Genomic DNA, 114,164 nt, shown 5'->3' with positions numbered 1-114,164 from the left:
AGGTCTGTATAGTCAAGACTATGATGTTTCCAGTGGTCATGTACAGTTGTGAAAGTTGGACCTTAAAGAAGGCAGAATGCTAAAGAATTGATGCCTTCATACTGTGCTGCTGGAGAAGACTCCTAAAAGTCCCCTGAACTGCAAGGAGATCAAATCAGTCAATCTTAAGGGAGATCAACCCTGAATATTCACTGATGCTGAAGCTCCAGTATGTTGGTCATCTGATAATAACACATGACTCATAGGCTAAAGTCCCTGATGTTGGGAAAGATTGAGGGCAGAAGAAGAAGAGGACATCAGAGGATGAGATGGCTGTATGGAATCACTGATGCAATGAACATGAACTTGGGCAAACTCCAGAAGATAATGAAGAACAGAGAGGCCTGGCATGCTGCAGTCCATGGGGTTGCCAACTGTCAGACGCTACTGGGCGACTGAACAACAACAACAACAACAAATATTACCTTGTATATATGTGCAACATATTCTTTATTCAGTCATCTATTGATGAAGTTTTAGGTTGCTCCCAAGTCCTGTCTTTCATAAATAGTGCTGCAGTGAACATTGGGGTTGATGTGTCTTTTTGAATGATAATTTTCTCAGAGTATACACACAGTAGTAGGATCACTATGTCATAGTTTTAACTTTAGTTTTTTTCAAAAACCTCCATTAAGTTCTCCATAATGTCTGTATCAATGTACATTCCCAGCAACAGTGTCAGAGGGTTCCTTTTTTTCTCTACATCCTCTCCAGCATTTATTGTTTGCAAATTTTTTTGGTGATGGCCGTTCTGACTGGCTTGAGGTGATACCTCACTGTAGTTTTGATTTGCATTTTTCTAACAGTTAATGATGCTCAGCATATTTCCATGTGATTCTTGGCCTTCTGAGTGTCTTCTTTGGGGAATACCCATTTTTTTATCGGGTTGTTTGTTTTTCTGATATTACACTGATTAAGCTATTTCTATACTTTAGAGATTAATCCCATGTCAGCTGCTTCATTTGCAAAGGTTTTCCCTAATATTGATGGTTGTCTCTTTTCTCTCCTTATGGTTCCCTTGTCTGTGCAAAAACTTTTAAGTTTAATTAGGTCCTATTTGTTTATTTTTATTTTCTTTATTTTAAGAGATGGGTCAAAAAAAAATCCTGCAGCAATTTATGTTGAAGAATGTTCTTCCTATATTCTCTTATTGAGTTTTATAGGGTCCAGTATTTAATCCATTTTGAGTTTATTTTTGTGTTTGGTGTTAGAGCATGTTCTAATTCATTTGTTTACATAGAGCCTTCCAGTTTTTTCAGCACCACTTATTGAAGTATCTGTCTTTTCTCCATTGTATATTCTTGCCTCCTTAGTCATAGATTAGGTGACCATAGGTGTCTAGGTTTATCTCTGAGCTTTCTATACTGTTTCAGTGATCTGTATTTCTGTTTAATATATTTTAAATTAAATAAAATTCTATTAAGTCAGGTTCATCTATTTAGGTTAATGCCTGTGACCAGTCAATAGTTTTTTTTTTTCCTCCCAATGGATAAATGTTTCACTATTACTGTTTCTCTAATTTAAGCATTTCTCTCAGATACAGGAAAGTTTATATATTTTAAATTTATAGGCCAATGTCCTGAAAATGTTTCAAAATTGTGTTATTTTTAATGACATATAGATTTATTAGCTATCAATGTGCACAAAACTATAATGGACTTTAATATTATCACATACCCAACTTAAAATGAGGTTAATATTGTTGAAGCTGTATACTATCATATGTTATCTAGATTTCCAGATATACTAAGGAAGTTTTCACGTGATTAAAAAAAAAAGCCAGTTCATTTTGGGTCATATGACTCACTTAGTATTTCATGATGGCCCAGAACATTAAGAGAATATTCTTCAATATCAATTTGATTCTTTGTTCTTCTTGGAATGTTAGCAAATTCATAACTTTATTCATGGCATCTAAAGCAACTTCCTCTGTGGTCTGAAACATGATGCAAATAGTCATGAAAGAGACTTTGAAAGTGATTTCAAAAGGTGATAGAAAGTAGTTTTCAAAAGCCTTTAAAATTGTTTAGAATACTGTTACCAAACCAGGGTCCTACTTCTTGTTTCTTTAAAGGCAATACTCCAGAGACAAGTGTAGGGCAGAAAATGTTGCTTTAGTCTGGAGGCCAGCAACAGGGGGAGAAGGTGGACCTCTGTCTGAGAATCAACTCCTGGTTGCTACTCAGGGGGCAGGAGGTTTTAAAGGGGAGTTTAAATGGCAACCCATTCCAGTGTACTCTTGCCTGGAAAATCCTATGGACAGAGGAGCCTGGTAGGCTACAGTCCATGGGGTCACAAAGAGTCAGACACAACTGAGCGACTTCACTTCAGGTTTGTACAGGTGGAGGAGGGAACAGAACAACACAGTCAGCTTTTACAGTCATCTTGATAATTAATGTAGCAGTCTGATCAGCTTCATCTTGGTTATTTTAAGTATAGTTAACCTTTAGTTTCAGAGTTTGTTCCCATTTCTATGAAGCAAGTTCTCAGAATTATGTTAAGTGGATCAGCTTATGTCATGGTTTCAGTTTGGTCATTATATAATCATCTTCCTCCATGTGATGGGGGCTTCTGTGTCTGCAAAACAGCTTACAGGATATGGTTCAGAATATTATCTATAGTTATTGAGGAGTAATTAAAAGTTCTTGGCTATGCTTAATGTCTAAACTATTATTATTTAGTCTGATTGGATTATTTTCCTCAGTTTCTACATTTAATGTAGTTTCTACATTTTCTCACTTCTCTGATTAAACTTGTTCTTTGGCTAAAGTCTTCCACAGACAAAAGGCAGATAGAGGACGTGGAAGAACAAGGACCATAGGGTCCTGCTCTGTTTCAATACTCTCATGGACCCATAGCCAGGCAACGAAGGACTGGTAGCCAGGAAGAATCTAAAAATGTTACAATCTAAGATACTTAAGTGAGTTACAACAGGTAGTCATCAACTTCTTTGAAGAATTTAAGGACTTCTTTATTAAGTTTTATAGAGTACATATCTCATCTCAATTCATGTAATATCACTACATCCTGAGAGATTTTAGAGAGGAAAAAGATAACATTAATCTTTCTGAGAGAAGAGAAACTTATTCTTTGGGAAAGGTTTGGCAATGAGTGACCTGCCATTGCCCAGCTAAATTTTCTCTGGGTCTCATTCAGCCAAACTTGGATCACTTTGGCCTTGAAAATGCGGGATATTGTCTATTTCTCAATTCCCTATTTAAAACTTCAGGTAAAATCACACAGCATGAGGGTGAAAGGAAAACCAAGTCATTAAAGAACAAAATAAAGCTTTAAAAAAAAACACACATATACAAATGCACCTATATGCAGTTATATTTTTAGTGAAAGTTCATGCTTGTTATCTTATTTCTAATATATATTTTGTTTAGGCTGGCCAGCAAGACCTTATAATGTGGAGTTGTTTATGCTTTCAAGAGCTGAGATGATGAACTCATTAATTCCTTCATTGCTATGGCACTGGAAAGCTGTTTCCTGGATTTTATTAGGCCCCAGGGATCCCAGATGAAGAGTATTGTTAACTCTTTACCATAAAATTCTTATGTTAAAAGTCCCTGAAAATAAAAAAGTGGCTAATGGCAAATGGCACTTCCTGACTATATACAGTTAATTACTGTATATATAAAAGAAGATATAAAAAAGATATAAAATATAACATATTATTTAACTTTAGAACATCTGTATAAGATGAAGTTAAATTATCTCCAGTCAAAAGCTAAAGTTGCCAAGCACTTATAGGGTTAATAACTTGTTCAAGACTGACTATGAAGCAGAGGTCAAATGTAAAACTTAGATCTACTATCTCTTTTTGTGTGGAACTAATAGCAGCGTGAATTGTTCTTTAGGGTAAGGAGTATGTATTTTTCTGCTGATTTGAGGCAGTGTTGATGTTAATAAAGAGCATGAACTTTGAGATTATGATGGTGTGAGTGGCAGCAATATGATAATAATCCTGGTAATAGTTAACTATTTTGAGTAATTTTTATGTGCCAGACAGCATGCTTCATCTTTATACATGTTAAATTATTTCATTTATGACATTATGACAATGAAAATGACACAATGACAATGGTTTTATGAATTGGATACTATCTATTAAAACGAAGACTTTTTATGCTCAAAAAAATAAAAACAAATTTACTTTCCCAAAGCTACATAGGTGGTAAATTAAAAAATTTTTATAACAGTGGCCTTTCCAGTACAAAGGTAAATGCTTCCATCAATAGTGTGTTATTTCCCAACATTTGAAACTTGATTTCAACATTTAAAATTTTGTGTAGTTGGGCAAGCTGCATAAACTCTAGAAATTTGTTATGATTATATGAATTTCAAAGCTATTATTATCAAGTTCAAGTGCAAATGTATGTTACAGAAATTACAATGCCTGTAAATGTTCAATAAATATTAATCTTATTCATAGCCATGCTGTGATGTTGTTCCATGTTGTTTTAGCTAATTAAATTCAATACTTGTAGTATAAGTGAGTGAAAGACGCTCAGTCATGTCTGACGCTTTGCAACCCCATGGACTGTAGCCCTCCAGGCTCCTCTGTCCATGGAATTCTCCAGGCAAGAATACTGAAGTGGGTAGCCATTCCCTTCTCCAGATAATCTTCTTGATCCAGAATGTGTGGGCAGATTCTTTACCATCTGAGCCACCAAGGAAACCCATTTGTAATATAAGCCCAATTGTAATATAGACTAAGGTTATTTATAAGACAGAGTGTGGGAAAGGAACACAGCCTCATTTCTAGGTATACAGCAAACAAAGAGCAAAAAACAGTGGGAAGTCATATAATGGAATTATTTATTGCAGAGATAAGCTACCAATGATCATATGAAAACTAAATATGAGGTAAGCAGCTCAGGGTCATACAGCTGGTTCATGGAAGAAGTGTGCTAAATGCCTTTCTTCAGCTTCCCAAGGCTGTGCTTTGAAGAGCCCCACAAATAGTTTTCCTAACATTAAAGTATTTTAGCTTTCATCTATTTATAAAAGAGCTAATAAAATGTGTCATTTTAAGGTCAAGTTCAGCTAAATATCAAAGTATCACTTTTAAAAGAACAATGTATTCATTTATCATGTTTAATATTCATTTTTCTATGATTAAGGCATATCCTTAATATCTTTTGGTACATCATATCCTTTGGTACAATATTTCATTATTTTAATTCTGTAATGGGCTTGGGAGTGAATTGTTTTGTTCAGGTTAATGTGGTCTAACATTGGCTTTTATCAATGCGAAGGATACTATATTATTTCTAGGTCATATAATTAACCTCCAGAGATAGTTACATTTCAAGGGACATTTTTCAAAGAAGTAAACAAAAGATGTCTAGGGAAAACAGCCATTTTTTTTTCAACATTTTGTGAGCTTTCACCAACTCAATTTCTTTTAAACAGAGTAAATTATACACCACTCAAAAGTATCATTCTTTTAATGATTTTGTGGCTCTGACTTGTAACTTCAGGATACTCATTTACAGCTTTCAGGAGTTTAAAGGTAAGTTAAATTTGATTACCTTTCTTCGATGAATACTTTCAGTATTTTTAGGAGTCATAATGCTACTTTAGAACATTGAACACATGCAAAATTTCAATTCAATTCAGGAAATATTAAAAGACACTGATATTATTAGTTTACCTTCTATGTATGATCCGTAATAACCAGATATTGGCAAAAACACAAATATTCCAAAAGTTACCAAAACTTGTGTATAAATTAAATTAAAACATTTCATTGTACAATTCTCATACATGAAACAAGGTGAAAAATGCATAATATCTCCCTTAAGAAATGGTTCCAAATGAAATTTTACATAAGCAGTTAAATATATATGAATATTGAATGAAAACAAACATTATTAAAAGAAATCATTAGTGTAATTCAGTTGTTCTAAAAGTCATTCCCTATGTTCTTTAGTAATCTTTTCCATGTGTTTATGAAGCACTTTATTGTGTGTGATATTGAACAAAAAATAATGCTGATTTTCTATTTTTTCTACTTTAAATATTTCTTGTATCTCTAATTAGCTAAGCCTCATGGTCAAAATCTACAACTTGTAGTATAGGTCTACCAACCACCTTACCGCAATTTCGCACTTCTCTTATGTCACTGTATTAACATTTATTTCTTCAGTGTTTATATTTAAAAGGTAGTATAGAATAGTAATTAAGTTTGCTGGCTCTGTCATCAGACTATGTGGGTTCAAACCCAGTCCTGCCACATACTGTGATGTTACTTGGACAAGTTACTGAAGCTTTCTCTATGTGGATTTTCCCCTGGGTAAAATAGGGGTAATAGAACTTAAATTAGAAGATTTAAAAAAATGATTAAATAACATCATACATGCACTGAAAGCAGAGTTGTGTGTTTATATGCATATGTGTATGAATGTGCATGTATTTTGAAAAATTAATTAGAATGCAAACTCCTTGTTGATTGGGTCTATGACCTACTGCCACTTCCCAGTATATCCCAAAGTACTAACTTGATGATCAAAATTATAGCTGTAAGATAAAATAATTAAATTCTTGATTATTACACCTAGAATATTGGAGTAGTTTCATTTCATTTCAGAATACATTTATTAGGACTTCCCAGATGTCTCAAGTAGATATCTCAAGTAGTAGAGAATCCCCCTGCCAATGCAAGAGGTACAGGAGAAGATCCCTGGATCAAGCAGATGCCCTGGAGTGGGAAATGGCAACTTGCTCCAGTATTCTTGCTTGGAAAACTCCATGGACAAGGAGCCTGGGGGCTACAGAGCCTGGTGGGCTACAGTCCATGGTATCACAAAGAGTCAGGCTCGAATGAGTGATAGAGCACAATCACGACAAATGCAATTACATTTATTCATCTCATTACAGCAAAGGCCTTGGAATTACAAAGTCAAATATATATTCCAATCTAGGGACAAGAACCTAAGTTCTGATTAGGGAAGTGAAAGTGAAAGTGAAGTCACTCAGTTGTGTCTGACTCTTTGTGACCCCATGGACTGTAGCCCACTAGGCTTCTCCATCCATGGGATTCTCTGGGCAAGGATACTGGAGTGGGTTGCCATTTCCTTCTCCAGATTAGGGAAGTAGACCCTGTAAACAGACAATAACAAATTTTAAAATATATAAAATAATATCAGTATATTCAATATATGGAAATGGAGAAGAAAAAGTGACTAATTTTGTCTTTAGGTCACCAAGAGAGCTTTTCAGAGGATGTGAAACTTGTACAAGTATTTAAGAAAAAAATAAGAGTTGTTGGGATCAGTTTAGTTCAGTCACTCAGTCCTGTCCAACTCTGCAGCCCCATGAACTATAGCACGCCAGGCCTCCCTGTCCATCACCAACTCCCAGAGTTCACCCAAATTCATGTCCATTGAGTAGGTGATGCCATCCAACCATCTTATCCTCTGTTGTCCCCTTCTCCTCCTGCCCTCAATCTTTCCCAGCATCAGGGTCTATTCCAATGAGTCAGCTCTTGGCATCAGGTGGCCAAAGTATTGGAGTTTCAGCTTCAACATCAGTCCTTCCAATGAACACCCAGGACTAATCTTCTTTAGGATGGACTGGTTGGATCTCCTTTCAGTCCAAGGGACTATCGAGAGTTTTCTCCAACACCACAGTTCCAAAGCATCAATTTTTCTGTGCTCAGCTTTCTTTATAGTCCAACTCTCATATCCATACACGACTACTGGAAAAACCATAGCCTTGATGAGATGGACCTTTGTTGGCAAAGCAATGTCTCTGCTTTTGAATATGCTATCTAGGTTGGTCATAACTTTCCTTCCAAGGAATAATCTTCTTTTAATTTAATGGCTGCAATCACCGTCTGCAGTGATTTTAAGAGAAGAGTATCAGCTCAAAGACAGAATCATACAAATGCAGCAGCTAGATAGAAGGATATGGATCTTTTTTTTTTTTTAATAGGGAGGGTCAGAGAAGTTAAGTGTAAAAACCATTGCCAAATTCTCTAAACTTTCTCCTTTCAACATGGGGTTTTGATTAGGTGTTACAGAGATCATGATGGTTAGCAGGTGAAAGGGAGGAACTGAATTTAGAGATAAGGAGACTAATTCTAAGACTATTGCCTTAGTACATTATGGATGATGATAAGGGCCAAAAAGTAAGACTCAGGAGAAGGGAGATAATAATAATGACAGTATTAACAATGGCTGTGCTGTGTTCAGTCTTTGTCCAACTCTTTGCAACCCCCATGGACTGCACCCCACTAGGCTACACTATCCAAGAATTCTTCAGGCAAGAATACTGAAGTAGGTTGCCATGCCTTCCTCCACGAGATCTTCCCAACCCAGGGATCGAACTCAGGTCTCCTGCCCAAGAATACTGGAGTGGGTAGCCTATTCTTCCTGACCCAGGAATTGAACTGGGTATCCTGCCTTGCAGCAGATTGTTCACCACTCAAGCTACCAAGGAAGCCCTAACAATGGCTACCATTTATCAAATATATACCATGTTTTATGAGCATTCATGTTATATCTGTCATCTTATTTTTCCATCACAATAGCTTTATAAAGTAAATAAGTTACCACTGCTGTTTTAAATTGATGAATTGAACTTAAATTTGTGATTTGTCCAGAGTCCTCCTGATAATAAACAACAGACCTGGCATATAAATTTGAATTAGAGACTTTACAGTCTTAACAGCTGAGTTAGTTCATGAAGAGAAGGTGCTTTTCTCAGGGATTTGTTGTTGTTTAGTTGCTCAGTTATTCCAACTCTTTTGCAAGCCCGTTGACTCAGTAACACATCAGGCTCCTCTGTTCATGGAATTTTCCAGGCAAAAATACTGTCATGGGTTGCCATTTACTTTTCCGGGGAATCTTCCCCAGCCAGGGATCAAACTCATGTCTCCTGCATTGGCAGGCAGACTTTTTACCAGTGAGCCACGGGGGAAGCCCCTTTACTGGGGATATTTGAAAGATCATGTTGATGTATGGCAAAACCAATACAATACTGTAAAGTAAAATAAAATAAAATAAAAAGAAAGATAAAAAGATCTGTGAGCCAAATGGTTTTGGAAGAGTCTGCTGCTGCTGCTACGTCGCTTCAGTCGTGTCCGACTCTGTGCAACCCCATGGATTGCAGCCCACCAGGCTCCTCTGTCCCCGGGATTCTCCAGGCAAGAACACTGGAGTGGGTTGCCATTTCCTTCTCCAATGCATGAAAGTGGAAAGTGAAAGTGAAGTCGCTCAATCGTGTCTGACTCTTAGTGACCCCATGGACTGCAGCCTACCAGGCTCCTCTATACGTGGGATTTTCTGGGCAGCAGTACTGGAGTGGGGTGCCATTGCTTTCTCCTTTGGAAGAGTCAAGGAGAAGGTCAAATCTAACATGGCACCCAGATTTCAGATTTAGGTGGTGAGGTGAACATGGTGTTATCAAAATATGAGGTATATAGGGATTCTAGGATAAGAACTCAGAGAAGGCAATGGCACCTTAGTAGCGACTTAGCAGCAGCAGCAGCAGCAGGATAAGAACTGGTTTGCTGGAGAGTGAGGTTATTGAGTTTAATTTGCTGTTATTGAATTTAGACTTGGCTGAGAAATGCTGGGGGAAGACAGGTGGTAGCAGTTGGATGCCTAGGCCAGGAGCTCAGAACAGAAACCTAAAAAAATAATGGTAAATATTATCTTCTAGAGGCATCGGTTTACAGGTGGTTGTTAAAACCATAGAAAAAATGTGCAAAATAACATAAGGGAGCCAACCATGGGATTTCAAAGAAAAACAATACCTCTGTTCTAAATAGGTAGAAATATTTTGGGTATTTTTGAAAACAGAATAAACAGAGATGAGAAATTATTCTATACTATCCGTGGTATGCTTGGCTATACTGCAGCAAAAAAAAAAAAAAAAAAAATCAAATACCAAACTATCTATGGTTTAACACAATAAATACTTATTTTTCACTGTCACTGTCTGAGGAAGATATCTCAATCTTGTACCTGAGTGTTTGAACACGTATGCTCCCAGGGCTCCAAGGCAGTAGAACAGAAGACTGGAGGGTAGAGGCATGGTTTTACATCACCCACAGCCCATCAACTAGAACTCAGGTCCATGCTCTCTATCTAACTGGCTAGAGAGACTGAAAGATAGTCTTGATGCTCAGAAAGAGCTAAAGGTGTTGTGAATGCACTGCACCTCCCTGGCTAGCCCTTCCTCTATCACCAGTGCCCGGAAATAGTATTTGATGTTCAGTGTGTGTATATGTGCTCAATCATGTCTGACTCTTTGTGACCCCATGGACTGTAGGCTACCAGGCTCCTCTGTCAATGGGATTATCAGGCAAGAATATTGGAGTGAATTGCCATTTCCTCCCTCAGGGTATCTTCTTGATACAGAAATTAACACGTCTCCTGTGTCTCCTGCATTGGCAGGCAGATTGTTTACCACTGAGTCACCTGAGAAGCCCTTGATATTCAGTAATGTCAGAAATATTACTGAAATATTACTGAAATAATTACTGAAATATAAATTCAGTAATATTCAGAAAATGCTACTAGGTAACTATATCAAAATGTGTTATTTTGGAAGGAAGGGAGAGAAACAACCTCTAACTGTGCACATTTTAAACTTTACATTTCTTATGCTTTTTTTTTTTCACAGTTAGGAATTCATGAAACTTAGCCAAGGCCAACAGGAAATACTGCAGTACTATGGGGCTTCCCTGGTGGCTCAGAGGTTAAAGCGTCTGCCTCCAATGTGGGAGACCTGGGTTCCATCCCTGGGTTCGATCCTTGGGTCGGGAAGATCTCCTGGAGAAGAAAATGGCAACCCACTCCACTGTTCTTGCTTGGAGAATCCCATGGACAGAGGAGCTTGGTAGGCTATCGTCCACGGGGTCGCAAACAGTTGGACTCGACTGAGTGACTTCACTTTCACAGTACAATTATATCATAGGCCAACACAGTCATAAATTTGCTTTTGAGATATGCCAAACACAAAAATTAACTTATCATTATCTACTGGTATTGCAACTTTGTGGTCTTTATAAATCCTCAAATTCTTGGTTAAAAAAAGATAACTAATATCTATTGCAATTGTATAATCCTTTTTCAATAATGTTCAGAAACATTGCAGAATCAGTTTTATCACCAAGCTCTTACATGAGGACAAAACTGCTTTTAAAACTAGGCACTGTGGCAGGTTAGTGGACATACCTATTCTGGTAAATTCTAACCAGAAACCTGGTATATCCTGGACACATTAATCACCCAGAAATGACCTGAAATTTCTAGCTTCTGCTTCAGCAATACATGAACCGTGAACTTCCATATGTTCAAGCTGGTTTTAGAAAAGGCAGAGGAACCAGAGATCAAATTGCCAACATCTGATGGATCATCAAAAAAGCAAGAGAGTTCCAGAAAAACATCTACCTCTGCTTTATTGACTATGCCAAAACCTTTGACTGTGTGGATCACAATAAACTGTGGAAAATTCTGAAAGAAAGGGGAATACCAGACCACCTGACCTGCCTCTTGAGAAACCTATATGCAGGTCTGGAAGCAACAGTTAGAACTGGACATGGAACAACAGACTGATTCCAAATAGGAAAAGGAGAACATCAAGGCTATATATGTCACCCTGTTTATTTAATTTATATGCAGAGTACATCATGAGAAATGCTGGGCTGGAAGAAGCACAAGCTGGAATCAAGATTGCCAGGAGAAAGATCAATAACCTCAGATATGCAGATGACACCACCCTTATGGCAGAAAGTGAAGAGGAACTAAAAAGCCTCTTGATGAAGGTTAAAGAGGAGAGTGAAAAAGTTGGCTTAAAGCTAGACATTCAGAAAGCTAAGATCATGGCATCCGGTCCCATCACTTCAGGGCAAATAGATGGGGAAACAGTGGAAACAGTGTCAGACTTTATATTTGGGGGCTCCAAAATCACTGCAGATGGTGATTTCAGCCATGAAATTAAAAGACGCTTACTCCTTGGAAGGAAAGTTATGACCAACCTAGATAGCATATTAAAAAACAGAAATATTACTTTGCCAACAAAGGTCCGTCTAGTCAAGGCTATGGTTTTTTTCAGTGGTCATGTATGGATGTGAGAATTGGACTGTGAAGAAGGCTGAGCACCAAAGAACTGATGCTTTTGAACTGTGGTATTGGAGAAGACTCTTGAGAGTCCCTTGGACTGCCAGGAGATCCAACCAGTCCATTCTAAAGGAGACCAGTCCTGGGTGTTCATTGGAAGGACTGATGCTGAGGCTGAAACTCCAATACTTTGGCCACCTCATGCAAAGAGTTGACTCATTGGAAAGGACCCTGATGCTGGGAGGGATTGGGGGCAGGAGGCGAAAGGAACGACAGAGGATGAGATGGCTGGATGGCATCACCGACTTGATGCACATGAGTTTGAGTGAACTCTGGGAGTTGATGATGGACAGGGAGGCCTGGTGTGCTGCAATTCATGGGGTCGCAGAGTCGGACATGACTTAGTGACTGAACTGAACTCACCCTAATTTGGGGAAGTATTCATACACTCCTCACTTTCTACATTCCAGGCATACAGACATTACTGAAACAGAGCAGGACCCCATGATCCTTGCCCCCACACCATGTCCTCTTCCTGCCTTTTGTCTATGGAAAAATTTCGTCAAAAAGAAAGTTTGATAAGAAAAATGAGAAATGTGGGGAAAAAAAGAAAAACAGTCAAAGGAGACTAAATAATAATAGTGTAGCCATTAAACACTTTCAAGGTAATTCAGTGCTAAAGAACCCACCTGCTAATGCAGAAGACATGGGAAAGGTATGTTCTATTCCTGGGTCAGAAAGATCCCCTGGAAGAGGACATGGCAACTCTCTCCAGTGTTCTTGCCCGGGAAACCCCATGGACAGAAGAGGCTAGAGGGCTATAGTCCATAGTGTTGCACAGAGTTGGAGACAACTGAAGCAACTTAGCACAGTATTAAACATAGTCAAGGACTGTTAGTTCTTTCTTAAGAGATATAGACAATATTTTGGGCCATATCCTGTGAGCTGTCTTATAGATACTAAAGCAACAGGTGGAGAACTACATGATGACCAGACTGTACCCAGGACATAAGCTGCCCCAGTGCTGAGAATTGGCCCTCAGATAAATGGGAGCAAAAGGACCTTTGAACTGAAGATCAACTGTACCTAAAATAATCATGATGACGCTGGGCAGATCACCAATGATCAATTTAAAAATGACCATCAGAGTTGACTGTATTTCTACATGTAGCCTCCCCACTTCTGTCTAGAAAAGCTCTCACCCTCTGCTTGCTGGGGAGAGTTGGAATTCTGATAGATGTCCACCACCTCCCTCGCACTTACCAGCACCTGAAATAAAGTAAACTGCTTTCATCAACCCGGCCTGTTTATTGACTTTACAGCAGTAAGCAACTGGAACACACCCCACACCGTTTTTGGTAACAGATTTTGGTGCCCAATGAGGGGCTGTCTCCTGTGCTTTCCTGGCACCTGGCTGTCTTGTGGTTTTCAAGGGGGAGCTGTGGTTGTGACAGTGTATTAACCTGCTGCTCGTGGCTAGCTAGCCCTAAGTAGGGGATTTGGGAGATGTTCCTGCTGCTAAGGCACTTCAGTCGTGTCCGACTTTGTGCGACCCCATAGACGGCAGCCCACCAGGCTCCCCTGTCCCTGGGATTCTCCAGGCAAGAACACTGGAGTGGGTTGTCATTTCCTTCTTCAGTGCATGGAAGTGAAAAGTGAAAGTGAAGTCGCTCAGTCATGTCTGACTCTTAGTGACCCCATGGACTGCAGCCTACCAGGCTCCTCCATCCATAGGATTTTCCAGGCAAGAGTACTGGAGTGGGGTGCCACTACCTTGTCCAGGTAGATGTTCCTAGCAGCTGCCAAAACCATTTGTTTTGAGGGTCTTCCCTATTTCTCCCCTGCTTGGCACTTGCTGACAACTTACGCTTTTTCTGGGTGTAGTGGAAACATATTTGCAACAAGCTGATGAACTCCAATACTGGATAAGTCCACCAATGTGCACATCGGCGACCTTCCTATTTGTGAGTGCCAGTGGGCATTCTTGCTAATTGGTTCTGATGTCTCTCTGCCACTGAGGACCATTTGTTAATGATATTTGGGCATTCTTGCTAGTTAATTCTGATGTGTATCTGATGTTGAGAGCTGTTTGGGGCATGAGGTGTAATTTGGGCATTTTTGCCAATTGGTTCTGATGTGCGTCTGATATTGAGGACCATTTATGAGCACTGATTGCTATTTGGGCATTCTTGCCAGTGCCAGTTTGCAGTTGACAGTGTCTGCTGGATATTAAATATTAATATTCAATAAGAATTTTAAAATTTATTTTACTTTCACAACATTGTCCTTTATGTCAGTATGTATGAGCTTGGTGACAAAAAAAGTAACAATAATAACAATATATGGTTCTAGACAATATAAAATAAAAATCCTGGTAGCTAGTCAAGGACTTGCTGTGCATTTTTTTGGTTTTTCTCTGATATGTTTTGACACAGTGGATAATATGGCTGGGAAGGCTCTTACTATTTCATCTGCTGAAAAGACTGACCTTTGCGAAAGCTGCGTGGTTGAGAATAAATCTTTTTATATTAAGTGACTCACAGATAGTAAGAATCTGGTAAACATTAATGGACTGAATACAAATTGATGGCATTTCCAGAAACTTCCCCAGGAAGATCATATTATCTCCTCTAGAAATCCTCTACTAGCATAGATATATTTCATATGTGATTATATTACAGAGCACAAAGAGCCTGAAACTCATAGGATGAATTGCAAAACAAGACAATTTAATGGGGCAGGTGGAGGATTGAAAAGCAAGTCAATGTCTCGCTCAGCCTTTACATATTGATTTAAAAAGTGTTAATTACATATTTCATAGCAATACCCTGAAACATTTCTCATTTTGATAGTTTTTAATACATAAGAGAAAAACAAAAAATAATTTTGAAACTTGGAGTAAAGAGCCTGCATTTTAGTACCAGCCTATAAACTATTTCTTGTGGAAGGGAAGCTGTGGGTAACTGGGAAGAAACAAATTAGGGCAACTGGAAACCTGAGGCACAGTATAATAGAAATGTGAAAATAGAGGCTATAAGGTATGAGAAATATTAGGTAGTGGAGCAAACATTAGCTATTTTGAGAAGTTAGTATATAGGAAAAGGAATCAGATCATGAATTTAATTTATTACATATTAAAAAAATATTTTTTCTATCTGACTATTCCTCCCATCCCAAGATCTTATTTTGAGCAGGAGGAAAGGATGAGGGATTTGGGGAAAATAAAAGTGTCTGAGCACTGCCACACAAATGTGTCAGTTTCCTGTGTGTTCTGAGGCTAAGTTACTTAAGATAAAATGGCATCTCTTTATGAAATTCTTGTGCTGTAAAATAAATTGAATTTTAACTAGAAAATATTTGTTAAATAGTTTGAACCACAATCTTTCACAAATCAAAGTAAATTTGTTTAATTTGAGGAATTAGATGATACTGTTTTCTTTTTTATTGAGATATAATTGACATATAACATTATAGTAGTTTCAGGTATGCATGCATGCCTGCTAAGTTGCTTCAAGAGTGTCTAACTCTTTGCAACCTTGTGGATTGTATCCCACTGGATTCCTCTCCTGTGGATTGTATCCCACTGGGTTCCTCTGTCCATGGGATTCTCCAGGCAAGAATACTAGAGTTGGTTGCCATGACCTCCTCTAGGGGATCTTTCCGACCCAGGGATCGAACCTGCATCTCTTATGTCTCCTGCATTGGCAAGTGGATTCTTTACCACTAGTGCCACCTGGGAGGCCCCAGTTTCAGGTATACAACATAATGATTCAATATTTGCATGTATTGCAAAATAATCTACACAATAAATCCAGTTAACATTCATCACCATGTATAGTTACCAAATATTTTTTCTTGTGATGAGAACTTTTAGGATTTACTCTCTTAACAACTTTCAAGTATGCAATGTAGTATTATTAACTATAGTTTGTGCATGTGTGCTCAGGCATGTCCAACTCTTTGTGATCCCCATGGACCGTAGCCCAACAGGATCTTCTGTCCATGGGATTTCCAGGCAAGAATACTCGGGTGGGTTGCCATTTCCTCCTCCAGGGGATCTTCCAGATCCAGGGATTGAACCAGTGTCTCCTGCATTTCCTTGTACTGGCAGGCAGATTCTTTACCACTGAGCCACATGGCAAGCCCCTTCAACTATAGTTTCTAGGTTGTAAATTATATCTCCCTCACTTATTCATGTTACAACTGGAAATCTGTACCATTTGACCCTCACTCACTCGTTTTGTTTTCAGAGGGACAGTAGTCTTGAAGCAGGATCTTATTTCCCTGTCCAGGGATTGAATCTAGCTGGCAGCCCACCAGGAGTTAGAGGCTAGAGGCAAAGTTCCCTGATACTTACCCCATTTGAAAGCAAAAAACGTTTCAAGGAGGCAAAAACTGCAAAACAGGTACAAAGTTTACTATTAGAGACACAGTATAATGTATGGAAGAGCACACAGAGAAAGTTTATTTCTGTCAGAAGCAGGATACACACCCCCTAGAGGAGTGCAGGCATCCTGAATGAGGAGCACAGTAAAAATGGTGATTTAAATTGTTGATATAGGACAGAACTTCTAGTCTTTGTTTTCATTTGGCCAATAGTTTTGTTACTTTTTTCACACCTGACTGGTCCTTAGACCCTCCCAAAGATGTGTGTGCCTTTTTGCTAAGATGGATCCCACCACAGAGGCCGATGGGTGCATGTCCACACTTATTATGGGATGGAATCTCCTCCCTTTTTGATGTCCAAGAAGCCTTCCTTACTATGCATGTGCAGACAGGGAAGTCTTCCTTGACCTCAGGAATGGACACCTTGTCCCTTAGTGTCTGGGTGAAAACAAAGCTTCAATTTTACTTCACTTGATAAACACCAGCTGTCCAGCCCAGGGGCCCATCTATCTCTTAACTCAATTTTGCCCAATCCCTTCCACCTTTGACAATGACCAATCTGTTCTATCTATGAGCTCATTAAAAAAAAAATACTATCATTTTTGGATTACACATGTAAGATCATATGTCTGACTTTGTCTGACTTGTTTCACTTAGCATAATGCCCTCAAGGTCCATTCATGTTATTGCTGAAGAAAAGATTTCAACCTTTTTAATAGTTAAATAATATTCCATTAGATAAATAGATATACATACAAATATCATGGTTTTTTTTTTTCGTTTATCCCTTGATGGACACTTAGGTTATTTCCATGTCTTGGCTGTTGTAAATAATTCTGCAGTGAACATGGGGCTGTATATATCTTTTTAAATTACTGTTTTCATTTTCTTTGATTAGAATACTCAGAATTGGAGTCATATGGTAGTTCAATTTTTTTTTTTTGATGACTCTCCATACTGCTTGCCATATTATTGCACCAATTTACATTTCCACTAAGGTGTGCAAGTGTTGCTTTTTCTCCGCATTTTCCCCAACACTCTGTTGTTTCTTTGATCACAATCATCCTGACAAGTATGAGGTTATATCTCATTGTGGTTTTGATTTGCATTTCCTTGAGAGTGATTTTGAGCATCTTTTCATGTAACTGTTGGTATGTATGTAATATCTTTAGAAAAATATTTCTTTAGATACCCTGCTCACTTTTAAATCATATTGTCTTTTTTTGCTATTGAGTTGTATGAGTTCTATGTATTTTGGATATTAGCCACTTATTAGATAAATAATTTGAAATTATTTGCCAGGTTGCATATTAATTTTGTTACTGGCTTCCTTTGCTGTGCAGAAGCTTTTCAGTTTCAGATGGAGTCCCACTTTTTTTTTTCTTTTTCTTCTTCTGTTACCTTTATTTCTAGTTTCAAATCCAGAAAATCATTTCAAGAGCTTCCAGTCTATGTTTTCTTCTATGAGGTTTATGGTTTTAGGTCTTACATTCGAATCTTCAATCCATCTTGAGTTAAGTTTTGTGTATGGTGTAAGATAATGGTACCATTTCATTCTTTTGCCTGTAGTTGTTCAGTTTTCCCAACATTATTTCATAAAAAGATTCTCCTTTCCCTACTGTATATTCTTGGCTCTTCCATTGTAAATTACTTGACCATGCAATGCATTGGTGAAGCACTGTGGTTAAGACACGTTCTCCTGACTTTAAAGTTCAGTAGCTTTATTATAATGGCACCCCACTCCAGCACTCTTGCCTGGAAAATCCCATGGATGGAGGAGCCTGGTAGGCTGCAGTCCATGGGGTCGCTAAGAGTCAGACACGACTGAGCAATTTCACTTTCACTTTTTCACTTTCATGCATTGGAGAAGGAAATGGCAACCCACTCCAGTGTTCTTGCCTGGAAAATCCCAGGGACAGGGGAGCCTGATGGGCTGCTGTCTATGGGGTCGCACAGAGTCGGACACGACTGAAGCGACTTAGCAGCAGTAGCAGCAGCTTTATTATTTAACATAAACATGTAAATGAATTGTGTGATACCTCTTCAGTTTTTATAATACCTTCTTATGCCACTGATTCATAATGCAGAGTCTTGTGACTAGGCTGCTTGATCTAGAGTACTGAAATATCACTTTATTTAATACAATATTAACTTGTTTCTTAATTTGATTGATGTGGTTAAAACAAAGACCTGCTCCTCTTTGCTTAAAATCTAGTCTTTCAAAAATGGACAGCAAGCTGGATATATTCAGGAGGGAGTTGGTGGATGTTCAGGGCATCCCTCTTTTTTGGAGCATTGTTGAGGAGTGGTCCCAGGTGGAGTCATTTGAAAATCGACCAGATGACCTTCTGATCGCCACCTATCCCAAATCTGGTAAGATCTTTTCATTTATTTGTACTAGCTGATTGGTTATTGATTCACCTGTGTAAGCCCAATGATCGACAGATCACTTGACAAGGGGATATCTGGAGCAGCTGTGGGACAGTTTTAAGTTATACAAAGTCACTTCTTATTTTGAAAGGTCTGCAACTGAGTGGAGGCTATATCCGAGTGGAAATTAATGCTTTTGGAATTTCTTTTTAAAGTCAAGCAAAAACAAACTACATAGATAAAGAATTTAAGAACATTAGAATACATATGCACACATAAACTTTCTATACAAGTTAATGTTTAAATATTTTGCTTATTTTAATATTCAAACATATTTTGTAAAACAGTGTTTTGCTATTTCAAACGTATTTATTTTGTGAATATGTTTAGAAGTATTTTGACCTGAGACCAAACTAGGGTGGAGGTAAAGAAGATAATGGCAACCTCCTACAAAAGGTCCCTTGCACGCACTGATGCACTTAGTGCCCCTGACCTTGCAGCAGTCCAATAAGAACTGGACATGGAACAATAGACTCGTTTCAAATCGGGAAAGGAGTACACCAAGGCTGTATATTGTCACCCTGCTTATTTAATTATATACAGAATACCTCATGAGAAACGCCGGGCTGAATGAAGCACAAGCTGGAATCAAGATTGCCGGGAGAAATATCAATAACCTCAGATACACAGATAACACCACCTTTAAGGCAGATAGTGAAGGAGAACTAAAGAACCTCTTGATGAAAGTGAAAGAGGAGAGCGAAAAAGTTGGCTTAAAGCTCAACATTCAGAAAACTAAGATCATGGCATCTGGTCCCATCACTTCATAGCAAATAGATGGGGAAATAATGGAAACAGTGACTTTACTCTTTTGGGCTCCAAAATCATTACAGATGGTGACTGCAGCCATGAAACTAAAAGACACTTGCTCCTTGGAAGAAATGCTATGACCAAACTAGCCAGCATATTAAAAAGCAGAGACATAACTTTGCCAACATAGGTCCATCTAGTCACAGCTATGGTTTTTCCAGTAGTCATGTATGGATGTGAGAGTTGGACTGTGAAGAAAGCTGGGCACCAAAGAATTGATGCTTTTGAACTGTGGTGTTGGAGAAGACTCCTGAGAGTCCCTTGGACTGCAAGGAGATCCAACCAGTCCATCCTAAAGGGGATCAGTCCTGAATATTCATTGGAAGGACTGATCCTGTAGCTGAAACTCCAATACTTTGGCCACCTGATGCAAAGATCTAACTCATTGGAAAGGACCCTGATGATGGGAAAGATTGAAGATGAGAGGAGAAGGTGATGACAAAGGATGAGATGGTTGGATGGCATCACTGCCCTGATGGCCATGAGTTTGAGCAAACTCTGGGAGAAAGTGAAGGACAGGGAAGCCTGGCATGCTGCAGTCCATGAAGTCACAAAGAGTCGGACATGGCTGAGAGACTGAACTGAATTTAGAAGTATTTTGCTCTAAGCAAAATACCTTCTCACTTTAGTACACAATTCCAGAAAGAAGAGTTTAATATAACAATAAAAATCGATAATTTTTTAACTTCCCTAGTGGTTCAGTGGTGAAGAATCTCCCTGCCAGTGCAGGGGACATGAGTTGCATCCCTGGTTCTGAAAGATTACATGTGTAATGGGGCCACTAAGCTCATTATCCACAATTACTGAGCCTGCACTCTAGAGCCTGCTGCAACTCCTGAGCCTGCATTCTGCAACTGCTGAAGCCCACACACCCAGGGCCTGTGCTCTGCAACAAGAGAAGCCACTGTGGTGAGAAGCCCATGCACCACAACAAAGAGTGGCCCCAACAAAGACCCAAGATGGCTAAAAATAATGTAAGCAAATAACTTTTTTAAAAGAATCAATATCTTGTATTTCTCAAAAACATATATGATTGAATCACTTTGTTGTACACATGAAACTAACACAATATTTTAAATCAACCATACTTCAATTAAAAAATGTGTATTCCTGCAGATCTTTTTATGATAGCTTTCCACTTTACCCAGTGTTAGATATATAGAAAGGTATCAGAGAGATGAGGCTCTCTCTAGCCTTTTATCCAGTTAATTTACTTGCACTCATAATCAACCAACTGTCCTGACTACAGAACTCTCTAAAGTCAATTTTCCTTTATATTCCTGCTTCATTTCTTAAAAGAATTGAGGAAAATAAAATTTTAATAAGTATACTGACTACCGATCTTTTTTTTTAGATTATAAATATTAAAACTACCTCAAAGCTATATGTTACAGGTCCTAGGAGGAAAGCCCTGCAAAGCTTGGGGGATTCTAATGTGCCAAAATTACAAACATTGCATGAGAATATAGAGTTCCTACTAGGAAGTAAACAAATGTATTATGCAGACCTTCATAGACATGAAAAATATGTTTCTTTTAGCAAAAGCTTGCTTTTCCTTTCTCTTGTCACTATTATAGAAAAGAGCTGTACACCAAGCTCAAATTGTTTAGGACCAAATCTACTTTACATTTCTTTGTTGAAGTATAAGCTTAGGAAAGGAAATATAGTCGCTGATAACATATGTGTTCTTTTGTTTCTGCTTTTTTTGATATATTCACAAGCAGCAATACATTAAGTCAACCTTTGTTTTGTTTTATTTTTAATTTTTATTGGAGTGCAGTTGATTTACAATGTTGTGTTAGTTTTGGATATATAGCACAGTGAATCAATTATACATATATTCACTCTTTTTTTTAGATTCTTCTTCCCTATAGATCATTACAGAGTATTGAGTTGAGTTCCCTGTGCTATATGGTAGATCTTTATTAGGTATCACTCTTCTATATAATATATATTTATATATATAAATATATAATACTGTGCATATATCAATCCCAATAACTCAATTTATCCCTCGCTCCCCCTTTTCCCCCTAGTAACCATAAGTTTGCTTTCTACATCTGTGATCCTGTTTCTGTTTTGTAAATAAGCTCATTTTTACTGTTTTTGTTGTTGTTGTTTAGATTCCATATATAAGTGATAACATATGGTATCTGTCTTTGTCTGACTTACTTAACTCAGTATGTCAATCTCTAGGTCTATCCATGTTGCTGTAAATTGAATTATTTCATTGTTTTTAATGGTTAGCCCATAGTCCATTGTGTATATGTACTGCACCTTCTTTATCCATTTCTCAGTTGATGGACATGTAGGTTGTTGTATATATGTACTACAGTAGGAATAGTCCATTGTATTAGACCACTAGTCCTCCCCAGGTGGTGCTAGTGGTAAAGAACCTGCCTGCCAATGCAGGAGACATAAAAGCTGTGGGTTTGATCCCTGGTCAGGAAGATCCCCTGGAGGAGGGCATGGCAATCCATTCCATTATTCTTGCCTGGAGAATCCCATGGACAGAAGAGCCTGGCAGGCTACACACAGTAGAATCGCAGAGTTGGACACGACTAAAGCAACTTAGCACGCACACACATATGTGCTACATAGCTCAGTGGAATAGTAGTCCATTGTATATATGTGTTATATCTTCTTTATCCATTCTTCTGTTGATGGACATGTAGGTTGCTTTTATGTCCTGGCTATTGTAAACATAGTGCTGCAATGAACATTAGCTGCATGTATCTGTTCAGATTATAATTTTCTCTGGATATATTGGACAAATGTATATACTGCAGAAATATAAATCAATGGAATAGGATAGAAAGCCCAGAGACACATCAACACACCTATGGTCACCTAATCTATGACAAAGGAAGCAAGAGTATACAATGGAGAAAAGATAGTCTTTTCAATAAATGGTTCTGGGAAAACTGAAAAACTACATGTAAACAAAGAAATTAGAATACTTCTTAACACCACACAAAAACATAAACTCAAAATGGATCAAAGATCTAAAGGTGAGGCTGGATACTATAAAACTCTTTAAGGTAAATAGGCAGAATACTCTCAGACATAAATTTTAGCAGGATCTTTTCTGAGTCATCTCCTAGGATAATGAAAATAAAAACAAAAATAAACAAATGGAACCTAATTAAACTGAAAAGCATTTGCACAGCAAAGGAAAATATAAACAGAATGAAAAGATAGCCTTCACAGTGAGAGAAAAAACAGTATTTACAAAAGAAACAACCAACAAGGGATTAATCTCCAAAATATGCAAAAAACTCATGCAGCTCAGAAAAAAAAAAAAAAAACAAAAACAATAACCTAACCATTTGTTAATTTTTGTTTTTATTTCCACTACTCAAGGAGGTGTTTCAAAAATGATCTTGCTGCAATTTATGTCTGCTGCTGCTAAGTCGCTTCAGTCGTGACTCTGTGCAACCCCATAGACGGCAGCCCACTAGGTTCCTCTGTCCCTGGGATTCTCCAGGCAAGAATACTGGAGTGGGTTGCCATTTCCTTCGAGAATGCCTGAAAGTGGAAAGTGAAAGTGAAGTCACTCAGTTGTGCCTGACTCTTAGTGACCCCATGGACTGGATCCCACCAGGCTCCTCCATCCATGGGATTTTCCAGGCAAGAGTACTGGAGTGGGGTGCCATTGCCTTCTCCGATTTACGTCTGAGAGTGTTTTAATTATGTTTTCCTTTAAGAGTTTTAAAGTATCCAGCCTTACATTTAGGTCTTCAATCCATTTTTAATTTATTTTTGTATATGGTGTTAAGGGGGCTTCCCTGGTGGCTCAGTGATTAAAAAAAAAATCCACCTGTCAATGAAGGAGATGCAGATTCAATCCCTGGGTCTGGAAGATCTCCTGGAGAAGGAAATGGCAACCCACTCCAATATTCTTGCCTGGGAAATCCCACGGAGAGAGGAACCTGGCAGGCTACAGTCCATGGAGCCTGGTGGGCTACAGTCCCTCACAAAGAGTTGGGCATGACTTAGCAACAAACAACAATAACAAATGATATTTGGGAGCATTCTAAAGACAATTTTTGGAAGCTACCATTATTCAAACAGTTCATCTATGAAAGGAATCCTTGAAGGTGAACTTTTTCTGGCATAGTAAGAGCTAAATGGCTTCATATAAATTAATCCTACACTCTTTATTCCTGTTATTTTCTTTTTAGTTCATTTCCTTTACAATCTATTGAGATTACATCTTAAAATTACTAATATTTGGTGTCTTGTTGATTTTTTTATAAAAAGTTTCAAGTTAATGAACTCATTAATGAGCTAAACCATATGCTATTTTTTTCAAATATTGTGGAAAGTAAACATTTACAGTTCAAACCATAAGTTGGCATCTTTTTCAATCAGATTTCATTGGCCACCATTTGAACCACCCACTAATAGGAAATAAAATGTGCTATATTGTACTTTGGCATTTAGGTCTCTTTTTCTCCCCCTCATGAATCATCACTTAAGCCAAAACCATTTGCTATCATTTAGTCACTAAGTTGTGTCTGAATCTTTGCGACCCCGTGGAGCGTAGGCATCTCTGTCCATGGGATTTCCCAGGAAAGAATACTGCAGTGAGTTGCCACTTCCTTCTCCAGGGGATCTTCCTGATAGAAGGATCAAATCTGCATTTCCTGAAATGTCAGGCAGATTCTTTACCACATGAGGGAAGCCCAAGCCGAAATCAGACCAAGCAACAAAATGTTCAAGGGTGATAATGATTTGACTCATCTTTTTCTTAGTACTATAATTGTCTATGTAGAAGGATAGAGGAGAGAGACTCATGCTCATGATGTAGGGACAAGGAAGAGGAAGAGTTGTCCACAAGAAAGGACTGAATAGTAAGGAAGTCTAAAGTACTCAAAATTGCATCTACAGACAGATCATTCTTCAGAAATGCTGTGTGCACAGATCAGTTATTTAATTTGTATATTTAGTTTTGATCTACGATTATGCAATTTAGAGACTATCATTACACACTGGGTAAAGAGGAAGAGGATAGAAACAATTAATAAAGTATTTTTCTCCGAGGTACTACGATGTTTGTTTTGTTTGTTTGTTTAGCAGTGCCTCAACACCCTGATCATTGAGTGCCGTAGACAATTGGGTAGACTATATTCTCGTACACTTAGGTCCATTTCTCAAAAGACCAGTGAGGCACAATCTCAGAAGATCAGAGTGACTTGGTCTGCCCTGCTCATTCAGAATCCATTGTCTTTTGTTGATGAATGACACGTGAGTCTCTATGGATGCATTTACAATGTCTTGTTTCCCTTGTTCACCGTTCCACCAAATGTTGAACATTTTTACCTGAAGTGCTCTTTTGTCCCCCAAACTAATAATCTTTTTAGTTAAATAAGAAATATACAAGTTTCTGGTCAGATTCACTAAATGTGACTAATTCCCTCATCCATTTCACCCAGGAGGGTATGCTATTGCTATTTAAATTCTGTCTCCTTAAAAAGTCATGCTTACGTCCTTTGCCTGCCTTACTCTTATGGTTATTTTAATCAGATTTTAGACATATAGATACACATACATACATATGTACACGATACATATGTATATGTTCAAGATAGATACTGATATCTCCTAAGAAAAGAGATACTGATATTTCCTATCTCCTAGGAAAACAGAACGCAAATGAAGAACACTTTTTTTTTTTTAATATATTACAGTGCTTCTCTACCTCTATTAACCCTCTCATATACATTTTAACACAGAAGTTTTGAGTTTCTTTGATTCTTTTTTCCTCAGGAACAACCTGGATTAGTGAAATATTGGATTTGATCTATAACCATGGGGATGTGGAGAAATGTAAAAGAGATGCAATATACAAACGAGTGCCATTCATGGAATTAATAATTCCAAGACTTACAAATGGTAATATCTCTTAATGTTCCTTTTCTGTATAGGATTAAATCCCTATTTTTGTGGTGTTTGAAAGTGTTGTGATGGAAAATGATACAAATAGAGCTTGCGCAGTTGAATCATAAGTGTCTACAATAAAAGAGTAAGAATTTGGCTATGCCAATACCCTTATTATAGTCAACTTCCACCCAAAGATAATATCTACATATGAGGACATTTTAATGGGTATATTAAAGCTTTCAACATTTAAATAATGTGTGATCATTATATGTAGAAAATTCAGTGTTTGATTCATTATAGAATCATGTCTACTATTATGTAGCTGATGTTCACAGACTCAAATAAAATGATGATGGGAATATGTGGTTTTGTATTATTAAAATATTTAAAATTAGTCATGGATCTCATGGCTTAATTTGATTTTAAGATTTGAATATAAAAAAGCTGGAAAGAGATTTTGAAGTCCTGTAGTTAAATTTTCCCATACTGTAAATAAGTAAAAGAGGAAGATAAATGAAGGAAAAACTTGGACAACTAGCACTTGACTTACTGCCTCAGCAAGCCTTTTATCTGAGGATTTATAGACACTTATAAAGATAATAAGCCCCATTATTTACAAATAAAAAATCCTAGCTCACCAGAATTTATCTGTTTTTACTTTATTGTGGATCTCAGAAGTATATGAGGATATGCAGTCATATATCCATTTCAAGTCACATAGTGGAATTAATGTTTACAAAGTCTTAGGTTATATTTTAATTAACCTTATGATTCCATATTTAAAATGTAGTTTAACTTTTATGCTTGCAGGTGTTGAGGACTTGAATGACATGTAGTCTCCTAGATTAGTGAAAAAACACCTACCTGTCCAACTTCTCCCTTCTTCATTTTGGAAAAATAACTGTAAGGTAGCAAATTTTTAAACAGCAAACTTTATGTTGTGATTACTTTGACTAATTATGCAGAAATTAAGATGGGAAATTGCAATCCCTGGATAAATCATTGAAAAAATAATAATTTTGTCCATATATCCCAAGGATCAAAATAATACCACTGGACACAAGTGCTATAGATAAAGGATTATTCTCAGTGCCCAAACACTGAGAATCACTCAGGCTTTCTTGTTTCTAAAATGCCTTCTTGTCTAAATCCCTTCACTCATTGCTTTTAAACAATGGATATTTAAATAATCCAGAACTCCTTCATTAACTCAGTATAATTTTAATTTACCAATATGAACTTATATATAATTTATAACATACAGCATATTATAATTTATAACATTTCCCTGATGGCTCAGTGGTAAAGAATCCACCTGCCAAGTAGAAAAGGGAGGTTGGATCCCTGGGTTGAGAAAATTCCCTTGAGAAGGAAATGGCAACCCACTCCAGTATTTTGGCAGGGGAAATCCCATGGACAGAGGAGCCTAGTGGGCTGCAATCCATAGGGGTGGCAAAAGAACTGGACATAACTTAGTGACTAAACAACAGCAAAATATTATGTTGCAGGTTTAGCTAACTACTATATTATGGATTTCACTGGTTGCTCAATGGTAAAGAATCTGCCTGCCAGTATGAGACACTGGTTCAATCCCTGGGTCAGGAAGATCCCCTGGTGAAGGAAATGGCAACTCACTCCAGTATTCTTGCCTGGGAAATCCAGTGGACAAAAGAGCCTAGGGGGCTACAGTCTATGGGGTTGGACATGACTTACAACAATGGACTTGTTGTAACAATAACAATGGATTTGTTTCAAGCTACCTTTTCAATAAGTATTTTAATTCATGTAATGTTTATAGTGGAAAGTACATAAATGCTAAGGATATGGATTGACGAGTTTCATAAAGTGAGCATACCCATAAAATTAGACCCCAGAACAAGAAATTGACCAAGGAATTAAATGAGGAATAGAGCCAGATAAAGCTCTATTCCTGTGCATTTCCAGACAGGAACCCATCCCCATTTGCAGAGATAATCATTATTTGTGAATGTTTTCATCATAAAGTGATTTGCCTGTTTTTCTTGTAAAGTTATTCTCTTGAATGTTTCAGTTCAGTCAGTTCAGTCACTCAGTCGTGTCCGACTCTTTGCGACCCCATGAATTGCAGCACTCCAGGCCTCCCTGTCCATCAACTCCCGGAGTTCACTCAGACTCATGTTCATTGAGTCAGTGATGCCACTCATCCATCTCATCCTCTGTCGTCCCCTTCTCCTCCTGCCCTCAATCTCTCACAGCATCAGAGTCTTTTCCAATGAGTCAACTCTTCGTATGAGGTGGCCAAAATACTGGAGTTTCACCTTTAGCTTATTCCATTTAATGTAATATCTGTGGGATCAATTCTTACCATACTTGTTATTTTGCTTTTGTCTTGGTTTCCTTAATATAGACCTGTTTACATCATAAATTGTGGTATCATGAGCAAAAGTAGCTCACTAGAGATGCAAATTCTCAGGCCCAAATCCAACCTACTGAATCAGAAATTATGGGCTTAGGGTCCAGCAATCTGAGTTTTAATAAGACCTCCAAGCATATTTGGTTCATATTAACATTTGAGAACCACTGATGTTAGGCATTCCAATATGTACACGTGAATATTCCACAAATTACTTATTCATGGTATAATTGATGGACAGTTGCGTTGTTGTTTATCGTCAGTAATAAAAATAGTTCTGCAGTGCACATTCTTATGCAAATATAAAATAGCACATATATGTATACATTTCTCTTAGTTACATATCTTGGGATAGTACTGCATCTTAAAGTATGCATTTGTCCAGCTTTAGAAAAAAATTTTCCAATTTCTTTTCCAAGCATATGCACTAGTGTACACTTTGATCAGTAGTATATGAGTCTAAGTTCTCCATGTCCTCATCAATCCAAAATATAGCTAAAAATATTTACTTTTAGCCATACTGGTAAATGGTGGCAAACTGGTGGCATCTCATTGTGGTTTTACTTTATATTTCCCTAATGATTAATTATTTCAAGCAACTTTACATAGCTTTAGATTTAGATATCATAGATAGATAATATATATATATCTCTATATATAGATAGATAGATAGATATAAACATGAAAAAATAATTACATATCAGCAAGGTAAGGGCCAGTACATGAAGTAAAGATTCTTTGGGGCAAAGTAGTCTCTCTCTCTCTCTGGCTATGCTGCACAACTTGCAGCAACTTAGTTCCCAAACCAGGGATAGAACCCCATGCCCCCTGCAGTGGAAGCACAGGGTCCTAACCACTGGACTACAAGGGAAGTCCTGAAAGAAGTCTCATAAAAGAAGGAAAATTTTCATCAACATCTTAAAGAAAAAGTAGGAGATTTTCAGATTAACGAGGTCAGTTTAGAAAAAGAAAACTATATGTACATAGCCTAACATGTGAAACAGCAAGGCATGAGGCAGATTCCACAAATGGTTTAATGTGGTTGGAAAATGAATCTGGAAAGCTAGACAGTCACCAGACCTGTAGATCTGAGAAAGGTATTTAGAGCATGTCTTTATCACCACATCTTTAATAGAATGAGCAAAACAGCTGTTGTTTTTCAGCTGTAGTTTTTCTTTTGAAAAATTGATTGATTATACTTTATTTATGTTATCCAAAATGTCTTTGTATGTGTGTTTGTGTCTACCTTTGTTTTTCATTCAAAATCTAATTAAAACAAATGTGATAAGGAAGTAAGGATATAGTTTATCATCTTAAATCTTGAAGTAAAAACTCATAGAAACTCCCAGAAATACCTTGGTGTTAGGAGAATTGGGGAGTATCTCTGAGAGCCTTTTATCTATATTTCTATCTCACAGACTTCATTAAAGAAATAGAAGGGGTGATAAGAAAGCAGTTGATTCATCACCATGGTTGAAACAGAAACCAATTGAGAATATTTGCAAAGTTTAGTATTTTCTCAAAAAATTATATCAGCAACAGAGTCCAAGCTCTAAACTTTTGAAAAATCCCTCTCCATTCATGTCACTTCTTTCTTCTTTCTAAGCCTGTCCAGAATATGAGAACTACCAGTGGTATGGGATTATAAAAGTTCCCATTTCCTTTCTCCATCAGTTGGAAAAGAAGAAGAAAGCTCAGATTCTGTTTAGATGAAAGGAGATTTCTTCCTGAAATACATTTTTACTTAGAAATATATTTACTGCATAAGTGGCTAGGGCTTCAGTGTTTTCAGGTATGCTTTTACAGGGGATAAGTAGGCTTAATGGACTTCATAGGATTTGCCAGCAAGGCATACCAATATCACTTTTATTGGGAAATGTATTCAAAATGTCTGCCTTCAAACATACTTGGCATCTTAATACATAAATTTTACTTCCATGTCAATCATTATAAACAGCAATGATCGTTATGTACATTGATTAAATGTACCCAAATAATAGTTTCTTTTCAATAAAAGATAAGGTGTTTTTTCAGCTTTATAAACGTGCTTTTTCCTTTCATTATTAGTTTTAACAAGTTGTACAGAGAAATATTCTCAATTTAAGAGCAAGTTTAGTTCATTCTTAAAATTCAGTATTTACTGTAATTCTTATTATACTTGGTTTTCCATGTGTTAAGAGATGTTCTTCTTTTGAAAGACTAAAGACAAATCAGGGAAGTGAGATATAAGTTTTTGTGTTATATATAGTCATGAATATACTATGTCAGAATATAAATATAAAGCTTAGGTTATGATTAAAAAAAGGAAAATAAACATTCTGCCAGGGTAAGCAAAAAAATACAAGTGATTAAAGAATATAAATGACATGATGATTTTCCCTATCTCCCCATAGATGGTCTATGTGGCACGGAATGCTAATGATGTAGCCGTGTCTTACTATTATTTTTACCAAATGGCAAAAATGCATCCAGATCCTGGTACCTGGGAGGAATTCCTAGATAAATTCATGACTGGAAAGGGTGAGTCTAAATCTTATTTTAATGATAGAGTTCCATTGTGAAAAATCTTTTTACAAGGAGATATAAGGTTTAAATACAAATTTTGTATTTATTATAAACCTAATATATGCCCAACATTCTACTAGTGTATGAAGAAGATAGACAAAGCAAAAGATAAAACATATAGTCTCTTCCCTTTAAAGACTTTTGGGGAATATGAGACTTACAGAGTCATCAATCCTAAGTCTCTGTTTTGTTACTGCTTAGTGACCACTGATAAGCACTTTCTTACTGTCCCTCCCCTTATATTGTTTTGATTTTGTACATATCTTTTGGACTTTCTTTTCTCTACCATTCCTCCATTTTTATTATATAAACTGGAAATTCTTGAGTGAAAATTTTATATTCAAGTCTTTGTTCTTCTACAGAGCCTCTTTTAGGAAACATATTCATGCCTATGGTAGTAACTCTATGCTTCTTCCACATCCCATTCCTAACCTCTCAATCCCTGTCTTTCTCTCCCTCTCCCTCTCCTATGAACTTCAATACCACTTACCTTCTGTGATACTTAGTATCTGCCATCTTGCTCTTGTAATTTTAGTTTTATTTATTTGTAGCTGTATCTTTTTTGCTAGGCCTGTCATAGAAAAGTACCACAGACTGAATGGCTTAAACAACTCACATTTATTTTCTCACAGTTCTGAAGGTTAGACGTCCAAGATAAAGGTGTACTCAGGGTTGATTTCTGAGGCTTTTCTTCTTGTCTTGCAGGTGACCATCTTCTCCCTATATCTTCATATGGTCTCATTGTACATGTTTGTTGTAATTTCCTGATGACCTCTGAACCTCCTTTCGGGTCATCCTTGAAGAAAGAAGCATGTTCGCAGCCACATGGCCCTATTGGTCTATTTCTTGCCTGTAGGGACCCAGAAGTCTAACAGTCTTCTCACATTTCAACCTGCCACCGTCCCTTCAGTGCAAACTGGCAGTGTTTTCACTGAGATAACTAATTGTATTTTTAAGTCACACACTGAACCTCTTTGATGAATGCTGCCAATCACATCCTTGGTGTTTTTTCCAGAGTATACTTTCTCAGATCCTTTTTCAATATGGATAAGCTGAGAATTTTCTAAATCTTCAATTTCTAGTTCCTTTTTGCCTAATAACTACTTCTTCAGTTTATTTCCAAAATCAGTTGTAGTCTGCAGTACTAGTGATCGGGACTTCAACATAAGAATTTGAGGGGACACAATTCATCATGTAACAGAAGTATTTCATCCTTTCTAAGATTGTAAGTTGGGTGAGAACAGGAATTATTTGATATGTTTCTCTTATCCTACCACCCCTCATTCCTGAACTAATAAGTAATCATACTGATGTGTGAGGATGACTGGGAATAATGTTGAACAATTCTTTTCTTCATGTAAATATTTTAATTATGTGATCATTTTATGTCTCAATTTAGTGGCTTTTGGTTCTTGGTATGACCATGTTAAGGGCTGGTGGGAGAAGAAAAAACATTATCGCATACTTTATCTGTTTTATGAAGACATGAAACAGGTAAGAGCAAACTACTATTTCTTCATTTTTAAGGAAACTTAAGATTCATCTTTGTATCACACTTTCTTTTCTTTTTGATCTATAAATATGAGTAATCTGTGTGTGCTAAGTCACTTCATTCTTTTCGGACTCTTTGCAACCCTATGGACTGGAAGCATTCAGGAACTAGACCACTCAGGTATGACCTAAATCAAATCCCTTATGAGTATACAGTGGAAGTGATAAGCAGATTCAAAGGAGTAGATCTAATAGAGTGCCTGAAGAACTATGGATGGAGGTTCGTGACATTGTACAGGAGGCAGTGATCAAAACCATCACCATGGAAAAGAAATGAAAAAAGGCAAAATGGTTGTCTGAGTAGGCCTTACAAATAGCTATGAAAGGAAAAGAAGTGAAAGGCAAAGGAGAAAAGGAAAGATATACCCATTTGAATGCAGAGTTCCAGAGAATAGCAAGGAGAGATAAGAAAGCCTTCTTCAGCGATCAGTGCAAAGAAATAGAGGAAAACAATAGAATGGGAAAGACTAGAGATCTCTTCAAGAAAATTAGAGATACCAAGGGAACATTTCATGCAAAGATGGGCATAATAAAGGACAGAAATGGTAGGGACCTAACAGAAGCAGAAGATATTAAGAAGAGGTAGCAAGAATACGCAAAAGAACTATACAAAAAAGACCTTCATGATCCAGATAATCCTGATGGTGTGATCACTCACCTAGAACCAGACATCCTGGAATGTGAAGACAAGTGGGCCTTAGGAAGCATCACCACAAACAAAGCTAGTGGAGGTGATGGAATTCCAGTTGAGCTATTTCAAATGCTAAAAGATAATGCTGTGAAAGCACAGCACTCAATATGTCAGCACATTTGGAAAACTCAGCAGTGGCCACAGGACTGGAAAAGGTCAGTTTTCATTCCAATCCCAAAGAGAGGCAATGTCAAAGAATGCTTAAACTACTGCACAATTACACTCATCTCACATGCTAGCAAAGTAATGCTCAAAATTCTCCAAGCCAGGCTTCAACAGTTCATGAACTGTGAACTGCCAGATGTTCAAGCTGGTTTTAGAAAAGGCAGAGGAACCAGAGATCAAATTGCCAACATCTGCTGGATCACTGAAAAAGCAACAGGTTTCCAGAAAATCATTCTGCTTTATTGACTATGCCAAAGCCTTTGACTGTGTGGATCACAACAAACTGTGGAAAATTCTTCAAGATATGGGAATACCAGACCACCTGACTTGCTTCCTGAGAAATCTGTGTGCAGATCAAGAAGCAACAGTTTGAACTGGACATGGAACAACAGACTGTTTCCAAATCAGGAAAGGTGTACGTCAAGGCTATATTTTGTCACCCTGCTTATTTAATTTATATGTGGAGTATGTCATGTGAAATGCCAGGCTGGATGAAGCACAAGCTTTAATCAAGATTGCTGGGAGAAATATCAATAACCTCAGATATGTAGATGATACCACATTTATGGAAGAAAGTGAAGAAGAACTAAAGAGCCTCTTGATGAAAGAGGAGAGTGAAATGTTGGCTTAAAACTCAACATTCAGAAAACTAAGATCATGGCATCTGGTCCCATCACTGCATGGCAAATAGATAGAGAAACAATGGAAATAGTGAGAGACTTTATTTTCTTGGTCTCCAAAATCACTGCAGATGGTGACTGCAGCCATGAAATTAAAAAATGCTTGCTCCTTGGAAGAAAAGCTATGACCAATATAGACAGCATATTAAAAAGTAGAGACATTACTTTGCCAATAAAGTTCCATCTAGTCACAGCTATAGTTTTTCCAGTAGTTATGTATGGATGTGAGAGTTGGACTATAAGGAAAGCTGAGTGCCAAAGAATTGATGCTTTTGAACTGTGGTGTTGGAGAGACTCCTGAGCATCCCTTGCACAACAAGGAGATCCAACCAGTCCATCCTAAAGAAAATCAATCTTGAATATACATTGGAAAGACTGATAGTGAAGCTGAAACTCCAATACTTTGGCCACCTGATGCAAAGAACTGACTCACTGGAAAAGACCCAGATGCTGGGAAAGATTGAAGGCAGGAGAAGGGGGCGACAGGGAATGAGTTGGTTGGATGGCATCACCAACTCAATGGACATGAGTTTGAGTAGGCTCTGGGAGCTGGTGATGAACAGAGAAGTCTGTCATGGTGCAGTCCATGGGGTCTCTAAGAGTCAGACATGACTGAGCGACTAAAATGAACTGAACTGGACCAGAACCCACCAAGTTCCTCTGTCCATGAGACTCTCCAGGCAAGGATAATGAAGTGAGTTGCGATCTTCCTTCTCCAGGGGATCTTTGCCAACCAGGGGTCCAACTGATGTCTCTTAGTCTCTTGCTCTGGGAGGTGATTTGTTTGTTTGTTTGTTTGTTTAATTCTAGCGCCATCTGGCAAGTCCTCATGACTAATCTTCTGTTCTATTAATTCAGCCTTGAAACTTGATCTTTTACTTAATCTACTCCTTTCTGCTAATACTGTCTCCTACTGTAGTTCAGCCAACTGTCTTGATATATTTGAACTAATTTTGCTTCTGTTATTCACTCAGAGAGAATGATCTTAAAATCTGAATCAAAGTATGTCCACTGTCTTCTAATAATCTTTCAATGACTTCTGTCTCTGCTGCTGTTGTTTAGTCACTAAGTTTTGTCCAACACTCTATGACCCCATGGACTTTAGCCCACCAAGCACCTCTATCCATTGAATATTCCAGGCAAGAATACTGGAGTGGGTTGCCATTTCCTTCTTCAGGGTATCTTCCTGATGCAGGGATGAAACCTGTGTCTCCTGCATTGGCAAGTGGATTCTTTAGCCTTGATGAGCCACCAGGGAAGCCCCAAAGTATAAAACATTAAGATAATTTATAGATTTGCACATTATTTAGTCCCTGTCTGTCTCTCCAATCTTTTCTGATGCCATTTTCCATTTCTCAAAAAATTGAGCTTACTTGAAACATTTTTCCTACTATTTTTAGATTAACCTCTTCTCATGCTTCATGTCGTGGGTATTATCTCTCCACAGAGCTCTTTCATGTTCACAAGATCAGATAACTTATCTTTTGTCTACTAAAGTCTCTTTTGCTTCTATTGTTATTTTCATAGTATCAACCACCTCTAATTATTTTATGTATATGTTTATTTATGGTTTTTTAGTCTCCTATACTATTATGGCAAGGATATTGGGGAAGCAATGTAATTTTTATTATGTAATCTCTAAAACATATAACTTTTATTTTTTCTTCTTCAGTTTAATCATTAGCATTGAAAAGAATTCATTCTACAATTTGATTGAAAACTTATCCTGTCCTGATTATTTAGGTAATTCATTTAAGAAATATGTCTCATCTCTTAAACTGAATGTCTCTCAGAGAACCTGTCCACACCTAAATTCCCTTGGATGACTATGATTCATTCATCTCTTATTTGGGAAATCTATTCCACACACATCCCCTAAAGAAACTACCTTACGCACCTAAGGCAATCCTCTCTGGCAGATTTGCTAGTCAAATTCTCAGCTTCCCATGCATCCTGTTCAAACCACTTTGCACTTGCCACTCTGGATTATGGTGTGGTATATTGCCCTAATTACGGGACAAGAAGCAACAAATAGAGATTGAAGATGATAAGCAGTATCTTGAAAGAGAAGTTCCCACATTAGGTCTTAATAAGGTCTTTGAGCTAAGGAAGTTTTGTTTTTGTTGGTTAGTCGCTAAGTCGTGTTTGGCTCTTTGCAACCCCATGGACTGAAGCCTGCCAGATTACTCCATCCATGGGATGTCCCAGGCAAGAATACTGGAGTGGGTTGCCATTTCCTATTCCAAGGAATTTGAATCTTCTCAAATATGGGAGGAGAACCTACATCTTCTGTCAGAAAAAGCTCAAAATTAATCAAGGGTTCCAGTGTCTCTGTTATCAGATCTGCCCAAAATATTACCATTCCAAGCCTTCTCCACCCTTTCCCCTCACTCTTCCACGTACCTTTCACATGATAGACTAGTCACAACTGGGGATTCAACTTTCATAGTAATTCTTCCGCTTGAAGAATTAGGGCGTGTATCTTATTGCTACCATGTTAAGTTATGCAGTTATAAGAAATAGATTCTATTAGAGCCACCACAGAAACTTTCTGGTTCTGTTTCCATGAATTGAGATGGATGTCTTAGGAAAGTGAAAGCTCAGATTGTTTTCTGGCTGATCTCATCAATTCACTAAGATTATGGCTCTCTGTTTCAGTCTGGTTTAGAGCATCAAGAAGAACACTTCCTCAGTGGGTAGCAGGGCACAAGCTATTCGATCTGAATGCAACTCTTTCATTACATCTAACATGCTCTTCTAGGTCCAGTCCTGATGCATAGAGAAGGAAAGTCACAAGGAATACATTAAATGGATCTCTCCTCTTCATTATTGTCTCTTTCTCTTCCCTACCACTCCTTGGGCTGGAAACTGCACAGGTTTTTATTTTACTGTCCTCGTATACTCAGACTATCAAAATATCTATATAAGTGTGAGAGGTAGAAAGAATATCTTTTTTCTAATATAAGAGATTTCTCTGAGAGGTATATCTATTCGTTATTTTATCAAGATATAATTGACATATAATATTAGTTTCAGGTGTACAAAAGAATGATTCAATATCTGTCTACAGTATAAAATAACCACCACAATAAGTCTAATTGATATACATCACAACACAGAGTTATATATATATCTTTTCTTGTGATGAGACTTTTTAGATATACTCTCTCTGCAACTTTAAAACTTATAACAGAGTATTATTGAGTATGGTTAACCATTATTCCTAGCCTTAGAAAACTTTCAGCTTTTCACCTTTGAGTATGTTAGCTCTGGATTTATATGTGTCCTTAATTTTACTGATGTATGTTCCTTCTCTATTCCCTTTGTTGAGAGTTCTTAATCATAAATCTGTATTAAATTTTGTCAAATGATTTTTTCTGCATCTATTGAGATGATCATGTGATTTATATTCTTGATTTTGTTAATGTGATGTATCACATTGATTTGCAGATGTTGAAACATTTATGCATCCCCAGAATAAATCTCACTTGATTATAGCATCAGTTCAGTCCAGTTCAGTCACTCTGTCGTGTCCAACTCTTTGCGACCCCATAAACTGCAGCACGCCAGGCCTCTCTGTCCATCACCAACTCCTGGAGTTCACTCAAATGCACATCCATCGAGTAGGTAATGCCATCCAGCCATCTCATCCTCTGTCATCTCCTTTTCCTCCTGCCCCCAATCCCTCCAAGCATCAAAGTCTTTTCCAATATGTCAACTCTTTGCATGAGGTGGCCAAGAACAGGACTTTCAGCTTTAGCATCATTCCTTCCAAAGAACACCTAAGACTGATCTCCTTTAGAATTGACTGGTTGGATCTCCTTTCTGGGCAAGGGACTCACAAGAGTCTTCTCCAACACCACAGTTCTAAAGTATCAATTCTTCACAGTCCAACTCTCACATCCATACATGACTACTGGAAAAACCATAGCCTTGACTAGATGGACCTTTGTTGGCAAAGTAATGCCTCTGTTTTTGAATGTGCTCTCTAGGTTGGTCATAACTTTCCTTCCAAGGAGTAAGCGTCTTTTAATGTCATGGCTGCAATCACTATCTGCAGTGATTTCGGAGCCCATAAAAATAAAGTCAGCCACTGTTTCCACTGTTTCCCTATCTATTTCCCATGAAGTGATGGGACCGGATGCCATGATCTTGGTTTTCTGAATGTTGAGCTTTAAGCCAACTTTTTCACTCTCCACTTTCACTTTCATCAAGAGGCTTTTGAGTTCCTCTTCACTTTCTGCCATAAGGGTGGTGTCATCTGCATATCTGAGGTTATTGGTATTTCTCCCTGCAATCTTCATTCCAGCTTGTGTTTCTTCCAGCCCAGCGTCTCTCATGATGTACTCTGCATATAAGTTAAATAAGCCGGGTGACAATATACAGCCTTGACATACTCCTTTTCTTATTTGGAACCAGTCTGTTGTTCCATGTCCAGTTCTAACTGTTGCTTCCTGACCTGCATATAGGTTTCTCAAGAGGCAAGTCAGGTGGTCTGGTATTCCCATCTCTTTCCAAATTTTCCACAGTTTATTGTGATCCACACAGTCAAAGGCTTTGGCATAGTCAGTAAAGCAGATATAGATGTTTTTCTGGAACTCTCTTGCTTTTTCCATGATCCAGCAGATGTTGGCAATTTGATCTCTGGTTCCTCTGTCTTTTCTAAAACCAGCTTGAACATCTGGAAATTCACGGTTCATGTATTGCTGAAGCCTGGCTTGGAGAATTTTGAGCATTACTTTACCAGTGTGTGAGATGAGTGCAATTGTGCAGTAGTTTGAGCATTCTTTGACATTGCCTTTCTTTGGGATTGGAATGAAAACTGAACTTTTCCAGTCCTGTGGCCACTGCTGAGTTTTCCAAATTTGCTGGCATATTGAGTGCAGCACTTTCACAGCATCATCTTTCAGGATTTGAAATAGCTCAACTGGAATTCCATCACTTCCACTAGCTTTGTTCATAGTGAAGCTTTCTAAGGCCCACTTGACTTCATATTCCAGGATGTCTGGCTCTAGGTGAGTGATCACACCATCATGATTATCTTGGTTGTGAATATCTTTTTTGTACAGTTCTTCTGTGTATTCTTGCCACCTCTTCTTAACCCACTTCCAACAACACAAGAGTTGGCTCTACACATGAAAATCACCAGATGGTCAACACTGAAATCAGATTGATTATATTCTTTGCAGCCAAAGATGGAAAGCTCTATACAGTCAGCAAAAACAAGCCCAGGAGCTGACTGTGTTCAGATCATGAACTCCTTATTGCCAAATTCAGACTTAAATTGAAGAAAGTAGGGAAAATCACTAGACCATTCAGGTATAACCTAAATCAAATCCCTTATGATTATACAGTGGAAATGAGAAATAGATTTAAGGGACTAGATCTGATAGATAGAGTGCCTGATGAACTATGGATGGAGGTTCGTGACTGTACAGGAGACAGGGATCAAGATCATCCCCGTGGAAAAGAAATGCAAAAAAGCAAAATGGCTGTCTGGGGAGGCCTTACAAATAGCTGTGAAAAGAAGAGAAGTGAAAAGCAAAGGAGAAAAGGAAAGATATAAGCATCTGAATGCAGAGTTCCAAAGAATTGCAAGAAGAGATAAGAAAGCCTTCCTCAGCGATCAATGCAAAGAAATGAGGCAACCAACAGAATGGGAAAGACTAGAGATCTCTTCAAGAAAATTAGATATACCAAGGGAACATTTCATGCAAAGATGGGCTCCATAAAGGACAGAAATGGTATGATTATAGCATATGATCCTTTTAATGTGCTGTTGAATTTAGTTTGCCAGTATTTTGTTCATGTTTTTTGCACTGATATTCACCAGAGATATTGACTTGCAATTTTCATTTCTGATACTCTACTTGTCTAGCTTTGTTGTCTGGGTAAGGCAGGCTTCATAAAATGAGTTTGGAAGTATTCTCTTAGCTTCTACTTTTTGGAAGAGTTTGAGAAATATTCATATTAATTCTTCTTTAAATGCTTGGTGGAAATCTATTCTTAATATTAGATATGCTATAAAAAGAAGATAAAGGGGTTTTGAAAATTTCATCTTGTCATAATTATATCTTATCTTAATTATACCTTGCCATAATATCATAGGGCTTCCCTGGTGGCTCAGTCTGTAAAGAATCCACCTACAATGCAGGAGACCCAAGTTTGTTTTATCACCATCTATTATTCTACAGGATAATTCTACTTTTGAAAGTGAAAAGTTGAATATTGACCTTTTTTTTTTTCTCCATTTTTTGAAACAAATCTTACCTCTTCCTTTTAGCAGATGGTTGTCTGGTATAATCAAGAATAGGATTATACACTTGGGAAAGGAAATTGAAAAGGCCATATAAAACTATAAAAATATTTCCTCTGACACATTGATATGTGGATCCTTATAAAATGCATTGCTTACTTCATGACTAAATCTACCTGAAATAATCCTGTTTCTTTATAATATTTTTTAGGATCCAAAGTGTGAAATTCAGAAGTTATTAAAATTTCTAGATAAAGACCTTCCAGAAGAAACTGTGGATAAAATCCTCTATCATAGCTCCTTTGATATGATGAAGCAAAATCCTAGTGCAAATTATACCACTATGCCAAAATTTTGTATGGACCATTCTGTGTCTCCCTTCATGAGAAAAGGTAGCTTTATATACATTATATATTAGCTTCTATACAAATTGATAGTAATATTATGGACATTGTATGTAGGCAGATAAGAACAATATCAAAGTAAATGGGAAGAGATTAAGTATGTTGGGGAGAAAGTTTTATGAAAAAAATTATTAAAGGAAATAATTCATGGCAAAAATATTTATTATTATTGTAAGTCTAACATGTAAGACAAGCTTCCTAGTAAAAAATGTTTATTCAAGAATCTATGTGTTGATAAGTATAGATTTTGACATTCAATGATGTATCAGAAGGATAACTGTTATTTGTCTGAATTATCTAGATATTCTTCATATTCCCTAAAATTTTTGCTATGGTTGGTAACTAGCTTAAATAATGCTGGGAATAAATTAATGAAAAATGAAAGTGAAGTCGCTTAGTCATGTCCGACTCTTTGTGACCCCATGGACTGTAGCCTACCAGGCTCCTCTGTCCATGGGATTTTCAAGGCAAGAAAGAGTACTGGAGTGGGTTACCATGAAAGAAAATCCAATTCCTTGAGATTGTTTCTATGATTATGATAAATCATTGCATACTCAAGTATTGAACTGTAGTCAACATTTTGCACAAAATATTCCTTTACTGAATATATGTTGAGTTGAAGTGTGTGTGTGTGTGTGTGTGTGTGTGTGTGTATGGTTGGATGGCATCACCAACTCAACGGACACGAATGTGAGCAAAATCTGGAAGATGGTGAAGGACAGGGAAGCCCAGAATGCTGTAGTTGGACACGACTAAGTGAATGAACAAAATGTGTGTGTATGTCTTTGTCCTTATGATGAGATTGATAAATTCTGTTAGTTGCGTATGCATTAGTCATCTTTGCTAAAACAAACAACCCCAAGAATCTCAGTAGCTTAGGGATTTGTTTTTTGTTTAATATTGTTGTATGTTGGCCAACTGTGGCTGCAGCAATTTTGTTCATTTCTTTTTGACTCTGATTAGTTTTGTTTGACTCTCATGGGCTCTGCCTCTTATGTTTTCTCTTTCTGAAACCCAGACTGAAAGAGCTGCCCTTTTGTGAGCTATGCCCTCAAAAAAGAGAGAAAGATCAAGAAAGATGTTGGAAACTTGCCAGGCCCTTTAAAGTTTCTGTTCATATGTGCTATATACCACATACATTCAAATTCCTTTGGCCAAAGCATACAAAAAATCCCAGCCCAAAGTTAATGAGGCAAGGAGGAATCACACAACATGCTACAATGGACATAGGTGTAAAATCTTTTTACAGTGAAGAAGAGAGTAAATATTAATATAATCTAAGACAGTTTTGGAGGAACAGATGTTTTGATGAGAACCTGTAAAGGCACTATTAAAGGAAATTGTAATTATAATGCATCAGTACATTCTAGAGATATTTTTAGGAGGTTAGGAACTGTGCAATGGATAAGCCTTGCTGGGAATATCTGGATCTTGGCCAGGTATGATTTTGCCTCCCAGGGGATGTTTGACAACATTTGAAGTCATTGCTGGTGATCATGACTAGGGGTTCGCTGTTGGCTTCCAATGTATAGAGGCTAAGGATGGTGCTAAAACCTCCCACAATGCACAGGACAACCCCCACATCCTCCCCAGCAAAGAACTGGCTGACTTCAAATATCAACAGTGGAGATATACATAAATAAAATGTCAAGGTTAAGAAGTCTTAGGCCAGATTGATGGTTGTTTTGGCATGTTTTCTTCATTTTTTCTCTAAAACTGGGCTTCCAAATGTGTCTTCTTAATTGCCCTATGAAAATGACATTGTTTCTATCAGATATGCATTATAAATACTACTTCCTATTTCTTCCTTTAAGGTTTTAGATGTGGTTAGTATCAAGAAGATTGAAAGAACAATACAATAATAATGAAATAGATTTAATTACATTGAATATAGTAGTTTCTAAATCTTACTTGATCATAGAAACTTTTTAATAACTTTAGTAACTTTTTATCATTTTACACTGGAAAAGATAGTTTTAAAATGTCTGAAAAGCTTTCTGGTCCTTTATTAATCAAGCTCTTAAAATCAAAGAGTAAAGATTTTGAGACATTGGATTTTTCTCTCAGTGACATTTCCTGAAGCTATTCAACAAGTTATTTCTTTATATAAGATATTGGAAAAACCCACGGAGATTTTTGGAAAATTAGGAAGGTCTAAGAGTCTGGGAGTGGGAGTAGGAGGTGAAGAACAGAGTTATGGAGTAGATATGGCAGTATAAAGTTAGAGGTCTAAAAATACAAGCTAGTAATTAAGCTTAAAATTGATATTAGAAATTTTTAACATTAGTTTAAAATTTACCACCTCATCTTTCTTTTCAGGTGTTTCAGGAGACTGGAAAAATCAGTTTACTGTAGTCTAGTATGAAAGATTTGAAGAGGATTATGAAAAGAAAATGAAAGGGTCTACATTGCAATTTCATTCTGAGATCTAAGAAATACTTGCTCTTTTTCCAGCTGCTTTAGTTATGTGTAATGTTTTCCTATTTACTGACATTAGTGTTTTATAAGAGAATATTCAAAGAATTTCAGAGTTTGCATATGAAAGATCAACATTGTTTTATTATTTTAACTACCTTCTACAATGTTTTTATTATGCTTTATTATTCCTAAAGACTAAATAAAATTAAGTCTAAAAATTTATAATTGTACTTTTTTTTTTAAGTTTAAGGCCTGCATTGTTGGACTGGTAAGGAAGATATTTAACAAAATCTTCAAGATAGATGGATTAGACCCAAAATACCCTCTTAAGAAGGCATTATATTCTCTTCATTGTATGCTTAGAATGGTATCAGCATAATAAAATATCAATGACATTTTTGTGTATTTCCTTAGAGTGTTTACTGAATAGTTTATTAATCATGGTCTTCTACTCTTATAGTTTATACATTAATAATCTAAAAGTAATAAATAAACATATATTACCAAAGTATGTAATAATAATAATTCATTAGTTACTATCAGAGATAAAAATCAATAATGAGTCATCATAGTATTGCTGCATCGCTTCAGTCGTGTCCGACTCTGTGCGACCCCATGGACTGCAGCCTACCAGGCTTCTCCGTCCATGGGATTCTCCAGGCAAGAACACTGGATTGGGTTGTCATTTCCTTCTCCAATGCATGGAAGTGGAAAGTGAAAGTGAAGTCGCTCAGTCGTGTCTGACTCTTAGTGACCCCATGGACTGCAGCCTACCAGGCTCTTCTGTCCATTGGATTTTCCAGGCAAGAGTACTGGAGTAGGTTACCATTGCCTTCTCCCATCATAGTATAAAGCTCATTAATATTTATTAACTACTTCCTATGTATAAATAGGCCTTCCCTGGTGGTTTAGATGATAAAGAATTCACCTGCAATGCGGGAGAGACCTGGGTTTGATCCCTGGGTTGGGAAGATCCCTTGGAGGAGGGCATGGCAACCCACTCCAGTATTCTTGCCTGGAGAATTCCCAAGGACAGAGAAGCCTGGTGGGCTATAGTTCACAAGGTCACAAAGAGTTGGACTCTACTGAGTGACTAAACATATAAATAACATATATATGTATAAATAAAGTAACTTAGATATAACAAAGAATTCGAAGAACTTTAATCCAGACTTGGAATAAAAATAAAATACAGATAACTAATTGTAAGAAAGATTAACAAACATTTGGTCCTACTCAAAATGTCCATAAGACATTTGATCCTGTTCAAAAGATCCACAGGCACTTTTGATCTATGCCAAATGGTTTTGAATTTGACGAAATATAAAGTTGGCTCAGTTGGTAAAGAATCCATCTGTAATGCAGGAGACCTGGGTTCAATCTCTGAGTTGGGAAGATCCCCTGGAGAAGGAAACAACAACCCAATCCAATATTCTTGCCTGGGAAATCTAATGAACAGAGGACCCTGGTGGGCTATAGTCCATGGGGTCACAAGTGTCGGACATTATTTAGCAATTAAACCACCACTACCAAATATAAAGTAATTTTTGGCATGGTTCAAATGTCTACATGGACGTTTTGGAAAGGACCAAATATGCCCACTTTTAAAGGACCTTTTAGCATGGACCAAATGTCTAATAGATGTTTTAGACAAGACCAAATGTCTTGCAAAGGTAAGAAAACAAAAACCAGCCACAACACTAATAGCTGATGTTTATTGAGAACTTACTCTGTACCAAGTACTATGTTATACAATCTATATGACTTCACTTCAACTGATCTTCATTCAGTTCTTTAAAATAGGTATTCTAATTTTTCACAATTTTGCTAGTCAGTGGCAACGCACTCTAGGACTCTTGCCTGGAAAATCCCATGGACGGAGGAGCCTGTTGGGCTACAGTCCATGGGGTCGCAAAAAGTCGGACACGACTGAGCGATTAAACTAAACTAATCTTCAGAGAGTAATTATGTGGCCAGCCATACATGTCAAATATTCCCTAAAAGCATTTAGAGGGGATAGCTTAGTTTCTGGTTATTTAATCTTTTAAGTCTCAGTTATTCATTCTTATCCTCATATTGTCTCATGAACTTATCCTATATTCACCTTCCTTCATGCTCTCCAATTCTGCTGTTGCATGGTATTCATGCCTCATGATTCTCAGATAATTTAGATGAGAATACAATTACAAACATAACTGAAAATCTTCTCTGATATGGAAAAAACAGATGCTCTCAAATTTTGTTCTTTCTGAATATTTGATATATAATCTGGCAGTCTCCAAATCTTTCTGAACAATCACCATTGCAATAACATACTTTAGGCATACTCCAATAATATATACAAACCTATTTCTTTGTAAATTATATATTTTTGTATAAATATATTATGTATGCTGTGAAATAAACATATACATTAATTAAAAAGAGATAAATATAGAATAAAATAATCCAGAATATATTATTTATCTATTATACAAAGTACACTTACTATTACTAAAATAGTTTTAGAATAATTTAGAATGAGGAACAATGTGATTGAAATGGCTTTATGATTTTTAAAAATATTTTTGTATTTCTTTTTACAAATTTTTTAATTCGTGGAAAATTGCTTTATAAGGTTGTATTGGTTTCTGCTGTACAACAATGTGAGACAGATATAATTATATATGTTTTCTCCCTCTCAAGTCTTCCTTCCTCCCCACTCCCATCCCACCCATCTAAGTCATTCAAGAGAGCCAGGCTGGGCTCCCTCTGTTATATAGACACTTCCCACTAACTATCAGTTTTACACATGATAGTGTATATATGTCAATGCAACATTTTGATTTGAAAATATGCTTCTAAATTTAGATTATTTAAGTATTTTGCTTCAGTTACTGTAAAGGTGAAAAACATATGTTACTCAAACCATACGTTGAAAAGTAAAAAAAATGTAAATTTTTTCCCGTGCTTACCAAGTCATGTACTCAGCTTTCAATCTTACCTAACATTTAGGACAAATAAGCCTGGTGTGCTGCAGTCCATGAGATCTCAGAGTTGGACACGACTGAGCGACTGAACAACAGCGACCATTTAGGAAAAGCATTACGCTGGAATTTGGTAATAAATTTGTATCTTCATGCAGTATGAGGTGTCATTTATGTTGTATTTTTTTTAAATTTTATTTTATTTTTAAACTTTACAATATTGTATTAGTTTTGCCAAATATCAAAATGAATCCGCCACAGGTATACATGTGTTCCCCATCCTGAAACCTCCTCCATCCTCCCTCCCCATACCATCCCTCTGGGTCGTCCCAGTGCACTAGCCCCAAGCATCCAGTATTGTGCATCGAACCTGGACTGGCTTCTCATTTCATACATGATATTTTACATGTTTCAATGCCATTCTCCCAAATCTCCCCACCCTCTCCCTCTCCCATAGAGTCCATAAGACTGTTCTATACTTCAGTGTCTCTTTTGCTGTCTCATACACAGGGTTATTGTTACCATCTTTCTAAATTCCATATATATGCGTTATTATACTGTATTGGTGTTTTTCCTTCTGGCTTACTTCACTCTGTATAATAGGCTCCAGTTTCATCCACCTCATTAGAACTGATTCAAATGTATTCTTTTTAATGGCTGAGTAATACTCCATTGTGTATATGTACCACAGCTTTCTTACCCATTCATCTGCTGATGGACATCTAGGTTGCTTCCATGTCCTAGCTATTATAAACAGTGCTGCGATGAACACTGGGGTACACGTGTCTCTTTCCCTTCTGGTTTCCTCAGTGTGTATGCTCAGCAGTGGGATTGCTGGATCATAAGGCAGTTCTATTTCCAGTCTTTTAAGGACTCTCCACACTGTTCTCCATAGTGGCTGTACTAGTTTGCATTCCCACCAACAGTGTAAGAGGGTTCCCTTTTCTCCACACCCTCTCCAGCATTTATTATTTGTAGACTTTTGGATTGCAGCCATTCTGACTGGTGTGAATGGTACCTCATAGTGGTTTTGATTTGCATTTCTCTGATAATGAGTGATGTTGAGCATCTTTTAATGTGTTTGTTAGCCATCTGTATGTCTTCTTTGGAGAAATGTCTATTTAGTTCTTTGGCCCATTTTTTGATTGGGTCATTTATTTTTCTGGAGTTGAGCTGTAGGAGTTGCTTGTATATTTTTGAGATTGGTTGTTTGTCAGTTGCTTCATTTGCTATTATTTTCTCCCATTCTGAAGGCTGTCTTTTCACCTTGCTAATAGTTTCCTTTGATGTGCAGAAGCTTTTAAGGTTAATTAGGTCCCATTTGTTTATTTTTGCTTTTATTTCCAATATTCTGGGTGGTGGGTCATAGAGGGTCCTGCTGTGATGTATGTCAGAGAGTGTTTTGCCTATGTTCTCCTCTAGGAGCTTTATAGTTTCTGGTCTTACATTTAGATCTTTAATCCATTTTGAGTTTATTTTTGTGTATGGTGTTAGAAAGTGTTCTAGTTTCATTCTTTTACAAGTGGTTGACCAGATTTCCCAGCACCACTTGTTAAAGAGATTGTCTTTAATCCATTGTATATTCTTGCCTCCTTTGTCAAAGATAAGGTGTCCATATGTGTGTGGATTTATCTCTGGGCTTTCTATTTTGTTCCATTGATCTATATTTCTGTCTTTGTGCCAGTACCATACTGTCTTGATAACTGTGGCTTTGTAATAGAGCCTGAAGTCAGGTAGGTTGATTCCTCCAGTTCCATTCTTCTTTCTCAAGATCGCTTTGGCTATTCGAGGTTTTTTGTATTTCCATACAAATTGTAAAATTATTTGTTCTAGGTCTATGAAGAATACTGTTGGTAGCTTGATAGGGATTGCAATGAATCTATAAATTGCTTTGGGTAGTATACTCATTTTCACTATATTGATTCTTCCAATCCATGAACATGGTATATTTCTCCATCTATTAGTGTCCTCTTTGATTTCTTTCACCAGTGTTTTATAGTTTTCTATATATAGGTCTTTAGTTTCTTTAGGTAGATATATTCCTAAGTATTTTATTGTTTCTGTTGCAATGGTGAATGGAATTGTTTCCTTAATTTCTCTTTCTGTTTTCTCATTATTAGTGTATAGCAATGCAAGGGATTTCTGTGTGTTGATTTTATATCCTGCAACTTTACTATAGTCACTGATTAGTTCTAGTAATTTTCTAGGGGAGTCTTTAGGGTTTTCTATGTAGAGGATCATGTCATCTGCAAATAGTGAGAGTTTTACTTCTTCTTTTCCAATCTGGATTCCTTTTATTTCTTTTTCTGCTCTGATTGCTGTAGCCAAAACTTCCAAAACTATGTTGAATAGTAATGGTGAAAGTGGGCACCCTTGCCTTGTTCCTGATTTTAGAGGAAATGCTTTCAATTTTTCACCATTGAGGATAATGTTTGCTGTGGGTTTGTCATATATAGCTTTTATTATGTTGAGGTATGTTCCTTCTATTCCTGCTTTCTGGAGAGTTTTTATCATAAATGGATATTGAATTTTGTCAAAGGCTTTCTCTGCATCTATTGAGATAATCATATGGTTTTCATTTTTCAATTTGTTAATGTGGTGTTTTACATTGATTGATTTGTGGATATTGATGGATCCTTGCATCCCTGGGATAAAGCCCACTTGGTCATGGTGTATGATCTTTTTAATGTGTTGTTGGATTCTGATTGCTAGAATTTTGTTAAGGATTTTTGCACCTATGTTCATCAGTGATATTGGCCTGTAGTTTCCTTTTTTTGTGGGATCTTTGTCAGGTTTTGGTATTAGGGTGATGGTGGCCTCATAGAATGAGTTTGGAAGTTTACCTTCCTCTGCAATTTTCTGGAAGAGTTTGAGCAGGATAGGTGTTAGCTCTTCTCTAAATTTTTGGTAGAATTCAATTGTGAAGCCGTCCGGACCGGGGCTTTTGTTTGCTGGAAGATTTTTGATTACAGTTTCAATTTCCTTGCTTGTGATGGGTCTGTTAAGATTTTCTATTTCTTCCTGGTCCAGTTTTGGAAAGTTGTACTTTTCTAAGAATTTGTCCATTTCTTCCACGTTGTCCATTTTATTGGCATATAATTGTTGATAGTAGTCTCTTATGATCCTTTGTATTTCTGTGTTGTCTGTTGTGATCTCTCCATTTTCATTTCTAATTTTATTGATTTGATTTTTCTCCCTTTGTTTTTTGATGAGTCTGGCTAATGGTTTGTCAATTTTATTTATCCTTTCAAAGAACCGGCTTTTGGCTTTGTTGATTTTTGCTATGGTCTCTTTTGTTTCTTTTGCATTTATTTCTGCTCTAATTTTTAAGATTTCTTTCCTTCTACTAACCCTGGGGTTCTTCATTTCTTCCTTTTCTAGTTGCTTTAGGTGTAGAGTTAGGTTATTTATTTGACTTTTTTCTTGTTTCTTGAGGTGTGCCTGTATTGCTATGAACTTTCCCCTAGGACTGCTTTTACCGTGTCCCACAGGTTTTGGGTTGTTGTGTTTCATTTTCATTCGTTTCTATGCAAATTTTGATTTCTTTCTTGATTTCTTTCTGTGATTTGTTGGTTATTCAGCAGAGTGTTGTTCAGCTTCCATATGTTGGAATTTTTAATAGTTTTTCTCCTGTAGTTGAGATCTAATCTTAGTGCATTGTGGTCAGAAAAGATGCTTGGAATGTTTTCTATTTTTTTGAATTTACCAAGGCTAGCTTTATGGCCCAGGATGTGATCTATCCTGGAGAAGGTTCCATGTGCGCTTGAGAAAAAGGTGAAATTCATTGTTTTGGGATGAAATGTCCTATAGATATCAATTAGGTCTAACTGGTCTATTGTATCGTTTAAAGTTTGTGTTTCCTTGTTAATTTTCTGTTTAGTTGATCTATCCATAGGTGTGAGTGGGGTATTAAGGTCTCCCACTATTATTGTGTTATTGTTAATGTCTCCTTTCATACTTGTTAGCATTTGTCTTACAAACTGTGGTGCTCCCGTGTTGGGTGCATATATATTTATAACTGTTATATCTTCTTCTTGGATTGATCCTTTGATCATTATGTAGTGACAATCTTTGTCTCTTTTCACAGCCTTTGTTTTAAAGTCTATTTTATCTGATATGAGTATTGCTACTCCTGCTTTCTTTTGGTCCCTATTTGCATGGAAAATCTTTTTCCAGCCCTTCACTTTCAGTCTGTATGTGTCCCCTGTTTTGAGGTGGGTCTCTTGTAGACAACATATGTAGGGGTCTTGTTTTTGTATCCATTCAGCCAGTCTTTGTCTTTTGGTTGGGGCATTCAACCCATTTACGTTTAAGGTAATTACTGATAAGTATGATCCCGTTGCCATTTACTTTATTGTTTTGAGTTCGAATTTATACACCGTTTTTGTGTTTCCTGTCTAGAGAATATCCTTTAGTATTTGTTGGAGAGCTGGTTTGGTGGTGCAGAATTCTCTCAGCTTTTGCTTGTCTGAAAAGCTTTTGATTTCTCCTTCATACTTGAATGAGATCCTTGCTGGGTACAATAATCTGGGCTGGTACAATAATCTTTCATCATTTTAAGTATGTCTTGCCATTCCCTCCTGGCTTGAAGAGTTTCTATTGAAAGATCAGCTGTTATCCTTATGGGAATTCCCTTGTGTGTTATTTGTTGTTTTTCCCTTGCTGCTTTTAACATTTGTTCTTTGTGTTTGATCTTTGTTAATTTGATTAATATGTGTCTTGGGGTGTTTCACCTTGGGTTTATCCTGTTTGGGACTCTCTGGGTTTCTTGGACTTGGGCGATTATTTCCTTCCCCAGTTTAGGGAAGTTTTCCACTATTATCTCCTCAAGTATTTTCTCATGGTCTTTCTTTTTGTCTTCTTCTTCTGGAACCCCTATGATTTGAATGTTGTAGCATTTAATATTGTCCTGGAGGTCTCTGAGATTATCCTCATTTCTTTTAATTCGTTTTTCTTTTATCCTCTCTGATTCATTTATTTCTACCTTTCTATCTTCTAATTCACTAATCCTATCTTCTGCCTCTGTTATTCTACTATTTGTTGCCTCCAGAGTGTTTTTAATTTCATTTATTGCATTATTCATTATATATTGACTCTTTTTTATTTCTTCTAGGTCCTTGTTAAACCTTTCTTGCATCTTCTCAATCCTTGTCTCCAGGCTGTTTATCTGTGATTCCATTTTAATTTCAAGATTTTGGATCAATTTCACTATCATTATTCGGAATTCTTTATTAGGTAGATTCCCTATCTCTTCCTCTTTTGTTTGGTTTGGTGGGCATTTATCCTGTTCCTTTATCTGCTGGGTATTCCTCTGTCTCTTCATCTTGTTTAAATTGCTGAGTTTGGGGTGTCCTTTCTGTATTCTGGCAGTTTGTGGAGTTCTCTTTATTGTGGCATTTCCTCGCTGTGTGTGGGTTTGTACAGGTGGCTTGTCAAGGTTTCCTGGTTAGGGAAGCTTGTGTCGGTGTTCTGGTGGGTGGAGCTGTATTTCTTCTCTCTGGAGTGCAATGAAATGTCCAGTAATGAGTTATGAGATGTCTATGGTTTTGGGGTGACTTTGGGAAGCCTGTATCTTGAAGCTCAGGGCTGTGTTCCTTTGTTGCTGGAGAATTTTCTTGGTATGTCTTGCCCTGGAACTTGTTGGCCCTTGTGTGGTGCTTGGTTTCAGTGTCGGTATGGAGGCGTTTGATGAGCTCCTGTCAATTAATGTTCCTTGGAGTCAGGAGTTCCCTGGAGTCAGGGTTTGGACTTAAGCCTCCTGCTTCCAGTTATTCGTCTTATTTTTACAGTAGTTTCAAAACTTCTCCTTCTATACAGCACCATTGATAAAACATCTACATTAAAGATGAAAGGTTTCTCTACTGTGAGGGTCACTCAGAGAGGTTCACAGCATTACATGGAGAAGAGAAGAGGGAGGAGGGAGTTAGAGGTGACCCAAATGAGATGAGGTGGAATCAATAGTGGAGAGAGTGGGCTAGCCAGTAGTCACTTCCTTATGTGCACTCCACAACTGGACCACTCAGAGATGTTCACGGAGTTATACAGAGAAGAGAAGAAGGAGGAAGGAGACAGAGGTGGCCAGGAGGATAAAAGGGGGGAATGAAAAGGAGGGAGACAGATCCAGCCAGTAATCAGTTCCCTAAGTGTTCTCCACCATCTGGAACACACAGAAATTCACAGAGTTGGGTAGAGTAGAGAGGGGTTAGGGAGGAGACACAGGCGACCTGGTGGAGAAAAAGGAGAGTCCAAAGGGAGAGAGAGCAGTCAAGCCAGTAATCTCGCTCCCTAGTGAAAAATGGGTCCTGAAGATCGGGTTCTTAAAGGTACAAAATTGGTAACAAATACATAGAAGCAAAAATTAAAAATTTAGAGTAGAATTTGGAATTTCAAGAATACAATGTTAAAGAAAAGAAGAAGGAAAAGAAAGGGAGAAAAAACGAACAAAGAAAAACATACAAGGTCACAAAAATTATAAAGAAAATACCGGTACAAAATTGATAACTAATACCAAAAAGCAAAAATTAAAAATCTAAAGTAGAGTTTGGAATTTCAAAAATACAATATTAAAAAAAAGGAAGAAGAAAAATAAAGAGAGAAAACAAACAAACAAACAAACAAAAACAAACAATGTCACAAAAATTATAAAGAAAATACAAGTACAAAATTGATATCAATACCAAAAAGCATAAACTAAAAATCTAGAGTAGAGTTTGGAATTTCAGATATACAATGTTATATAAAAGAAGAAGAGAAAGAAACAGAGAAAAAAAAAGTCACAGAAATTATAAAAAAACCTATAGGTACAAAATTGATAACATATACCAAAAAGCTAAAATTAAAAATCTAGAGTAGAGTTTGGAATTTCAAAAATACAATGTTAAAGAAAAGAAGAAAAAAAAAAAAAAACAAGGTCAAAAATTATAAAATATATATATATGAAGTTTGCTGAAGAAGAAAAAAATAGGGTCTTTTTTTTTTTTTGCAAAGTAATAGGTCATAAAAGTGAAAATTAAAGGAACAATAGAGGACTTAAATTTTTTTTTAAATAAAATAAAAAAAAAGAAAGAAAGAATGATCGTAAAAATATATCTAGGACTTTCTCTGGTTTTGTTGTGAGTATTGTGGGTTCAGTTCATTTTTGGCTAGTTCCTTGGTCCGACTTATATTTCTCAAGATCTATAGGCCCCTTCCTATGTAGTCCGAAGTAACCACAGGGTTTTAATCTCTGAGGCGTTTCCCTCTGTTATAACTTCTTCCATTTGCTGGTCTCTTCAGTGTCTGGTTTCCGCCCTGACACAAAGGGGACGGTGGAGGACACTTTTTTTTTTTTTTTAGGCTCACTTGTTCAGTCGCGCTGTGGGGAGGGAGGGAGGGATGCTGCAAACAACACTGGCATGCGCTCGCAGTGCCTCAGCCACAGTGGGTCTGCCCCTGCTCACGGCGCGTGTAGCCTCCCTGCCCACACTGCTCGGGCTCTAGGTTGTTCCGCCGGGAACAATCCGAGGCCGGCCCTGGGTTGCATGCACCTCCCAGGTCCAAGCCGCTCAGGTTCAGGCACTCGGGTAGTCCTCAGAGGTGCAGACTCAGTTGGGCCTGTGTTTTGTGCTCTTCCCAGGCCCGAGCAGCTCAGGTGATGAGGTGTTTGTCAAGCGCCAATGCTGCGACTTATCGCCTCCCTGCCACTCGGTTATCTGGGTGTAAAACCGGTGCACCTTCTCAGGCAGATGTTGACCATCCAGACCCCCAAGAAGTTTTAGTTAGCAAAGAAGCCTGCTTACAGTTTTGTAGATAATGTCTCTCTGGGGCTGCAATTGCCCCCTTTCGGCTCTGGCTGCCTGTCACCGGAGGGGGAAGGTCTGCAGCCGGCTATCTCTGTTCAGTCCTTTGTTCCGTGCGCGGCCCTGGTGGTGTCTTAGGTTAGGGCTGGCTTTTCACGTGGTGGATATCCCACAGTCTGGTTTGCTAGCCCAAATTATTTCGCTCAGATAGCGCTCAGGGTATTCAGGCCAGATTCTTACTCTAAGCGATGCAGCCCGCGCCGAGCCTCCCTGCCCAGCCCCCGCTTGCCAATGGCGTGTGCAGGACTCTGCACTGCTTCTCCACTGGGGGAGTTACTGTAGGGCTCGCAATCTGCGAGTTTTAATTGTTTATTTATTTTTTCTCCCTGTTAAGTTGCCCTCTGTGCTTCCAAAGCTCAGCACAGATTCGGCAATGAGAAGGTTTCCTGGTGTTTGGAAACTTCTCTCTTTTTAAGACTCCCTTCCCGGGACGGAACTCTGTCCCTCCCTCTTTTGTCTCTTTTTTTGTCTTTTATATTTATTCCTGCCTCTTTTCGAAGAGTTGGGTTGCTTTTCTGGGTGCCTGATGTCCTCTGCCGGCATTCAGAAGCTGTTTTGTGGAATTTACTCGACGTTTAAATGCTCTTTTGATGAATTTGTGGGGGAGAAAGTGTTCTCCCCGTCCCACTCCTCCGCCATCTTGTCTCCTCCCCCTATGTTGTATTTTTATGAGTCTTAACAAAGAAGTTCAAAAGCCATCAAAAGTCTTTGGAAAAAATTTAAATTAGTTAACAAATCACGTTTCCCAGGTTTTTAAGAATGTTGATATGATTCCCCTAAATGATACATTTACATTATTTTCACTATTACAATCTCATAACTATAAAGTATTTTCAAAATGCCCTCGTTAGTTCACTTTTGACTTATATTTCAGAACGCCCTTATTTTCTCACTCATTGTTAACATCAAATGTCTTTGAAATCACAACTTATGGTAACTTTTTGTCATGCTGCTGCTAAGTTGCTTCAGTCATGTCCGACTCTGCGTGACCCCAGAGACAGCAGCCCACCAGGCTCCCCTGTCCCTGGGATTCTCCAGGCAAGAGTACTGGAGTGGGTTGCCATTGCCTTCTCTGAACTTTTTGTCTTAGAAAGTAAAAATCTTGAAAAGATATCTTTAAAGAGAAAGGAAAGTGTAAGTCTACATTCAGTTAAGTAGTTTTCCATGAGATGATGGGAAAACCTTGGTGTGCTTAAAGAATTTTTTTGTCTCCTTAGAAAGTAAAATTTGTTCCTATTTAAAGGCCTTGTCTTTATACAATTAATTATGTACAAGGCACCCTATTGTCTGCAAACTGGAATCCATTGCAGTGCACAGAATAAAAAACAAAAAAATTGTTATCTATAGCTTAAAACACTATGTTGTATATTTGAAAGTTGATTAGAGAGATCTTAGACGTTCTTATAACAACAGAAATGTAACCATGTGGTGATGGACGTTGACTAGATTTATTAAGGTTATCATTTCACAACATTTACATATAGAATCCTTATACTATACATCTGAAAATAATGTATTGTTATATGTCAATTATACCTCAATTTTCAAAAAATTGAAAGTGCCACTTAATTCTTTTGCCTTCCTATAATTTTTCTGTTTCCTCATAATTTGTTCACAATATTAAGTCAGATTTAAATCACTTCTGTCAAGATGCCCAGGTATAATGAATCACCTTTCCATCAGGACTCTTTTCTTCATCTGCCTTCTGACCCACATCAGAGTACTCTGGTGATACAGAGCTAAAATATTCCCTTCTCTTAAAAGATTAAAGTGCTTAGTTTCTCAGTCATGTCTGACTCTTTGTGACCCTGTGAACTGTAGACCGCCAGGCTCCTCTGTCCATAGGGATTCTCCAGGCAAGAATACTGGAGTGGGTTGCCATGTCTTCTCCAGGGGATCTTCCCAACCCCAGGGATCAAGCCCTGGTGTCCCTCATTGCAGGCAGATTCTTTACCCTTTGAGCTATCTTGTGATACAGACAAGTATGAAAAAAATAGAAATTTGCTGAGACTTCTGTTATAACCTTAACTGAAGGAATATTTTCCCTCAATAGTTAGAAAGTGAAAGAAAGTGAAGTCTCTCAGTCGTGGCCCACTCTTTGCGACCCCGTGGACTGTAGCCTGTCAGGCTCCTCCATCCATGGGATTTTCCAGGCAAGAATATTGGAGTGGGTTGCCATATCCTTCTCCAGGGGATTTTCCCGACCCAGGGATCAAACCTGGCATCTCCCTCACTGCGGGCATACTGTTTAATGTATGAGCCATCAGGGAACCCTTTACAGTTATTGATTGTAGAACAGCAAATACGGGAAAATAACATCCTTTAACATTCTGGCAATCCTTTAATAATGGTCCCATATTATTCAATTATATAAGAAGCAATGATTGAATGATCTATCTATTAATCTCTTATCAGGAATGTAAGCTGATTAAAGAGATTGTGTTAAAAAAAAAAGTAAAATCTATACTCAGATTGTTCCAAAAAGAAAAGGAATATATTCATACCATAGAATTGAGACTGCCTTCTATGCCAGAAGTGGTAAATCTTTTCCTTCTTTCCTGGGCAAAGGAAAGTTATTTGTCTGTTGTTTTCAGTTACCTACACCTTTCCACACATTAGACATATTTGTCTCAGGTTCCCAAGGTATTCTCCATTGTGGAATCAAATTCCTTACCCGTTTCAAAAGTGCTGTTTTGCACCAAATTTTAAAATAACATATTTTATGTACAACATTTCAAAAATAATTTAGACTGGTTCCCTATTTACCTTAATAATATAATTATGTCCATTGCATTTTTCCTTGTCTTTGATTTGTTTAACTATTTTAATCTACTTAGATTATATATGCAAACAGGAAAAGTATTCTTCCAATACAGAGAAAGCAATATTTTGGGATAAAAAAGCTATTCTTGTGTTTCAGAGAAATAAAGAAATTTCACAACCTATTAATGAGCAAATTTATATGCTTTATTGTATATGATTTAATAAAATCTAGAATTTATTTAATTATTAATTGAAAATCTGCATTTAAAGATGCAAAATGTCAGCATACTGTTTGGCTGAAAGACGTATATTTGTTATTGGGCCATAACTTGTGCCTTTGTTCTTAAGATATCACTGGTAATAAACCAGCACAAAACCCCAGGTTTGTTCCCCCTGAAAGGTAAGGAGGATTATCCTTTATATTGCAGAAGTGTGTTACCAAGAAAATGTATTCTTTGTAGAACACATGCCTTTTTAATCAATGAGGACAAAAAACTGCCTGTATCTTATGTCTTCAAGTCAGAATAAATAATAACTACTTTTAGATTTTGTTTTTGTTTTTCTTGACTATGGTACATGCACATAGGAGACAGTTAATAATAAAGGAATTCACAGTGGATGCTATAAACTGAGTTTTCAAAAATTTTTAATCCGTCTTTATTTCCTGTTTTGACTTACTTTCGTGAAGTATCCCTCACATTTCTTCACATTACAGGTATTCTTGATAATTATAAGCATTTTACAAACAAAGAAAATCCATTACTAAGAATTTAAATGATTTCCCTAAAATCTTACATTTAGAAAGCAATCAGATTTGCTTTATAATACTAATAACTGACATTTGCTTTTCCAATGCATATCACTGAAATAAAGCAGTGATCATTCCAAATTTTCAATCAATGTCCTTCACTTTCTTCCTTTCTTTATTTAACAATGAGTTTTTACCTTCAAATTTTATTGAGATACAATTGACAACTATCACTGTATAAAACATACAGCTTACTTATTTGACTTACATACATCATGAAATGACTATCACAGTAGATTTAGTAGACATCTGTCATTTTATGTAGATGCAATTTTAAAAATAGAAAAAAATATTTTCCTTGTGATGAGAACTCAGGATTTACTTTTAACAGTTTTCATATGTGCCGCTGCTGCTGCTAAGTCGCTTCGGTCGTGTCCAACTCTGTGTGACCCCATAGATGGCAGCCCACCAGGCTCCCCCGTCCCTGGGATTCTCCAGGCAAGAACACTGGAGTGGGTTGCCATTTCCTTCTCCAATGCATGAAAGTGAAAAGTGAAAGGGAAGTCGCTCAGTCATGTCCGACTCTCAGCGACCCCATGGACTGCAGCCTACCTGGTTCCTCCATCCATGAGACTTTCCAGGCAAGAGTACTGGAGTGGGGTGCCATTGCCTTCTCCATTTTATATATGACATAGTGTTAATTATATTTAGCACATTGTACCTTATGTCTCAAGTACTTCTTTATCTTATAAGTAGAAATTTGTAATATTTAAATGCCTCATCCAAATCCACCTTCACCCCCATCCACTTCTGGTAACCATAGAACCGATTTCTTTTTTCTATGACTTTGTTTTCTAAGTAGAGTTGACCTAAACTTGTGTTTATTCTTGCTAGACAACATAGTGTCAGTATTTCTCTAGATGTAAAATTATCACCATGATAGGTCTAGTTATGATATGCACCATATGAAGATATTAGATAGTTATTGACTATATTCCCCACACTGTACATTTTATACCTGTTACTCATTTATTGTGAAACTGGAAGTTTATGCCTCTTAAACCCCCTCACCAATTTCTTATCTCTCATCGTCTCTCCATCTCTACACTCTGGCAGCCGCCTGTGTCTCCTTTGTATCTGTAACTCTGTTTCTCTTCTGTTATTTTTGTTCATTTTTTCTGTTTTTCTTTATATCCACATATGAAAAATAATATAGCATTTGTTTTTCCCTGTCTGACTTATTTCACTTAATACTCTCCAGGTACATTGATGCTGCCTCAAATGGTAAAATTTCATTCTTGTTTATGGCTAAATATTATTCCATTATATATATAATTGAATACTATTATATATAGCAGTAATAGATAGTGGGATATATATATGCACTGACAGAGAAAAATCCACTGCAAAAAGAAGAGATTAAATGATTTCCCCAAAATCTTACATATAGAAAGTAGGGAGATTTGTATTACAATATGTGGCTTTCCCAATGTCCAACAGAACTGGGACTGGAATCTAGGCAATTCTGTTCTGCTCTGTTCTACCTCACCCTTGACCACGGAGAAGGCAATGGCACCCCCACTCCAGTACTCTTGCCTGGAAAATCCCATGGATGGAGGAGTCTGATAGGCTGTAGTCCATGGGTTCGCTAAGATTCGGACACGACTGAGCGACTTCACTTTCACGCATTGGAGAAGGAAATGGCAACCCACTCCAGTGTTCTTGCCTGGAGAATCCCAGGGACTGGGGAGCCTGGTGGGCTGCCGTCTATGGGGTCGCACAGAGTCAGACATGACTGAAGCGACTTAGGAGCAGCAACAGCAGCACCCTTGACCAAACTCAGCATTTCATTAATTAAAAAATCAACAGTGGACAAATTAAAAAATATTTCTTAGTCTATACTGAGAGAAAAGTGGCTCAGATCAGGTTAGAAAGTATCTTTAGGTCTGACCTTCAGCTCTAAATCTCTAACCTAATTGACTATAAATGGTGGAGACTAGAAAGTGAAGGGTATTTAAAAATAAGGTCACAACAAAACTAAACAGAATTAATTACATCTTGGGCAAAGAGTGTGGAGTAGGGGTGTGAGTTCTAATACATTATTCTATACTTTCTATACTTTCACCTCCTATAGACTCACTATATTCAACCTGTCTCAGAAATTTTCGATTCTTCAGGAAAAGTTAAAAATGTTGCAAAGAATAGCATGAGCCACCTATATTTATAGAAGTCTGAATCACCATTTTATATTTATTTTTTGGTTAAAGTTCTTTATTATTTTATGAGCACATTGAGATGTTCATAGGGTGTGTGTTCAGCCAACAATGTCAACTGAATTACTGTCTGGTGGGCTACAGTCCATGGGTTCATAAAAAGTCTGACACAACTAAGTGACTAGCACACATAGTCAGATGACATAAAATTAATCCTAGACTCAGATTTTTATTTCTTTAAAAACATGCAATAACTTTAAAGATGTCACTTATCTCAAGTTAATATAAATTTTAGAAATTTCAGGAACTACAGTGTATAATATCAACTTAATTTTATTAAAGAAAAATGAAAACATCATTATTATACCTTGCAAAAGAAAAAAATACATTTTATTTCATGCAAATAAAGTAAAAGCAGTAATTTGTTTTGTATTTCAAATAGTCATAAAATAACATTTTAGACTAGTCTCTGTTGGGATTCCCCTGGAAATTCAGTGGTTAGGATTCTGGGCTTTCACTGATGGGGGCCCAGTTTCAATCTCTGATCAGAAATTAAGATCCTGCAAGTCACATGGCACAGCCAAAAAAAAAAAGACTAGTTACTCTTTGATATATGTTTGCCTCATCCAGCTATGAAAGTAAACATTCTCAAAAGTATTAACAACATAACAGTAATTTATGCAAAAACAATTTCTAGTAAAAATCTAGATAATAAGAATTTAAAAGAAGGCAAAACTAATCTAAGATACAAACAAGTAAATATTCATTTTTAAAAACTTATACCAAACAAGATTCCCAATAGGGACTCCTGCCCAACCAACAAACTTTATCAGGCTGAGAATGGGTGAGGTTCAGATATGAGGTGTGTATCTCCAAAGCCACAGAGGTCGGGGAGGGAGGAATAATGGGATAAAGGATGGGATATAGAAGTACAAGTTATATGTTAATAGAAAATATCATTTTTACTTTTTGCTGAGGCAGCTTATGAGGACTTGGGCTAAAGACACACTTCCTTAAGAGAGTTTTTGTTGTTTCTTTTTCAAGAAATACAAACCTCAGGAAAAAGTATGGGCAGTAGAGGTAGCTGCTCACTCACCTTTCCCAAGTGTATACTAAAGAAAAGACAGAACCAATGGGTGTCTCCAGTTGCTCCTTTCCTATCTTGCAATAAGAGGAGAAAGGTCTTCCACTCAAGTCCTTCTAATGTTATGGTGAACAATGTTTACCCTTCGTGTGTGTATGTGTATGTGTGGTGTGTGTGTTGGGGATGGAGTGAGTTTGTACAAATGGAAGAATAAAACTGGATATCAAGTAGTAGGCTTTATTATTTCCTTCTCCAGGGTCAAGATAAAGTCAGGATTATAAACAAAAACTACAGTGTCAAACAGGACTTTTCCCTTTGGCAGCAAAGATAGTTAGCACTCCTGTAGCACTCAAGATTATAACTTAGGTGCTGAGACATTCACTATCTATTGTTCTGAAAACTCATTTTTATTAACGGTAAGAAGAAAGAAAAAAAAAAAAGCATGTCCATATCCATAAACCCCAAATCCTTGCCTTGCCTAAACAAATGAAGCTGTCTTTCTTCAGGAAGAAGAGAATATATTTGATTGGTGTCAGTTGAAAATTTAATGTTTATTTTGGTTTTAATAATTGTACTCAACAAGCAACAAGTGAGAAAGTCTGTATTTGAACTCAAATTTATCTTGTAGACATTGAATTTCATGATCTCATCACTCTACTATGTTCTCACTTAAGGGTAATTACCAGATTTTGGGTCAAATTAAGGATTGAAGAAAGCAATTGTGAGATTAATTACATGCTGGCATTTACCAAGCACAATTGATTAAATAAAATTAATCTAGTTCCTATATCTAGGACTAAAAACCTTTAATATATTACATAACTTTATGAGTATTGACATAAATCTAAAAGCCTCTAATTCACCAGAACATCTACCAAGTTCATTCGAAGGGTCAAGATCAGTGCTAGTCTATATGACTAGCAAGTAAAGTTTTGAGTGTTGTGCACTCTACAATTCTAGGTGGTACAATTCATATTGAAGTAAAAAAAAAAAACAAAAAAAAAACCTAATGTCCCTGAGATCTTAACAGACAATTGGTTTCTGAAGAAGAATAAGCTCCAGGTTTTGCCACAAAGGCACTTTAAATTATGTCAAATGAGTGTTTTTTGTTTTTTTTTTCTTTTGAAGACATCTAAGGAAAGAAGTCTAAACTATTTAAGCTCACTTTTGTATATTTTATTTCCCAATGCCAATAATTTTTTGTATTTCTTGTTAATATTTCTTTATCCAATAATATTCCTTCACTGTTACCATCCTTTTTCCTCATCAAAGGTGACTGAGGTTTATGAGGGTATTAATATTCAGATGAAGGATTTCTCCAGTTCTGAATAGGGAAGTGAGGAAAAACCCATTCTGGCAATGCCTGTCAGTGTAATCTGCCTTCAGAGAGGGAGGAAGAGAGATCTTCCACCTAATCCCTGCTTTCTTAGGTAGATGAGCTATGATGACACCAAGAATTTCAAGGAAGTGACTCTTACCATTATTTCTACCACAGGAGGAAGAAGACAGCCCCATTCTCAGAAATTAAAGGCAAACAAGCAATTTCAAAAAAAAGGTTACCTTTTCCTTTAGACTCATGCATCCATAAGAAGGGTAAGTAGAAAACTATTATGTATGCAGACATCACTGGTATAAGAAAAATGAAACTTGGAGAAAGTAGATAAATATTAGAACATTAAATTTCACGGTTGATCCTATCACTTCATAGCAAATAGAAGGGGGGAAGTAGAAGCAGTGACAGATCTTAATTTCTTGGGCTCTAAAAATCACTGCAGATGGTGACTGCTGTCATGAAATTAAAAGATGCAAACTCCTTTGGAAGGAAAATTATGACAAACCTAGACAGCATATTAAAAAGTAGATCTTTGCTGACAAAAATCCATGCAGTCAAAGCTATGGTTTTCGCAGTAGCTATGTACAAATATGAGAATTAGACCATAAAGAGGGTAGAGTGGCAAAGAACTGATGCTTTTTAATTGTGGTACTGGAGAAGATTTTTGAGCGTCCCTTGGACAGCAAGGAGATCAAATCAATCAATCCTAAAGGAAATCAATCCTGAATACTCATTGGAAAAACTGTCCCTCAAGCTGGAGCTCCAATACTTTGGCCACCTGATACAAAGAGCCAACTCATTGGAAAAAACCTTGATGCTGGGAAAACCAAGGGCAAGAGGAGAAGGTGGTAGCAGAGGATGAGATGGTTAGGTACATCACCAACTTCGTGGACATGAATTTGAGCAAACTCCAGAAGATAGTGGAGGACAGAGGAACCGGACATGTTGCAGTCTATGGGGTTACAAAGAGTTGAACACAATTTAGCCACTGAACCACAACAACAGCAAATATGGAAAATAAAAAGAAATGCTCTTAAAATATAAATAGAGAGCTAGGGAAAACATCACAATCTGAGAAAAGCTGTCATCACTTTTGCCTGGAGTTAAATATCATAAAGTAAAATGTCCAGTTTCAACATTTCCTCACTATCACTTTTAAACTTGATCTTTAAAAAAATTAGAACATTTATTCTGTATTACTAGGTTCAAAAATTGAGGATATTATTTTTATTAACATGTAGTGAAAAGTAAAATTCACTGTGGACATAAGCATGCATGGCTAAAATTTAGAAGCCCTTTTCCTCACAAATGAATCTATAAAAATTACATGCATATTTATCATTTCTTTGTATTTACTTTGCATATGCATTTTTTAAAGCATAGTACACATTCCTTGTCTTCAAAGAACTTATCTTCTTATAAGATAGATAATAAAAAACTAAAATTTATTAATAAATATCAGGCTATTGTGTAAAGGAAAGTTGCATGATGTTGGTCATTAGGGTTGATAAAATGTGCATTGATAATCCAATCATGAAAGTTTAAATTGGATGAAGTACATAACTTTGATTTAGCAATTCTGTCTAACATTTTTTTCAAAGTATGAAATTTTTTTCTTAATAGCAAAATTCAGCTCAAAACTGGCATGTATAGCATAATACCATTGGGTAGGGCATTTTGTGTAAAAATATTTAGAATATTTTAAAATACCCAAATATTAATAGCAGTTGTTTCTTAGAACAAATTTAAATTCACATTTTCTGTATCTTCTAGAATTATCTTGCAATGTAAATATATTACTTTAAAAAATATTTTAAGATTTCGTGTGCCTCTAAAATTTTATCTTTCCCACTTGAAATAAAATAAAACCCAATTTTTATTTAACTCTTCATAGAATTTATTTATGTATTTATTTTATTAGACACGTAGTGACATTGGAAGAACTCAAACTTCTTGAACACTTCTGCTTAGATTGACTAAAGTGTACACAGGGTTAATTTTAGGGAAAAAAGAATACATGCACTGTGAATCTTTTCTTTCTTAATCTAGCTCTTTTGTTTGTTAAGCCCACATGACTTAGAAGTCACAAGTTGTTTTCTGAACCTGATACTTTACCTAATATTTGTAAGATTTTAGATAAATCATTTAGAATTTCTGAATCTTAAAGGTAAAATTTGAGCTATCAATAGATTGAGGATGCCTTCAATCAATAATTATTTGTAAATCAGGAAGGCAGACACAATGTCTTTCTTTTTTTTCCCCAGTGTAGTGTCTGGGACATTTTAGGTCTGGTGACTGAATGAATAAACAAATGAATGGACAGATAAATGAATGAATGAAATATAGAATATTAATACAAGTTTTAAAAGAGAGAATTTTTATTCATGGTTCTCAAAATATGATCCTCAAACTAATAGCATCAGTAATATCTCTGAGTTTGTTGAAATATTAATAGAACATTTTAAGGCTCCATCTTAGACCAAATTTATCAGTAACACTGGGTATTGGGATCCAGTAATTTGTATTTTGTCATGGCCTCCAAAATGGTTCTGAAACATGCTAAAACTCAAGAAGCTCTGATTTATGTTGTTTTTCAATTAGTATTAATATTAATTGAAGTTTGATGGTTTTGTTATAGGAACGGGGACCTCTTCCAAGGGCTGAGAATGGGCTCTTGACTAACAATCAGAAATGAGTTGTCTGAAGAGATACAAGTGCTGACAAAGCAAGAGACTTTATTGGGAAGGGAATCCTGGAGAGCAGGAGGGTAAGGGACCCAGGAAAACTGCTCTGCCCTGTGGTTTATAGTCTTGGGTCTTATGGTAATGGGATTACTTGCCAAGTTGTCACTGGTCAATCTTCTGACTCAGAGTCCCTTCTGGTGTCGCACACATTACCCAGCCAAGCTGGATTCCAGAAAGAAGGATTCTGGGAGGTTGATAGGACATGTGATGTTTACTTTTGAGCTTTCCCAAATTTTTCCTGTTGATGGTGGCTGGTTAGTTACTTGTTCCTTATCAGGACCTCTTGTCATAAAATAACTCAGGCAAATGGTTACTATGGTGTCTGACCGGGGTGGGGCCTTCAGTCAGTGTTTCCCCTAACAGTTTAATTGATAATGTGGTTGCCAGGCAACTTATGCACATCTGAAGTAGGGTTTGCCCGAAATTAACACCTTGTTGCCAAAGTTTGCCAGTTGCATTCCTTGGCATGTCCTGCCATACAGAAATACTTATATTGTTTCATGTATGTATTAATAGTTAGTTGCCAATATTTAAAAATTTAATATTTGGACATATCACAAAAAGAATCTAGATCTCTAAAAATGCTGCCCTCTTTTCTGCATGAAAAGGATGTGGTAGACCCTTGCCTCTCCAGCATCAGCATCATTAGCACATTTTTCTGCCACTAAACTCCTTTGTGTATATGTGACTTACCAAAAAAAAAAAAAGAGGTTGTGGAAATGATTAGAGTGACAGAAAACAAGTGTATTCTGAAACCATCAGCTCCACTCTATTTCTTCTGCCAAAATGTATTTTTAGTGTAAGTTTGTGTAGCTTTGTTTTTTCTGTAATGTTGGAAACTCATGTTTCTTTCAGATGAAAATATACACACAATGACTTTTTATCATGATCAAAATTATTACAAGACATTCTTTAAAAATTGTAGAGAAACAACAGGATTCCACCCACTGAAACTTCAGCTTCTTTCCCTTTGTTTTTCTCTCTTTGAAGCCATGTAAACCTTTAAATCTAGGTAATTTCTGACTTTGCTTACTCTTGGCTGCCACCCTGATTCATTTCCTTTCAGGACTTCCTGCCTTTTCCAGCTGTTGAAGCAGCGGCCCTGCCTCTGTGTATGTAGTTCAAATTTGTATATCTTAACTGCCCATGAAGTCAATGACTACAGCATTCAGACCATATCTTTAAACTTTTTTTTTTTTTTAATTCCAAAGACTGGAATGAACCTCCCCGAGCTGGTCTTTCCCTCCCTTCAGGACTCCCACCAGGACCCAGGATTCCTTTTGGCAGCTGCGCCACCAACTGAAAAGGAAAACTGAAAAGAGGGATTAAATCCTGAGGTAAAGTTTTCTTTTTAAATCTCTTTTCTCTGAGTTTTTATCATGCATCCATGGCACAATGAGCTCCTTGAATAATTTCCGTTTTGAACATATGTTTATTGTTAGAACGTTTTTGCCTAATTGCAGTTTTCCCTCAGGAAACGCGGTGTTGTTTATATTGTACAGACTCTTAGTCTTTCAGTGATCCCTTTCATTTTTCTAGGTTCAGTGGGACTCTGCTTAAGCATGCCAGGATTGTGGGTCTTCTCATCAAACTGTAGGCTCATAAGGGAAAATGGAATCCACTCCAAGCTCTCATTTTTCTGCTCTCATCTGTACTTCACCCCATATACACACGTGCACATACACACCCTTTAGGGTACTTTCCAGAATACCGAACATGTTATTTAATTCATATATTTCATTAGCTGGAGTTCGATGTAGACTAAGTAGAGCTGCAGTTTGTTAGAGTGAAACAAATGGAGCAAATATTCTTTTCCCACTAAACGAATCTCAGTGTCACATGATTCAGTTTGTTTCTCCTAAGAGGGACAATGGTTTCCATTTTCCTCTTTTATTCTATTGTGTGTTTGTGTGTGCCAGTCGTATCCAACTCTTTGTGACTCTATAGACTGTAGCCTGCCAGGCTCCTCGGTTCATGGGATTTTCTATTAATGTTTCTTAAGTCAATTTTAGACATTTTAATTTTTAACTTATCACTCAACTGGGTAGATTTGTAGTATTGTGTAGACTGTACTATATAACACATTAAAAGTTTTTGTAATTTTTTGTCATTTTAAGATTTAAGAGACTTCTAGGAACTGATTTTTTAAAGTAAATATCCCTCATCAACCATCTGCCAAAGTATCTTACTCAATAATGTTAGTGGTAGCTCAGCTGGTAAAGGATCTGCCTGCAATACAGGAGACTCTAGTTCAATTCCTGGGTTGGGAAGATCCCCTGGAGAAAGGATAGGCTACTCACCCCAGAATTCTTTGTCTTCCTGCTGGTTCAGATAGTAAAGAATCCACCTGCAATGTGGGAGACCTATGTTCAATCCCTGGGTTGGGAAGATCCCCTGGAGGAAGGCTTGGCAACTCATCCCAGAATTCTTGCCTGGAGAATCCCATGGACAGAGGAGTCTGGTGGGCTACGATCTGCGGGATCGAAAAGAATCAGACACGACTAAGAGACTATGCACAATCCTATATCTTTGGGCTCTCTCCCCTGAATATATCTTCTCATATAGTTCTAAACTCATCATCATCCACTGGTCATGATGAGGCAATGCTAATCCCAGACTGTTACTCCAAGGTTCTTGAATTGGTTACACCCACTTCCCAGATGTGACTAGTATGTAGTCATTATCCTTTTGTTACTCATAGCCCTCCTTCTCTGACAACATTTTTGCAGCATGAGGAGTTGAAGTTTTTGTCAGAGGGAAGTTTGCTTTGTCAAATAAACAAACAAAAAAAATCCCCTACAAACTGTGAACACCCTTAACCAAATGAGATAAATCAGGAACACCTTTGACTCTAGTCCGGCCTACCCAGGCAGTATGACCAAGTGAGCAAAGCTGGGAAAACTGAACTCTATTTCTGAGACACACCTCACTTGCTATGAGTCTGAGCAGACTTCCTGCAACTGTTTCCTAATCTCAGTCTGTAAAATGAAAGTAAGATTTATCATCAGGGAGATAATATATATGAAGCACATTCAATATAATTTATTTTCTGGAAAACAATTCATTTTTATAAATCATTTATATGCACTCTATATTGTTAGAGAGTACCTTAATAGTAGTTTAAAACCATGCTTCCCCAATTTTCTTCTAAATGTAAGCTACTTGGGGATTTTATTAAAATATAAGTTCTGGTTCTGGATTGGAGCCTCAGATTCTGCATTTGTATTACAAGCTATCAAGTGATGACAATAGTGCATGGGGCTTGCATATGTACCATATTTAAATAGCAATTATGAATCAATTATGTAAATATAAGACAATCAGTTCAGGTCAGTTCAGTCACTCAGACATGTCCGACTCTTTGTGACCCCATGAACCACAGCACGCCAGACCTCTCTGTCCATCACCAACTCCTGGAGTTCACCCAAACCCATGTCCATCAAGTCGGTGATGCCATCCAACCATCTCATCCTCTGTTGTCCCCTTCTCCTCCTGTCCTCAATCTTTCCCAGCATCAGGGTCTTTTCAAATGAGTCAGCTCTTCGCATGAAGTGGCCAAAGTATTGGAGTTTGAGCTTCAACATCAGTCCTTCCAATGAACACCCAGGACTGATCTCCTTTAGGATGGACTGGTTGTATCTCCTTGCAACAGTACAAGTTAAATTAAAATGAGTAAGTAAAGAAACTAAAAAGTTTAAGACATGAAATGGAACCAGGAATGATGTTATAAATGTATAACATAATGTTAAGCACATATTATGTGAGAAACAAATTTGTCTGTGTGATTTGTTGCAGACCATATGGAAAATAAATCTGTGTCCTCAATACCTACTTGCTTTTCCGATGACAATTTGTGTGTTTAATAAGAGTTGGTAAGTGGAGTTACATTTCTACTAAATGCTAAATTCCAGAGCCAAAAATAAAAAAAGAAAAGAGAGCCTCATTTATTTTTCTCAACTGATTCAGAATATGCCAGTGTTCAAATGAGGCCTGGAATTGATATTTACCTTTACATAATCTGGAAATTTTAATTTGCTAAGTAATTAATAGAATAAAATGTTTCAAGGAAAACTATTTCATTTACTATGTGAAGCTCAAATCTAATATCTGAATATACTATGTTTATTTCTGCTCTCACTCATTCCTTATATCCAAACTCCAAAGTAACACTATCCCTAAGATCTTAGAAGATTCTGTATGGGAAATACATGTCGCATCATTCATTCATTCATTTATTCAATTCATTTAACACCTATTTTATTCTCGGTACGGCGTTTACCTACTCAGTTCCTCTTCCTTTCACTTCTTGCTCTGTTGAATTTTTGACCAACCACATTATTTGTTCCATTCTTGAAGCTGCTGACATGTTCCAGAATTTTTTCTGGACCTAACAAGGGATTACAGATGCAAACAGATAGGATAATTAAGAAGCATCATGAAGACAGCAATTTAATATGGAATATTTAATTTTCTAAAATGCCCAGACCACATAGCTCTCACCTGCATCCTTGTTTTCATGTCTTGCTGGCTCTAAACCTATTTGTGTCCTGTGCTGAGACTGCTTTTTCATTTAGATACTCTTTTCTAGGCTCCTCAGGTCCCCAAATCTTTTACTCTGTGAGCAGTAATGAAGATGTAAAATTCAAATTATTTTTCCTATATTTCTAGCATAAGATGCCATATATTTTTAGACAAATGCATTATATAATAATAACTTTTATTGGGAAAACTAAAAAATGCATTATTGTGGGCATATCCACCAATTGTCAGACATAAAATATGATATATAATGTGTATCTTATAGTTTAAAATGAAAAATACATGCAGATTTCTCTCTTCTAGACTTTTTTAAACATTATTTATTATTTTGGCTGCACTGGTTGTTGGTTGCTGTGTGCAGGCTTTCTCTAGTGGCAGAGAGTGGGAGCTGCTTTTCATTGCGGTGTGCGGGCTTCTCATTGCAGTGGCTTCCCTTGTGGAGCACGGGCTCTAGAAAGTTGGAGCTTCCATAGCTGCTGCACTTGGGCTCAGTAGTTGTGGCACATGGACTTAGTTGCTCCACTGCATGTGGGATATTTCAGATGAGGGATCGAACCTGTGTCGCCTGTATATTCTTAACCACTGGACCATCAGGGAAGCCCCTCTTCTAGACTTTTTTTAAGAGCCTGGAGAATGGGGTCTAGCAGGGTGTGGAGCAGTTATCTCTAAAACACAAGGCTGTTACACAATATATTTTTCCTAATCTAAAGCATTTCTTTTTCTATAGAAAAGCATGTGAGTTTAAATAGCAGCTAGCTTTTATGTTAGTGATTTTTTTGTGTGGTTCCCATTACACAGATTGTTAGCTTAACAAGTTTCAACAATTTTCAAATCACCAAATTACTTTCAAAATATTTTCCTGATAAAATATTTGTATCAATTTGCCAATCAGCAATCAGCAGTCTTTGATGTCTAGTTATAATTATTTGCTAGAGGCAATACAAGTTTATCTGAGATACATAATTTATGTTGTTAATTCAAACTCTATTCATCTTGTTGTATACATTATCTATCATTATTATTGATTGACAAGTTCTCAGAAATAAATAGGAGAAGGCAATGGCACTGCACTCCAGTACTCTTGCCTGGAAAATCCCATGGATGCAGGAGCCTGGTAAGCTGCAGTCCATGGTGTCGCTAAGAGTCGGACACGACTGAGCGACTTCACTTTCACTTTTCACTTTCATGCTTTGGAGGAGGAAATGGCAACCCACTCCAGTGTTCTTGCCTGGAGAATCCCAGGGACAAGGGAGCCTGGTGGGCTGCCTTTTACGGGGTCACACAGAGTCGGGCATGACTGAAACGACTTAGCATCAGCAGCAGAAATAAATGGAATAGTAGATTATAATGGATCTTAAAATTTCTACATTCTTCCTTTCCTTCTATTTCTGAGAGGCTTATGTTCCTTGAGGGCAGAGAGAAGGGTTGCAAAATCAGAAACACATTAGCAAGAGCCAGGCTACAGTTTCATATCCAAAGTTCAGTGAAGATGAAGTGGAAAAAGTAAATAATGATGAGCTCTATGTGATGGTTAATTTTGTGTGTCAAAATGATTGACACACAGGAAACCCATATATTTGGTCAAAAATTATTATCAGTGTGCCTGTTAGTGTATTTCCTGGATGAGATTAACATTTGAATTATTATAGGAACAAAACAAAGTACCCTCCTTAGTGTGGACAAGCCTTATCCAGTCAGTTGAAGGTCTGAATCACATAAAAAGGCAGACGCTCTGGGAGTCAGGTGGAATTCCTCTTGCCTGACTGTTTTTGAGCTGGGATATCATGTTTTCCTATCTTCACACTTAAACATGAGTTCTCATTGGGTCTCAAGCCTGCAGGCCTTCAGAAGGGAACTACACCATTGACTGTCCTGGGTCTCCAGCTTGGGATAACTTGATTCTATTTCTCTGGAGAATCCTGACTAATATACTCTCAAAATGTTTTGAATAGGTTAGCAGATCAATAAGATTCTAATTCAGGATTATTATGATAAGAATAGTTACCACTCAAAAATATGCAAGACAATTTTTATTGTATATAAATACATACATAAAGAGATTTATCGTATGTAATTGGCTTAGATGATTTTAGAGGTGGACACGTCCCAAGATATGCAAGATGATTTGCAAGCTGGAGACCCAGAATAGCTGGTGATTTAATTCCAATTGAGTCTGAAATCTAAGAACAATGAGAGTTAATGGTATAGTTTAATTCGAAAGCTGCCAGGCTTCAGACTCAGGAAAAGTTGATGTTTTAGTTCCAACCAGAAGGCAGGAAAAAAAATGTATTACACCTCAAAGGCTATCAGGTAGGATGCATTCATTCTTACTCAGATTTATTGTTCTAATCAGGCCTTAAATTCACAGAACGAGGTCATTCCACACTAGGGAGGACAATCTGCTTTACTTAGTATTGCCCATTTAAACATTAATCTCATCCCAAAACATCCTTACAGAAACACTCAGAATAATGTTTGACCAAATGTCTGGGCATCTGGTGGCCCAGTCCAGTGGACACATAAAATTAATCATCATAGCTTCTAGGAAAAATAGAGTATCATAAATTAAATGTTCCCCTTTGTGTGAAACAACCAACAGGAATGTGGATAGAAAACAACTTGGGCCCTATTATTTCCCCTATTTACTGCTTTGAGAGAATTACTGGGCCACAACTCAGGGAGGAAAACCCAGGTACAACATCAGAAATCCAATAGAAAGTATCAGGCAAGCAAATTAGCAGAAGGCAATCATAGTGAAAGGAAAAATTAGGTAATTGAAAATAATCTAGAACTAACACAGATGTTAGAGTTAGCAAACAAATGTATTAAAACAATCATTATAACAATATTCAATATGCTCTAAAAGTTTTCTGCTTTATTGACTATGCCAAAGCCTTTGACTGTGTGGATCACAATAAACTGTGGAAAATTCTGAAAGATGTGGAAATACTAGACCACCTGATCTGCCTCTTGAGAAACCTGTATGTAGGTCAGGAAGCAACAGTTAGAACTGGACATGGAAAAACAGACTGGTTCCAAATAGGAAAAGGAGTACATCAAGGCTGTATATTGTCACCCTGCTTATTTAACTTATATGCAGAGCACTTCATGAGGAACGCTGGGCTGGAGGAAGCACAAGCTGGAATCAAGATTGCCGGGAGAAATATCAATAACCTCAGATATGCAGATGACACCACCCTTATGGCAGAAAGTGAAGAGGAACTCAAAAGCCTCTTGATGAAAGTGAAAGAGGAGAGTGAAAAAGATGGCTTAAAGCTCAACATTCAGAAAACTAAGATCATGGCATCTGGTCCCATCACTTCATAGCAAATAGATGGAGAAAAAGTGGAAACAGTGACAGACTTTATTCTTTTGGGCTCCAAAATCACTGCAGATGGTGATTGCAGCCATGAAATTAAAAGACACTTACTCCTTGGAAGAAAAGTTATCACCAACTTAGGCAGCATATTAAGAAGCAGAGATATTACTTGGCCAAAAAAGGTCCATCTAGTCAAGACTATGGTTTTTCCAGTGGTCATGTATAGATGTAAGAGTTGAACCATAAAGAAAACTGAGCACTGAAGAATTGATGCTTTTGAACTGTGGTGTTGGAGAAGATTCTTGAGAGTCCCTTGGACTGCAAGGAGATCCAACCAGTCTATCCTAAAGGAAATCAGTCCTGGGTGTTGATTGGAAGGACTGATGCTGAAGCTGAAACTCCAATACTTTGGCCACCTGATGAGAAGAGCTGACTCATTTGAAAAGACCCTGATGCTGGGAAAGATTGAAGGTGGGAGTAGAAGGGGATGACAGAGGATGAGATGGTTGGATGGCATCATTGACTCAATGGGCATGAATGTGGGTAAATTCTGGGAGTTGGTGATGGACAGGGAGGCCTGGCATGCTGTGATTCATGGGGTCACAAAGAGTTGGACATGACTGAACTGAACTGAACTGAACTGAACTGAAAAGTTGAGACAGGAAGAGTATAATCATTTCCCAAATGATCTTCTAGAGATGAAAACTATAATGTCTGAGGGGAAAAAAAAAAAACAAAACAAAAAACAAACATTGGAAGGGATTAAAATCAGATTGCACATTGCAAAAGAAAAAGTTAGTGAATATAAAGAAATATAGCCATAGACATTATCTGAACTGAAACACAAAGAGAAAAAAAAAATTTTTTTTAAATTAAAGGAGCTTCAATGAGCTGTAAACAAATTCATGTATCTTGGAGTATCAGAAGGAAGAGAAAGAGACCCTCAAAAAAGGTATTTGAAGAAATATTGAATGCAAACCCCAAATTCACAGAAGTTCAATAAACAGGAAGCACAGGCACACATACAAACCCATGAAAATAACCACATGAAGGCCCATCATAATTTAATTGCTCAAAACCAGTGATATTATAGAATATCTTAGAAGCAGACAAAAAAACAAATGCATTATACACAGAAGAACCAAGGTGAGAAAGACAACACATTTCTTGTAAGAAAAAATAAGGAGAAACAAGATGGTGGAGGAGAAGGTGGGTGTGGTGTACTTCTCTCTCCATGGATGCATCAGCAATACACCTTAAGACAAAGAAGATCTTGCAGAACACCAGTTGAGAGTGGGCAGGAGCCTTTGACCACTGGAAAGGAATATATAGTTGCACACAAATCACGGTAGGATGAAGGAAGGAGGGGAAAAAAAGGAGAGTTATCAGGACTAGACATGTACCTGGGGGGTGGGGGACCTGAAGCAGGGATCAGATACCCACATCAGGGCAATTGTTTGGGACACAGGAGAAGCATTTGAGGCTGTTGGAGAGTGCAGCAGCTCATCTGTGACAGTCTGAAAGGAATGAGAACCACACAATCTTTGCCGCAGCCCTACCTACCCTGGACAGGATTCGAGTCCCCTGGAATGCGCAGTGACTTGGAGCTGGACTGTAGGGATTGGAGAGCAATCCCAGGGTGAGATCTGCTGTTCACTGCAGGGAGACAGTGAGAGGGGATATGAGGGAGGAGGTGGAGGGGGAAATACCTTGGAAGGAAAGCTGACCAGCCATGGAGGTAAGGCAAAACTGCTGAGTCACACACAGAGGGTGGAGCCATCACTGTAGCCTCTTTTTCCCCACATGCAAGAGCCAGCAGCTGACCAATAGACCCAAGAGAGGGTATCTCTTTAAGTGCCTGATGCCCTGAGCAACAGAGAAAGATCAGATATAGAGATCCTTTGAAGCCAGATGCCAGAGGCTAGAAAAAGAAACTAATAGCACCATATTTCCTGCACCAATGGCTGCTGGCTCCCCTGTGTACACGGCATTGCCAAGGTCCCCATGATCCAAGCAGCTGCAACACCTCCACATCTGGTCCTCACTGAAGCAGACCTAAAACCTCCAGGGCAGCCTCAGGAGCAAACTCCTGTGGACGACCCACATACAGAGGTGGAAATAAAACCACAATTGAACCCCAGGGGCAGTGTGGCTAAGGAATAGGATTGAAAACCTTCCCAATAACTGTACAAGCTGCAGTTTAAATCTACATGATCAACTAGGCAGACTCTGTCTATGGAATATATAAAAGGGCAATGAGAGTTCCCACAAAAGAAAATGCAGTAGCTCTGGCATCTGTGGACAGTGGAGGCAAGAACATGCAGCATTAGAGCCAGGAACATGCAGGAGTAGGGTCAAGTTAGTCTGAGCTGTCCCCATAGCAGGTCCAGAGACCAACCAACCCATTATTGGAAGACATTTTAAGGAGGCAGAGGTGGACTATCCAAGAAAAATGTCTATTATTATTCTTATATTTTAATTTGTTCTGTAATTGGCTCTGGATTTTTCTTCCCTGTTCCTGTGGTTGATTTTATTATTGATATTACTCTATTTAAGCTTTTGAGAACTTTTTTTAAATCCAATTTTTCATTTCCTTTATATATTTCTACCTCTATGTTGGCCTTTTGCAGTTCTGTGGAATTTTTTTTTCTTTTAAAAATTTTTTCTAAAATTTATTTTTTGATATTTTTCATATATATATATATAAAATATATTTGTGTGTGTGCTAAGAAGCTTCAGTCATGTCTGACTCTTAGTGACACTATGGACTGTAGCCCACCAGGCTCCTCTGTCCATGGGGTTCTCCAGGCAAGAATACTGGAGTGGGTTGCCATGCCCTCCTCCAGAGGATCTTCTCAACCCAGGGATCAAACCCCCATCTCATTATGTCTGTTGCATTAGCAGGCAGGTGTTTTACCCCTAACAATACCTGAGAAGTACCACCCCACTTTTTTATATACTTGGATTTAACTTTGCTTTTCTATTTTTTTCTTTTTCTTTCTTTTATTCATCATGTTTGTTAGTTTTTGTTTGTTTTCTTTGCTTTATTTCCTAGTTGGCATTCTGCTTTGGTTTTGTTTTTCAGTTTGTGTTTTACTTAGCTTTGATTTTAATTGGTCTATATCATTTTTGGTTTCCTTTGCTTACTGGGTCACCCTCTTGTACTTTCTTTGGACTGTTTTGGTTTCGTTTGTGTGTTTGTGTGTGCATGGGTGTATATTCTACTGTTTAAAAATTATTAGTCTGATTTTGTACTTACCATTGTCTAAGGGTCATTTTTTGTTTCTTGTTTTATTTTTTCTTTTGTTCTTGTCTATTTTAATCATCTTTAATGCCATAACTTACAAATTGTGTAATCTCAGATCCCTGGCCAGAAATCGAGCCTGAGCCTTTGGACTGAAAGTGTTGAGTCCAGGACCCTAGACTGCCAGAGAACTTCTAATCCCAGGAAGTATTAGTTAGTGAGAACTGTCATGAAGGCCTCCAACTATATACAAGACCTGGCATCACCCAGTTGCCCACAACACCCAGTGAAGGACACCTTGCCCAAATAAGCAAGACAAAATTACAAACCCAGTCATCAGTACAGAGGATTCCCAAAGACACTCCAAAATATACCACCTCACACAGCCCTCCCCATTAGAGGGGAAAAAAAAAGCAAAACCTCACCACCTCCCACCAGAACACAGGCACAATTCATTCCCAGTACAAAGCTTACACAAACCACTGGACCAAACTTACCTACTGAGGGCAGAAACCAAATGGAAGAAGGAATATGACCCTAAAGCCTATGAAAAAATGACCTCAAGCACAGTAAGTTAGAAAAAATCTGAAAAAGAATTCAGAGTAATTATAACAAGATGATACATAACCTCAAAAGTAGAATGGAGAAAATGAAAGAATTGATTAACACATTTAGCAAGGACCTAGAAGAAATAAAGGAAAAACAAACAGAGATGAACAACACAGCTACTGAAATTAAAAATACTCTAGAAGGAATCAATAGCAGAAAAACTGAGACAAAAGAATGGATAAGTAAGCTGGAAGGTAGAATGGTGGAAATAATAGCTGAAGAGCAGAATAAAGAGATAAGAATGAAAAAAATTGAGGATGTCTCAGAGATCTCTGGGAAAATATTAAACACATCAACATTTGAATTATAGAGGTCCTAGAAGAAGAAGATAAAAAGAAAGGGTCTGAGACAATTTTTCAAGAGATAATTGAAAACTTTCACATCATGGGAAAGGAAATAGACCAAGTCCAAGAAGTGCAGAGAGCCCCATACAGGATAAACCCAAGGAGAAATACACTGAAACACATAATAATCAAACTAATAAAGATTAAATTCAGAGAAAGAATATTAACTGTAGCAAAGGAAAAGCAACAAGTAACATACAAGGGAAACTCCATACAATTAACAGCTGATCTTTCAGTAGAATCTCTGCAAGCCAGAACGGAAAGGCAGGATATATTCAAAATACTGAAAAGAAAAAATCTACAACCAAGATTACTTTACCCAGCAAGGATCTCATTCAAAATTGATGGAAAAATCAAAAACTTACAGACAGTAAAAGTTAAGAAAATTTAGCAACACCAAGCCAGCTTTACAACAAATGTTAAAGGGACTTCTATAGATAGGAAACACAAGAGTAGGAAAACACCTACAAAATCAAACTCACAACAATTAAGACAATGCCAGTAGGAACATATATATCAACACCTATTTTTAATGTAAATGGATAAAATGCTTCAACCAAAAGAAAAAGACTGGCTGAATGCATACAAAAGCAAGACCCATATAGATACTGTTTACAATAGATCCACTTCACACCTAGAGACACATACAGACTGAAAGTGAGAGGATGGAAAAAGGTATTCCATTCAAAAAGAAATCAAAAGAAAGCTGGAGTAGCAATTCTCATATCAGACAAAATAAACCTTAAAATAAAGAATATTGTAAGAGATGAAGGACACTCATTATGATCAAGGGATTAATCCAAGAAGAAGGCATAACAATTGTAACTATTTATGCCAACATAGGAGAACCTCAATACATAAGGCAAACACTAATAGACATAAAAGAGGAAATTGACAGCAACACAATAATAGTAAGGGACTTTAACACCCTACTTACACCAATAGACAGATTATCAAGCCATAAAATTAATAAGGAAACACAAGCCTAAAATGACACATTAGGCCAGATGGAGCTAATTGGTATCTTCAGGACATTACCTCCAAATGCAGAATACACTTTCTTCTCAAGTTCACATGGAACATTCTCCAGGACAGACCCCAACATGGGTCACAAATAAAGCTTCAGTAAATTTAAGATAATTGAAATTATATGAAGCATTTTTCTGATCATAACACTATGAGACTAGATATCAATTATATGGGAAAAACTGTAAAAAAAAACCCCCACAAAAACATGGAGATTAAACAATACATTTATAAATAATGAACAGGCTACTGAAGAAATTAAAGAGGGAAATAAAAGTATTCCCAGAAACAAATGACAATGAAAATATGAAGACCCAAGACCTATGGGATGCACCAAAGGCAGTTCTAAGAGGGAGTTTATAGCAATACAATCCTGCCTCAAGAAACAAGAAAACCATTGAATAGACAACCTAACTTTACACCTGAAATAACTTGAAAAAGAAGAATAGAAAACCCCAAAATTAGCAGAAGGAAAGAAATGATAAAGATCGGAGCAGAAATAAATGAAGGAAACAATAGTAAAGATTAGTAAAACTAAGATCTGATACTTTGAGAATATAAGCAACGTTTACAGACCATCAACCAGAATCATCAAGAAAAAAAGAAGAATCAAATCAACATAATTAGAAATGTAAAAGACTAAGATACAACAGACAACATAGAAATAAGAAGGATCATAAGAGACTATTTCGAGCAACTATATGCCAATAAAATGGACACCTGGAAGAAATGGAGGCAAAAATATGCAATGGGGAAAAGATGGTCTCTTTAATAAGTATCCTGGAAAAATTGGACAGCTACTCTTGAAAGAATGAAATTAGAACACTTTCTAAGATCATACACAAAGATAAACTCAAAATGGATTGAAGTCATAAATATAAGACCAGAAACTATAAACCCTTAGAGAAAACATAGGCAGACACTCTATAATATAAATCGCAGTAATATCCTCTATGACCCACCTCCCAGAGTAATGGAAATAAAAACAAAAATAAACAAGAAAGACTTAATTAAGCTGAAAAGATTTCATGGCAAAGGAAACTATAAACAAGGAAAAAATAATACCTTGGGAAAATGGGAGAAAATAATAGCAAATGAAACAACTGAAAAGGGAATAATTTCCAAAATATAAAAGCAGCTCATGAAATCAATACCAGAAAAAAAAAAAAACCCAATAAAAAAGTGAGCAAAAGACCTGAACAGACATTTCTCCAAAGAAGACATATAGATGGCTAATAACGCGTGAAAATAAGCTCAACATCACTTATTCAGTTCAGTTCAGTTCAGTTCAGTCACTTAGTCGCTTCCGATTCTTTGTGACCCCATGAATCGCAGCAGGCCAGGCCTCCCTGTCCATCACCAACTCCCGGAGTTCACTCAGACTCACGTCCATCGAGTTGGTGATGACATCCAGCCATCTCATCCTCTGTGGTCCCCTTCTTCTCCTGCCCCCAATCCCTCCCAGCATCAGAGTCTTTTCTAATGAGTCAACTCTTCGCATGAGGTGGCCAAAGTACTAGAGTTTCAGCTTTAGCATCATTACTTCCAAAGAAACCCCATGGCTGATTTCCTTCAGAATGGACTGGTTGGAACTCCTTGCAGTCCAAGGGACTCGCAAGAGTCTTCTCCAACACCAAAGATCAAAAGCATCAATTCTTCGGTGCTCAGCTTTCATCACAGTTCAACTCTCATCCATACATGACCACAGGAAAAACCATAGCCTTGACTAGATGGACTTTGTTGGCAAGGTAATGTCTCTGCTTTTGAATATGCTATCCAGGTTGGTCATAACTTTTCTTCCAAGGAGTAAGCGTCTTTTAATTTCATGGCTACAGTCATCAGCTTCAGTGATTTTGGAGCCCAAAAAAATAAAGTCTGACACTTTTCCCACTGTTTCCCCATCTATTTCCCATGTAGTGATGGGACCAGATGCCATGATCTTCATTTTCTGAATGTTGAGCTTTAAGCCAACTTTCTCACTCTCCTCTTTCACTTTCATCAAGAGGCTTTTTAGTTCCTTTTCACTTTCTGCCATAAGGGTGGTGTCATCAGCATATCTGAGGTTATTGATATTTCTCCCAGCAATCTTGATTCCAGCTTGGGCTTCTTCCAGCCCAGTGTTTCTCATGATGTACTCTGCCTATAAGTTAAATAAGCAGGGTGACAACATACAGCCTTGATGTACTCCTTTTCCTATTTGGAACCAGTCTGTTTTTCCATGTCCAGTTCTAACTGTTGCTTCCTGACCTGCATATAGGTTTCTCAATATATAGGTCAGGTGGTCTGGTATTCTCATCTCTTTCAGAATTTTCCACAGTTAATTGTGATCCACATAGTCTAAGGCTTTGGCATAGTCAATAAAGCAGAAATAGATGCTTTCTGGAACTCTCTTGCTTTTTCCATGATCCAGCAGATGTTGGCAATTTGATCTCTGGTTCCTCTGCCTTTTCTAAAACCAGCTTGAACATCTGGAAGTTCACGGTTCATGTATTGCAGAAGCCTGGCTTGGAGAATTTTGAGCATTACTTTACTAGCTTTTGAGATGAGTGCAATTGTGTGGTAGTTTGAGCATTCTTTGGCATTGCCTTTCTTTGGGACTGGAATGACAACTGACCTTTCCCAGTCCTGTGGCCACTGCTGAGTTTTCCAAATGTGCTGGCATATTGAGTGCAGCACTTTCACATTATCATCTTTCAGGATTTGAAATAGCTCCATTGGAATTCCACCACCTCCACTAGCTTTGTTCATAGTGATGCTTTCTAAGGCCCACTTGACTTCACATTTCAGGATGTCTGGATCTAGGTCAGTGGTCACACCATCATGATTATCTTGGTCGTGAAGATCATTTTTGTACAGTTCTTCTGTGTATTCCTGCCACCTCTTCTTAATATCTTCTGCTTCTGTTAGGTCCATACCATTTCTGTCCTTTATCGAGCCCATCTTTGCATGAAATGTTCCCTTGGTATCTCTAGTTTTCTTGAAGAGATCTCTAGTCTTTCCCATTCTGTTGTTTTCCTCTATTTCATTGCATTGATTGCTGAGGAAGGCTTTCTTATCTCTTCTTGCTATTCTTTGGAACTCTGCATTCTGATGCTTATATCTTTCCTTTTCCCCTTTGCTTTTTGCTTCTTTTCTTTTCACAGCTATTTGTAAGGCCTCCCCAGACAGCCATTTTGCTTTTTTGCATTTCTTTTCCATGGGGATGGTCTTGATCCCTGTCTCCTGTGCAATGTCATGAACCTCCGACCATAGTTCATCGGCATTCTATCTATCAGATCTAGTCCCTTAAATCTATTTCTCACTTCCACTGTATAATCATAAGGGATTTGATTTAGGTCATACCTGAATGATCTAGTGGTTTTCCCTACTTTCTTCAATTTATGTCTGAATTTGGCAATAAGGAGTTCATGATCTGAGCCACAGTCAGCTCCTGGGCTTGTTTTTGCTAACGGTATAGAGCTTCTCCATCTTTGGCTGCAAAGATGTTTTCGATGTTGACCATCTGCTGATGTCCATGTGTAGAATCTTCTCTTGTGTTGTTGGAAGAGGGTGTTTGCTATGACAAGTGTGTTCTCTTGGCAAAACTCTATGTAGCCTTTGCCCTGCTTCATTCTGTATTCTAAGGCCAAATTTGCCTGTTACTCCAGGTGTTTCTTGACTTCTTACTTTTGCATTCCAATCCTCTATAATGAAAAGGACACTTTTTTGGGGGTGTTAGCTCTAAAAGGTCTTGTAGATCTTCATAGAACTGTTCAACTTCAGCTTCTTCAGCCTTTTTGGTTGGGGCATAGACTTAGATTACTGTGATATTGAATGGTTTGCCTTGTAAATGAACAGAGATCATTCTGTCATTTTTGAGATTGCATCCAAGTACTGTATTTCAGACTCTTTTGTTGACCATGATGGCTACTCCATTTCTTCTAAGGCATTCCTGCCTGCAATAGTAGATATAATGGTCATCTGAGTTAAATTCATCCATTCCAGTCCATTTTAGTTCACTGATTTTTACAATGTTGTTGTTCACTCTTGCCATCTCCTGTTTGACCACTTCCAATTTGCCTTGATTCATGGACCTGACATTCCAGGTTCCTATGCAATATTGCTCTTTATAGCATTGGACCTTGCTTCATAAATGCAAATCAAAACTACAGTGAAACATCACCTCACACTGGTCAGAATGGACATCATCAAAAAAAATCTGCAAACAGTAAATGCTAGTGAGGTTGTGGAGAAAAGAGAACCTTCTTGAACTATTTGTGGGAATGTAAATTAATACAACCACTATGAAAGAACAGTATGGAGATTCCTTAAAAAACTAGGACTAAAACTAACATACGATCCAACAATCCAACCACTGGGCATGTATCCTGAGAAAACTTTAATTGAAAAAAACGTATACCCCAGTGTTCATTGCAGCGTTATTTACAGTAACTAGGACCTGGAAGTACTCTACATATCCACTGATGGATTAATAGAAAAAAAAAGCTGTGGTACATATATACAATGGAATATTACTCAGCCACAAAGAGGAACACATTTGAGTCAGTGCTAAAGATGTGGATGGACCTAGAGCCTATTATACAGCATGAAGTAAGTTAGAAAGAGAAAAACAAATACTGCATATTAATGAATGCATATATGGAATCTAGAAAGATGATACTGATGAACTAATTTTCAGGGCTGCAATGGAGATGCAGACATAGAGAACAGATTTATGAACACTGGGGGGAGGGAAGGGAAGGAGAGAGTGGGAAGAATGGAAAGAGTAGCATAGAAACATATACATTACCATATGTGAAATAGATAGCCAATGAGACTTTCCTGTATGACTCAGGGAACTCAGACCAGGGCTCTATGACAACTAGAAGGGTGGGGTGGGGCGGGAGTTGGGAGAGAGGTCCAAGAGGGAAAGGACTTAAGTTTACCTATGGCTGATTCATACTGATATGTGGCAGAAACCAACACAATATTGTAAAGCAATTATCCTACAATTAAAAATAAATAAATTTTAAAAATGAGATTCAACAGGAGTATGATGAAGAATGATAGGTCCAGATTTTTTTAGCGTATTTCTGGAAAATGGGATTTTTAAGTGTTCACTCCTATTTCTTTCCCAGGCTTCCATTCCACTAAAGACCTTTGATCTGCTTGTCACTAAGCCAGCTGCTGCTCTTGCAATCTACTGCTGAACACCCATAAAAATGCCCTTTGTATTTAGACTTCTTGTTCTCTCTGTGTTAAAGGCCAGTTTTACTCTGTCAAATTGCCGTGTCTTAATAACTTTAGTTACTCAGCTTTCTAGTTTCATTCTCTCTTTTCTCCATGATTTGACTGTGCATTAGGTATTTGTATAATCTGGAACAAAGATGACTTCTCCAAAAGATGTCCTGAGAAAAAATCTGAAGCTAATCCATGGCTGTCCCATCACTTATGCTTTCGCAAACAACTGGGAAAAGATTGAACAGTTCCAAAGCAGACCAGATGACATCATGATAGTCACTTACCCCAAATCAGGTGAGTTCTGTGACCTGACAAATGCAGGTCTAACTTCAACTTTTGTTTCCTGAAAATTAGCTTCTGTACAAAATTGTTAATGTACTAAATAAAATTAGTATTCCTAACAGTCAGTCTATCCCCCTACTTTGATTATATGAAAATAGACATTTGGGGCATAGAAGGGGAAATTCTACAGAATTAATTTTCTAAGAGAGTATATTAAGATGGCAGGCTTCCAACAGGGACCTTCCCCCACATTCGGGTGAAGGTTAAGAAAATGTTCTTTTGCCACAGGTACCACTTGGATCAGTGAAATTGTGGACATGGTTCTACATGATGGGGATGTTGAAAAATGTAAGCGAGATGTTATAACTGCTAAAGTTCCAATGTTGGAACTGGCTCTTCCTGGACTAAGGACTTCAGGTAATTTTAAATGACCCAGGAATTATAATTTTATAGCAACATATTAGTATCACATTAGTTACTGTATCTGTGATTTCCATTCAAGAAGAATGGAGTGTATTTGGTAACATGAAATAGAAGCATGCAAGTAGAACGGTAACCAAGGCATACAGAGAAACTGTAGTTTAGTCCATCGCATGCACATCCAGGTATAATAACCAAAGATAAAAGAATTCTGTTATGGAAAATGACTAGAAATCTCACTGATAAAAAAGTTTCTTACCTTTTACTGAGTTCTGTTGTATAAAATTTATTCGACTAATTTTTCAATTTAGAATATTATTGTAATTAAATAAACGTGTGTGTATGCTCAGTCTCTTCAGGCATGTCCGACTCTTTGTGACCCCATGGACTGTAGCCCACTAGCTCCTCTGTCCAGGGGATTCTCCAGGAAAGAATACTGGAGTGGGTTACCATGACCTCCTCCGGGGGTTCTCCCTGACCCAGGGGTCAAACCCACATTTCTTGCATCTCCTGCATTGCACGTGGATTCTTTTAGTGCTGAACCACTGAGGAAGCTTCAACTAAATAAGTACCAATGCCTTTTAAAATAAAAAATTCATTATTAATAAATTTGGCGGTATATGAGTATCCTATATTTTATATTTTATTCTTTAAACACTGTTGGCTGAGATGGTTAAGCCCCTGTCTGCAATGCAGGAGACCTGGGTTCTATCCCTTGGTTGGGAAGATCACCTGGAGAAGGAAATGGCAGCCCACTCCAGTATTCTTGCCTGGAAAATCCCACAGACGGAAGAGACTGGTCCATGGGGTTGCAAAGAGTTGGACACGACTGAGCAACTCCATTTCCATATTTTATTGGCAGCCCTATAAGGCTGTTTATAATTTCTCCTATTTAGCCTGGCATTGCCTAAAGCAGCTTAAGTTCTTTTTTCTTAATCACTGAATTTCTTGGTGGCCAATTGTAGTGTAAAACCTAATAGTTTGGTTTTGTATTTTTCTTTTTCATAATCCAAGTGCCTGACATATGCTTTAATTGCCAATGAAGCATCAAAGAGGCAATTATTTTAAAAAAGGTGATTGCTAATAAATCTTGGTTTTTTTCTTCCTGTGGTTTAAATTTCTGCTTTTATGTTTTATTTATTTTTTTAATTTAATTTAATTTTATTTTTGAACTTTATAATTGTATTAGTTTTGCCAAATATCAAAATGAATCCGCCACAGGTATACATGTGTTCCCCATCCTGAACCCTCCTCCCTCTTCCCTCCCCTACCATCCCTCTGGGTCGTCCCAGTGCACTAGCCCCAAGCATCCAGTATCGTGCATCGAACCTGGACTGGCATCTCGTTTCTTACATGATATTTTACATGTTTCAATGCCATTCTCCCAAATCTCCCCACCCTCTCCCTCTCCCACAGAGTCCATAAGACTGTTCTATACATCAGTGTCTCTTTTGCTGTCTCATACACAGGGTTATTGTTACCATCTTTCTAAATTCCATATATATGCGTTGGTATACTGTATTTATGTTTTTCCTTCTGGCTTACTTCACTCTGTATAATAGGCTCCAGTTTCATCCACCTCATTAGAACTGATTCAAATGTATTCTTTTTAATGGCTGAGTAATACTCCATTGTGTATATGTACCACAGCTTTCTTATCCATTCATCTGCTGATGGACATCTAGGTTGCTTCCATGTCCTGGCTATTATAAACAGTGCTGCGATGAACATTGGGGTACACGTGTCTCTTTAAATTCTGGTTTCCTCAGTGTGTATGCCCAGTAGTGGGATTGCTGGATCATAAGGCAGTTCTATTTCCAGTTTTTTAAGGAATCTCCACACTGTTCTCCATAGTGGCTGTACTAGTTTGCATTCCCACCAAGAGTGTAAGAGGGTTCCCTTTTCTCCACACCCTTTCCAGCATTTATTATTTGTAGACTTTTGGATTGCAGCCATTCTGACTGGTGTGAAATGGTACCTCATAGTGGTTTTGATTTGCATTTCTCTGATAATTAGTGATGTTGAGCATCTTTTCATGTGTTTGTTAGCCATCTGTATGTCTTCTTTGGAGAAATGTCTATTTAGTTCTTTGGCCCATTTCTTGATTGGGTCGTTTATTTTTCTGGAGTTGAGCTGTAGGAGTTGCTTGTATATTTTTGAGATTAGTTGTTTGTCAGTTGCTTCATTTGCTATTATTTTCTCCCATTCTGAAGGCTGTCTTTTCACCTTGCTAATAGTTTCCTTTGATGTGCAGAAGCTTTTGAGGTTAATTAGGTCCCATTTGTTTATTTTTGCTTTTATTTCCAATATTCTGGGAGGTGGGTCATAGAGGATCCTGCTGTGATGTATGTCAGAGAGTGTTTTGCCTATGTTCTCCTCTAGGAGTTTTATAGTTTCTGGTCTTACGTTTAGATCTTTAATCCATTTTGAGTTTATTTTTGTGTATGGTGTTAGAAAGTGTTCTAGTTTCATTCTTTTACAAGTGGTTGATCAGATTTCCCAGCACCACTTGTTAAAGAGGTTGTCTTTAATCCATTGTATATTCTTGCTTCCTTTGTCAAAGATAAGGTGTCCATATGTGCGTGGATTTATCTCTGGGCTTTCTATTTTGTTCCATTGATCAATATTTCTGTCTTTGTGCCAGTACCATACTGTCTTGATAACTGTGGCTTTGTAATAGAGCCTGAAGTCAGGCAGGATGATTCCTCCAGTTCCATTCTTCTTTCTCAAGATAGCTTTGGCCATTCGAGGTTTTTTGTATCTCCATACAAATTGTGAAATTATTTGTTCTAGCTCTGTGAAGAATACCGTTGGTAGCTTGATAGGGATTGCATTGAATCTATAAATTGCTTTGGGTAGTATACTCATTTTCACTATATTGATTCTTCCAATCCATGAACATGGTCTATTTCTCCATCTATTAGTGTCTTCTTTGATCTCTTTCACCAGTGTTTTATAGTTTTCTATATATAGGTCTTTGGTTTCTTTAGGTAGATATATTCCTAAGCATTTTATTCTTTCCATTGCAATGGTGAATGGAATTGTTTCCTTAATTTCTCTTTCAGTTTTCTCATTATTAGTGTATAGGAATGCAAGGGATTTCTGTGTGTTGATTTTATATCCTGCAACTTTACTATATTCATTGATTAGTTCTAGTAATTTTCTGGTGGAGTCTTTAGGGTTTTCTGTGTAAAGGATCATGTCATCTGCAAACAGTGAGAGTTTTACTTCTTCTTTTCCAATTTGGATTCCTTTTATTTCTTTTTCTGCTCTGATTGCTGTAGCCAAAACTTCCAAAACTATGTTGAATAGTAACGGTGAAAGTGGGCACCCTTGTCTTGTTCCTGACTTTAGAGGAAATGCTTTCAATTTTTCACCATTGAGGATAATGTTTGCTGTGGGTTTGTCATATATAGCTTTTATTATGTTGAGGTATGTTCCTTCTATTCCTGCTTTCTGGAGAGTTCTTATCATAAATGGATGTTGAATTTTGTCAAAGGCTTTCTCTGCATCTATTGAGATAATCATATGGTTTTTGTTTTTCAATTTGTTAATGTGGTGTATAGCATTGATTGATTTGCGGATATTGAAGAATCCTTGCATCCCTGGGATAAAGCCCACTTGGTCATGGTGTATGATCTTTTTAATGTGTTGTTGGATTCTGATTGCTAGAATTTTGTTAAGAATTTTTGCATCTATGTTCATCAGTGATATTGGCCTGTAGTTTTCTTTTTTTGTGGGATCTTTGTCAGGTTTTGGTATTAGGGTGATGGTGGCCTCATAGAATGAGTTTGGAAGTTTACCTTCCTCTGCAGTTTTTTGGAAGAGTTTGAGCAGGATAGGTGTTAGCTCTTCTCTAAATTTTTGGTAGTCCTAAGGGGAAAGTTCATAGCAATACAGGCATACCTAAAGAAACAAGAAAAAACTCAAATAAATAACCTAACCCTATACCTAAAGCAACTAGAAAAGGAAGAAATGAAGAACCCCAGGGTTAGTAGAAGGAAAGAAATCTTAAAAATTAGGGCAGAAATAAATGCAAAAGAAACAAAAGAGACCATAGCAAAAATCAACAAAGCCAAAAGCTGGTTCTTTGAAAGGATAAATAAAATTGACAAACCATTAGCCAGACTCATCAAGAAACAAAGGGAGAAAAAACAAATCAATAAAATTAGAAATGAAAATGGAGAGATCACAACAGACAACACAGAAATACAAAGGATCATAAGAGACTACTATCAACAATTATATGCCAATAAAATGGACAACGTGGAAGAAATGGACAAATTCTTAGAAAAGTACAACTTTCCAAAACTGGACCAGGAAGAAATAGAAAATCTTAACAGACCCATCACAAGCAAGGAAATTGAAACGGTAATCAAAAATCTTCCAGCAAACAAAAGCCCAGGTCCAGACGGTTTCACAGCTGAATGCTTTTATGTTTTAAATTCACCATTAAAGAGTGAGCAGTTAAAACCCTAAGCCTCCCACTCCAGAATAAAATAAAAGCAGAACTCCGGGCCCACTCACTCTTTCTCCACCAATGACCTTGCTGTGTGGCACCAGGTGTGCTATACAATTTCCAGGTCCTGTAAGTAACAAAACTTTATTAAAAAAAAAAAAATTTGGTAGATTAATTTCTTAGATCCTTGCTGTAATTAAGTAAAGAAGTACCAATTCTTAAAATACAAAATTTATTTTTAATGATTCATTTTTTCATTGCACAAATATTTATTGAGTATTTCTAAAGAATTATGCACTGATCTATGGACTAGATATAAAATAATAAGTAAACTGGATTTCCTGTCCCCAATGAGCTTACAATAATATTGTGACATTAAATAAGTAATAAACTAATGATATATGAATACTGTTAGTTTAACATATCCAGAGGTAGGGCTCTATGAAAGGGAACGTGAGATTTGACTTTAGACTATATATTTAGGGATCTTAGCTCTGAATGGAGACCTAAAGCTTTGTACACAGCTAGAGAAGGCATATTTCAGGAAGATGAAGGAGTAGATATGGTGGCCTAGATGCAGAAAAGAGCTGGGTGGTAGTCTCTGGGGATTAAAAAAAAATCACCACCACCAAAAATCAACAACAATGAAAGATTGGAAAGGTGAGATTTAAAACAATTGAAGACTAGACAGGGCTTATAATTCTTAGGAATATTCAGTGAACTAAGAGAGAATCAGCAGACTAGGGTGTCCTGTAGGCAAGTGAGAATGGTTCGAAAGCAAGGGTTGGCTCTCGAATGCTGCTGGAAACATGGGATAAGAAGACACTATTATGGTGGTGAATGTGTCTATCAGTGTAAAGAGAAGAATTCATATTCTCTCCTCTACTAGAACTCATTACTTCTACAGTTAGACAAGGATCAACTGAAAAGGTGTTGTTCTTTCTGTGTGGTTGTCTGAAGTCAGAAAGGAAATGATAAGGCTTGCAACTAAAGGATCATTCTGGGACAAGTAACCAAAATGAGTGCAGAATGAGTTGAGTTTCCAGAACAATAGAAAAATATTAAATGAAAAAGTGATAGAATCAAAGTAATAAGGGACAAGGGAATCAGATAACTGATGAGAGATGAGGGTAGGGTGGAGAACAAGTCTGTGAAGCCTCACCAGAGAGGGAGTAGGTGAGATATAGCAGGTGAAGGAGAGTAAACTGGCACTCAGATTTATTCTGGAACCTGAATGTGCATACTTGAGATGTCATTACATATTCCCAACATTCATATTTATGTGTGTAGGAGGATTCTTTAAAGGACCCTGCATGGCAAAATAATCACAAGACAGAAAAGGCTGAGAAATCTTTTGGTGAAGTTAGGAGACAGAATGAAGCAACAGGTTCATTTTGTATATACATGGTGTGTGTGTATATATATATATATGACTCATAAAGGAGATAATGAAAATGCAGATATAACAGCTGATGCTCTACAAATATATCATGTATACTATCAATATAATAGCTGTTGCAAAGCATAAGTCAGTGTGAGGTATGATGAAACTCCAAATTGCTAAGGTTGGTATTATTACTCCTCATTTTGGAAGTGAAGAAAGTGAATCCTTGAAACTCCAGGATACTTTCAAATGCTTGATGATGAATAAGTGAGAAAGTTAGGATTTGAGCCCGAAGAGGTTAACAGAGAACCCAAGTCCTTATTCATTAGAAAATACTGGCTCTTAGAATCCACATTTATGAGGCTTGTGATTTGTTCAAAATTTAGCAACATTATATACTGCTCAAAAGTATTTCAAAAGGTTGGTTGAGAAATTCAGGAAATGCAGGTTCCTTGGAGACTGTAGTACCTATATAACCAAACTAAATTTCCTCAGGTTTAGAACAACTGGAGAAGAATCCATCACCCCGGGTTGTGAAAACACATCTGCCAATTGATCTCATTCCTAAATCTTTCTGGGAAAACAACTGCAAGGTATACTCTAAACAACAAGCCAGTTTTTAACATGTCTTTTAACTCTTTCTCACTCACATAGTAAAGTGATTGCTCAAAGGCTTTGTTCACCTGTTACCATAAGAAGTGAGCTATGTAAGAAAGTGTTTAAATTTGTAAAAACACAGTATGTTTTAGCCTAAACATGCATATTCAAAATTTCCAAAATTATGTAGGAACAGAATCCTTATCTCAGCACAATATTGCTACTACTCTTTCCCAGCTGTCCTCAATAGTCTAATCTTCTCTGAAAACTCAACATAAAGTTGTCAATTCTTATTTGTTTGGTAAAATTCTTCAGTGAGACATCTGAGCCTGGGTATTTGCTTTTAGGAAACTTTTAAATTGTAAACTTCCCACCCCCACCCCAATATTTTGAAGCTATTCAGATTATCTGTCTGGCATTTACTAGTTTATCACATGTTGGAATCTAAGTTGTTAAATTCTAAGTTGTTGAACTTTGTAATGAAAAGTTGTTGGGAGCAGGAGCCGCATTCCTGGCTGTCCAGGCGCCCATGGGAGCTCACAGTGCACCGAGGCTGGGACTGTCTGGGCAGAGCACACAGGCGTGGAGACCCGCACAAAGGCATCTGCTTGCTCCTTGACTGCCGCACTCTCAGGTTCTGCCTTGGAGGAGGAAAGAGGCTCAGAAATATCAAGCGGATTGCTCAAGGTGGCACAGCAAGTAAAACGCAGTGCTTGGCTCAGAGCTCAAGTATTTCTGACAGTTGACCACTCTCCTGGCCATGCATTCTTGATTTCATGGAGATTTTCGACCATGTTGTTAAACTTGGGAGAAATGGTTTGACACCAGGGCCACAGGGCTTAGAATGAGCACCTCGTGAAAGGCTGACTTGGTGTCTCCTCTATGAAGAAGGACAAGCTTGGTCTCTGATGCCACAGTGGTGAGAAGTTAATTAAAGTAGATCATTTTCAAATGAAGCTAAGTGAACAGAAAAGACCAAGTTCTGAGCCTTTAGAGTGGGAACACTGACTCCAAGACCCTAGACTACCAGAAAAATAACACTAGGGAGTATCAAATAGTGAAAACTCACACAAAGGAAACCACTTGAAAACAAGACCCAGCATCACCCATCCACCAGTAGCACCCTGTGCAGGACACCTCATCTAAACAACAAACAAAACAACATTACAAACCCAGTCATCAGCAGCCTTGCCCATTAGAGGAAAAACGAACAAACAAAAACTCAGCACAAATCTCACCCTATACGAAGCTTACACAAACCACTGGACTAACCTTAGGAGGGCAGAAACCAAAAGGAAGAAAGAATTAAACCTTGACACCTGGGAAAAGGAGACCTCAAACACAATAAGTTAAAACAAAAAATGAAAAGGCAGAGAAATACTACACAAATGAAGGAACAAACTAGAAACACAGAAGTCAAAAAAAAAAAAAAAAAAAGAAGAGGAAATAGGCAAACTATCTGAAAGAGAATTCAGAATAATGATAGTAAAGATGATCAAAAACCTTGAAAACAAAATGGAGAAAATGCAAGAATCAATTAACAAAGAGCTAGAGGAATTAAAGAATAAACATACAAACAACACAATTACTGAAATTAAAAATACTCTAGAAGGAGTCAATAGCAGAATATCTGAAGTGGAAAAGGAATCAGTGAGCTGGAGATAAAATGGTAGAAATAACTTCTGAAGAGCAGAATAAATTAAAAAGAATAAAAAGAACTGAGGATAGTCTCAGAGACCTCTGGGACAATATCAAACACACCAACATTCGAATTATAGGGATCCCAGAAGAAGAAGAGTAAAAGAAAGGATATGAGAAAATGTTTGAAGAGATTATAGCTGAAAATTTCCCCAACATGGAAAAGGAAATAGTCAAGCAATTTCAAGAGGCACAAAGAGTCTCATACAGGATAAACCCAAGGTGAAACATGCCAAGACACATACTAATCAAACTAACAAAGACTAAACACAAAGAAAGAAAAAGATAGTGCTAAGTTGTGTCTGACTCTTACGATCCCATGAACTGTAGCCTGCCAGGCTCCTCTGTCCATGTAATTCTCCAGGCAAGAATACTGGAGTGGGTTTCCATTTCCTTCCCCAGGGGAACTTTCTGACCCAGGAATTGAACTCAAGTCTCCCACATTGCAGGCAGATGTTTTACCAACTAAGCTATGAGGGAAGTTTCAAATACACACACACAAAAAGAATATTAAAAGCAGCAAGGGAAAAGCAACAGGTAACATACAAAGGAAACCCCAAAGACTTAACAGCTGATCTTTCAGGAGAAACTCTTCAGGCCAGAAGGGAATGGCAGGATATATTTAAAGAACTGAAAGGGAAAAGTCTACAACCAGCAAGAGAACCTTGTACCCAGCAAGGATCTCATTCAAAATTGATGGAGAAATAAAAAGCTTTTCAGACAAGGAAAAGTTAAGAGAATTCAGTACCACCAAACCAGCTTTATAACAAATGTTAAAGGGACTTATGCAGTCAAGAAAAACAAGAGAAGAAAAAAGATCTACAAAATCAACCCTAAACAATTAAGAAAATGGCGATAGGAACATATATATCAATAATTGCTTTAAGTGTAAATGGATTAAATGCTCTAAACAAAAGACACAGACTGGCTGAATACATACAAAAACAAGACCCATATATATGCTGTCTATAAGAAACACAGTTCAGACTTTGAGACACATATAGACTGAAAGTAAAAGGATGGAAAAATATATTCCATGCAAATGGGAAGCAAAAGACAGCTGGAGTAGCAATCCTCATATCAGATGAAATAGACCTTAAAATAAAGAAGATTGCAAGAGATAAGGAAGGACAAGTGATCAAGGGGTCGATTCAAGAGGAAGACATAATGATTGTAAATATCTATACAGCCAACAAAGGAGCACCTCAATACATAAGACAAACACTAGCAGACAAAAAAGGAGAAATTGACAGTAATACAATAAAAGTAGGAGACATTAACATGCCACTCACATCAATAGATCATCAAAATAGAAAATTAATAAGGAAACACAAGTCTTAAATAACACATTAGATGAGATGGATCTCATTGATACCTTCAGGACACTACATCCAAATGCAGAAGAATACACCTTCTTCTCAAGTGCACATGGAGCATTCTCCAGGATAGACCACATCTTGGGTCACAAATCAAACCTCAGTAAATTTAAGAAAATTGAAATTGTATCAAGCATCTTCTCTGACCACAGTGCTATCAGACTAGATATCAATTACAAGAAAAAAACTATAAGAAGCACAAATACCTGGAGATTAAACAACATGTTTCTAAATAAACAACAGGTTACTAAAGAAATCAAAAAATTTCTAGAAACAAATGACAAAGTATAACAACTCAAAACCTATGGGATGCAGCAAAAGCAATTCTAAGAGGGAAGTTTATAGCAATACAATTGTGTCTCAAGAAACAAGAAAAACACCAAATAGACAATCTAACTTTACACCTAAAACAACTGGAAGAAGAAGAAGAACAACAACAACAAAAATTAGTAGAAGGAAAGAAATCATAAAGATTAGAGCAGATGTAAGTGAAAAAAAAAAAAAACATGAAACAATAGTAAAGATTAATAAAACTAAAAGCTGGTTCTTTGAGAAGATAAACAAAATTGACAAACCTTTTAGCCAGACTCATCAAGACAAAAAGAGAGAAGAATCAAATCAACAAAATTAGAAATTAAAAAGGAGAGATTTCAACAGACAATGCAGAAATACAAAGGATTATGAGACTATTATGAACAACAATATGACAATAAAATAGATAACCTGGAAGAAATGGAAAGTTTATTAGAAAAGTTAAATCTTCCAAGACTGAACCAGGAAGAAACAGAAATTATGAACAACCCAATTATAAGCACTGAATTTGAAGCTGTGATTAAAAAAAAAATTTCCCTAAAAACAAAAGCTCAGGACCAGATGGCATCACAGGAAAATTCTATCAAACATTTAGAGCAGAGATAATCTATCCTTTTAAAATCTATCCTTTTAAAATTCTTTCAGAAAATTTCAGAGAAAGGAACACTTCCAAACTCATCCTACAAGGCCACTGTCACCCTGATACCAAATCAAGACAAAGACAACACAAAAAAAGAAAATTACAGGCCAATATCACTAATGAACATAGATGTAAAAATCCTCAACAAAATTTTAGCAAACAGAACTCAGCAACACATCAGAAAGCTCATACACCATGATAAAATTGTGTTTATTCCAGGGATGCAAGGATTCTTCTATATATGAAATCAATCAATGTGATACACCATATTAACAAGTTGAAAGATAAAAATCATAATATAATCTCAATTGATGCAGAAAAAGCCTTTGACAAAATTCAGCACCTATTTATGATTAAAACTCTTCAGAAAATGGGTGTAGAAGGAACCCATCTCAACAAATAAAGGCCATATAGGATAAGCCTATGGCAAACATTATTCTCAATGGTGAAAAACTGAAAGCATTCCCCCTAAGACCAGAAATAAGACAAGGGTGTTCGCCTTTGCCACTATTATTCAACATAGTTCTGGAAGTCCTAGCTACAGCAATCAGAGAAGAAAAAGAAATAAAAGGAATCCAGATCAGAAAAGAAGAAGTAAAGCTCTCACTCTTTGCAGATGACACGATACTGTACATAGACAACACTAAAGATAGTATCAGAAAATTACTAGAGCTAATCAGTGAATTTAGCAATGTTTCAGGATACAAAAATCACTTGCATTTCTATATACTAACAATGAAAAACCAGAAAGAAAAATTAAGGAATCAATCCCATTCACCATTGCAACAAAAAGAATTAAATATCTTGGAATAAACTAACCTAAGGAGACAAAAGAACTGTACACAGAAAATTATAAGACACTAATGAAAGAAATCAAAGATGACATAAACAGATGAAAGAATATTCCCTGTTCCTGGGTAGGAAGAATCAAGATTGTGAAAATGACTATAGTACCAAATGCAATCTACAATCCCTATCAAATTACCAATGAAAATTTTCACAGAACAAGAATAAAAAATTTCACAATTCATATGCAAACACAAAAGACCCTGAATAGCCAAAGCAGTCTTGAGAAAGAAAAATGGAGTTGGAGGAATCAATCTTTCTGACTTCAGATTATATTACAAAGATACATTCATCAAGACAGTATGGTACTGGCACAAAAACAGAAGTATAGACCAATGGAATAAGATTGAAAGCCCAGCAATAAAACCCTGCACCTATGGGTACCTTATTTTTGACAAAGGAGGCAGGAACATACCATGGGGCAAAGACAGGCTCTCCAATAAATCATGCTGGGAAAACTAGACAGCTACATGTAAAAGAATGAAATTAGAATACTTCCTAACACCATACACAAAGATAAACTCAAAATGGATTAAAGACCTAAATGTAAGACCAGAAACTGTAAAACTCTTAGAGGAAATCATAGGCAGAACACTCTATGATGTAAATCAAAGCAGATCCTCTATGACCCACCTCCTAGAGTAATGGAAATAAACATAAAAGTAGACAAATGGGACATGATTAAACTTAAAAGCTTTTGCACAGCAAAGGAAACTATAAACAAGGTGAAAGATAACCCTCAGAGCTGGAGAAAATAATAGCAAATGAAACAACTGACAAAGGATTACTTTCCAAAGTATGTAAGCAGCTCATACATCTCAATACCAGAAAAACACACAACCCAATCAAAAAGTGGGAAACAGACCTAAACAGAAATTTCTCCAAAGAAGACATACAGATGGCTAACAAACACATGAGAAGATGCTCAACATCACTCATTATTAGAGACATACAAATCAAAACTATAATGAGATATCAATTCACACTGGTCAGAAAAGCCATCATCAAGAAGTCTACAAACAATAAATGCTGGAGAGAGTGTGGAGAAAAGGGAGCACTCTTGCACTGTTGGTGAGAATGTAAATTGATACAACCACTATGGAAGATGGTATGAAGATTCTTTAAAAAACTGGGAATAAAACCACTATATGACCCAGCAGTCCCACTTCTAGGCATATACCCTCAGCAAACCAAAATTGAAAGAGACCCATGTATCCCAGCACTATTTACAATAGTTAGAACATGGAAGCAACCTAGATGTCCATCGACAGATGAATGGATAAAGAAATTGTGGTACATATACATGATGGAATATTATTACTCAGCTATAAAAAGTCAGTTCTAATGAGTTGGATGAACCTAGAACCTATTATACAGAGTGAAGTAAGCCAGAAAGAGAAACATAAATAACATATTTTAACACATATATACTGAATCTAAAAAAATGGTACTGAAGAATTTATTTACAGGGCAACAATGGAGAAACAAACATAGAGAATAGACTTATGGACATGGGGAGAGAGGAGAAGACAGTGAGATGTATGGAAGAGTAACATGGAAACTTACATTATCATATATAAAATAGATAGCCAATGGGAATTTGCTGTATGGCTCAGGAAACTCAAAAAGGGGCTATGTATCAACCTGGAGGGGTGGGATAGGCAGGGAGATGGAGGGAGGTTCAAAAGGGAGGGGATATATGTATATCTATGGCTGTACTAAAAAGATCTTCACCACCAAGATAATCACGATGGTGTGATCACTCACCTAGAGCCAGACATCTTGGAATGTGAGGTCAAGTAGGCCTTAGGAAGCATCACTACGAACAAAGCTGGTGGAGGTGATGAAATTCCACTTGAGCTATTTCAAATCCTGAAAGATGATGCTGTGAAAGTGTTGCACTCAATATACCAAAATTTGGAAAACTTAGCAGTGGCCACAGGACTGGAAGAGGTCAGTTTTCATCACAATCCCAAAGAAAGGCAATGCCAAAGAATGCTCAAACTACCATACAATTGCACTCATCTCACACACTAGTAAAGAAATGCTCAAAATTCTCCAAGCCAGGCTTCAGCAATACATAAACCATGAACCTCCAGATGTTCAAGCTGGTTTTCGAAAAGGTAGAGGAACCAGAGATCAAATTGCTAACATCTGCTGGATCATCAAAAAAGGAAGAGAGTTCCAGGAAAACATCTATTTCTGCTTTATTGACTATGCCAAAGCCTTTGACTGTGTTGATCATGATAAACTGTGGAAAATTCTGAAAGAGACGGGAATACCAGACCACCTGATCTGCCTCTTGAGAACCCTATATGCAGGTCAGAAAGCAACAGTTAGAACTGGACATGGAATAACAGACTGGTTCCAAATAGGAAAAGGAGTACGTCAATGCTGTATATTTAACTTCTATGCAGAGTACATCATGAGAAACGCTGGGCTGGAAGAAGCACAAGCTGCAATCAAGATTGCCAGGAGAAATATCAATAACCTCAGATATGCAGATGACACCACCCTTATGGCAGAAAGTGAAGAGGAACTAAAGAGCCTCTTGAAGAAAGTGAAAGAGAAGAGTGAAAAAGTTGACTTCAAGCTCAGCATTCAAAAAACTAAGATCATGGCATCTGGTCCCATCACTTCATGGGAAATAGATGGGGAAACAGTCGAAACAGTGTCATGCTTTATTTTGGGGGGCTCCAAAATCACTGCAGATGGTGACTACAGCCATGAAATTAAAAGATGCTTACTCCTTTGAAGGAAAGTTATGACCAACCTAGATAGCATATCGAAAAGCAAAGACATTACTTTGCCACAAAGGTCTGTCTAGTCAAGGCTATGGTTTTTCCACTAGTCCTGTATGGATGTGAGAGTTGGACTGTGAAGAAAGCTGAGTGCCAAAGAATTGATGCTTTTGAACTGTGGTGTTGGAGAAGACTCTTGAGAGTCCCTTGGACTGCAAGGAGATCCAACCAGTCCATTCTAAAGGAGATCAATCCTGGGTGTTCTTTGGAAGGAATGATGCTAAAGCTCAAACTCCAGTACTTTGGCCACCTCATGTGAAGAGTTGATTCATTGGAAAAGACTGATGCTGGGAGAGATTGGGGGCAGAAGAAGCGGACAACAGAGGATGAGATGGCTGGATGGCATCACCAACTCGATGGATGTGAGTTTGAGTGAACTCTAGGAACTGGTGACGGACAGGGAGGCCTGGGGTGCTGCAATTCATGGGATCGCAAAGAGTCGGACACAACTGAGCGACTGAACTGAACTGAACTGATGGCTGATTCTGGACAAGGAAATGACAACCCAGTCCAGTATCCTTGCCTGGAAAATCTCATGGATAGATGAGCCTGGTGGGCTGCAGTCCATGGGGTTTCAAAGAGTTGGGTATGACTGAGCGACTAACACTTACCTATGGCTATCTCATGTTAAGGTTTGACAGAAAACAGCAAAATTCTGTAAAGAAATTATCCTTCAATAAAAAGTAAATTAAAAAAAAGAAAAGTTGTTAAAAATACTCCCTCCTTTTTCTTTAACAGATTTTATTTTCTACAGTGATTTTATTTTTAAAGAATTTTAGATTGGTAGCAAAATTGAAAGGAAGTTAGAGATTTTTCACATATCTCTTGTGCCTGCACATCCAAAGACTTTTCATTATCAGTAACTTATGTCCTCTCTATTTTGTCACACTTGTTAGATATTTATCAATTTTGTTGGTTTTTTAAAAAAAGAACCAACTTTTTCATTTCTATTAATTTTCTTAATATTTCACTGTTTTTAATTTCATGGATTTCAGATCTGTTGTTTTACATGCCTACTGTATGTTACTTTTTTTCTTAAATAAAATATCATGCATTTGATTTTCTTCATCTTCCCCCTATAGATCATTTATCTGGCTCGAAATGCCAAGGATGTTGCTGTCTCATTTTACCACTTTGACTTAATGAATAATTTGCAGCCTCTTCCTGGAACCTGGGGAGAATATCTAGAGAAATTCTTGACTGGAAATGGTAGGATGGTCTTAGCTAAAAATTAATGTCACTAAAAATTATTTTTAATAATATTAACCATTACAAGTATGAATTTCCCTTTCAAAACACTTCTTTTTCCAAATCAGTAACAAGTAAATTCAAAAATCATTTCAAATTAAATCAAATACATTTAATATTTGCTGACATTCAATATATAATCCTGCTATTAAACATCAGCTTAATGAAAATATTCTCAAATCTCTTTTCAGTCGATAAAAACCCATTCTCAGTTCCTACTCACAACAAAAATTTATTTGTCCAAATCATTAGTTAAATCTTTTATACATACATTTACAGTAGTTAGATACATAAGTGATATGAGTATTTCATAAAAGAATAGTTTTCTTCTGCATGTGGCCAAGTGTAACCTATTGGAGGACAATGTATTTCCATTTGAAATGTTTCTTTTGCAATTAATATATTTAAAAATCTGAAATTTGTGCATCCATAAGTAGCTGATTATATATACTTGTTTACATAGACTTTATAGTTTCAGTTCCTTGATTACTAAATTCGACAAAATATTTGTATAATTTGACTTATTTTTCACAAACAAATCTTCAATTTGATAAATGTTTATGGAAATAAGTTATTTCTCTGGTTTTAGTGGCCTATGGTTCCTGGTTTAATCATGTTAAAAGTTGGTGGAAGAAAAAGGAAGGACACCCGATACTTTTCTTATTCTATGAAGATATGAAAGAGGTAAAATAGTAGAAATACATTATATAAAATTCCTCAACTACATCCTGGAGCAAAAGGATTAATAGTTTTTTCAATTAATCTATGGAGTTCAAATGATATAATTGCTTTGCCTATTTTCCATGTCTGTTTACCCAGATCTTGCTAAGATCTTTAATGAATCTAATTGTGAAATCAGTGACGTTTTAATCCTCTTATCCTTTTCAATCATTGTGTTTCTCTTGAGCACCTTTCTTTTCAAATTTGTCTCCTTCGTTTAATGGGTTATCATTCTGTCATGGTTTTCCTGTGAATCTCTATCATTTGGTCCTCATTTTTTTTAAACTCTTTGTTACAGATTGATGATCATATCTATTCCCACTGTTGCCAAAACTATGTGCTAATTACCCACCAAAAACTCCATTTTAACTTCTAACCTGACTTCAGATCCTTGTTTTTCTTAACTGCTACTGCTAAGTCACTTCAGTTGTGTCCTACTCTGTGCGACCCCATAGATGGCAGCCCACCAGGCTCCCCCATCCCTGGGGTTCTCCAGGCAAGAACACTGGAGTGGGTTGCCATTTCCTTCTCCAATGCATGAAAGTGAAAGTGAAGTTGCTCAGTCGTGTCCAACCCTCAGCGACCCCATGGACTGCAGCCTTCCAGGCTCCTCCGTCCATGGGATTTTTCCAGGCAAGAGTACTGGAGTGGGTTGCCATTTAAATGACCCTCAAATTTAACATGTTGAAAATTAAACTCATCTTGCTTCTCTCTCTCTCCAAAAAGTAATCCTTTTCTTTTATTCTGTCTTTTGGTTAATGATGTTTGGTTGTTCATTCAGTATTGAAAGTTTGAAAGTAAATTGTCCTCACTGACTTTCATGTAGTGAATATGGTTTCATTTTCTCCTGAACATCCCATTGGTTCACATGCCCTACATATTATATCTTAAGTGTGCTCCTCTCTTTTACATTCTTCTTAACTGTTAGTTCAGGGATTCATAAAGATTTTTCTAGTCTCCCATATGAACTAGTATTAACCTAAATACTATTGCAAAGTTCCAGGCCTATCCTCAGGCTATTTTATTAGGTAATACACACACACACACACACACACACACACACACACGGAAACCAAGCTTATCTAGTTGTAAAAGCCTGAACATGCAAATAAGGATATCTTGTGGAATTTCAGATTCTTGATGGAAGGCATATCTACCTTTCTTGTAACAGCATCCACAGTACTTACAACACCTACCATATATATAGGTGCTCATGGCCACTTATTGTATGCATAAGTGATTGCTTGAATGAATGAATGAGTAGTGGTTGCAAACATTTGTGTGTGTGTATGTGTGTTAGTTGCTTAGTTGTGTCCGGCTCTCTGCAACCTTATAGCCTGTAGGCCACCAGGCCCCTCTGTCCATGGGATTCTCCAGGCGAGAACACTGGAGTAGGTTGCCATTTCCTTCTCCAAAAACATCTATAGAAAGAAAGAAAGTGAAGTTGCTCAGTCGTGTCTGACACTTTGTGGACTGTAACCTACCATGGCTGTAACCTACCAGGCTCCTCCATCCATGGAATTTTCCAGGCAAGAGTACTGGAGAGGGTTGCCATTTCCTTCTCCTTACAAATATTTGAGTGACATCAATAAAGAACCTGCCTGCAATACGGGAGACTCTGGTTCAGTCCTTGGATTGGGAAGATCTCCTGGAGAAGGGAATGGCAACCCATCCCAGTATTTTTGCCTAGAAAATTTCATGGACAGAGGAGACTGGTGGGCTACAGTCCGTGGGGTCGCAAAGAGTTGGACAGGACTGAGTGAGAAACACTTTCACTTTTTTTTTTTTTTTTTTTTTATCCTACTCAGCACAGAAACCTTACCTTATGTAAAATCTCTCTTGTTGCATGTATTTCTGAGAAACTCTCAGGGCATTTCTCATATCTTATCAATAAGAGTCCTTTTCTACTCTGCTCAGGCTCCCACTCTCTATCACACTTACTTGTAGCTCATAGAGAATCTGTGATCTAAACATTACCATTGCCCCTTTATGACAATTTGCTGGCAACACAATACACAGCTGTAAAACTAGAGTGGTTTTATGAAACCACTTTCAAAAAGTGGTGCTCTCCCTTGGGTGCTTGACTAATCAGAATTAAGTTATAAGTTCTTCATAAGACAGAAAATTATCTTTCTGTGCCAAGTATTTTATTTTTACTTTCTGGAGACCAAAGTGAAACTTATTCACTTTATGAAGAGAGCAAATTTAACTTCTGGATGTAGTTCTTTTTCTCCATAGGATAAACAAAGTAATACATTTCCTAGGCTGAGCTGGTATCCAAATTCTGAGTCAGACATCGTGCTGCTCCCCACATTACACTCTTGTGTCAAATATTTCTCTCCTTATTCACTGAAAATGCCTTTTTCAGGTCAATTTGTGCATATTAATTTACAGTCTGGCCTAGTCAGTTCTATAAGAATATCCTGATATTTTGAATCCCACTCAAACTTACTATACATTAAACTTTTTAGACAACATTTTTTCCTATCATGGTTATATTTTAGACAATGTTACAGAAATGGTTTTCATATAAAAACAATAATATGACAAAATTATAACTATAGATCAAGAATAAAATTCAGAGAGAAGTCTAGTAATTTACATCAGGTTTATGAATGTCTGCATCAATTCTCAAACTCTCAATCAATGAGGTGAAAAAGAAGTAGAAGCTAGCACTCTCTGCTTTAACTTCTACTTGTCTGTAAATTAGCATCATCATTGATACTTTGGCCGTGGCCAAATTATTCTTCAAACACTATAAATATGTAACAGAAATTGCTCTATATTTGTTTGCCTGTCCATATGTTTTTTCTGTGTTTTCACTACTGACTTTTCTCTTAGTCTTTTCTCCACTATCATCATTTCTGACATTTAAGTCATGCTAACCCCTGGCACCACATTAGTAGCCATCTCACTGTTGTCTTGTCAAGGCCTGATACATAAAATATTGTCAGAACTTCCATTATAGGAAACTCTTTACCAAAACATAAACATGCAAAAACATTCAATACACACACACACACACACACACACACTCAACACACACAGAGTGAATAAGACACATTATTAAAGAGTTGTGTCCCTACTACATAACAGATACAATCCAAATCCTTCAGCAGGACATCCAGTGATGCTCTAAATTTTATCTCAATTCATCTTTACTGCCACGTAGCCTCTCTCACTCCTATGAACAACTCAACCCCAACTCCAACCACTTTTCTTTTTTTTCACTTGAACACAGTGAGTTGATGCTTCCAAGAGTTATATTTTCTTTACTGGAAATTTACTCTCCAACTGCTCAGGAGACTGCATCTTGGTAAACTCTGACACATCTTTCTAAATTAAGCTTAGATGTTAATCCCTTCAAAATCTTTCTAGACATATCTATATATATATTTGCTTAGCTTCCTAAAAGGTTCCAGATATTGTTAATGCCATTAGAATTTGAAAAAATTATTCATTTCTGAGATTTTTTTCTTCTTATTCTCAATGACTAATGAATAATTTGCTATCTTTGCAACTTCACTGGTTTGTTTTTAATAATGTACATCCAAGCAAGATTTCATCAGTGTTAATAAATTTTAAAAATATCTTCAGTTTTGCCTGAATTTATTACATTATTTTTATTAAATATTATTATTATAAACAAGAAACCAATTTGGAGGAGTAACAGAAAAATAAAGATAGAAGGAATAAAGATACTGGGTCCCTAAAACATTCAGTTTTCAAATTTAACTGCAAATTGAGCTGAAAATTTTTGCTACAATCTGTTTTACTAAATGCTATTAATAATTATGTTAAAGTTGATTATTATTGTACTTTGAATGAAAAATAAGACAGAATAAACAAAATATTTCCACTCTACCTTTACTAAACATAAATTATTGATCTTTTTTCATTTTCATGATTTTTTTCATACTATTTTAATGATTTATTGTTTACCATTTTCTTGGGTGTATCTCTACCCTATTGATAGAATCCAAAGCAAGAGATCAAGAAGGTTGTTCAATTTCTAGAGAAAAACCTGGATGATGAGATCTTGGATAAGATAATCTATCACACATCATTTGAAATGATGAAGGACAACCCTCTAGTGAATTATACACATCTACCAAGTGAAGTGATGGACCACAGCAAGTCCTCATTTATGCGCAAAGGTAATTATTTTCTTCAGTTTATTTTTCCTTTCTGCTTTCTTATGAATTGGTCTGAAATGAGGGTGAGCTTTGTAATCTCTACCCAGTTATTTAGCCAGTTTCGGGGCTCAATTTTTTCATCTGTAAAATAAGGACACTAAAAATACCTACCATAAAAGTCGTTGAGTTAGATTGGAAATTATTAAAGGGACTAATGCATGTAGACCTGTTATTGAACACCTTGAGTACCTAATAATCTTTCTCCCTTTCTTTACAACCCTGCAAAAAGGGGGTGGTTTTGTCACTTCTGATGTGAGTCATTCTGTATTTTTTTATTCCTAAAACTTAAATCTTTATTTAAATTGGCACAGGCCTCCTCCTTCCTCCCAGTAATAAATTAATGTCAGTCAGTGCAGTAGCATTTTCTCTATAGACTCATTATCATTAGAAAGCAGCAGTTATTTTGTTAAGAAGGATTCACAAAAAGAAAGGGAATGTGGGAAGTTTTTGTTCCCTAAAAATACTATCTGAATTATGTTAATGGTAAACATGGAATCTAAATTTAACTTAAGATAACAATAGAGAAATACGACATTCACTGTCAAAATACAGCTCTATTTCAATTGTCAAGTACTATAAATTGTGGGTTATCATATGTGTTTTGGGTCAAAAATGTGTTATTATCTTAAATGTGAGAATTTATCCACCTAGTCATGTCACCCTATCTTTTCAATATTCTTTACTGAACTGGAGAGAAAGATAAAATTTCAGTTGGTGTGCCTGAAAGTAAACATAACCTGGAAATATATTGTATGTATGAACATGTGGATTAAGACCCTCGATGCTAAGTCACTTCAGTCGTGTCCGACTCTTTGTGACCCCATAGATGGCAGCCCACCAGGCTCCCCAGTCCCTGGGATTCTCCAGGCAAGAACACTGGAGTGGGTTGCCATTTCCTTCTCCAATGCATGAAAGTGAAAAGTGAAAGTGAAGTCGCTCAGTCGTGCCCGACTCTATGAGACCCCATAGACGGCAGCCCACCAGGCTCCCTCGTCCCTGGGATTCTCCAGGCAAGAATACTGGAGTGGGTTGCCATTTCCTTCTCCGAAAGTATTATATGATTACAGAATTTTCTAACACATATTTCTCTGTACCTTAGTGTACACCTAGTGTTTTCAAATTATGTTTTTTTTAAATTTTCAAAACACTGCTTAAAAAGTAAGCTCTAGTATAAGAGGTCAAGGCTAATTTTTCATTGTAAATGGTGCATTACAAGTTTGAACAAAGACTGATACAACACAACACACAACAACACACACGTGTTTTCCTGGTGGAAGAAACAGAGACGAAAAAAAAAAAAAAAGAACACCCAAACCCTTATTAATTAAATAAGGCAAATTTTCATTATACCAGATCATTGAATGTAACTTCCAAGAGAGCTTTCCCCCAGTCATGAAAATTTATGCCATTAGATGATATCTCATTAGGGTATAGAAATAACCTCAGTATCTGGATTCCACGGTTTCTACAACTTCAAAGGAAGAGAGTACACAAGAAAGACACTCTTTCCACCCCTCTGGGAGTAGTGAAGAACACAACTTTTGTGGTCAGTTTGCTCTGGGATTTATCCAGGCTGTGCCATTCCCTGAACCTTTGACACTGCATACACTAATAAATCTGCCAAAGTTCTGGTTCCATCACTGATAAAATGGAGAAAAGAATAACATCTGAAGCACAAGCTTTGGGGGAGGACTTTCATAGAAGCTATGTAAGCTTACACTGTATTTTTTTCTCACCAAAAATTATATACACAAAAGTAGCAAGTCCTATTATCTTGCAGTTTAGTATGTTCTTATCTAATATAACATCTATTTGTTTATTTATTCATGCGTTCAATAATACTTAAAAGATACCTTTTATTTGTTAGTTAATATTTAAGAAAAGGTCTTCATGAATAACTATATGCAGATCATATTTTCTAGAATGTAAATAACACATATATGCTCAAGAAGCTCATATTGTAACACAAGAGAATGGATATTGGAAAATTCTGAAAAGTGAAGTATGAACAAAGGGCTATGAACAGTTTTGAAGGATTCCACCCTGGATAATCAAGGTCATAGTTTAGTCACACAATATTAATGACGATAGGGAGATGATAAAGTCCAATGTTAATGCTTATGTCCCAAACTGCAACAAAACAGAAAATCCTGGGATTTGGCCAGAATTTATTTTATCAAAAAATTTTTATACTTCCTCACTCTTGTGAAGCAAACGTTTTTGTGTATAGAATATTTATACTCAAAATAGAATTTATTATTAGAATGCTTTATATATCTCTTTATTGTTTAAATCTACACTTCCTCTTTTCAATGACATCTTTAGAGGTGTACTATCCCAACTATGAACTATCCTCACATACATTCCAAAGAACTATCAACTTCTGGTGAAAACAGAATAAAGTATAATAACCAGGGAAACAATTTTGTCTATGGGGACATCTCTTGTTAAAATGATTTAAAATCTTCATGAAACCATCATGGTTTAATAAGACTTGCAGTTCAATATGATGTATTTATTTATTTTTAAATTTCACTTATTTTTGGTTGCTCTGAGTCCTCATTGCTGCACATGGGCTTTCTCCAGTTTTGGCAACTGGGGGCTACTCTCTGGTTGCACAGAACAGGCTTCTCTTTGTGGTGGCTTCTTGCTGCAGACGAGAGGCTCTAGGGCATGTAGGCTCAGCAGTGGTGGCATCCAAGCTCAGTAGCTGCAGCTCACGGGCTCTAGAGCATGAGCTCAGTAGTTGTGGTGCATGGGCTTAGTTGCCCCATGGCGTGTGGGATCTTCCTGGGTCAGGGACAGAACCCATGGCCCCTTGATTGGCAGGCAGATTCTTAACCACTGGACCACCAGGGAAGTTCAATTTAATGTTAAATAAATTGCAAAATTAATGTTTTCCTCCAAACACACCAGCAGTACATTAAACATTTATTTTCAAATAAATATTTTTAAGCATCCAAGAATAAAAGATTAAATGTAAATTTATATCCCAACAGTTTCACTTCTATAAAAATTGTTCAGTGATTTTATATGTTTGATTTTAATGCTATTCTTCTCCTCTAAAATTAAAATAAGATGTATCTAGTGAGCTCAGGGAACACAAGAATCATCCAAATATCCTAACATCCTCATTTATTATTTCTTGGAAATGATATTTATCAACTTTCTGTTTCACAGTGTGACTATACTCATGACCAGTTCTTTGTACAGTTTCCAAAAGCAACTCATGAAAGACTGTAAAATATTCCCTGATCATCGATTCAGTGACCAGTGGTAACCCCATGATCTGGGACAATTAGAAACACTAAAATAATTTCTTTCAGGAAATTATTGTACAGCTGCAAATTTAGACAACAAAACTAACCCTTTGTATAATGTTTCTTTAAAACCAGGGTCTATTTAATTATGAACATGTCAAAGAGTTAGTTGTTCAATTGTGTCCAACTCTTTGTGACCCCATGGACTGTAATCCACCTCTGTCCATGGAATTCTCCAGGCAAGAATACTGGAATGGGTAGCCATTCCCTTCTCCAGGGGGTCTTCCTGACCCAGGAATCAAGCCTGGGTCTCCTGCATTGCAAGCAGATTCTTTACCATCTGAGTCACCAGAGAAGCCTGCTGTTTATTTATATACAGATGGCAGTAATTACCAATAAAAAAAGAGATGAATTTTAAAGTATCCAAATACAAAGAAAGGCTTCCTTTAAACTCTTTCAGTCTTTTCTTTTGGTATACAATGGCTTTTACTTCATAAAGAAAATATTTTATTCTTTCATATGTTTTCTTATTTGTAATTTTTAGGGATTGCAGGTGACTGGAAGAATTATTTCACAGTGGCCCAAAATGAGAAATTTGATGCCATTTATAAGAAGGAAATGTCTGAGACTGAACTTCAGTTCCGTACAGAGATTTGAGGAACCTAAACTGAAAATCTGAAGAAGTCTGATCTGCAGTTTGGTGAAATAAGGACAGTTAGGATTTAATTTAGGCAATTGAATGGTTTTAAAAAGGAAAAAAAAATGTGCTTCTAAGTTTTGATTTTTCAATGTGGTTAATCACTCACTCTGAGAGTCCCTAAAACTAGGACAAACTGTCACCTTTTAATAAACTATTCCTGCATTTTCCTTGTGGTTTAAAATTAAGTTCTACTTCCTACTAATATGACTCAAGAAATGCTGCTTTAACACTGATACTGTGTTTCCTACCTCTGCTCCAATTTCCCTTTCCTTAAAATTTGACCCAGAACACTTTGTGCCATTACTGTCTGTCTTCAGGATTTCAAGTTGTTCCCTGAGTCATAGCTCATCAGGCCTTGCCTCTCTTGGAATTATACGGTTCATGCCTCAGATAGTATGGTTCAGGTTTTGGAAATGTTGTTTCTATCCTAATTTCTGTTTATCCAAATTCCTAAATTCTGAGTATGTAATTTTCAAGTCTCCAAAGAGGAAAGATCACCATTAATCTCCCTATGGCTATTCCCTGGGAATAGGAGCTCTTCTCTGAGCACCTAAGCTGAGGGCAGGAACTTACTTCCTATGGTGAGTCCTTGCAGAATCCAACAGCTTCCTGTGATTCCTGAGAATTTCCTATTGCCATGATATGGTTACGTTTGGGAGCATCTTAGATTCTTCATCTTGTATCTGAATAGATGTGGATCCCTTAATAATAGTTTCAATATTTCATATACAATCTGGTGCCTACAAGAGATTCTCTAGGCTGAATCTCCGCTACACCTTTCCAATCCAATGTCTTTTCTACCCATTTTTCTACTTTTAGGTCTATCTGTTGGTCTCTTTGATGGATTTTCCCTTGGAATATAAATCTTCTAGTAAATATGTATAAGTTTTAAGGTAAACTTTTATAAGAGATGTCTCATTACAAGAGATGTCTTATATCTAAGAGATACATTAGCATTCTTTTATTTTTAATTGAACATAGTTGATTTACAATATTATGTTAGTTTCGTATGTATAGCATTGTGAGTCAATTTTTTTATAGACTGTACCCTGTTTAAAGCTATTACAAAATAAAGACTATATCTCTCTGCACTGTACAATACAACCTTGTTGTCTATTTATTTTACACATCGTAGTTTGTATAGCTTAAACACATACCACTATTTTGTCTGTCCATACCTCCCTCTCCTGGTAACCACTAGTTTGTTCTCTATATCTCTGAATCTGTTTCTGTTATGTTATAGTCATTTGTTCTACTTTATAGATTCCACTCAGGAAGGTTAACATAGAGTATGTGTCTGTCTAACTAATTTCACTAAGCATAATGCTCTCTAAGTGTATTTACATTATTGCAAGTGTCAGAATTTCATTCTTTCTATGACTCAGTACTATTCCATGTGCATATTTATCCATTCATCATCTTATTTACACATTCATCAGTGGAAGGACACAGGTTGTATCCACATCTCATGTATTATAAATGCTGCTACGACCATTGGGGTGCATATATCTTTCAAATTAGCGTTTTCGTTTTCTTTGGATTTATACCCAACAGTGGGATTGCTGGATCACATGGGCCTTCTATCTTTAGTTTTTTAAGGAAGCTCTATACTGTTTTCCGTAGAGTCTGTGCCAGATTATTTTCTGACCAACAATGTGTACTAAGGTTCCCTTTTCTCCTCATACTCATCAAAACTCATTATTTCTAGTCTTTTAAATGATAGCCTTCTGACAAGTGTGAGATACTATCTTCTTGTGTTTTTTGTTTCTCTCTGATGATTAGCAATGTTGAACTTTAAAAAACAAACTTTTTATTATTTATTTATTCATTATTTTTTTAAATTTTGGCTGCTCTGGGTTTTAAATCTTGATTGCTGTGCTTGGCTGTGCTTTTTGTGACAGCATACAGAGAGCATGCAGACTAGAAAGTCTGTTTGTGCATGTTGTGGTACATGGGCTTTGTTTCCTCCCGGCACGTGGGGTATTAGTTCTCTGACCAAGGATCAAACCTGAGTAACTTGTACTAGAAAGCAGATTCTTTGCCCCTGGATTACCAAGGACATACCTGTTGAGATTTTTTTTTTTCCTTTTGGAAATAAATATATCTTTTTTGGAAAAATGTCTATTCAGGTCTTCTGCCATTTTTGATTCAGTTTTTTTTTTTTTATATTGAATTGTATCTGTGTGTATATTTTGGATATTAATCACTTATTGGTCATATAATTTGGAAATGTTTTCTCCCACCCTCCTAGTAGGTTGTCTTTTCATTTTATCTATGCTTTCCTTTGCTGTACAAAATTTTTTTAAGTTTAATTAGGTCCCATTTACTTTTTTTTTTTTTTTCTTTTGCCTTAGGAGACAGAACCAAACATATCAGTATATATATAAAACTTCTATGGGTTCTGTCAAACAGGGTTCTGCCTGTATTTTCTTCTAGTAGTTTTATGGTTTCAGATCTTACATTTAAGTCTTTAATCCATTTTAATTTTATTTTTGTATAAGGTGTTGCAAAATGTTCTATTTTTTCTCTTTTACATATAATTGTCCAGTTTCCCCAGAATATGTTATTGAAGACACTACTTTTTCTCTTGTATATTCTTGCTTCCTTTGACACATATTAATTGACCATAAGTGCCTGGATTTATTCATGAGCTCTTTATTCTGTTTCATTGGACCATGTGCCTGATTCCGTGTGAGTACCATGCTGTTTAAATTACGTAACTTTGTGAAGTTAAGTGTTAGTCACTCAGTCATGTCAGACTCTTCGCTACCCCATGGACTGCAGCCCACCAGGCTCCTCTGTCCACGGAATTTTTCAGGCAAGGATACTGGAGTGGGTTGCTAGTTCCTTCTCCAGGCGATCTTCCTGACCCAGGGATTGAACTGGAGTCTACGGGAAGATCCCCTGGAGAAAGAATAGGCTACTCACTCCAGTACACTTGGGCTTTCCTTGTGGCTCAACTGGTAAAGAATCTGCCTGCAATGCAGGAGATCTGGGTTCCATCCCTGGGTTGGGAAGATCCCCTGGAGGAGGGAAAGGCTACCTATTCCAGTATTCTGGCCTGGAGAATTCCATGGACTAGTCCATGGGGTCACGAAGAGTGGGACACAACTGAGCGACTTTCACTGTAACTTTGTAGGGTAGCCTGAAATCAGGGAGCATGATATTTTCAGTTTGTTCTTTTTTTCTCTCAAGGTTACTTTGGCAATTCACAGTTTTTTGTGGGTCCATACATATTTTAGGATTATTTCTTCTATTTCTATGAAAAATGTTTTGAGTATTTTGTTAGGGATTGCATTAAAACTCTAGATTGCTTTCGGTAGTATGGACTTTGTAATATTAATTCTTCCAATCCAAGAACACAAGCTATATCTCTCTTCTTTTTTTCCGAATATAACAACTGTGCTTTTTTTAAACTTTTCATTTAAAACACTTTTCGATTTACAGAATTTCTGCTAAAATAGTACAGACAGCCTCACACCTGGACACCTCACATTGTTTCCTCTATAATTAATATCTTACATTAATATGACATACTTATCACAATAAATGAACACATATTGATATTATTAACTAAAATCCAAATATTGCTTAGATTTACTTGATTATTCTCTAATATTAGTTTTCTTTATCAGGCTACTATTCAGGGCATCACATTGCATTTAATTGTTGTGTCTTCTTAGATTCCTCTTAGATATGAAAAGCTTCTTAGAGTTTCTCTGTATTTGATGACCTTAATAGTTTTGAGAAATACTGATTAGCTATTTTGTAGAATGTTCCTCTATTGGGATTTATATAATATTTTCCCCATGATTATACTGAGATAATATTTTTGGGGAAAAGACCATAGATTTATTAATGTTACCATTCATACCACATCACATCAAGAATGTATAGTAACTATACAACTTATCAATGTTGGTCACCTGACTGAAGTAATGTTTATCAGTACTTTCCACTGCAAAGTTACTCTTTTTTTTTTTTTTCCTCCCTTTCTATATTGTACACTTTGGAATAAATCACAGTCTGTAGCTCACACTTAATAAGCAGGAAGTAACACTTTATCTACTAAAAAGTGAAGTATCTACAGAAATTAAAGTCAATCTATGTGAAGGGTTTTTAAATTCTCAACCACTTATTTACTTAATGATTTATTCAAATCATTATGAGCTCCTATTATACTTTAGGTTATGTTGCTAATACTATATTTCCTTGCTCAAATTGTTCCAGTTTGTCTGTTGGGAGCTCTTTTAGTTGGCTTCTGAATACTTTTGATATATTCCCATTATTGCAGAGTTGTTTTTATTTACTTACTTATTTTGAGCATTTTTATTACTGTCTGGCACTGAGAAATGCTCCAGGCTCATCTTGTATATTCTGTGTCTTAGTTGTAGAATCAGCCATTTCTCTAAGAAATTCTAGTTCCCTTTTTTTGGAGAATTAATAAAAATCAAGATTTTGGTTCTAGACGTGTTTATTATTTCTCTGTTGTCATTGATCCTAAGCCCTCTCAGCTAACAGAACAAAGAGTTTGATGTGTGTATACTGTGTATGTGCATATATTTATAAAAATTTCTATAGGTGGCTATCTGTACCATTATTAAGTAAAACAGAGTTCACACTGATGTCTCCAACAGTAATCCTTTAGTAATCTTTTAGGGATCATAAATTATATTTTATTCCAATTTTTATTGATCATTTATTTTAAAAAATTTATATTGAAGTATAGTTGATTATGGAGAAGGAAATGGCAACCCACTCCAGTATTCTTGCCTGGGAAATCTCATTAACAGAGGAATCTAGCAGGCTACAGTCCATGGGAGTCACAAAAGAGTTGGACATGACTGAGTGACTAAACAGCAGCAATAACATAGTTGATTCACAAAGTTGTATTAGTTTCAGGTGTGCAGCAAATTGAATCAGTTATACATATATATGTTTCCTTTTAAAAATTCTTATTCCATTTAGGTTATTATAGAAAACTGAGTAGAATTCCTTATACTATACAGTAGATCCTTGTTCGTTATCTATTTTAAGTTTAGCAGCGTGTACACTTATTAAGTGTCAGACAATCTTGCAGAAGTATTAATGTACTCATTTTGAGGTGAAGAAACTGAAACTTTGCACTAAAATTCAAAGCTATGTTTGCTTGACTCTTAAATGTCATTCTTAATCACTATATGATACTACATAAAATTTAAAAATAATCTTCAGATATTACATACTTCACTATCTCTCAAAATATTCTCATAAATATAATTAGATAATGATGCCCAAGCTGACAATATAAAGGCTCCACGCTTCATCCAGTCTCAGAATCCAGCTGTTGAAGGGACACTGACTGCAAACCTATAAGGTTAGATTTGTGAATGTCTTTCCTTTATAAGCCATGTCATAATTGGTACTTGCTTGTTGTTTAAATAAAGATGAAATAGCTTTTTTCAAGCTCATCTAGCTTAACATACGTTTCAAATAATAAAATTAAAAGCAATGTCATGGGTAAAATGCATACAGTCTAAATGAATGACTAATTGTTTTTGTAATGCTGCCTATTCATAAGGCAAGGTCTGACTGTGCTCTGTTCTGTTCTTTCCTATTCAGGAAGGAAGAGAACAAGCTGTCGTAAATCTTATGGAGAAACTTCCCGTGCAACTTGAATGAACATGAGAGGAAAAGGACCGAGCAGAAAGAACAAAATATTTCCTCACAGCTTGTATCTTCTGTATCTCCTCCCTTCCGCTGCTGCTAGGGGTACAAGTACCAAAATTCCTGAACTTATTCGAATTATTTGTAAAGAAAGGAAAGTTCTCAGGGTTCTCACTGGAGATTTTGATAAGATAGACTGGACAAGGCCCCAGATTATGCAGTCTTCATAAATATCAAAGGAGATTTAATGGTTGTATTATCTATTATATTTTCATATGATAAAGATTAGTTAGCTTTCTTTTTCAAGTAAGATAAATTAGATAGCTAGGTAGAGAGATAATGACATTCCTTTTGTACTGATTAAATTCATACTTGAAAATGTTAAAAAAAGAACAAACTTAAACTCAGTGGTATAATATAATTTGAAAAGAAGAAGGAAGTTAATTGAATTATACAACTCAGCACTGGGCCTTTAGCCGAATGTCCACTGTGTCTCAAAATAACAGAAATGGGTAACTTTTCAAGTACAGTTTGCTCAATGTGTGAACTATTCACTAACTTAAACAACTGAGGCAGATTCAGTTTCACTGAGAACATTTTTGCTTATTTCCTGGATAATTATTCCTTCCATTATGTAAGATCTAAATTTCTAAAAGATTAGTATGTGTGAAAACTGTACTCTCATTGTTTGGCCTGAATTGTTCTTATTGGCATGCTTGGGGTTCTTAGGCTTAAAGAACATTGGGCCTCATTAGGAAGTAAACCAGAAAAAATAAAAAATAATATAGCAACTAGATAAAAAATAAAAGCTTTTCATAGCAGCTTCTTGGTCAAGG

At 36.9% G+C, this 114,164-nt stretch overlaps 2 protein-coding genes across 5 annotated transcripts; both read left to right on the top strand.

Moving 5' to 3' along the window:
- The first annotated feature begins 5,236 nt into the window (after positions 1 to 5,236).
- Positions 5,237 to 42,927, top strand: LOC113894728 (sulfotransferase 1 family member D1-like). Its single transcript, XM_027545401.1, has 7 exons — positions 5,237 to 5,560; positions 18,721 to 18,878; positions 25,518 to 25,643; positions 30,417 to 30,543; positions 31,988 to 32,082; positions 40,143 to 40,323; positions 42,655 to 42,927. Exons 3-7 carry the CDS (start codon positions 25,641 to 25,643, stop codon positions 42,693 to 42,695), a joined length of 447 nt encoding a protein of 148 aa, XP_027401202.1. The 5' UTR covers positions 5,237 to 5,560; positions 18,721 to 18,878; positions 25,518 to 25,640; the 3' UTR covers positions 42,696 to 42,927.
- Positions 42,928 to 65,486: 22,559 nt separating this feature from the next.
- On the top strand, positions 65,487 to 108,786 carry SULT1B1 (sulfotransferase family 1B member 1). 4 transcript variants are annotated; one of them, XM_027544660.1, is made up of 9 exons: positions 65,487 to 65,554; positions 65,654 to 65,779; positions 82,866 to 83,037; positions 83,314 to 83,442; positions 89,784 to 89,881; positions 98,641 to 98,767; positions 99,396 to 99,490; positions 103,503 to 103,683; positions 107,527 to 108,786. In XM_027544660.1, the coding sequence occupies exons 3-9, from the start codon at positions 82,890 to 82,892 to the stop codon at positions 107,637 to 107,639; spliced, it is 891 nt and encodes a 296-aa protein (XP_027400461.1). In that variant the 5' UTR covers positions 65,487 to 65,554; positions 65,654 to 65,779; positions 82,866 to 82,889; the 3' UTR covers positions 107,640 to 108,786. The 4 variants fall into 4 exon arrangements, with proteins under 4 accessions (XP_027400461.1, XP_027400464.1, XP_027400465.1 ...); XM_027544663.1 differs by lacking the exon at positions 65,487 to 65,554 and adding an exon at positions 68,238 to 68,314 and having other exon boundaries at positions 65,568 to 65,779; XM_027544664.1 differs by lacking the exons at positions 65,487 to 65,554; positions 65,654 to 65,779 and adding exons at positions 68,021 to 68,114; positions 68,238 to 68,314.
- The last annotated feature ends 5,378 nt before the right edge of the window (positions 108,787 to 114,164 follow it).

This window comes from Bos indicus x Bos taurus, chromosome 6, assembly GCF_003369695.1.
Source record: "Bos indicus x Bos taurus breed Angus x Brahman F1 hybrid chromosome 6, Bos_hybrid_MaternalHap_v2.0, whole genome shotgun sequence".
Classification (NCBI taxonomy): Eukaryota; Metazoa; Chordata; class Mammalia; order Artiodactyla; family Bovidae; genus Bos; species Bos indicus x Bos taurus.
The sequence above is the reverse complement of the archived record's forward strand: the minus strand, read 5'-3'. Positions and strand labels throughout refer to the sequence as shown.

Excerpts from the sequence above, each read along its gene's own strand:
- LOC113894728 (XM_027545401.1), top strand. Across the intron at positions 30,544-31,987 it reads TAAATTCATGACTGGAAAGG|TGGCTTTTGGTTCTTGGTAT; the intron begins GTGAGTCTAAAT and ends GTCTCAATTTAG. Across the intron at positions 32,083-40,142 it reads TTTATGAAGACATGAAACAG|GATCCAAAGTGTGAAATTCA; the intron begins GTAAGAGCAAAC and ends AATATTTTTTAG.
- SULT1B1 (XM_027544660.1), top strand. The coding sequence starts at position 82,890 with ATGACTTCTCCAAAAGATGTCCTGAGAAAAAATCTGAAGCTAATCCAT. Across the intron at positions 83,443-89,783 it reads TCCTGGACTAAGGACTTCAG|GTTTAGAACAACTGGAGAAG; the intron begins GTAATTTTAAAT and ends AAATTTCCTCAG. Across the intron at positions 103,684-107,526 it reads GTCCTCATTTATGCGCAAAG|GGATTGCAGGTGACTGGAAG; the intron begins GTAATTATTTTC and ends TGTAATTTTTAG.